The 143,878-nt window shown below is 42.0% G+C and overlaps 3 protein-coding genes across 6 annotated transcripts; 1 reads left to right on the forward strand and 2 right to left on the reverse strand.

Annotated features, from left to right (window-relative positions):
- Positions 1-1,468: 1,468 nt before the first annotated feature.
- Positions 1,469-27,213, forward strand: CRLS1 (cardiolipin synthase 1). 2 transcript variants are annotated; one of them, XM_019462568.2, is made up of 7 exons: positions 1,469-1,909; positions 5,156-5,293; positions 10,568-10,697; positions 20,781-20,866; positions 22,221-22,289; positions 24,052-24,143; positions 26,228-27,213. In XM_019462568.2, the coding sequence occupies exons 1-7, from the start codon at positions 1,604-1,606 to the stop codon at positions 26,313-26,315; spliced, it is 909 nt and encodes a 302-aa protein (XP_019318113.1). In that variant the 5' UTR covers positions 1,469-1,603; the 3' UTR covers positions 26,316-27,213. The 2 variants fall into 2 exon arrangements, with proteins under 2 accessions (XP_019318113.1, XP_019318114.1); XM_019462569.2 differs by lacking the exon at positions 1,469-1,909 and adding an exon at positions 2,761-2,784.
- Positions 27,214-29,108: 1,895 nt separating this feature from the next.
- LRRN4 (leucine rich repeat neuronal 4) lies at positions 29,109-41,532 on the reverse strand. The gene is made up of 5 exons (XM_019462557.2): positions 41,308-41,532; positions 39,422-40,064; positions 37,967-38,171; positions 33,853-33,990; positions 29,109-32,273 (listed from the first exon to the last, which is right to left on the reverse strand). The coding sequence occupies exons 1-5, from the start codon at positions 41,515-41,517 to the stop codon at positions 31,025-31,027; spliced, it is 2,445 nt and encodes an 814-aa protein (XP_019318102.2). The 5' UTR covers positions 41,518-41,532; the 3' UTR covers positions 29,109-31,024.
- Positions 41,533-57,235: 15,703 nt separating this feature from the next.
- On the reverse strand, positions 57,236-92,662 carry FERMT1 (FERM domain containing kindlin 1). 3 transcript variants are annotated; one of them, XM_019462558.2, is made up of 15 exons: positions 92,416-92,662; positions 88,515-88,683; positions 87,645-87,878; positions 83,752-83,898; positions 81,977-82,190; positions 80,131-80,233; positions 75,065-75,172; positions 74,511-74,642; positions 72,981-73,030; positions 65,626-65,750; positions 64,572-64,678; positions 63,161-63,382; positions 62,414-62,538; positions 61,181-61,322; positions 57,236-59,503 (listed from the first exon to the last, which is right to left on the reverse strand). In XM_019462558.2, exons 2-15 carry the CDS (start codon positions 88,663-88,665, stop codon positions 59,330-59,332), a joined length of 2,034 nt encoding a protein of 677 aa, XP_019318103.1. In that variant the 5' UTR covers positions 88,666-88,683; positions 92,416-92,662; the 3' UTR covers positions 57,236-59,329. The 3 variants fall into 3 exon arrangements, with proteins under 3 accessions (XP_019318103.1, XP_053746396.1, XP_019318105.1); XM_053890421.1 differs by lacking the exon at positions 92,416-92,662 and having other exon boundaries at positions 87,712-87,878; positions 88,532-88,636; XM_019462560.2 differs by lacking the exon at positions 92,416-92,662 and having other exon boundaries at positions 88,532-88,636.
- Positions 92,663-143,878: the final 51,216 nt, after the last annotated feature.

Below are 143,878 nucleotides of genomic sequence, written 5' to 3' on the forward strand. Positions count from 1 at the left end.
AAATGCCAGACACTTTACTGTACTACTTTGCGATAACTTAGCAGGGATATCAGTATTCCATAGTAAAGTTGGCTTTCTTAAAAAAAAAAAAGGAAAAAATATATTAGTTTACTATATTAAAATTTTTTCCAGCTTTATTGAGCTACAATTGACATATAACATTTCATACACTTAACATGATGATTTGAAACAGTATACATTGGGAAATAATTACCACAATAAGAAAAAAGCAAGGCATGCCCTTAGTGCCAACTATTACAGGCAGATGCGGCAGGAACACCGTGGAGGAGAGAGAAGAAAAATCCCAAGAAACAATGAGAAACTGTCTTAAAGTAGGAAGAAGTGGAAAGAGTGAATAAAGACAATTCAGTGGCTGGAAAGACAGGAGAGGCTGAAATACCGCCCACTCCTGCTGGACAGGATTACCCAATGTCTATGAATGAGAACTGTAGGTATATGATTCCAATAGGATTATTTTTTTTAGAAAATTATTTTTACATTGCTAGTACAGTTTAATTTTTCTCTCAACATACATATTTAAACATGTGCATAAGTAATTAAGGATTTCTTTTGATAAATACTCAGATCTACAATGAGTTTCAAATTCAGCTGGTCTTTTCCTTTCCTAGCTGTCTGAAGTAAGAGTTTAAGAACAACTTTAACGTGGGTCTGTCATCACAGACAAGATGGGGGGCGGGGGGAGAGATGGTGACAAGGCGGCAGGAACCATTCAAATCCAATCTGACACAGAACTCAATAAGAAAATAGTTCTGCGACAATGCAATATTAAAAATTAATGTAGAATACTAATCAGTTAACAATGAACAGATTCTTAATTATTTTGGGATATTCCTCTAATAAGCAAGTTTCTTAACTTCTCTAAGCTTAAATTTCCTTATCTGTAAACGTAAAGGTAATGATGAAACCTATTCTGGAGTTGCTGGGAGGGTTAAACGGGAGAATGCACCAGAGCCTAGCTGTAGTAAACACTTTCCTGGTAAACAATTAGTAATTGCCACTATTGGCATTTTCTAATACCCATATTTTTGGCTTATGAGACGCTCAGATAAAGGAAGAGAGCGGGAAACTTGTTTTAATGACTTCTGCACCAGACGCTTCACTGATCTTTAAACCTCCCACGGGGGCCCCCGGAGCGCCGCACACACCTCGGAAGGGCCCTCAAGCCCGGGCGCGCGATGGCTCCGGTGCTCTCGGGCCACATCGGCCGCGCCTTCACCCCGCCCAGCTCGTTCCTGTACTCCCCACCCCACGGCCCTCAGCTCCCGACCTCCGGCGGAGAGACGCCAGCACCGCCCACCGGCCGCTACCTGAAAGCCCACGCTGCCTAACCGCTCTCGCCTCCCGCTGCCGCCGGGGGCGCTGGGAAGCCCAGCGGCGACGGTGTCGCAAAAGCGTCGCGAAGGCGTCCGTCCTTGGCGGCTCCTGGCCACCTGTATAAGCGGAGCGTGCTGGGTTTTGAAAACTGCTATGGAGGCTGCTGAGCTTCTCCGACGTTGCGGGGACTCCATGGAGAGGCGGCTTGCCAGTGCCCCAGGCTGTTGAGCTCTCGCCGCCTGTGTCCCCACGGCGCGGCCGCAGGGTCATGCTGGCTTCTCGCGTGGCTCGCGGCTCATGGGGGGCCCTTCGCAGCGCCGCATGGGCGCCGGGGGCGCGGCCGGGCAAGGGGCGCGCCCGTGGGTCCCTGCTACGCTCCGTGCCCGGCTGCCTAGGCTGCCTGGTGGAGCGTTGGTGGCTGCGCCCGGCCGCGCTCGGTCTGAGGTTGCCTGGGACCGGCCCGCGAGGCCACTGCTCGGGCGCAGGGAAGGCGGCCCCCGGGCCCGCGGCTGGAGGGGGTGCTGCCGCCGAGGCCCGGGCCGGCCGCTGGGGCCCGGCGAGCGCCGCCAGCCTGGTACGTATCGAGGAGGAGGCGGAGGGCGGCAGCACTGGGTCGTCGTCGCCGGCCCTCTCGGGGCTCGGACCTGGACGCGAATAACGTGCCCTGGCCGGCCCAAGTCGGACATTTCCGATCCAGAACCTGGGAACCGTTTCCCGAAGAGAAGTTATGGGCAGGTCATTATTCGGTTGGGAGGAATTTCAGGGGTGCCAGACGAGTCCACCGTCGGTCTCGGCGGTCAAGTTAGAATCCCTCCTTCCCTACTTGCCTTTCTGTCCGCACCTTTAGCGGGACCGGCCTCTGGATATTGCATTGGTAAAAATAGCCTTCACTTGTCTCATTAAGTCTATTTTTAATTCTCCGAAGCCATTCCCTAATGTTTAGGGCAAGTCAGTAGAAATCTTTAGAAAAGTATGTCAGCCTGTTTTGCTTGTGCAGGTTTGGTTCACTATCATTTGACCTTTGGTAACCTTAAGTATTGTAAGATGAAGGATAATTAAGTTGTAATTAAAAGACCCTTTAATTTCTAATTATAGAAAAAGATTAAAATCTCTTCTTGAGGTAACGGAACGAAATATCGTTCCACTTACCTGTTGAAATAATTGCCCAAGCAGAAGACACCAGATCATGAATGTGGGAGAGCTTTTGATGTCATGTTAGCAAGACTCATGCAATTATTACATCTTCAATTGTTATGTCTTCAGTGGGCCCTTGTACTGCTTTTGTCAGTTGTGCAGCATGGGTTGAGGTGGCCACATCCTGGCAGGGGTCTCAACTCCACTAATAGCTAAAGCATGTCGGAGTTTGAATGCTGGATGCTTTGAGGTTGCCGCCGTATCGTGGCTGAAGTCCTTCCCAAGAACGGCAGTAGTTGGTCGAGTATGCCACAGGTTATCTGGTTGGGTAATCTGAGATTAGCTCTCTTAATTCAATTTATAAAGTTTTACAAATGTAATGATTAGAAATTAATGAGGTACTTTAAAATATTTTATGTGGAGCTAAAAAGAACTATTCACTGTTCCAACAACATTACAGTTCTGTTGATTAATTCTCCAAATTAAATAATGTGGCTATTGCAGCTTCGTTTTTAATTTTGCCCTATGGATATTTTTGGTCATTTATTCTGACATTATGGATATTTGCCTTATGTATATTTGGGGCTCTATTCTGACCTTTTGCCTCGTGATTCCTTTTTTTCAGTCATGAACTATGTTTTTTTTTTTTTTTTTTTCTGAGTTGCTGTAACATTGGATCAGTATTTGACTTATTCTGTACCACATTATGGTGAACAGGCTTATCTTTTGTTCTCTGGACTCTGAAACACTCTGGCCTTTGAACTTGAATTTGGAATATGTTCCAAGAATGTTCCCATTTCATTACATAATATGGCCCACCTTCAGTAAAAGGTCCTTGAGTAGTGGAGGTTTATACTGCTTCTTGGTTGGCAATTGTTTCTTAGAGAATTTGACGTTTTTCTGTAGTTTTCAATGGCAGTATTCTGCCATCTGACCCCAAAACAACCCCACTGTCTCTTCAAACTAAGGTGAACCTGTGTTGCCAGTTTCTGTTTATAAACACAAATTTAGTATCTTTAGAAAACTGCCTTTTCTTACAGGACCGTTCCTGGAATCTTAAAAGATTTCTTTAGAAATGGAAACTGTAGGGGCGCCTGCGCGGCTCAGTCGGTTGAGCGTCCAACTTCAGCTCAGGTCATGATCTCGCAGTTTGTGACTTAGAGCCCCATGTCTGGCTTTGTGTTGACAGCTCAGAGCCTGGAGCCTGCTTCGGATTCTGTCTCCCTCTCTGCCCCTCTCCGGCTCATGCTTTCTGTCTCCCTCTCAAATAAACATTTAAAAAGTTAAAAAAAAGAAAGAAATGGAAACTATCACTTTTTAAAAAAATCGAAATTAAGGTTCAGGTTATTTGGTTACTGATTAAGAGTAGGGTTAGTCTTGTTAGGAGACAGTCCCATGGGGTAGAATTGGCAGCCTTCACCGGTGGGGAAAAAAACCCCAGGCTTTAGGGAGACATTTTCCTGGTATTATTTCTGTATCCTGTTGGGCAGATTATCTTAGCTTCACTAGGCTGAGGCTTTTTAAAGTTGAAATATTCTCATGAAACGTTTTGTTTGGCAAGGAAGGAATGTTCTTCAGAGTAGCTGCCAAAGAGCCCTTTTGTTAGTGCCAACTGCAAACACCTTGCCTTTAAGTGAAGTTTCAAGGAATCATAAAACACTCAGATTCTAGGTGGGAATCTTAACATTTCATTTTCATGGCTATTTTGAACAGATTTGCAGATTTTTTCTGTATTTCCTAAGGATCTCAATTGCTATTCCTAGCTCCATTTTTTTCCAGCAGTTATCCATTTAGGGATGAGATTATGGAATTAAATTTTTTTCTTCTTCATTCATATGTCCATACACCATAGCAGTTAGCCTTCTTTTGATGGGTATTTGCAGAGGAGTGAGGGAGGTTATTTGCAATTAGTGTTTTAAACCAAAAAATGCCTGGGGTTGATCATTTGGTGCTTTTTTCCCCTAACACTCTATTTAGATTGTCTACTTGAAGTACAAGACCTTCTTGAAGTTACAATTTAAAAAAAAATTTTTTTTTAATGTTTATTTTTGAGAGAGAGAAACAGAATGTGAGAGGGGGAGGGTCAGAGAGAGGGAGACACAGAATCTGAAACAGGCTCCAGGCTCTGAGCTGTCAGCACAGAGTCCGACGAGGGGCTCGAACTCACGGACCATGAGATCATGACCTGAGCCGAAGTCGGCCGCTCAACCGACTGAGCCACCCAGGCGCCCCTGAAGTTACAATTTTAAAAGCAGAGTGTTGTAAGGTTTGACTTCAAATCATGAAGTCTTGACCTGTATGGTAGATGATATACGTTTGTTTTTTTTCTCTCTTTAGGTAGTGTGTGTGTGTATATATGTGTGTGTGTGTGTGTGTGTGTGTGTGTGTATACATACATATATACATATACATGTACATATATATATGTGTATATATATATATATGCTCTGTATAGCAGACACTTTAGTCTGTGGGTTACGTGATATATCTCCATCTTCTGTATTCCAGACAGTTTTAGAGCTATGGTCTGTAAATAATAGATTGGATTTTAAAGCTCAAAATACTAAATTTAAAGTTTATGTAGCTTCTAACTCCTAAGTTGGTGTATATATATTTTTCTAATATACTTAATTTAAAGTATGAGTTCATAGCATTTAATTTAAATTTTGTTGTCTTTACGTTTCAGTATGAAAACCCATGGACAATCCCAAATATGTTGTCAATGACGAGAATTGGCTTGGCCCCAGTTTTGGGCTATTTGATTATTGAAGAGGATTTTAATATTGCACTAGGAGTATTTGCTCTAGCTGGGCTAACTGATTTGGTAAGTTGTAAATGCACTTTTTCTGTTTTGCTTCCCTTTCAAGTATCAGGGTCTCTGCTACACTGAAATATCACAGCCTTAAGTCTGCTTCTCCCTGGAAGGAAATCCTCAAGATGAATTTGACCTAGTACTTGGTATAAGGACTTGGCTTTAGCATTTGTGTGGGACTCTTATTTTTTAAATGATCTAAGGAAGGAAGTGAAAGTTGTTGGGAGGTGTAGGAGGGGGTGCTTTTTGTTCTTGGTTTTTCACTTCTTTGGAAAAGAAAAACCCTTAGAAATTCCCAAGGAGCCAAGTATTTGCTTTAGGGATAGAAATAAAGGAAAGAAGTTGTGAGACTATTTTTCTATTTATTGTGATACCTGATCTGCAACAATAGTTGGTTTTACTGGTGGAGAGACCGTGGGTCAGTTGTTGTGGCCAGGACACTTGTAGAGGTCAGAGCTCTAGTCAGGTTTATGCTGGGAGCAAGCCATAGGCACCCACACACATTTGGTTTCTGTTCCCTGTTCCCTGCTCTGCACCCCTCTGACCACCCAGCAGAAGATCCTGCCTTGATCCAGGCATTAGGCATCCTTCCTTCTTCCACTCCCCTAGTAGACAAGTGAGAAAAGAGCTACTTGACACACTGTTTCAGCTTTGGGAGAGGGAAGCATTTTTTCAGGTTATTTCAAATTAGAACTTGGCAAACATTTTACAAGAGAGGGCAACATATGTACGAAATAGGCTTTTGTGGACTGACCAGCCAGCTGCATGTATGACATTACTTGTATTTATCACCCACCTTGTTGCATAATGGATTTGAAATGGCTTTTAAAACTATGTCCTACAAAAACCTAGTGGAGGGAAGTGGTGAAAAGATGGAGGGAAAATTTAAAATCAGAGCAAAGTTAGCCTGTAGAAATAGATACAGTATATTCTTGTACAAGGCTGATCTGAGATCCATGTGAGCACCTAGACAGTCAATAATGACTTGGTGCCTCTTGAAACGGATTTATGTTTGAAAAGCATTCCTTGATACTTACTTAGTGAGAATGAAGAGAAACTAATTTCCTATAAATAACAGTTATATAGTGTCTGTAGTGTCAACTATTCCCTTTGAGGTTCACAGAAACAAAATTCCACCTGCCCGTTGGCATTGGTGAGCAACACAGAAGAATTAAGATAGAAGATTTTACAGGGTAAACAAAGGAGAACATTTGCATTGTTATATAGCATTTCCAAATATGCATCAAAAATTCTCTCAAAATGGTTCCTATTTCTTTTTTTCCAGAGTTTACCTCCTGTTTGTCACTATTTCTCCCCATTCTCACAATCTTTTTTTTTTTTTTTTTTTGGATCCCTGCTTTTGCCTCTGAAGTCTGAAGGCCTTTACTCAGACACACTCCAAGTCTGTCAAAGGCCATTATATTGGTAATGGGGTTGTATTTTCTTTTTTTTAAAATGTAACAGATGAGATCTTTTTTAGTTACTCAATTTGCTCTTCTTTAACTTGTACCTTTAAAAAAAAATTTTTTTTTTAATGTTTATAATTAATGTTTATTTATTTTTGGGAGAGAGAGACAGGCAGTGCAAGCCGGGGAGAGGCAGAGAGAGAAACTGAATCCAGAGCAAGTTCCAGGCTCTGAGCTGTCAGCACAGAGCCCGATGTGGGGCTCAAACTCAAGAACCATGAGATCATGACCTGAGCGGAAGTCAGAAGCTTAACTGACTGAGCCATCCAAGCACCCCTCCTTGTACCTTTTTTTTTAGCTGCCACATGTGATTGCAATATTCACTGAACTCAGGCCTCATTTGCCATATTTCTAAATATATATGAGAGTGTATGTGAAAACCTGAGTTATCTGTCACCATATTTCACATTTACTCTGTGGAGGTTTTGATATCTAGGTTGGCCACTGGGCAGATGGCTGGAGCCATGCAGGGTTTAAATGGGGATGGCAAAGCCTGATTGATATTGTATATGGGAAATAGGTTGTAAGAAGGCGAGAGTGGAAGCAAGAGAGGCTGGTTAGGAGACTTACAGTTACCTGGGGGAGTGGCAGTGGCTTGGCCTGGGGTGGGAGTTTGGAGAGAAGTCATTGGGTTTGGGACATGTTTTGAAGATAGAGTTGATGTCGATGGATTGCATATGTGCAGTGAGAAATATGTGTGATAGGCTGTTACTTTTTTGTTTTGTTTTCTTTTCAACAACTGAGGCATGAAGGTAATAATTTTTGTGGTGGGAAGCACTCAGGGTAGGACAGGGTAGAAAAATACCAAGAATGTCTGTTGAATATCTATGCTTGTTGACATAGAGGTATCAATTGGGTAGTTGAATATAGTAGTTTGGAGTTGGAAGAAGTCATGGTTGGAGGTAAATTTGAGAGTTGTCAGCATATGGATGATCAAGTCTGGGTGAAATTAAATGACTGGGTTAAAGAAGAGATAGGATCAGAGAAATGAGCAGTGAGTAGAGTAATAAAAAAGGAGCCAGGAAAGGACACTGAGAAAGAACAGCTGGTGAGCAAGGAAGAAAATTAGGCCATCAGATGTCCCAGAAGTTAAGTGAAGAAAGTACTTCAATTGAGTTGAGGTCAAGTACGCTAAAAATGTAGAATACGTTGGTGACCTTTCTGACCACCATCTCTAAAGGAATGGGGACTGAGTGGGTTGGCAACACATGTGAGGTGTAATGACAGAGACCTTGCTTTGACGAAGTTTTGCTTTGAACGGGTACCGGGAAGTGTAGGGTCAAGGGAAGGTAGTTTTTAAAGCTATATATACTGGGGAAATTTTTGTGGTTAATTAACTGGTTAATTAAATGACCAGGTAAAAAGGAGATTGATGATGCAGGAGAGATGGAGGAGAAGAAAGGCAAATCACAGAAGGGGAGAGGGCCTAGGATCAGGAATCAGGGAAGGCAGAGAGAATGTGAATGGATGCAGGTAAGTGGTGGATTTGCAGGTGGGAATATAAGGGAGTGTTAACAACCTGTTTCTATTTTTCAAGGAAAGTATAGATAAGAACATGAGTTGGAGTGAAGGAAGACTAGGCTTGAGGTGAGAACAACAGTATGAAAAGAGAAGGTAAACACAGGCAGGTATGGGATTGCCAGGCAGTACTGCATGCCCATGGGAGATTTGTGGTCCTGAATTTGAAGTGAGACCAGTTAGCCCATTTATGTATTCTTGAGCAATGGTCAGCTGCTTAGGTGCAGGCCTGGAGTAAATGGATAGTTGTGTGTAAGCAGGGTGAAGAGTGAAGTAAGGGAGTTAACAGATGTTTGCAAAGGAGTGGTGATGTTGATGACCTTGGAATCTAATGTGGGTGGAGGAACGGGGAGGACCAGATGGAATGGTGGTGGAAAAGTGGGAGATTAAGTTCCTCAAGATCAGAAACTGAACTGAAACCTGAATCTTCCAAGGCCCCAGTACCCAGTTCTAGGTACTTTCTGTTAGACATTGTTACCTGTAGTATACTTAAGAAAAAAAAATATGTTATTTTGGTTAGTGTAGTAATAGCTAGTAACTGCTTTTTTTGACGATTTGCCAAGTACTAAACAAGTATTAATCCCCGTTATGTGCTGAAGACCATCAACCCTTTGAGGTAGGTTTTGCAGATAAGGAAGGGGAAACTTATGCCAAATAACTTCCCCAAGGTCACATAGGTAATAAATGGCTGAACCAGGACTTGAACCAGTTATGTTCTGCCACAGAGCAAGTTCTTAACCATTGTCCTGTACTTCTGTCTCGAACTCACTGGAATACTTGAGATTTACAGAACTTATTTATCCTTTAAAATGTACCATGTTAAATTATGTCTAAGTTAATTTGATCTTTTTCCTTGGAAATAGGACTAGAAAATCCAAACATTTGTTGAAGCTTGAAGTTAAATGAGTGAAAGCCAAGTAGGGACTTGGAAAGCCAGAAAATAGCCTCCCTTACTTAATGGGAATAGATGATAGATATTTGGTTTCGATTCATATTGTGACCCCAGGGTGATGAGATCTTCCCATTTGTCAAGTGAAACTTGAGATCTGGATTTTTGTGGTTAATTTTTGAATATTTAAATGTTGGCAACTAATTTACATTTTTTTTTAAATTTTTTTTTCAACTTTTTTTTTTTTTTTTTTAAATTTTTTTTTTTTTCAATGTTTTTTACTTATTTTTTGGGACAGAGAGAGACAGAGCATGAACGGGGGAGGGGCAGAGAGAGAGGGAGACACAGAATCGGAAACAGGCTCCAGGCCCCGAGCCATCAGCCCAGAGCCTGACTCGGGGCTCGAACTCACGGACCGCGAGATCGTGACCTGGCTGAAGTCGGACGCTTAACCGACTGCGCCACCCAGGCGCCCCTCAACGTTTTTTATTTATTTTTGGGACAGAGGGAGACAGAGCATGAACGGGGGAGGGGCAGAGAGAGAGGGAGACACAGAATCGGAAACAGGCTCCAGGCTCCGAGCCATCAGCCCAGAGCCTGACGCGGGGCTTGAACTCACAGACCGCGAGATCGTGACCTGGCTGAAGTCGGACGCTTAACCGACTGCGCCACCCAGGCGCCCCTAATTTACATTTTTAAAAGTGCTGGGCAGGTTCAACAAAAGTCCTCCCAGGCCCGATTTGGCCCATTGATAACCATGTACACCCTCTGCTTTAAAATGCAATTTGCCTTCAAGAATAGTTAATAAGTAATTTGCGTGTCAAAATTTTTATGTAGGCCAGGTACAGAGGATTGAGTTTTTTATTCACATACAGTCAGACCTGGAACTAACAGTTGCACGAAACAATAAAAAAAAAAAAATGATAACAGTGAAAACTTAAGAGTGTTGGATCATATCATAGAAAAGTAGGTAGGAGTGAGAGTCACAAGTCTGGCCTTGCAAGCAAAAGCAGCTATTTTGGCTGTAGTGAAATAGCCCAAGGCTTTCAAAGGGGAGGGGCTCCTAGTCCTTGTTCTGTCAGCCATGCTTTCTGTGAGTTTTATTTGGGTTCTTTACATCTTTAAATTTGCGTCTGAGTTCAATCCGCAAAAGGGCCTTATGAAAATATAAGAAATACCTGAAGGCCTTGAGAAAGAAAAGTACTGTAGAAAAGTGAAGTTATTTTCAGACCAGTTGGTAATTTGGAAGCTGAATATATACTAGTGAAAGAATGAGAAGGTTTGGGGGTAAGAAACAGAAGAGGTTTTATTAACTTTTTATGAAAATACAGTTGTTTTCTGGTATCTATTAACTTTCAAGGTATCTGCTCTGTACGGATCCTGACATTTATTAAAAAAAACTTCTATTTTCAGTTGGATGGATTTATTGCTCGAAACTGGGCCAATCAAAAATCAGCTTTGGGAAGTGCTCTTGATCCACTTGCTGATAAAATACTTATCAGTATCTTATATGTTAGCTTGACCTATGCAGATCTTATTCCAGGTAAGAACGCCATCATGAGTACTTTTAAATAGCATAGGGAAGATTGACATTAGTCAGTTTAGGATTTCTCTTGATTGAGAGATAATTTTTGTTCCAAAAGTATATTTTTCAACTTTAAACTATTTCCCTAATTTTAAATTATTGAATTGCTTTGCTTGTCAGGCTGTTATTTTACTTTAGAATTTATGTCCTCGTTATATTAGTAGAATCTGTTGTTTTCTTAGATTGTTGAAAGTTAAATTTAAGCAAATATTATTTCACAGTGCCAATTCCTATCAGTCTAGAATTTTTTGAAATAATATTTTATACCCTTATTGCGTAGTTTTTTGAAAGCAATTTAAAGTTTTCAGAAGTCTATTATATATTAAGTGTAATTTGATCATAAAAAACGAGCGCTTTGAAATCCTGAGGATGTCTATAAAACTTCACATTAGTATTACTTAGACACTGTTAGGGAGTTTCAAATCATACATAGTTTGTTCATATCTGAATACTCTTTCTAACAGAATTGTATAATCTTTTGCTTTGTATTTTGCATGTGCTTTTCTGGTTGTTCATTTTCTACTTAAGCTATTATTTCTTAGTTTTTCTCCCTTGGGTCAGATGAAACTGTTAATTTCCAAGTGTTAGAAATAGAATCTGAGAATAAAGAAAGCGCTGCCACATGGTCCTTCAATAAATAGCATGTTATTGACATTTGATAGGAAGAAGTGTAATGGTGTTTCAGTCTAGTATAGTTTCCTCAATATAGAGGCTTTTACTTTTAGGCTTTTAAATTCCCATACCAAATTAAAAATAAATCAGATTAATGTTTGTATTTATGTGTTTCTTTGAAAGTCAGATTTTTGGTATACATATGGTTGGGGGGTGTTGAAGGGGTAGGGGTACTCTCATTCTAATACAGTATGGGGGGAGGAAAGGAACCTAAGGAGCATTCTGTTGACACTGTTTAAAATCCAAATGATCTTGTGTGTGCATGTGTGCATGTGTGTGCATACTTTCATGACTCCGATTTTTTAGAGTTATTTTGTATTTTGTTGTATTATTTTATGGAGGTTGACCAGATATTTCACTTTTGAACATAGAATTTGTATCCAGGTTTTAGTAATTATAGATAATGTTGCTGTGACCTTTACCTAAATAATTGGTGTAGGTTGCTTTGCAAGCTGAGACTTCTCTTCTATTATTCTGGGAATTTCTGTTGTCCCTCTTCTGTGTGGGTCTGTTTTTCCAAGCTCCTATGGCTTCCTTGTTGAGATCTTCCTTTGGGTGGAGTGCAGCCTCTAGTTATTTCTTGTGCAAGGATGCAGTGTGGCAGCCAGCATTTTAGAGGTTCACAGTGTCTTTATTATACAGATTTCTAAGATAACCTTTATTCTGCCCTCCATGCTTGATTGAGATTTGAATTGAGCATAATTTTCAATTGCAGATTATTTTCACTCAATTTTGAAGAATCCTGTTCTGTGGATTTCCAAATTCCATCATGCTATTGAGATATCTCATGCCATTCTGATACCTTTTTCTTGATATGTGATTATGTTTTGTACTGGAAAGTTTTTAGGAATTTTTTTTTATTCACATTTTTTCTAGTTGATGTTTTAGAAAAAAATTCTCTCCTAAAAATTAATTTTCTAGCTATTTCTGTGATTACCCAATTATCCCAGCACTTTTTATTGAAAAGTCTACTTTCCAGACTCATCATACTGTCATATATACATGGGTCCATTTCTGGGTTGTCTGGTTATTCCCCACTCATTTGTCTATTTTTGCACCAGTACATTCTTAATTATTATTGCTTTACTAAATAATAGAGCAAGTCCTTCCACCTTTGATATTCTTAACCCCTTTCCATTTTGTGTGTAATTTTTATTTTTTTAATATTCTTATTTTTTAATTTGTTTTTATGTTTATTTTTTTTATAATTTTTTTTTTAATGTTTATTCATTTCTTGAGAGACAGAGATAGAGCATGAGCAGGGGAGGGGCAGAGAGAGAGAGGGAGTCACAGAATCCGAAGCAGGCTCCAGCTCTGAGCTGTCAGCTCAGAGCCCGATGCAGGGCTTGAACTCACTAGCAGTGAGATCATGACCTGAGCTGAAGTTGGACGTTTAATGGACTGAGCCACCCAGGCGCCCCAATGTTTGTTTATTTTTGAGAGAGAGAGAAAGAGAGAGAGAGAGCGCAAGAGAGCAAGCAGGGGAGGGAGAGATAGAAAGGAAGATAAAGAATCTGCAGCAGGCTCCAGGCTCTAAGCTGTGAGCACAGAGCCTAATGCAGGCAGGGCTCGAACTCACAAACTGTGAGATCATGACCTGAGCTGAAGTCGATTAACCGACTGAGCCACCCAGGCGCCCCTAAATATATATTTTTAAAGTTAATTTATTTAAGCAATCTCTAAACCCAACATGGGGCTTGAACTTATGACCCTGAGATCAACAGCCTGATGCTCCACCAACTGAGCCAGCCTGGTGTTCCTCATGTGTAAATTTTAGAATCGGCTTTTCCAACTCCCAAGAAAAACCTGTTGGAATTTTAATTGGGATTTCATTGAGTTTCTAGATCTATTTGAAAGAATTGATATCTTTACAATAATGATCTTCCAGTTCACAAGCATGATATATCTGCTCTACTTAGGTCTTTTTATAATGTCAGTATGTTAGTTTTCTTCAGAGAGGTAATAAACAATTTTTTATTAAATTTATTCCAAGTTGCTGGGTAATTTTGATGTTTTCTAAATGGTAGCTTTTACTATTTCATTTTCTCTCTTTTTTTTTAATTTTTATTTTTAAGAGAGAGAGTGAGTGGAGGAGGGGTAGAAAGAGAGGGAGACACAGAATCCGAAGTAGGCTCCAGGTTCTGAGCTCTCAGCACAGAGCCTGGTGTGGGGCTTGAACCCACAAAATGTGAGATCATGACGTGAGCCGGAGTCTGACGCTCAACCTACTGAGCCACCCAGGCACTCCTCAACATTTTGTTATTAAATAAGATACTTCCTGTAGGGTTATGTAGATAGATCTCCTTTTTTCAGGTTATGGAAGTTCACTTCTCTTAGGAGTTTGCTGAGAGTTTTTATTACAGTTGGGTTTTGAATTTTATAAAATTATTTTTCTTCATGTATTATGAGACTTGTGTTTATTTTCCTTTTAAGCTGTTAATATGTGATGAATTATATTTTTGATTTCTAATGTCAAACCACCCTGAAATTCCTGCTATACATCTAACACGGTCATGATATATTATGAAAATATTGCTAAATTTGGTTTCTAATATTTTGTTGAGGATTTCATATCCATGCTCATGAAGTTGACTTGCAATTTTTTTCTCTGAATATCCTTGTTAGGTTTTAGTATCAAATTTATGTTAGTCTCATAATAAGAGTTAGGAAGTCTACTTTTTTTCCCCATCTTGGGAGATGTTTGTGTGAGTTTGCAACATTCCCTCTTAAAATGTTTGGTAGAACTTATTGAATTGAGGACTGGAGTTTTCTTTAGGAAAGAGTTTTCAAATAGGTGATTCATTTTTTTTTGTTATAGGATGATTCAGATTTTCTGGTTCATCTTTTGTCTATTTGGTAAGTTATGGTGTTTTTCTAAGAACTTGTCCATTACAGCTCTATTTATAAAGATTTACCATTAACTATTCAGTATCCACATTAACTTTGATGTCTGTAGGGTATGTAGTGATGCCCCCCTTTTCATTCTGATTATTAGTTCTTTGTCTCTTCTTTTTTCCCTTGAATCGTCTTAACAGAGGTGTGTCAGTTTTATGAATCTTTTTGAAGAACCAATTACAGGTTTTGTCTGATAGGCTTACTCCATTAAATCTTGCTTTTTAAAAAACATTTATTTATTTTGAGAGAGAGAGAGCACAAGTGAGAGAGGGGCAGAGGGAGAGGGAGAGAGAGAATCCCAAGCAGACTCTGTGCTGTCAGCGCAGAGCCCAACATGGGGCTTGATCCCACGAAATGTGAACTCATGACCTGAGTTGAAATCAAGGGTTGGTCACTTAATTGACTGAGCCACTCAGACACCCCTAAATCTTGCTCTTTCATTTATTTCTCCAGGTTTCCTTTGCTGTTCTTTCTCTAAATTCTTTAGATCAGTTCTGTTTAGTAGAAGTATAATGGGAGCCATATATGAAATTTAAAACTTTCTAGTAACTATATTAAAAATAAAAGGGAATAAGTGAAAATAATTTTAATAATGTTTAACCTACTAGATGAAAAATATTGTCATTTCAATGTGTAATCAGTGAGTTTTTTTCATACTATGCTCTTAAAAGCCAGCATGTAGTTTTCATTTATAGCACCTCTCATTCAGACTGGCCACATTTCAGGTGCTTGTGGCTATTGTATTGAATAGCACAGCTGTAAATGAATATTTAACTCATTGCTTTTTAGCTTTTCTAAAGTTCACATTTAGGGCGGGCTATACATTTTGTCTTAAGTATCACTTTCACTGCATTGCATCTGTTGATATGAGTATTTTTGCCATTATTGAGTTCAAAATAATCTATTTTCATTTTAATTTTTTTCTTTGGCTTATAGGGCTATTAGAAATGTATTTCATAATTTGTGGGGTTTTCTAGGTATCTTTTTATTATTAATTTCAAGCATAATTACCTTGTATCCAGAGAACATGCTCGGATTTTAGTAGTGCTTTAGCCCAGTATTCAAATTTTATAAAAATTTTATGTGTGCTTCAAATGAATGTGTATTCTGGGGCACCTGGGTGCCTCAGCTGGTTAAGCATCTGACTCTCGATTTCAGCTTGGGTCATGATCTCTCGCTTTCTGAGATCCAGCCCCATGTCAGGCTCTGTGCTGATGGTGCAGAGCCTGCTTGGGATTCTCCCCCCTCCCCCTCCCCCTCCCCCCTCCCCCCCTCCCCCTCCCCCCCTCCCCCTCCCCCCTCCCCCTCCCCCCTCCCTCTCCCCCTCCCTCTCCCCCTCCCCCTCCCCCTCCCTCTCCCTCTCCCTCTCCCCCTCCCTCTCCCCCTCCCCCTCCCCCTCTCAAAACGAATAAACATTTAAAAAACAAACAAAAACAAACGAATGTGTATTCTGTAGTTAGTTGGTGATGTTCTGTGATGTTATATATAAATCCAGTTGGTCAGATTTTAAATCCTGATGTTTAAATCTTTACTGACTTCTTTTTTTCTGTTTGATCTGCTTGTTTCTCAGTTACTGAGAGAGTAGGTTAGTTTTTCTACTTTATGTCAAGTTTTCCATGATTTTTCTTTGTAGTTCCGATTTTTGCTTTGTGCCTTTTGAAGTCCTGTTAAGTGTATGTGAATTAGATTTTTATGTCTTCTTGGTAAATTGAATGTTTTATTATGAAGTGACCCTCCATATCTTCAATAATGATTATTGCCTTAAAGTGTGTTTTGTTGAATATTATACCTCCACTAGCTTACTTTTGGTCAGTGTTTGCCTGATAGATAAATCTTTCACTTTCAACTTCTCCATATCTTTATATTTTAGGTATTTCTTATAAATAGCATATAGATAGATGGGTTTTCTCTATTTTATCCAGTCTAACACTATTTTGTGTTTCAACTGGAACATTTAATCCATTAACATTTATTGTGATTACTAATATTTGTGTAGCAGTCTTTAGTTTATGTGTTCTATTTGGCTCATATGTGCTTTTCTATATTCGTATATATCTTTTACATTATACTTGTTTTCCCTGTGTGCCAGTTTGGAAGTGTTACACTCTGTTTCCATTGAGTTATTCTCAAAATTATATTATTCATCCTTATCAAAGTTCAGTGTTAACAAATATGCACTCTGGGCACTGGCAGGGCTTGAGAATGCTTTACCTCCATTTATTCCTTTTTCAACTTAGATTATTGTTGCCATACTTTGATTTTATATACTTCTTAAACCCACATGATATTGTTTATACAGTATTCATTTAGATGTATCTTCATATTTACTTTTTCCTGGCTTATATTTTTGGTGTATGTCACACCTTCCATCTGGGATCATTTTCCTTTTGTCTAAAGTATATCTTTGGAAATTCTTTTTTTTATTATTATTTTTTTATTAAAAAAATTTTTTTTTTAATGTTTATTTATTTTTGGGACAGAGAGAGACAGAGCATGAACTGGGGAGGGGCAGAGAGAGAGGGAGACACAGAATCGGAAGCAGGCTCCAGGCCCTGAGCCATCAGCCCAGAGCCTGACGCGGGGCTCGAACTCACGGACCGCGAGATCGTGACCTGAGCTGAAGTCGGACACTTAACCGACTGAGCCACCCAGGCGCCCCTCTTTGGAAATTCTTTTAATACAACTCAACTGGTGGTACATTCTTGTCTTTAGTTTCTCTGAAAATATTTTTATTTTGCCTTTATTCTTTTGTATGTATAAGAACATTTAAGTTCTACTCGCCTGGCAGATTTCAGTTAATACAATACTAATACAGTGTAATCAACTCTAGTTACCATATTCTACATCATATCCCTAGACCATATTTATCTTAAAACTGGAAGTTTGCAGCCTTTTATCAGTTTCTTCCTATTTCTCTCCCATCCTCCAGCCTCTGGCAACTACTTTTTTACTTGCTATTCCTAGGAGTTTTATTTTATTTCATTTTTTTAGATTCCACATATAAGTGATACTGGGCAGTGTTTGTCTTTCTCTGATTTTGCCTTTGTTCTTGAAGGATATTTTTATTGAGTATAGAAGTCTAGGTTGGTAGTCATTTCATCGTATTTAACATATTGTTCAGTTATCTTTTCATTTCCATTATTGGTATATAAGAAATCAACTGCTAATCCATTTATTTTTTGAAGTTAACTTTTTTACTCTGGCTGTTTTTAAGATTTTCTCTTTGCCTTTGGGGTTTTCCACAGTAATATATCTGGTTATGGGTGTCTTTTTTATTTATCTTGCTTGGGATTTGTTGGGCTTTTTATGATGTCCTTAATCACTTGGAATTAAAGTAGTTCTTACTAACAAACAGAATGGGGAAATTTGTTTCCTCTTCCCATTCTCTTTGTGACTTTATGTCTTTTCATTCCTTCACTGTCATTTTAGAAGGGTTTTAGGGGGAGAAATGTATATATGTTGTCTTAGCATTTTGTTATTTTTATACTGCCTGCATCTTTGTAAAAGTTCCATCCACCTTGGTTTGAATAGCTTTGTTTTGCCGAGAGTAAAAAATGTGCTTCCTTCCTCAGCTAGGGTAATTCCACTTTTCTTGCTCTTTCTATGGGAGGGGAGATAAGGATGAAAAAAAAAACTTACCTGATTTATTACATTTATAACAGTCTGGGATGTGAGTCTAAGTTAATTTCTACTGTGTATGTATTCTGCCACATTTATTCAATAGTGATTTCCATTCCTTTTCATTATATTATTACTGGTTTACTGTATAGCAAATTGTTATTGCTGGTTTAAGTCCCTTTCTGGAATAATTATTCTGCTAAATTAAATTTTATTGTTTTCAATGCAGTATATGATATTGATAGTACCACTTGTAATATGTAAAAGTGACTTTGTTTTATTAATTTCCCTTGAATGCTAATAAAACTTGCCAATGATGTACCTCTTTGTTGCAGACATTGACCTGTGTTTCAGACAGGGTTAGCAAGTAAGGAGGAAACCTTGGAACAATACCTGACACATTTTTACACATTTCTACCCCCACTAACACACTATCATACTCTGAAGGCAAAGTGGAAGCTGCTTTAGCCCTGGAATAAGAGGGAAGGGAAGGCTGGAGAGAAAAGAGGAGCAGTTAGAAGATGCAAAAGCCAGGGACCTGGATAGAATTGCCCAACGAACCAAAGTAAGAGCTTGTATATATGCTGTCAGTGTATAAGAGGCCTTAGAGATCACCCGGTGCTGCGGTAGGGTTCCAGCCTGGCCATACGTGAAAATCCCCCAGGGAGCTTTCATCTGTGCTTTTATGAAACCTGTAGGTTCCGTTCCTGACTGTACTACTTACTAACTGGTGACCTTGGCCAGATTATATAATCTGCCTGAGGCTTGTTTTCCTTCTTGGTAAAAAGGGGACAATGATGGTCCCTATTTTGTGGAGTTGATATGTAGATTAGATGACAATATGTATGAAATGCTTCAAACAGTGCCAGATGCTCAATAAATGGTAGTTTTGGTGGTTAATAGAACAAGAACGCACGTCTTTGCAATATATTAAATTGCCTCATCTTTTTTTGTAGAAGCTTCTTATTTAGGATTGATAATATTCCTTTTTCCTCTATGATGACACAGTAACAGGTGTTTACTCTCTTCTAAAGTTGTGTTTAGGACGTTTACTATATGTAATTTGCATGAGCTTGTTGCATCTTAAAATCTGATGGGTTCTGTCAGCTAGTGACTGCTGTTGAAAAGTTTGTTTTACAAACACGAAAATTCTCCTAAAATCGTGACTGGCTTCTTCTGTTATTTGACTCCTACAGCTGTGTCTTCTGTGTGCTCCAAGTACCATGAGCATTTTTTCTTTGAAATAGTCTTGTCATCAAGGACTAGGCCAAGGATCTACCCATACATCATAACTATAACCAACAGAGATTTAAATGTTAAATCTGTAGTTAGATTTTGTTCAAGTTGCAAAACCAATAGAATGGCAGAACTGGAGAGGACCATAAATAAACACGATCTCAAAAGTAATTCGTAGAAAAACTGTTTGAAAGTATTATGGAAGGGATATTCGTGACCCTGTTATTTTAGTTTGAAACAATTTAACTGAGTGTCAGGATTTTTTTCTCTTCTTAAAACAATTTTATTTATTTATTTTTAGAGTGAGAGTGCTTGCATGTATATGCATGTGCAAGCAGGGCAGGGACAGAGGGCGAGGGAGAGAGAATCTCCAGCAGGCTCCACACCCAGTGTAGAGCCTGACGCAGGGCTCCATTTCAGGACTGTGAGATCATGACCTGAGCCAAAATCAAGAGTTTAAGGCTTAACCATCTGAGCTACCCAGGCGCCACTTTTCTCTCTCTCTTTTTTTTTTTTTTTATCGTTTTTTTAATAAAGTTTATTTATATTGAGCGACAGTGTGCTTAGGAGGGGTGGAGAGAGAAAGAGAGAGAGAGAGAGAGAGAGAGAAAGAAAGAAAGAAAGAAAGAAAGAAAGAAAGAAAAAGAAAAGAAAGAAAAAAAAGAAAATATCCCAAGGAGGCTCCCAACTGTCAGCACTGAATCTGATGCGGGGCTTGAACTCACAATTCATGAGATCATGACCTGAGCCTGAACTGACTGAGACACCCAGGTGCCCTGCCCCTTTTCTCTTAAAAAAAAATTTTTTTTTTCTAATAAAAGCAGTATATGTTCTTGGCTAAGACTTCCTGCAGCACAGAGGATGTGAAGTGAAATAGGACCTCTGCCCTCCCATTATTCAGCAAGAGAGTTCTTTGGGTATCAGTCTAAAATATTTTGCTGGCTCTTGCTCTGGGGCCATGCTATTGAACCTTAGGAATAATGAGAATACTATTAACAGGTTAAATAAGAATTTATTGAATGAATGGGCAGGAGAAAAAAATAGCAGTTGCAGGGGTAGGAACTGGCCAGACACGAATTAAAATATTTGGCTTCTCCATAAGTGGTACATATAGCAAATTTTACTGCTTATAAAATAGTCCAGAATGCAGAAGCCATCAGAGCATCTGAGTCACCATAATAAAGTCTTCCAGTAACCTTTCCAGTCTTCACCGTCCCATTCGTTCCACGTAAGTATAGCGATCATGGTGATCATTTTTCCAAATTCACAAAGCTGAGAAGTAACAAAGGAGATTGTGGGGACTGAGTAGAGCTGACACTTAATAGCTACAGCTTAAAAACATATGCAAGAAGGAAAAGAGGCAAGAGGATCAACATTCTGAAAAGCAGACTTAGACTTTAAAAGCCATAGTCTGTTCTTCACTTGGCTTGAGATAGGTTAAAGAAGAACGTAAAAATTACTGGTTCACTACAAGGTCCCTAAACCATCAATAAGTATTATAACATTTTTATGTATGTGAAACACCAGTTTATGTTAAGGTTGAATGAGGTTTTAGAGTAAGTGTAATATCAGTAATTTTCAAAATCCCAATCAGAATTATTTTTTGTACTTCATTTTCAGTTCCACTTACTTATATGATAATTTCAAGAGATGTAATGTTGATTGCTGCTGTTTTTTATGTCAGATATCGAACTCTTCCAACACCGGTGAGTTTGTTTAAAAAAAAATTCTTTTACTATTACTTATAACTTAAGGCAAAAAAAAAAAAAAAAGAAAAGAAAAAACCCCACTATATTGAATCCAGAGTTTCATTTTATTGGAGTAATTTATGGCCATTAGTTTTTGATCCATTTACCAAGAATATTTTAAAAACACACACAACTGTTATCTTGCTATTTGAATCACCTACTATGGTAGTTGTTCAGTGAACATGTGAATGACCAATTTTAAAAGTGCATGTTTCATAACCAAATTATGGAAAGAGCCCAAATGTTCATCGACTGATGAATGGATAAAAATGTGGTATATATATACAATGGAATATTACTCGCTAACCAAAAAGAATGAAATCTTGCTGTTTGAGACAATGTGGATGGAACTAGAGTGTATTATGCCAAGCAAAATAAGTCAGAGAAAGACAAATATATTATTTCACTCATATGTGGGATTTAAGAAACAAATGAACATAGGGGAAGGAAAGAAAAAATAAAAACAGGGAGGCAAACCATAAGAGACTCTTAAATACAGAGAACAAGCTGAGGGTTGCTGGAGGGGTGATGGGTGGGGGGATGGGCTAAATGGGTGATGGGCATTAAGGAGGGCACTTGTTGGGATGGGCATTTGGTGTTATATGTAAGTGATGAATCACTAAATTCTACTACTATACTGAAACCAGTACTGCACTATATGTTAACTGTCTTGGATTTAAAGTTATAAGTTTATAAGTCAAAACGTTTTTAGTTGATAGCACATAAAACCCAGACCAGCTAGCCCTGTCCCTAGCAGCAAACTGTTAGGAGTTTTTGTATAACCAAGCCCCTTTTGCTGTCTGATTTAGCCTCTACTATGGATTGTCTAGATCTAGTTTTTAAAATCACAGTGCAATGGTTTGTTTGCATATTCATTGATCTACGATGTTTGAGCACGTAGGGATTGCATAATAACCTCATCTTTTGATTCTCAGTGCAGTGAAAATGGCAGTATTTTATTAATTTTATTTTTTAGTCTATGAGAGAAAATACCATAAGGGAGATTTATTGAGTTTATGTAGAAAAAAGATGTAGTCAAGTAGACTTTATGATAGGTACTATGTTAGAGTTTTATAGGGATTGAGTAATCTATAAATTTAAAAAAATCTGTTTTCAGCAACCTGTGTATGACTTAAAAGGAATATAGACACTGCTCATTTAGGGTAATAAAAGAAGATGCAGATAAAGGGCTTGCCTAGCATAGAACCAGGCATGTGGTAAATACTCAGTAACTGTTACCTACATATAATACCAAAATGTTTTAAACTTGAATGATAAATTAAATAAACTTTATCTTTTTGTCCTCTGCCAGCGAACACTTTCTAAGTATTTCAATCCTTGCTATGCCACTGCTAGGTTAAAACCAACTTTCATCAGCAAGGTAAGAGATATACATGTCCTTTTAAGTGACTCCCCTGTGAATGGTTATTAAAATGAGTGTAAACCTCAGTCTGGAGCAGCTGACAATGAGACAAATTTAAACGCCCTGACTGCATGGGATAGAGAGTGGGGTCATTAACCCAGTTCTTTTTTTCTTTCTAGCTTTTTGGGTCTTTAGTATATGCGTTGTATTTTCTATTGGTGGTCTGAGCATCTAAGTTTCTGAATGAGGTATTAGGGCCACCGTTTAGGGAAGGTGGAGGAGGTGGAAATGTAATCACAGCTTGATTGAGATACAAAAATATAATGGAGGTTCCTTTCTGGTTTCATTACCCACCTTTCTGTGGTGGAAACACCGTAAAATTGGGCCCTTCATTTTCAAGATTGATTATTCCATGGAAAAGATAGGAACAAGTTTTCAGTACTGATAAACCACTGCTCCTCTTAAGTTGTCCATCTGTTTTTCCTGAGCCCTTCTTAGGACAGTAACTGTGCCAATCTTTGCATACAGAGAGCGCACTATTAATGCCTCTCACGGCATGTTTGTTTTTCTAGTAGCCTTGATAACTTTATTCTTTTGCCTTGTCCCTAGGTTAGGCACACAGATCATCTTTGGGACAGAAGGGTTAAATACTTTTATACCTAAAACTCCCTGGGGTTGACTTTTATCTACACTGATGGTGTGGGGTTTTTTTGTTTTTTGTTTTTGGATTTAAATGACTTATATTTGTATTAAGTACAGCAGTTTGAGTGTAACACTGTTTAGAGAGTGACTTAAAGAGGTGCAAGAAGTTCTCCAGACAATTTTATTATTTATTTTTATTTTTTTTTTAATGTTTATTTTTGAGAGAGCGAGAGAGAGAGGGAGAGAAAGCATGTGCACATGAGCATGGGAGGGACAGAGGGAGAGGGAGACAGGATCCGAAGCGGTCTCCTCGCTGATGCAGAGCGCCCAGTGTGGGGCTCCAGTTCATGAACTGTGAGATCATGACTTGAGCCAAGTTTGGAAGCTTACCCAGGCTCCCCTCACTATTTATTTTTTAAGATGAAGTGGAGTCCTTGTCTTTTGGTTGCAGATTGTACTCTAGAACAGAGATGCTTCTGTGCTTGTTTCCCAGTGCTTCATACTTGACACACTTCCCAGCATGCTTCTCAGGATGAGGAGGCAGTCTCCAGTGCATTTTTGGTTCTGTTTTCTTCCTTATCTCTTCCCTGCTGTCTTGTAATGTAGGGAAACCTACTCATTTCTTCCAGGGCCTCTCTTATGGAGATGAGTGCATTTCAGTTTTCTGACCTCATAGGGTTTGCTGTCTGGGCAAGTGAAGGAGCACCAAATGAAGTGCTGGGGAATCTGGGTTCTAGGTTTGTTCTGTAACCTGCCGTGACTGCAGGCTAGTCACTCAGCTCATTACATTTTCTGTGAAGAGGTAGCTTTATTCTTTCCACATTCACAGGGCTATTTTAACAGACAACTGAAAAAGGCAAAAAACTTTGCAACATTATTGAATTGCCATGGAAATTCAAGGTAGTAGTATTTTCTGACAGATGCCCTTATCCTCACTGTCAAGGGCAGCTGTTCAGACAGAGGAGCTGGTTAGTGAAGTTCACCCTTTTGTATGCATGCCAGCTTCTTTGGCAAGGATATTACAACATCAAGCATGCTGAGGGTATGTCATGTTACAGCGTGATGGGCTGTGCCTTTGTCTTTTGAGCTTGAAACAGGATCTGGTTGGCATTGTTCATTTATGACTCCTTTTTTTTAGGTAAACACAGCAGTCCAGTTAATCTTGGTGGCAGCTTCTTTGGCAGCTCCAGTTTTCAATTACGCTGACAGCATTTATCTTCAGATACTGTGGTAAGCTAAATTTAGAATTACTGTCTTCGAATGTCAGCAAATTGGCTTATTATGGTGGTCTTAGAATTACTCGGTTCTTATTGTGTTTATTGAGCACCAGCTGGGTGAAGCTGTGGGCGGTATTTTATTGTATAATTGATACTGTTCTTAAATTTACTATCAAGCATGGGATGTAGAAATTACAGTTTTCATGAAAGTTAAAAGGATTGAGATGTATAGATAAAGTAAGTATTGGGATTTTGGAGGAGGGAAAGATACTTGGTTCCAGGTAGGGAGAAGAGGGAAAGCTTCAGGGAGGAAGTGGCGTTTGAGCAAGAGGTCTAGTGGGTTTATACAGGGAGAGACGGGCGTGGGTGGGGTGGGGGGTAGGCCATTGAGGTGAAGGACTGACCTGAGCAGAGTCAGGAGTAGGAGAGCAGGTAGGGGAAAGTGCATCCAGCCTAGTGGCATAGGGACGTAGTGGGAGGGAAACTTGGAGAAGGGAGTTTGATTTTTATTTTATTGTCCTTACTTAGAGCCTTAACGTATCACCTTGAAAATATGTCAAATTCAAATGTTGAGTCCAGATGTGCCACGATGATACTGAAGCACTGTATTTTAGTACACTTTAAAACCTTTCCTGATGCAGTCTGAGCCAGAGAATGGTTAACCAGTCAGTTAAGCTAAAGAAGCATAAAAATGATACATATGCTAAACATTTTATTTTCTAAAATATAAGTGTACATTTATTCTGATTCATCCTACATCTTCTGATATAGGACCAATGCCTTTTCTTTGAGTATTGTTTCATCTGTGGGAGTTTTCCTCTGTGAATAAACTACATTCCTAATATAACCTGATTTTTACTTGCTGCTTCTTTGAACTTTTTTTTTTTTTTTTTAGTTTATTTATTTTGAGAGAGGGAGAGAGCACACATGAGTCGGGGAGGAGCAGAGAGAGAGAATCCCAAGCAGGCTCTGTGCTGCTTCCTAAGACTTTTACAAAGCAGTCTAAGTACAGAAACTTTCTAGATTTTTACCATTTTTTCTGACCTTTCAACAATCACATTGCCTCCTTTGACAGTAGTTTTTAGCAACTCACTTTGTTATAAAGTGTTTCCAAGGCATCCAACTTAGTTCTCAGAAATAGCACCTCTTCTTACATGTATGTTTCATTGGTTAGGTGTGAATTTAGATTACCAAGCTAGCACAGACAGCTTTGGGATGAAACAAAAATAGAGTCTCAGTGATCTCGCTCTTGGCTACTGGAAGCAGACATGCACAGGTGCACCCGTTAGGGCATAAGCACTCAGCAAGCCATGAGCATCACTCAGTAACTTCAAAGAGAATCTGGTTAATTTGGCTGTTCACTTAAGGAAAAATTGTTTAAAAAAAAAAAAAAAGCTGGATTTTATTTAAAATGACCCAGATACTAGAATTCTGCAGGAAGGAGCTCCTGGGTGGTGTAGTAGGTTGAGTGTCCGACTCTTAATTTCAACTTAGATCATGATCTCACATCATGATCTCACACAGAGTTCATGGGTTTGAGACCCACATTCATGCTGTCAGCAGAGCCTGCTTGGGATTCTCTCTCCCTCTGTCTGCTGAGATCTCCCCCACTCACACTCTCTCTCTCAAAATAAATAAATAAACATTAAAAGAAAAAAGAATTCTGCAGGGGATAAAAGCCTAATATCCTAAGCAAGCATGAAGCAGTGGACAGAGCACATGGGCTCTAGAGATAAAGCCATGCCAGGCTCCCACAGTGTTCTGTGGCCCTGAGCAAAGTTCTCTGGCACTCCATTTGCTCCTCTGTAAGATAAGGTTGTGAAAATAAAACTATAGCATAAGACAGCTAGAGTAACGGCTGGGTAAAAGTGACAGTTGCTAGTATTATTTCTTTTCAGGCTCATTAACTGTATTAACTCTGTTTGACATTACTAGTTCAAATGAAATCTTGTAAGCAGTAGCTTTAGATTGTTGTAGCTAAAAGAATTCCACCTATAACCCGTTTGCTTTTTAAAGAACTATTAAATGTATTCTCTGTGATTCTCATGGTTACTGTTGTTTAGACTTGACAATTAAACTTTCTTTCTTCCATAAAAGGTGTTTTACAGCATTCACCACAGCTGCATCCGCTTACAGTTACTATCATTATGGTCGAAAAACTGTTCAGGTGATAAAGGGCAGATGAAAGTCATCCAGCATCATTAGCAAGGAAGCAATATGCGTCATTGGTGGCAGAGCCGGTGGAGACCCACAGGACTTTCCATATTTGGGTGTTCAGCTTGAAAAAGGACTTGTCAGAACAAACCATGTCGTCAGAATTTAAGTAATGTGCATTGAAAATCAGCTTGATCATGGGCATATGCAGAATTTCCAATGTATTTTTAAATACAAATAAAACTATAATTTAGAATTTTTTATCTTAGGTTTCTTGATTAATTTATAAGGTACCAATTATTCCAATTATTGTCAGTCACTTTTTAATACATTTTTTTAAAACATAGTCCAGAGCATGGAAACTGAAGAGTTGCCACTTCTGTTTAACAGAATTTAGATTGCTTACAAAGCACTAGGGAATTTCCTGGATTTACGTATCTATCCTACACAACTTGGCTACACAGTTTTATGTTTGATTTTTAGAGCTGTGTATACATTAATAGTTCACGTGGTTAATATTTGATTATTTAGGATAATGACAATAAAGGTAGCTTAGTTATGGATGAAGTAAACTTGTAAAGAGACTTAAAATGCAGTAAGTTTTGAAAATTATAGGATCAAAATAGAAGGTATTGAAGTTCATGTTCAGTAGTCTTCCAGCCTCTCAGGTGCCTAATAGTTTATGTATCAGGATAACAAGTGACAGAGGTGGTTGAAATATGAAAGCATGTCCATTAGCCTGCACCATCCAGGAGGCAGTGAGTTACATCATGCCTTCCACTGTTTCTAACATAGCAATGTTTGTATGTTACTGGAACCTGTACCCACGTTATGTAAATAATATGAAACTGTATATTTTTCAAAAGTTTTTTTAAATTTTGGGGAATCTTTTGTTAAGATGTTAAAGGAATAAAAGAGCTGGAAAAGTCCCTTCGGTGGTGGTGGTCTGTATAACATGCTATGAGCCTTGCTCTTGTGTAAGTTTTCTGATTTGTAAAATCCATTCAGATATATCACTCGCACCGTCATTGTAAAAATAACTTTTTGGGGACCATCTGACTTACAAGTCCTTACTCTGGCTACACCATCATGTTTGGAAGAGTGGGAGATGCAGGGAGAGAGGGGAGGAAGACCATGGCTGTTGCTGGTTTCTTCCTCTTAACAGTGGGAGGCCTGTTGCTGCCCCCTGTCCCAAGTGAAATATGGAAGTGTGCAGTGAGATTATCCAAACACAGCTTGTTGAGCTGTGTTAAATTAAGATGCGAAGTTATAAGCAAAATTCACGCGTCTTGGTGCTGGCATCCTTGGATCAGTGTGTCCCTCAGTCACATTCAGTCCTGGCTTCCTTGTTTCCAGACTAGCAGCTGAGTTGCCCGTGGCCTGAAGTATACTGAAGCCTGCAGCCAGGGACACGGTCACTGAATCAGATGGACGGTGGTGTGAGGAAGAGAAGGATGGCCTGTGGCTGGCCATTTTCTCCTTCTGGAACCTCCTGTGTATAGTCTCATAGCTTGGGAGGTGGTGAAGCTGGAGGTGGAATCCACACCCAGGAGCACGTTGAACACGCCGTGGCACTAGCAAAGTGCAAGCACACAAACGTTTTAAAATGGGATAACTTGAGATAAAGTATTTGTGGGAAAAATTACAATTTTGTACTTCATTGTGTTTATCTTATGGTTTAGTGTTGATGCTATTTGGAGCTACTTACGGGTTGGGCCCATAGTCCCTTTTGTATGAAGGTCTTAATCTGGCTCTGGTTAGTACACCTCAACCGTTAGAAACATGGTACATGTTTCTTCAGGGTTTTGGATATTGAGCTGTAACAAAATGTAAATTCTGCTAGTTGACAAAACACTAGAATTGTATCAGACGTGTTAGAGTGTATACTCATGCGTACAGAGTTAGTCATGATACTCATTTTGGTGCCTCCACATAATGGATTCAATCCTGATAGGAACTAAAAAAGGCATTGAGATTATTACATGTCTGAAGACTATGCTAGTCACATTTTTGGCTTTTGCTTTCCAATTTTTCAATCAGGAGCTGGTAGCTACCTTAAAAGATTGCTTCGTCCGATTCTGTTGGTTACATATGTGATGAAACTCAGGCTCCACCTTAGAATTTTGGGAAGCCTTTTCAAAACTTCAAACACCTATTCAGGTCGAACTTGAACTTGGATACATGGAGTTGCAGCAGCATGGTTTTTGTGCTGCAGCACATTTTGGAAACAAGACACATGGAAATCAAACTTTTTTTTTTTTTTTAATAGTAGAAATAAATGCTGTTTTGGGTTGAATTGTGTCTCCTCTAAAGATATGTTCAAGAACCCCTGGTATCTGTGTGTATGATCTTAATTTAGAAATGGGGTCTTTGTAGCTGTAATCGTGTTAGGGTAAAGTCATACTGGATTTGGGTGGGCCTTAATCCAATGCCTAGTGTCCTTGTAAGAAGAAGGAAATTTGACTTCTGGGTATATATCCAAAGGAAATGATATCCTCTTGAAGAGCTCTGCACCCCTATGTTCACTGCAGCATTATTTACCATAGGACATAGGACATGGGGGTGCCTGGGTGCCTCAGTCAGTTGAGCATCCAACTCTTGATTTTGGCTCAGGTCATGATCCCAGGGTTGTGGGATTGAGCCCTGCGTTGGGCTCTGGGCAGACAGCATGGGGCCTTCTTGGGACTCTCCGTCTCTCTCTCCCCCTCTTCCTACCCTCCTTTGCCTATTACCCCCTGCTCAGTCTCTCTCAAACTATATTCAAGTGTCAATGGATGAGTGGATAAAATGCATGTGTATATATGTATATATATACAAACACACAGACACAGGAAAATTATTCAACCATAAACATGGAAATCCGCCATTTGCACCAACACGGATGGAACTTGAAGGCATTATACCAAGTGAAATAAGGCAGAGACGGACAAATTCTGTATGATTTCACTTAAATGAAAATCTAAAAAAAACACAAAAAAACAACTCCTAGAAACAGCAGTATACTGGTGCTTCATAGGGGTGGGGGACAATGGGTGAATGTGGTCAAAGGGTACACACTTCAGTTGTAAGATGAGGAAATTCTGGAGATCTAATGATCCCCAGAAGGCAGCATGATGATTATAGTTAATGTATACTTGAAATTGCTTAGAAAGGAGGTCTTACCACACACAGAGGTAACCGTGTGAGGTAAAGGATGTGTTCACTAACCTTTTTGTAGTCATTTCCCAATATATATGTGTATCATTTCACCTTGTACACTGTAAACTTACACACAGTTATATGTCAATTATATCCCCATAAAGATGGGAGAAATTTTTATTTAAGGTGGGAAATTTGGACACAGAGAATGCCATGAGACAATGGAGGCGCAGACTGGATTTATCTGCAAGCCAAGGATCACCAAGGATTGCCAGTAACCAGGAGGGGCATGGGGTAATTCTCAGAGCCTCCAGAAGAAACCAATCCTGCTGACAGCTTGGTTATGGTTTTCTGGCCTGAACTGTTAAGAATAGATTTCTGTTGTTTTAAAGCCATCCAGTTTGTGGTAATTGTTGCAGTCATCACAGAAAAGTAAAAATAAATTCTAATGCAGAAAATTAATATCTAGAAATATGACCCACACTATAATTTTGTAAAATCACTTTTTACCAAGTTTGTATACCAGTGAAAAGGGGTATAGTGAGATACTGCATGCACACTCAGATACAAATCATAAAGGCAATGTTTGATGCAACTGAGAGCAAAATGCTTTAGCTTCCAGTTGGAGCCTTGAGGTTTCTCTCTCTTTTTCATTTATTTATTTTGAGAGAGCACGAGTCAGGTAGGGGCAGAGGGAGAGGGAGAGAGAATTCCAAGCAGGCTGTCTGCACAGAGCCCCCCCCCCCCCAAACTAGAACTCACCACTTGGGAGATCATGACCTGAGCCGAGATCAAGAGTCGGACCTTTAACCCACTGAGCCACCTAGGCCTCCAGAGTTTCTCTCCTAAGCTCATTTCTTCTCTCTTAAAAAACAAAATCCTGAAAGTGACCTTATTATGCTTTCTTAAGGAGTCCGTAGTTCCTCTGACTACTTAGTCTCAGGTGAAATGCAGTAAACAATGAGTAAAAAGCACAGATTCTCCTCGTGTCTCACAAGTGTTCCCAGCAGACTGCAGTTCTAACGACAAAGCCAAAAGCACATTTTGTGCCATATCCTGAGACACAACTAATAAACCCAGGAGGCCTCGGGGAAACATAACCAGTAGTTCTCCCTTATCCCCAGTTCTCAGATGAAGACTCCACTGGAGTTGATTCCTTGAATGACACCTGCCTTAGCCAGAGCTTGACCATGAAGGGAACTTCCTTTCCTGAAAGGACTTGAGGATGTCACTTCCAATATGGCAAAAGAGCCTGAATCGTGTGAACTAGTTTTTATCTCCATCTACTTCCATACGCAATCTATTCGACTGGACACAAGCGGCATCAACTGCTGAAAGACCCAAGTAACGCACAAGGATGCCCGGTGGCAACGGGCATCGGGAGTGGACTGGTGTGCACGTTTCTGGGCACAGAGGGGAGGAGGAGGAAGGAAGGCGGTGGTTCCTTGGACTGAGAAACAGCGGGGCAAGCTCCCTGTGTGCCCGAGGAGCGCTGGCTTCACAGGAAGGAGCGGCTTTCGGAGCTGAAGGGGTGCCATCTTTGACCCTCTGTATCTTCTGCACCCAGGGGGCCTGAGTTCCACCGGAGGAGGGGGCGCTGGGCTAACTGACGGTCTGGAGCTTCAGCCTGTGCTCAAAGGCTGGGTTTTTGTAGGCCACCAGGTGCGTGTCGTAGCGCCGCGGGTGTGGCGTCCGGGCCCGCCGGCACAGACAGGCGGAGAGCAGCAGGGTGGCGACGAGCAGCAGGGCGCAGGCGGCGCACAGCCCCGCGAAGATGAGCACGAAGCTGGGCTTGGTGGTGAAGGCGGCGCACGCCCGCGTCCAGCCCGAGGCCCGCGCCCGGCTCAGGCCCGCCCGGTTGGCCGCCAGGACGCACACGCGGTACGTGGTGCCCGGCGAGAGTCCGTACAGGGGGTGCTGCCGGGCGGTGGCATAGATGTCCGCCACCACCGACGCCGACTGGTTGTCCGGCCGGCCCTCGGGAGAGTAGCGGATCTGGTACCCGCGCACCACCGAGTTGGGGGCGCACCAGCGCACGAGCGCCGACGTGTCCGTGGTCTCGGTCACCGCCTGCAGCGTGGGGGGGTCCGGGACGGTGTCTTCCCCGCTGAGCCCGGGGCACCGGCACCGCGAGAGCCTCTGCAGCTCGGCGCACGGGGTCTGGAGGTGCTTGCAGGGCTGGTAATCACAGGGGACGTCCTGGGGAGGCGCTCCCACCTCCTCCTTCTTCCCCGCCCCTTCCTCCTCCTCCTCCTCACTGGAGTCGTCCAACAGCAAGATTGGAATCGTGTCCTCGGAAGGACTCGGGTGGGGCACCTGCGGGGTGGCCTGTGGCCTGTGGTCGGGCTGGGGCATCCTCACCGGGTTCCAGGAGGTGGGGAAGAGCCCAAGGTGTTTGCTGGTGGATGGGGTGGCGGCAGCTGGGATGCCAGACTCATGGGCAAGCCTGGCGGCGTGCTCTTGGTGCTCTGTCTCGGCTGTGCTTGCAGCCCTGCGCAGGGCACTAGAGTTGCTGGCATCTGCTGGGGAGATGGCAGCGGAGGGGGTGGTCCCCGTCCTGATGCCGCTGCGCGACCATGCAGTCCTTGTGGAGGAATCCGCAGGGAAGGAGGGGGTCTTGGTGACACTCTGTCTGACTTCCAAAGGCGGAGTAAAGGGGGCTGTGCTCTGTGGGGTGGCAGGACTCTGTGTAGATAGTGCGTGGGTGACGGGAACAGAGTAGGTGGAGTTGGAATCCAGGAGGGTAGTGCTTTGGTCCAAATGGCACATACTGGGCAGATAGGACAGCGAAAGAGGGGCTGAGAAGGTGTCTTGGGATCCTGCAGCTGGTGTGCACACAGTGTCTGCTGCCCTAGAGGGGAGGCCAACCAGTTAGAGGGTATTCGGCATCAGGGCCGCTTGTGTGCTGGGCTTTGAGTCCTCGGTGCAGACAGTTGCTTCCCTCAAACTGTCTCAACATGCTACACACTCTACCGGCTTCACTCACTGACCCTCAGGGCAACCTGTGGAGGAGACACTCCCATTGGGCAGAGAAAGAAACCCAAGCTCAGCAAGAGGAACTAACTGCCCAAGACAGCAAGTGGCAGAACCAAAACCCAGGGCCAGCACTGTGAATGGTGGTCCAGATTCTCCCAGTGTGGTCTGCCATCTTGTTCCCACCTATCTGCTTCCTGGCTGAGTACCAGTAACAATACTCACACTGGCCAACGTTTTCTGAGTGCTTGCCATGTGCTAGTGACTACTGTCAGCACTTAACTGTATCAACTAATTTAAGCTGTATAACCTTAGGAGGTAGGTTATTATCCCCATTTTACAGATGAAGAAATAGAGGCACAGAGAGGTTAAAGCCATGCAGCCAAAATCAATAGTAGTAAGTGCTGTGAAGAGGCTGCACTCTCAACCTCTTTTTTTTTTTCCTTCTTTCTTTCTCAGTCTTCATTTTTTTCAACCTCCTTATTAATACTGTAGTGAGACCCTTCACTGCAAAGGGCCTAGCTACTTATCTTTGGAGGTAACACGAAGGGGATGGGGGTAGACCGAGCCCTGTTTCACGGCTGGGTTTGGGTGGGACGTGAGAAAAAAGACACACAGGATGGGGGGGGGGGTGTCTCCTAAAGTGAGCTGCAAGGAGGAGAGTTTAGCTAGTGGAGCTGGTTTGAGAGTATTCAGGATCAGAAGTGTCCCCTGCCAGCCCTGCCCACGCCCCCCACCCCCCACCCCGCTCCGTTCTCTCCAGGTGGCCAGCCTGGGCATGGCTCCCCACTGTAAAAACAGCTCTTGTAGCCAACAGCCAATGGGAAGTCTGAAGGACTTCTTTTTTTCCCCTGTCCCATAAGAGCCCATTGGTCTTGGACTGAACGATGCAGGAGACCAGGCTACATACTGGGGACTCAGTAGAGGGGCCCGGTGGTTAAGAGCACAGTTTTCAAGGAAGACAGATCCTGCCTCCTCTGCCCAGAAGCTGCATGAACCTAAGTGAACACTTCTTCTCTTTGGGCCCCAACCCACTCATCTGTAAAATGGGGCAATGATAAGACTGCCTTGGCAGAGACAAGCTAGCTGTTCACTTAGCCCATTCTTTTTTTTTTTTTTTCTTTTTCCCCTACTGGGCATACAACTAGACTACATTTCCTAGCCTCCCTTGTGACAGGTGTGGCCTCTGACTGACATCTGGCCACTGAGATGTGAGTGGAAGTGATGAGTGCCCCCCTCCTCCTGGCTTGGCCCATTAAAACCACCATGTCTGTTCCTCCATGCTCTCTGCTACTCTGGCTGGCTGCAATAAAAGGCCGTTCTCCTTGGGGGCCCTGCGTGTGACTTTCTGGGGGTGGCCACCCTGCCCAACACTGCTATACTGCCCAACGTGAGCAAGGCAAATGCTGTGAGAACTTCAGCTCACCCCTCAGTCATCTGCTTTGTAAATGTATTACCTGCTTAGGACAGTCCTCTTTGCATCCTTCAGGAGCCAGGACAATTCACAGCTGCAAATGAGGGGGTTGCCAAAGAGGTTAATGGTTAGGACCTGGGAGGAATGCAGACTCCAAGGAGGGAAGGAACTCAAGTTGCAGCTGAAATACACAGAAAATCCATTAAGTCAGGCTTTATTTTATTTTATTTTAAATTTATTTATTTTTGAGAGAGAGAGAGAGAGAAAGCGCAAGTAGGTGAGGGGCAGAGAGAGAGATTGGGAGACAGAAAATTCCATGTTATCAGCACAGCCCCCCTAACGTGGGGCTCAAACTCATGAACCGTGAGATCATGATCTGAGCCGAAACCAAGAGTCGGACGCTCAACCTAAAGAGGCACCCCAAGTCAGGCTTTAAAAATCAAGTCAAGACTATCCCCAGAGAGCCATGGAGGTGTCATGGCAAAACCATCCTGTTAGGGCTTAGGTGATACTACTTTGGATAAAACTCTTAATGACCTTAGACTTCATTTTTTGTCATCTGTAAAGTGGAGATACCAACCCAATTCAGTCACTGTCACCCCTCATATCAAATGAAGACAATACTCTCTTGCCCACTGTTGTATCAAAAAAGAGTCTGGGATAACGAAAACGTTTGTAAGTGTAAATCTCCACACAAAAGTAAGGTATTGTTATTCCAGACCCAGTCACAAGAAGTGACAGAAACTGTTTATTAATGAGAACACTCTTGAATATATACTCTTGCAGTTGAACTGTAGCTGATGACACTCAACACCAGTCCTTTGGAACACGCCTCACTGAAGTGTATCAGTGAAGCTCTTGTGAGTAGAGAATTTCCCCAAAACTTAGTAGCTTAAAACAACAAATATTTATTCTTATGCTTCTGTGGTTCTTGTGGTCTGGGCAAGTTCAGCTAGGGCTGGAAGATCTAAGATGGCCTCACATACATGGAGCCTCCACTAGGCTGGGGCCCCTCTTCATGTGCCCTTCATCATTCAGGAGGCTAGCCCCAGGCTAGTGCATATGGTGGTGGAGGGGTCCCCACCATCGAAGAGGGGAGAGCTCCAATCTTCCTCAACTGCTTTTAAGTCTCACCTCACATCACTTTTGCTAATGCCACACTTGCCTAAGCCGGTCACATGGCCAAGCCAAGCTTCTAGAGGTGGAGAATAGACTCCACTTCTTGACAGGGGGAGCTGCAAAGTCACATTGAGAAGGGGTGTGTCTACAAGGATGGGAGGACTTATTGGGGCCGTTTTGCAAAGGGTTTAGAACACCCAGCAATGGCAGGGCCCCTCCCAACACTCAGTTCTTTCTTCCCTAGGGTCTTACAGAGCGTTTGGCCTCAATGTTTTCAACTCCCCAAGCCCCCTTGCCTCCTTTACATATACTCAGTCACAATTTATCTAGAGCGACAGGAGCTGCACTTTCCCTTCAGGTTTCTTCTGACCAAAGGCAGGCTTTCCTCCATCTGCCTGGGAACCATGTGCCTTCCCCAACTGCTCTGAGGGGGCTACTCATGTACTAGAGGAGGAAGGACCACTCCTCAGATCTGCTCTAACACTCCGGGGTGGTGGGGACCTGGCAGCTGTTCCCGTGGGACACCAGACATATGTGTGTGCTATTTATATTGAAATTCAACGCACACATATGGGCATATACATATATATGCACACATGTGAGCATATACATATATGTGCTTGTTTTAGGAGATCTCACAGAGCTAGAGTAGAAATCTAGCTCTCATAGTAGAATGAGAGTTTACTTAGCACTTCAGCACACGAAGGAAATATTGCTCTTTTTGCCTGAAGGGAGAGATGAAAGGATTATCGTATTTTTTTTTTTTTTTTTTTTTTTTTTTGGGACAGAGAGAGAGACAGAGCATGAACGGGGGAGGGGCAGAGAGAGAGGGAGACACAGAATCGGAAACAGGCTCCAGGCTCCGAGCCATCAGCCCAGAGCCTGACGTGGGGCTCGAACTCACGGACCGCGAGATCGTGACCTGGCTGAAGTCGGACGCTTAACCGACTGCGCCACCCAGGCGCCCCAGGATTATCGTATTTTTGAGCAGGTAACATTGCCCAGTGCTCTACATCCATTATCTCATGTTGACATCATTAGGACAGTTCAGCGAGGTAATAATATTTTGCTCATTTTACAGATAAGGAAAATGTGTCCTTTCCTTCTCTGGTGGTCATATCTGCCACCAATGCGACTTGCACTTGATAAAATCAAGTTGAATTACCACCCACATGCTGAGGGATGGCTCACACCCTGGTGCATTGCCTGTATGTCTCTGCATCTGAACTGACAGAGCCCTAGTGTGAAAGAAGTTTCCATTTGCTCTCTCTTCTCACTTCTTTGCTGAAATACCGCCCCTCCCTCCTGCATGTCAGAAGGGACTGTGGAGGGCTTTGGGCATGCTGGGTTGGCAGAGCAGCCAGGAAGGTGCCCATCCCCTCTCTAGTGGGTGCTCCCTATGTCAGGGCAGCCAAACATCACTCAGGATTTATCACAGCCTCCTGGGGGAGGTTGTGGGTGAGCTAAGGAGAGCCAAGAGCAGGCCAGGCTGAAAAGGGGGAGAGAGGGTCCAGTAGGTCAGATAGCATTTAATGAGCTTCTGAAGCTTGAGAGCACCCAGAAAGCAAGTGGCTTCTCCCCACCCCCAGTTGGAGCACAGGTGGTGCAGTGGGGGGCCTAGGATGAGCCAGAAGGAATTAAATCCTGTCCTTCATAAAGCACTGCAGTGTTTTCATTTGGTAGGAGACTCCATCAGATTATGATTTAGATAGATCCCTTGGCTTCTTCAGCCAAGAAGAATCTCTTGGCTGAACTGCCAGTGTTCTTAACTGGGGGTAGGAAGAGACAGGGTATGTGAAAGTGGATGGAGTCAGGATTTGAGCCGGGGCAGTTTGGCTCCACATCTGATACCTTAGACACAAGTCTGAAGCTCAGAAGAGGAGTCTGAGCCAGAGAGGACATTACACTCACCACCATCACCACCACCATCATCATCACGATTACCATCCACTATCACCGATCCACGATCATTATCCACATCATCACCATCACCACCATCACTGTTACTGCCATCCTTCCCATCACCTTCTTCACAGCCACCATCATCTTCACGAATGTTACAGCATGGGCCATGTGCCAGGCGCTGAGCTAAGAGCTCTGTGTGCCTGTTCTATTTGTTTTGCTGTCATGACAAGCCCCAGAGTGAATAGTCCAGCTGTGGCTGGGGCTAGCAGAGAAAGGAGAGATATGGCTACATTGAAAGTGATGATAGGGCAAAGGTGCCAGCTTCCCAGGGTCCAGATGTGGGCCCTCAGGAAAGCAGGCAGCCTGGGGTCATCTTCAAAGTGATACTGCCCTTCCTGTTGAAGTCACCTTCCTGTTGAGAAGGAGGGTGAATGTAGTGATACTTCAGATAAATAGGCCTGAAAGCACTGACCTGGGGTCCCAACTGCAAGAAGGACCCTTCTAGCCTTTCACCTTTCGTCCTTGGCCCGTTCAAACCGTGGAAGGCTGAATTGCATAAACACCTGGGGAAGCAGGTGGATCCAGAGATAGAGAAGAACCTGATGCCTCATCCCCTGTTTCCGCTGCAAGTTTCTCAGCCTGGGCTTAAAGGGAAGTTTACATACATGAGACTTTGGAGTTTTAATGTTACTCTGGAGAAGACCGAGTTCCATGGTTATTAGGCCGATGCACTATCTTGTACCTGACCACGATATCACCCAAAGGATGAGGAAGAACAGAAGCCCCGAGAGGATGGGAAGGAGCAGAGGGAGAAGAATCAAGGTCTGGTTAGTTCTATAAAATGGTTACATGTGTTCAACTTAGCGCAGTGGCAGAAATCAGTTATGTGATTCAGATGGGTCTTAGGAACGCTTACTTTGGGGGTGCCTGGGTGGCTCAGTTCATTAAGCGTCCGACTTCGGCTCCAGGCATGATCTCATGGTTTGCAAGTTCAAGCCCCGCATCAGGCCCTCTGCCGTCAGCACAGAGCCTGCTTTGGATCTTCTGTCCCCCCCTCCCTCCCTTGCTTGCTCTCTGTCTGTCTCTCTCTCTCAAAAATAAACATTAAAAAAAAGAAAGAAAGAAACACTTACTTCTGGAATAGAAGGACCTGTAGGCGAGGAGTGTCTTCGAAGATGTGTGTGTGGACAAAGGTAAGTGCTGAAGAGTCTTGACAATCCAGCTGCTGCAAGTCAGGGGTCATCTTGAAAATGTCCCCCTCCAGGGTTCTCAGCCTGGGCATCTTCCTCAGGTGGAGAGACCTGAGCTTTCTCAGGTCTCTGATCCACCCGGACTGAACTGAAACACAGAGAGGGAACTGCCCACTACCCAGGAAGACATCAAGAGGCTAGCCCAGCATCAAGGAAACAAAGAGGGACAAAGTGAGTCATGAAGGTCATTGCTGAGCATGGGGACAGTTAGCAGCTTTGGGAATCTAGAAGCATAGCCATTTCAGCTGGAAGAGCCCTTAGAGACTGCCAGTCCGTCCTTCCTGCCTGCCTGCCTGTCCTGGGGCAGCCAAGGTCAGAGAGGAGAATGACAGGCCCAGGGCCACACAGCTGGGTGGGAGCAGAACCAGGACTTGAACCCAGGACACTGTCTCCAAGGTCTCTGCTGCCCCACCCTCTTGTTAAACTCCAGACAGAAATACCCCAGACTTCACTCTGATGGCTACAAGGAATGGAGACATTTTTGAGAGAGGTGAGGAAGTAGGAGAGGAGGAGCAAGGCTGGATGAGGGCCCAGAACCTAGCTTCGTGGCTCTTTTAACAAATGGAGACCATACCACTTCCCCTGTTTCCCATTCTCGCTCTTTCTTCTGTCTGTGGTGGAACAGGTGATTACAGACACATGAAGTGTTTTTTTTTTAAAAATAAAACCAACCTTGTGAATTAGAGTCAGAACACGGCCAAGTACAGGGGAGCTGGTATTCTCACCTCCCTCCTGTGTCTTGTTTGAAAGACCCAACGTTCACAGAAACAATTCGAGCCAACCAAGTAGAAAGATCAATGAATTCACCCTCAGGACATCTGTTGCTTCGGGTTAGCATGTTTGGTGTTAAGTACATTCATTAATCAGCCCCAAGATGCCTCCAACTTCCCCATTCTACAAGCATTTTTCAGCTCTGCTGGGTAGCAGAACAGAGTGGCTAAGATTGGGCCCTGCATCGAGAATGCCTGGGTTCAGATTTGGACGTACCACTCAACGAGCTGTGAGACCACAGGCCAGTTGTCGCCTTCCCGTCCATGCCCTTCCCTCCTTTGTGAAGCAGATAGACAATAACAGTCCCCACCTCTTGGGCTTCCAGGAGTTAACTCCCTATGTTAGATAATAATAATTCCCACCTCCTGGGCCTCCGGAAGTTGACCCCACTGTGGCCCTTCGAACAGGGCCCGCTGGGCTCTGGAAGTCGAGGTGGGGTTAGTTTCCAGCCGCCCTGGCCCACCCCGGCACAGGGCGCCCGGTAGCCACCCCTAGAGGAAGTTCACGGCCTTGCCCCGGAGCGCATGCCCAGCCCGGCTCCCAACTCCCGGCGCGGCCCGGACTCACCCTGCTCCAGGGACGTGCCGCTGAGGTCCAGGACCTCTAGCGCGCCGCCCACCCCCGCGAAGGCCGCGTCGGCGATGCCCGCCCCGGGGTCACGGCCGAGCTCGGTGCAGGAGAGGTTGAGGAGGCGCAGCGCGGGGAGGCAGGCGAAGGCCCCGGGCTGCAGCTCCCGCAGCGGGTTCCCGGCGAGCGCCAGCGAGCGGAGGCCGGGCAGCGCGGGCCCGGCGCAGGGCGGCAGCGCGGCCAGCCGGTTGTAGCTGAGGTCCAGCGTGTGCAGCCCCGCCGGCCCCCCGGGGCCCCAGCGCAGCGCCGCCATGCGGTTGTGGCGCAGCGTCAGCACCTGCAGCTGCGGCAGGTGGCCGAGCTCGGCCGCGCTCAGGGAGCGCAGCAGGTTGTGGCTGCCGTCGAGGCTGCGCAGCGTGGGCGGCAGACAGTCGGGCAGGCGCTCCAGGCTGCTGTTGGCGAGGGTCAAGGTCGTGGCTCCCGCGACGGGCAGCCCCTCGCAGGGGGAGACCGTGGCGTTGCTGGCCCCGCTCTCCCAGGGGCCCTGCTGAGTCAGCCGGAAAAGAGGGGCCCTCTCCTGGGGAGGTCCTGCCCAGCTGGGGCGCAGCAGCAGCGGCATCAGGAACCACCACATGGTGCGTGGCTGGGGAGAGAAGAGCGGGACAGCCCCTTAAAGCCAGCAAATGTCCCCCGCTACGCTCGGTCTCTGAGGAGAAGCACAGGCCCTGGATGTACCCCGAAGGGTGGGGGACGCTCCTGTGACACCTGACCTTCCTGCTCCCAGCGATGCCTTTCCCCCTAATTCCAGTGTGGCTCAGCATCCACAGGTGACCGCTTGCAGAAGGCCTCCTTCATCTGTCCCCTCTGGCCTTGAACTTTCAAGTAACCTCCTTCCTTGTCCCCATTGCATGAGCTTCTGGAGGGAAGAGACTGTGCTCTTTATTACTGTAAACTTTCCCCAGGTCCACAGATGCTGCTCCAGAAACATCTATTAATAATGAGCCTTCCCCGTCAAGAGAAGCCCTATTGGAATAGAAACATGGAGCTTCTGGAAGATTTTATCAATTCCAGGGAAACTCAGTTGCCTCAATTTTCCCCCTGAGAACTGCCCAGCCACAGGTGAGTCTGTTTTGCATGTGATCTGGTTTGCAGGTCATGTTTTATTGTAAATTTTTTAATGTTTATTTATTTTTGAGAGAGAGGGAGAGACAGAGCATGAACAGGGGAGGAGCAGAGAGACATGGAGACAGAATCCGAAGTAGGCTCTGGGCTCTGAGCTGTCAGCACAGAGCCCAACTCGGGGCTCAGACTCACAGGCCACAAGATCATGACCTGAGCCAAAGTTGGATGCCTAACCGACTGAGCCACCCAGGCACCCCTTATTTTAAAATAAGTTCTGAAGGCAGAACTTTCTCTTGACAGGGCTCTTTCCTGAGAGGTTGGCTTTGGAAAAAAAAGAGCCCCCAGAAAGCTGTGAGGGTTAAGAACATGGAGTCAACATTTCCCGGTCTCATGCTGGTCCCAGAGAAAGCTAGGGCCCCTGAGGTCAGCCTTGCTCTGGAGGGATGGCTGAAGGCTCCTAGGTGTGGAGTTTCTAGAGTACCCAGAATTTCTCAGAGCAGCTGGGAGATCAGGTAGGGGTAGATCATGTGGCCGTGGGCTGGTTTGGGAGCGGCAAAGTTACTTCTAACCAGGGTTGGCCTTGAGGTCACTGCTTCATATAGCCTCACTTCCTCTACCCTGCTGTCTCTGCTGGCCACCAGGTTTCAGAGCAGTCAGGCTACAGGGGAAGGGCTTCCCTCCTGCTAGTTGGGGGTCAAGGCAATGAGAAGGATCCTGAAAACTGAGGCCAGGAGTCCACCCATCCAGCAGTGAGTCATACTCACCCTAAGCTGTCCTTTAGGAGTGTAGCACCCCCGATGCCCCTTTGCAGTCCTCTGTCTTGTCTTGCAGATTCCAGGGGTCAGTGACTTAGCCGCTAAACTGTGAATTCCAGAGGGAGGCCTGTTTCCCAGGTGCCCCTGCTCCTGGCCCCACCCACTACAAGGGCCTGAGATACTCCAGTCCCTGCAGCCCCTCCCTCCCCACCAAGACATTATGGTCCTTAGCCCATGCTTTCACTGCCTGTCTCCCTCCTCCCCCACTGGGCCTGAACCTGCTCTTTTTTAGGCCTGGCACCTCCTCCCTGCCCTCCCCCATCTTCACCTCTCCTGACACTGCCTTTTGGGGGCCTGACAAAGGGAGGGAGTCAGCTCTCCTTGGCTGAAGGGAGTGCTGAGGGCTCAAGGGTGCAGTGATGCAGAGGCAGCACAGTCACCTCCCAGGAATCTGATCCTCCTGCCAGGTAGTTCCCACTCCTGGGATGGTTGGAGGCTGAATGATCAGCTGGAATGAGGAGGAAGTCCTCTTCCCAAGGAGGAAGGCACCCCAGTCCGTAGGAAAGCTTGCAGAGCTTCAGAGGACAAAGTGGCAGGAGAAGAGGTCCTCAGAGGATCTTGGGGAGCAGGGGCAGGCTCGAGCCAGATCCAGGAGTCCCCAAGAATGCTGGGGTTGGTTTCTCTAGGACCCAGTTTGGTGACATCATGGATGTTTGTCTCTCCATCTTGTGAAGATAAATAAAGAGGGCAGAAATGCAGAAAGAACATTTCTGCCTTAGGACTGAAGTGGTTGATGCTGAACCTGTGACGATGCTAAAAATGCTTCGTTTAGAGCAGAGCCTTTCTTCCCCAGAGTTCCAAGACTGGCCATTTTATCTGAGAGCCTTTGATCTTCACCCCCCCACCCTCATCCCCTTCCTGCCACCGCTCCCAGGCCCGGGGTTAATCATCCCCAGCATTGTGCACACAGACAAGGACCAGAACTTCATGGATCTGTCCCCCTGTCAGTCCTTATCTGAGTAGCCCTGAGGAACTCCAGGACACCTCGAGACTGGCATGTTGTGTTAATTGGATAATTGCAAGTCCCCTGGGATCTCCTTTGAGGCCTTCTCTACCCACAGCCTCAAAATATCAGCTGAAGTGCCAGTCTGGGGCTTGCTGCTCGGAAGCATTCTTTCGTCTGGTCCAGGTGGGGGGCAGGGAGAGGCCTGTTCTGTACAATCCTGTCTGGGGCAGTGCAGTCACTGTCCAGGGAGCCAGAGACTAGGCTCCAGTGCCCCTCCCTTCCAACCTTCTCTCAGAGTTAAACCAGCCAGGTCTACACTACAGGCTGGCAGGGGTTTAGGGAGTGCAGGCAGGACTCCCCAGATGTGAGGGGCCAAATCTATTGAAACAGGGACCCTGATGAGGAAAGCAGTGGTTCCCCCCCCCCCCCCCCATGCCATGGACGCCTATAAAAGAAGATCCCAGTGACCAATGTTGGGTGCTCCTCTGTACTCCAGTGGGGTAAGGGGTCTGGAGAGACCAGGGCTGAGCAAGCCCACTGAGGCATTGCCCTGCACTTGCCCAGAGCCCCAGGCCTTCTGAGCCAACTTCTTGTCCCTGCTGCTTGCTGGCTACCTCATCCATGGTGGCAAAGTCCCGGCCTGGACAGGCTGCCCCAGTGTCTGAGCTTGGCCATCTGGTTTGCTCTGGCCCACGCCCTTGGTGGGCTGCCCAGTTGGGCTTTGAGCTGGAGAGTCTGGTGGCAGACGCTTCATGGCAGAGCTTGCTTCCTGGTGGCTGGTTGGCCTTGCCCCAGTGGGTGCACTCTGCTTGTCACCACACCATCTTTTAAAAATTGAGCATCTGTTATAGTCAGAGCCTAATGCCATATGCATGATCTCATTGAATCCTCGCCAGGTACTATTATTCCCATGGTACAGATAAGGAAACAGGTTCACAGGGGCTGCCTAGACTAGCTAGTCTCTCTGGCTTAACCACTCCTTCATACTGCCTTCCATAGGCCTCAACATTTGACACTGTAATACTCCCTATAAGCACAAGAGAACCTTTTCCAAATATTTAGATAGACCAAAATTATGCAAGCAGCCAGGACAGTTGGGAAATTCCTTTTCCTAGTTGAGCAGCTCATTTTCAGAAGAAACCTCTTGTACCCCTGAGGGCGCAGGACTGAGGCAGATACCTGGGCAGGGCCACTGGGCACCTCTCAGGAAGGCCCTGGCCATCTTTTTCAGCCCCTTCTCTTCCAGCCCCTTTGGAGGTCAGGAAAAGATGACTGAAGTGTTTGTCCCATCTGGACAAGGATGCTATAAGGTCCCACAACAGAGTCCTGGAAACAATAAGTTTGTGTCCTCCAAATCCCATGCCACATCCTGACCTCTATCACTTTACCCAAGTGGCTCCCTCTGCCTAGGTGCTCTCCCCCTTGACCACCTGGCTTTCCATTTAAGCTTACTCTTCCATATCTACTCTGGGGTCTCTCAAGAGCTGACCTTGAGATAAGGACTTCAGAGCTGGTAGTTTATTGGGGGTGGTGGCCCCAAGGAGCATGGATAGGGAATAGGAAATGAGTTAGGGAAGGGAAGCCACTACAGGTGCCTTAATGAGCTGATCACTCAATCCCATTGGGCTTGAGCATACTTGATCAGGATCAAGTGGGAGAGGAATTGGGGCATTTACCTGCCAGCTTCTGTTTCTTGTTGGCTTGAGGGTTCTTCTTGGGGCTTCAACTCCCTGACATGCCTGGCTTGTCCTGAGCATGGATTGAGTGGGCTAGGAGTGGGCACCAAAAGCCTCAGCTATAGCATCCTTCAAGATTTTGCCCAGGCAGGCCCTTCTTGGTGTTCTCTCTGACCTAGGCCAACTGCCATCAGGTAGATTGACATGGCATCGTTCTAAAATATTTTATTTATTTTGAGAGAGAGAGTGTGCAAGCAGGGGAGGGGCAGAGAGAGGGAGAGAGAGAGAATCCCAAGCAGTCTCCGTGCTGTCAGCGCAGAGCCCAACATGGGACTCGAACTCACAAACCATGAGATCGTGACCCGAGCTGAAATCAAGAATCAGACACTAAACCGACTGAGCCATCTAAGCGCCCTGACATGGCATCTCTCTAATATATGGATTAAAACTTCCTGAGAACTGCACCACGTTGTTGTTCTCAGTAGTCCTGGTACCCGGCGTGGAACCTGGCACTCCGGAGAAATGTTCACTAAATGAATGGGAAGAGTATGTGGCGAGTCACGGTGTCCTCCACAGTGCCAGGAGTGGATGGGGCAGGACTCAAAACAGTAAACATAGAATTCCCAGGTCCGCCAGCATCCCAGCATTGAAAGAGCTCAGGTGAGGGTTGACAAGGGGTAGGTGGGTGGGGTGGAAGTGGGAGGAGAGAATTGGGTCACAAAGAAATTTCCAACTCAGACTCCCGACAGTCTCGTGGATTTTTTGGGGAAAGATCACATGGAAGAAGATTGCAAGGTCAGAGTGTTAATAAAACCAAAGCCTGCAGAAGAAAAAAAATGAGCCAGCAATTAATTATACATTTGGTCACACTCCTTTTCTGGATTTAGATCAAAATCAGACTTGTGGATTCTTGGCCTTAAGAGTGACATTACGTGTCTGGTTCTACCCTCCCCTGTCCACTTTAGAGGGAGAAAATGGCCCTAGAGAGGGAAATTGGCTTATCTGAGGTCACAGAGGTGAATCCTAGCAATCTAGTGAGAAGGAAGGGTGACCTCATTCTCCCTATTCTATTCTGGGCTCATCTGCATGGCCATCTGCATAGTTGATAGGGTTTCACCTGTCCTGGCATTAGCAGGGTCTTTCCCCATTGGTCTGACCAATTGAACACATCTGATGAGCATCAGGTCGCTGGGCAGAATTTCTGGGGGTTCTTACCCCTGTTCTCCCCAACCTATCCCCAGAACTCCAGAAATGAATACCCCTAATATAGGTTGCCCCAGAGATCCAGAACTGGTGCTTCCCCAGGAGTCCTGTCCAGCTCTGTTCACAGCTGTAGCAGCCCGGGATGCCGGCCTAGGTGGCAGGTGACTGTTCAGCCAGCTGCCTCTGCCCTGCTTTCCAGATGCCAGACAGTTCTGCTGAGGGTTCTTCCTGTAAGCGCTGGAGCCGGAATGTACTAGCTTGAAGGCTGCATTCTTCTCTGATAGAGATAAGCTGGAGGAATGGGGGAGTGTCTGAGAGAGGAGATGGTACCAGGTTGTCAGGTCTCCAGCAGCCAGCTCTCACGGAATGGAATGCAGGAAAGGGGCCTTCAGGTGGTGGGGACCAAGATGCCTGAGTGGGCTCCACTGACGTGGCTGACCTGCCTGTGAGGAAATGATCTTCAGGGAATAAAATAGTCATGGGTTGAGAGTCCTGTTTATTTTTCTGTTGAGGCGTCCCTCAATAGCAGTAAGTTTGCAGCATAAGGATTTGTAGAATGCTTAGAGTTTTAAAAAAAAATGCCATTTGAGATTCTGTTAAAATTGTAGTGGGAAGGATTCAAACTGAAATGAGAGGTCAGACTTTAATCTGCCCCTTTATTTTGCACGTAGGGAGTGGGATAAGACAGTACATGGGCTGTTTTTATAAAGCACATTCTGGAATTCATTACAGCCCGAGACAGCACATGAGTGGAAAGGTCCTAAAACTGGGGCAAGATATTGGGTTTGCATTTAAAAAAAATGTTTTTTTTTTAGTTTTTTTGCTTTTGAGAGAGAGAGAGAGAGAGAGAGAGAGAGAGAGAGAGAGTGTGTGTGTGTGTGTGTGTGTGTGTGTGAGCAGGGGAGGGACAGAGAGAGAGGGACACACAGAATCCCCAGCAGGCTCCAGGCTCTGAGCTGTCAGCACAGAGCCCGACCCAGGGCTCGAACTCACGAATCGCGAGATCATGACCTGAACCAAAGTTGGATGCTTAAAAGACTGAGCCATCCAGGTGCCCCACTGGGTTTGCATTTTAATGCTGCTCCTTTTGGGGCGCCTGGGTGGCTCAGTCGGTTAAGCGTCCGACTTCAGCTCAGGTCACGATCTTGCAGTCCGCGAGTTCGAGCCCCGCGTTGGGCTCTGGGCTGATGGCTCAGAGCCTGGAGCTTGCTTCCGATTCTGTGTCTCCCTCTCTCTCTGCCCTTTCCCCGTTCATGCTGTGTCTCTCTCTGTCTCAAAAATAAATAAAACGTTAAAAAAAAATTAAAAAAAATAATGCTGCTCCTTTTTTAATAAGAATTATTTATATTATTCTTTTATAAGAATTTATAAGAATTCTTTTATAAGAATTTTTATAAGAATTATTTATAAGAATACAGTATCTGTATTCTTGAGCTTCTGCTTCATATTTCTCATCTATAAGTAAATAAATCAGTCCAGGGTTAACAATTCAGCACACACATCCCTGAGAACATGCCAGTGCATGCCCTAGGTGCTCGGTATATAAAATGGGGACTCAGATGAATAAGACCTGAACCATGCCCTTCAAGCAGTTCCCAGTCTAGAAGGGGTGGAAGACAGAGAACAGTCACCATCAGTGTGAGTACACTATCTTCTTGTCACAGAAGGCTGAAATGCAAGCTCTGTTAGCCCAGGGAATGTGTGTCTAGCTTGTTCACTTCTGCATCCCAGCGTCTGGCAGTACCTGCATACAATGGGTATTTAAGAAACATTTGCTGAATGAGGGGCCCTCTGGGTGGCTCAGGCGGTTGAGCACCTGGCTTCAGCTCAGGTCATGATCTCACAGTCGGTGGGTTTGAGCCCCATGTCGGGCTCTGTGCTGACAGCTCAGAGCCTGGAGCCTGCTTCGGATTCTGTGTCTCCCTCTAACACTGCCCTTCCCCTGCTCACACTCTGTCTCTCAAAAATAAAGAAACGTTAAAAAAAAATTTAAAAAGAAACATTTGCTGAACAAATGAGCATTTAACTATGTCCTTCGCTTCTTTTGTTTCTGATCAGTTATATTTCCTTTCTTTGGGGTTTTCCACAGAACAGTGATGGTTTGCTTGTATAGACTCTTTAGTATGTTAAAGAAGATTCTTCCCGAAGCAAAAGTATTCAAGTTGCATACACAAGGTCATAATTTAGAATCTTACAGAGCTTGGATGTTGTTTATTCCCCATTGCTACGGCAACTTGCAGACACAATAACATTTTGTTGAAAGAAAAAACGCACGCTATCCATCAAGCATATGAGCATGTGCTTAATGTTATTACTTAACGTGGAAATGCAAATTCGAACCACAATGAGATACTACTGTGCACCCACTCAAAATTAAAGGGACTGAGAGTACCAAGTTTGTGAAAGGGTGTGGAGTAAGTAGAATTATTAGACACTGCTGGTGCGAATGTCAGACGGTGCAGCTACTTTGGAAAATTGGCAGTTTTTAAATTAATTAATTCTTTTAAATTTATTGTTTAATTTACATCTAAGTTAGCATATGGTGCAACAATGATTTCAGTAGATTCCTTAATGCCCCTTACCCATGTAGCCCATCCCTCCTCCCACAACCCCTCCAGCAGCCCTCTGTTTGTTCTCTATATTTAAGAGTCTCTTATGTTTTGTCCCCCTTTCTGTTTGTATATTATTTTTGCTTCCCTTCCCTTATGTTCATCTGTTTTGTATCTTAAAGTCCTCATATGAGTGAAGTCATATGATATTTGTCTTCTATGACTGACTAATTTCACTTAGCATAATACTCTCCAGTCCATCCATGTAGTTGCAAATGACAAGATTTCATTCTTTTTGATTGCCAAGTAATACTTCATTGTATATATATACCACGTCTTCTTTATCCATTCATCCATCGATGGACATTTGGGCTCTTTCCATACTTTGGCTATTGTCGATAGTGCTGCTATAAACATGGGGGTGCATGTGTCCCTTTGAAACAGCACACCTGTATCCCTTGGATAAATGCCTAGCAGTGCAATTGCTGGGTCGTAGGGTAGTTCTATTTTTAGTTTTTTGAGGAGCCTCCATACTGTTTTCCAGAGCGGCTGCATCAGCTTGCATTCCCCAAAACTGGCAGTTTTGATGAATGACAAGCATATATCTACATAATGACTCAGCAGGTGCACTCTTGATACTCAAGAGAAATGAGCATATATATCCACCAAAAGAATGTTTATAACAACTTTATTCATGAAGGCCCCAAACTGAACACAACCCAAAGGGCTATAAGTAGGAAAATGAATACATAAATTATGGCATAGTCATACGACCGCACAGTCGCAGCGAACAATGAACTCAACAACAGAGATGATTCTCACAGACACTTTGTTGAACAGCAGAAGCCAGGCACAAGAGTATGTACTATATGGTTCCATTTATGTGAAGTTCAAGAAGAGGCAAAACTCATCAATCTTCAGAATAGTGGTTATTTTTGAAGAGCATCTGAGGTGCATGGCTCAGTATGTGTTAAGGAATTGGAGGTATGACAAGACCTGGTGTGTTGAGGGAATGGACAGTTCAATATGGTAGGAGACTAGCAGGAGCCATGGTGGAGGAATGTAGGGAGAAGACATCGGAAACATTATTTGGGGGTCATTTTGTAAAAGGCTTTGTTGTGATCATTAGCGCTATTTGCCACGTATTTCAGCTTTTCTCCCTTCTGGTCACTCAGTAAGATTATACTTCCTGGCCCCCTGTGGTTGAATGTTTCCATACTTTGTTCTGGCCAGTGAGTATCACTTCCAGACAATGCATTTAGCTGCTGGTGTGAGACCCTCCAGGGCTCTCTCTTCCCCTCTGAAAATTGGCAGTATTTGGGAAGGTGGCTGTTGTGTCAGCCTGGGTCCTTAGGAAGACCAGAGTTCCCCTGAGGCTGCTGTGCCTATATTGGGAAATAGTAAGTGAATATGATAATTACAGATTACAGTAAGAATTATAAAGGATATAAACAGACTGATGTGATGTAAAGGAATTGGGGAGGAGAGTGGAGGTGGTCATCGGAAGGCTTGCTTCATTTGCACTGAGGCCTGGGGTGGGATGGAGCTGTCAAGCAAAGGGCCATGGGGAATAATATTCCAGAGCAAATGAGCAAAGATTTGGAAGCAGGAAAGAGCCTGCTGTGTGTGAGTCACAGAAAGCAGATCTTTGTGGCTAGAGGATGGTGGGAGAGGGGACAGGTGGGAAGGGATGTGATTAAGGGGGTTGTGTTAAAGGTCACTCTAGTTGCTGTATCTATTGTAGGCAAGAGGGCTACATTAAGGGGGTGTTGAAAGTGTCCAAGGGGGAGAAGATGATGCTAGTTTGACAGTGAGGATAGTGAACGTGGAGAAGAGTGTTCACATTTGAAATATGTTGTGAAATATGTTGTGGGATCCACAAGACTTGTAAGTGGGTTGGAAGTGAGGTGTGGTAGGCTGGATAATGGCCCCAAAGACACACACATTTTAATTGCTGGAACCTGTAGATGTCACTTAAATGGCAACAGGAGTTTGCATATGAGATTAAGGTAAGAGTCTTGAGATGGAGAGATTATCCTGGATCATCTGGATGGGCTCCTGATGGAAGCACAGGTGTCTTTATAAGATAGAGGCAGAGGGAGAGTTTACTACAGAGAAGAGGAAGGCCATGTGGAGACTGAAGGAATACGCTATGCTATGGGCTTTGAAGATAGAGGAAGATAGAGCCACCTGGGTGGCTCATCAGTTAAGCATCTGGCTCTTGATTGCAGCTCAGGTCATGATCTCACAGTTCATGAGATTGAACCCTGTGTCGGGCTCTGTGCTGACAGCAGGAAGCCTGCTTGGGAGTCTGTCTCTCTCCTCTCTCTCTCTTTCTCTTTCTATCTCTCTTTCTCTCTCAGTTTCTCTCTCTCCCCCTCTCCCTCTTTCTCCCTCTGTCTCCACCCCTCCCCTGCTCACGCTCTCTCTCCCCCTTCCTCAAAACAAATAAATATACTTAAATAATGAAGATAGGAGGAGGGTCTAGGAATGCAGAAGCTAGAAAGGCAAGGACGTGGATTGTCCCCAATCCCTCCTGAGGGAGTATGGCTCTGCTGGCACTTTGATTTGGGCTCAGGGAAACTGATTTCAGAATGCTCATTTCTAGAACTCTGAGAGAATAAATGCATACGTCATTGTTTTTATTGTGGTAAAATATATAGAACAATATGTATCATTTTAACCACTCCTTAGGTATACAATTCAGTGGCATTAAATACATTCATAATGTTGCGTAACTGTTATCTATGCCTGAAACATTGCTGTCATCACAACAAAAACTTTACTCATTAAATGACAACTCTCCTTTCTCTGCCTCCCCAACTGCTGGTAACCTCTGTTCTACTCTCTGTCTCTATATCGGTCTATTCTAGATACCTCCTCTCAGTGGAATTGTACAATATTTGTCCTTTGTCTGGCTTATGTCACCAGGCATAATGTTTAATGTTTGTTTGTTTGTTTGTTTATTTATTTATTTGAGAGAGAGAGAGAGAGAGAGAGCGCGCGCGCGCACAAGCAGGGGAGAGGCAGAGAGAGAGGGAGATACAGAATATGAAGTAGGCTCCAGGCTCTGAGGTATCAGCACACAACGCGGGGCTCAAACTCACAAACCATGAGATCATGACCTGAGCCAAAGTTGGACGTTTCACCAACTGAGCCACTCAGGTACCCTTCACATAATGTTTAATGCTAAGGTCAATCATGTTGTAGCATATATCAAAATTTCGTTCCTTTTTGTGGCTGAATGGGATATTGTATATTGTTTTAATTGTGGTGATTTGTTATAGCAGCTAGGGAAAACTAATACATGAGGGATGAGAGAAAAAGTATCAAGCATGATCCCTAAGCCGCTTGGGTGGCTCAGTTGGGTAAGTGTCTGACTCTTGATTTAGGCTCAGGGCATGATCTCCCGGGTTGTGAGATCAAGCCCTGCGTTGGGCTCTGTGCTGACAGCACAGAGTCTGCCTGGGATTCTCTCCCCCAACTCTCTGCCCCACCCCTGCTGGTGCGCTCGCTCGCTCTCACTCTCACTCTGTCACTCTCACTCTCTCTCTCTCAAAATAAATAAATAAACATTAAAAAAAAATGATGATCCCTAAGTTCTTGGACCTGAGGACATTGAAAGGATTGATGGACTGAGAGGCCATTTACTGGGAAAGAGAAGTCTAAGACAGCAACAGATTTGGGGGAGGAAAATCATAGGCTCTGTTTTGACCATATTAAGTTTGAGATGTCTGTTAGACCTACAAGGAGATACTGAGGGAGATAACTGGACATCCAACTGGAATTCTGGGGAGAGGTCAGAGCTGGAAAGTTACATTTGGGAGGCATCACCATATAGATGGTGCTTGAAGCCAGTAGACTGGTTGAGGCCACCTAGGGCAAGTGTGTAGAAAGAGAAGAGAAGAGGAACAAGCCAACATTTGCTAGTGGAACAGAGGAAGAGAAATCAGCCTAGCAGGCTGAGAGAAAGCCAGGGAGGTAGGAGAAAAATCAGGAAAATTTGGAATCATGAAAGTTAAGAGAGAACAATATTTCATTAAGAGGGGCACAGCCAGCCAGGTTTTGACAGACTAAATAATGGAGTACTTTTATGAGCTGGACAAGAGAAGGGTTGATTGGGGGTGGGGGGTAGGGACAGAAGCCAGAGAGGAGTGAGTTAAGGGCATGAGAAAATATGTGTTAGCTTTCCTACGTATTCGGAGAACTTTTGCTGTGAGCAGGAGCAGAAAAATGGGGCAGAGTTCAAACCTTTTATAAGGTGGGGAATATCGTTGTAGTTATCTATGGCTGCCCAGTAAGTACCCCCAAAACTTAGTGGCTTAAAGCAACATTTATTATATTCTATTACATGATTTTTGAGGGTCAGGAATTTGGTCGGAGTTTGGCTAGATGATTCTTTTGTTCCATTTAGCATTGATTAGTCATTGGTAGTATTCAGCTGTTCAGTGGACTGGTTTTGAGGCTTCAAGATGGATTTACTCATGGGTCTGGCACCTTGGTAGGGATGACCTGAGGGCCAGGCTCTGCTGAGATTGTCAGTTGGAGTGCCTACTTGTGGCTTCCCTAGCATGGTGGCCTCAGGGCTCGAAGAGGGAGTATCCTGTGGACAAAACAGAAGCTACATGGCCTTTTATGACTTACAGTTAGAAGTCACATAGCATTACTTTTGCTGTAGTCTATTGGTCAATCCAGCCACAAGCCAACTCAGATTTAAGGTGAGGGGACTTAGATCCCATCTCTTGATGGGAGGACACTGAGAGAGTTTGTAGCTGTATTTTAAAACCCCAAAGAGAGAGAACATGTTTGCAGTCTGATGGGAATGTGTCAAGAGATGGGGAGAAGAGAATGATGCAAGAGAGAGAGGAGGAAACTGCAGGAATTGAGTGCTTTGGAGGTCATGAGGGGACAGTACTCAGAAGGCTGTGGATTAGGCACTTTTCCAACTGAGGCAAGAGGGAAGAAAGACATTGTGAGGACAGATGAAGAGTGAAGAGGTGAGGCTCTTCCCATCTGATGACATCACTGTGCTCAGTAACATGCAGGTCATCCTGTTACAGATCATCAGCTGAGGGTAGGTGTTGAGGCAGGTTGAAAAGAAAAGAAGGTATGAAATAGTAGTATCAGAGAGTTGGAATGTTAAGTATTTTTTTGAAAAGATTTTAACAGTGATGGCTTTTTGTCATTACTGAAAATAGTATAGATTGTAAGTACATGATGATGAATCCTTAATAATATATTGAGAAAATTACTTTTTTAGTGATTATTAATTACACCAACTGTTTATGGAACCTATCTGAGATACTCTAAATTCTAGGAAATTGCTGACCAATCCTTTTAGATGGGATCACATGATATTATATTTCCATTTTGTTGCTGGAGGAACTAGCATTAGTTTCATGAAGTAAGCCTGAGAAAGAACCCAAGATTAGAACTCTGAGATCATTTTCTTAGGAGAATTGAGAACATGTTTATTTTACTTGAAGAGGATGTTTGGATCATCACCTCCTGAGAGTGATTTAAAAAAATTATCTGGCAAGGGTTGGTCTTGAGCAGAGGTACTTGGTAGATGATGTTGTTTTACAGATGATGCTTTCAAGTGTTGAAAACATGTTTGTAATTCTTGTTCTGGAATTGCTTTCAGAACGAGTTTCACACACACACACACACACACACACACACACACACACACACCAATCACTAATGGCCCCTCTTCCAAGCTTGACCTTATTTCTGTCCTTCTCCCACTTGGAAAACTCTTATTCATCCTTTAAGACCCAGTCTAAATTCTGGGACTTAGATCCTTCCTCCTTTGCTCTTGACTCTAACAAAACTACTCCCTCTCTATTGTGCTCATATGTCTTTAATGTATCAAGAATAATGCCTGTTATACAACATTACAGAGTTATTTACTCAGCTGCCTGTCTCTTGCTAGATTGTATTATCCTTGGCAGCTAGTGTAGTGCCTAGCACATAGTAGGTGCTTATGGCAGATGGAGCTACTTGTTTCCTGATATCTACTCTCACCCTGTTTATCAGTAAAGGAACTCTGATTTGTAGTTGAGGCCATGGCTACTTTGAACAAAGACCAAATATTTCAACCTCCCTTATAGTTAATTGAAGCCATATGGCATAATGCCTGGAACCAGAGCAGCCATGTTGGATCATGAGAGGACTTTGTGAATAGAAGCTATACATAGTGGATGGAAAAGATGCAATGACATGGGTCCTTGACATGGTATATATGCTTTATTGGCCCAGACTTGCCTTAGGAGTATCAGGTGGAAGAGAGAAAAACATCTCTTGTTTGAGCCACTATTATTTTATATATATTACATATATATATATACACACATATATATATATTTATATACACACACACATATATGTGTGTGTATATAAATATATATATATCTGTATATGTACTTGTAGCTAAGCAATTTTAACTGATAGAAATATATACGTATATATAATTTATATTATATATAAATATACAAACACACAATAAATATAGTAAGTTATATCAACTGTATATTTATATGTTATATAGCTTATATGAAACATATAGATTATATACATGTGTGTGTTTGTGTGTATGTGTTTGTTTAACTGAACTGGCTGAAATACAGTTGGCTGAACCCTAGCATGGATTGACAACTGTAGGCCCATAGGCTACATTAGGTTCTCGGATATATTAGAGATTATTCACATATTTTAAGATCTGTGACTACTAGTCAGGGCATGCTTCACAAATCCCTGTGTCTCATATCTGACTGTGTCTGTGTACATCACCTCCCCCCAAACACAGTAGCATTTGCAGCCCCTTGTCCTAGAATGAACTTTGCTTGGGTTATAAGGAGTGGATTATTCAACAGCTTCTTGCCAAGTGTTTGGCTGCCCATTTGCTCTTCTGATGTCTACCTGATTCAAAGAACCATTTGTAAAGGGAGGAAAAGGTCAGAGTAACAACATTTCACTCAGCCTCTAAAAACAGAGCTCAGACCCTGAGGGAAAGTTGCCTCTCTGTGGTGGAATTGGCATTAATCACTTATATGCAATGGCAGGATCAGGGCCAACCATTTGTGGGGATGGGGGTGGATGGTGTTTTCTCTGGTCATGGGTTGGTGTTTTCTTTGCTGGGAAGAAGGCAGACCTCTTTCCCACCCTCCTGAATTCCACCTCTGACCCAAATTTGCAATCAGATATCATATTGGACAAGTGGGCCAGCCGTTGGGGTCTGAAAAATTTTTTTAGTAGAAAATTTCACTCTTTTGACATTTGAAATCTGGTATAATGTAATTGAAGGAAAAAAAATGTCTATGGAGTTTTGTAGGCCTTACTGACGTATGTTGGGGTGGGATGGGGACAAATCACCTTAAGAGGGATTATCGCAAATAAAGACAATCTAGGGCTCTTGACTCAAGAGGCCTTGCCATTCACACAGGATTATCAAGAGTGGTGCTAGAGAATACCACTCAAGTCAGGAGGTCTAGGTTCAAATCCTTGCTTTCAACACTCCAGTTGGGTGACCTTGACAAGTTGCTTATTAAAATACAAGTTGCTTGACTCTGTACACAGTAGTTCCGGTGTATGCTAGAGCTGGCTTGTCCCTGTCAGAGAGCTGGGTATCTTCCCAATTGTTTTCACAGATGCCATGCTGTCTACGGTGGGAGTCTTTACACCAAGGAAATGGGTGAATCAGGTCTCCCCCTGTATTTACCAGCAACCACTGCATGTTTCCTAATCTGTACAATGAGGTTGACAATACTTACCTTACGCAGAGGCTGAATTGAGAGGACTCATGGGAAGCACAAGTGATACCCCTTAATACATGTTAGCATTCTAATTCTTTTAGCCATGTAATAACAACTCTATTGTTGAGGATATTATCTGGGGAGGCAGACACAAGATCTCACTTGCTCTAACATTGGTTGGCACAACCATTTAACCTCTTGGTATCTGTTTTGCCCCTGTGGTTTGACTGTCAGGGCCGCCTGTCAACCTGCCCTGAAATTCGAGTTATAGAACTACGTGGTTTGACTTGAATAATGGGCCCGTGTTGGCAGAGTGATGCTAGAGTTTCAGAAGGAAGTGTGTGCGTGGTGCATAGGAGTGGAGGATGTACCCCAACTGGATTGTGGGGAAAATGAACCACAACCAAGGAATGCTGGAGACGAAGGGCTGTAAGAAACCGCACAATCCAAACCCTTGTTTTACAGATGAGGAGACATATGCTCTCAGGTGGGGGCTTGGATTTTCTATTTTTGTTGTTTCAGTTTCCTTTTTGATCAGGCTAATACAATAACTGTCTTGAAGAGATATCTGTATTCCCATGTTTATTGCAGCATTATTCACAATAGCCAAGATATAGAAACAGCCTAAGTGTCTATTGCTGGGTAAATGGATGTAGATAAAATGTGTGTGTGTGTGTGTGTGTGTGTGTATGTGAGGTGTATATATACATATATATACATGTATATATACACGATGGAATATTATTCAGCCACTAAGAAGAGGGAAATTCTGCCATTTGCAACAGCATGGATGGACCTTGAGGGCATCATACTAGGTGAAATGAGTCAGGCAGAAAAAGACAAATACTGTATAATCTTACTTATATGTGGAATCTAAAAGAAACAAACTCATAGAATAGATTGATGGTTGTCAGATGTGGGGGATGGAAGGTGGAGGAAATGTGTGAAGGTGGGGACGTTTTAAGCTGGTTTCAGGCAGGATCATAGCCCCTTACTTTGCATTCAGCCAGCAGTTAAATAGCTACTCTTCTTTTTTCCTCAGTGAATATCTCATGACTTATTCAATTTCCATGAATGTGTAATGACTTAATAGATATAATATTAAAATACAAAACCAGAAACCAGTATACAAGTTGGTATAAAGGCTGAAAAGACAGAACCCAAAATGCCAACAGTGTAGGTCTTTGGACAGTGTTAGTAAGACACACCTGGCTTTGAATTCTGGTTTTGCTTACTGGTGGTGTGGCTTTGGGCAAGTTATTTCACCTTCTGAACCTGTTTCCTCCTTTGTGAAATGAGAAGGCAAGCCATTCCTGCCCCACAATGGGTTGACATGAGAACTGTATGAAGGGACATCTATAAGCTGCACATTACTACCTGTTATGGACCATCTACAGCTAAATCAAATCCAAATGTTTTGGACATTCATCCATTAAGTCAGAGGCCCTCTGATGCTCCTTCACCTTTGGGTTTTTCTTTTCTCTCTCATGCTTTTTCTAAAATGTAGATGTGGAAAAAAGAGCTTATGATGTCAGGAAATCTAGGGACCTTCAATGGGAAAGGAGTTAAAGCCAACAGGTAAGTGAGGTTTCTAAGTCAATCTCACGGGGAGGAATGAGCTCAAATCTTGGAACCGTGTGGAAAAGTACGCATTAAACTTGAAAGTTGCATTCCTTTCTCAGGGGGTAGAAAATATTCACCTGTTTAGAGACAGCAGACTGGAGAGGACACAACTAGACGATACTCAAATCCAGATAAAGCTTTTAATTAAAAAAATTCATAAAAAATAGTAAAAAATGCAGATTTCCCCATCTAGTGTAGATAAGAAAGCGAAGGAGGCTGAAAGACACATTAATTTAAAATTTCATCATAGGAAGTCAGATGACCTTTTGCACCCAGTGTAAAAAGAGTCCTTACATTGCTCCTGGGAATAGCAGCATTTAGGCTTTGGTGGTCACACTTGGGATGTGGTCGTATAGTCATAGAAGAAGTGTTCCCTGGAAAGTTTGGTGAAGACCAGTCACCTTCTTTGAGTATTTTCATAGAAATGTCAGGCAACCATGGAAAGCCAAGGAAGAGAGTTATACTGAAGATCCAGCTCTGATTAAGTTATGTAGAGCTGTGCTTCGCAGCAGACAGGTGACATGTGGCCTCAAGCAGCATTATTTTAACCTAGGGCCTGACATAATATTAAAGACCTGACTTAGGTTCTAAAATAATAGAGCCTAAGACTATATAGAAATGACCAACACCAAGTAAAACAGTATGCTCAGCACTAGTTTCTATAGAAGACATTTCAAGCAAAGTTCTTTATGATGTGGACCAGACTTTCCAAGTTCCTAAGCCACTTCCTAGATTTAAGCTGGGCCTTGGAAGTTCAGCTGGTGCCTGGGGAGTTTTCATGAACATTGACCTCTAAAGGAGGGGCTGAAAGAGGACTTTCAAGCAACAGCTTCCAGCTCAGGGCCTGGGGTTCCCTAGACAGGGCTGTCTTAATGTGGTTCCTGGAGCAGTGGAGATCTCTCTTCTCAAATGTCTTAGTTGGAAAATAAAGCACAGTGGATCTTAAAAGAATTTCAAAATGGAAATGGACCCTCTGCTTTACCCTGGCAACCCAAGTCCTTTCTGTGACAGGAGAACATTTATAAAAACATAATTAAATGCTATCTGATATTACCCACTACCCCTGATACTGCTTCTTTCCTTCTCAAAACCCATTCCTCCCAAAGCTGACAAACCAAAACAGAAAATGACAATTGAGGGCAGTTATTAATTGGCTCACGCTCATGTCTTGAGGTAGAGATGACAAGAGCAAAAAGAAAAAAAAAAGGTCTATTATCAGCTCCTAATTTACAAAATGTAGATGGAAGCCAGTGAGGAAGCCATCAACCCCTGAACTTGGTGGTCTTGGAGAAGAGGTTTGTCCTTCTCTCCATGACCAGCTGGGATGGAGACCCCATTGTAAGCCTGGATGCAGGGAAGTGGTTTTTATGAACAGAGAGAACTAGACCCATCTTCCTGAGCCCCAGCTCAGAGTAGAAGCAGTTGAGACATGCAGCTGGGTTGAGGAATGGATTTCCCTGTTCCTCTATGTCACCCGTGTCATCAGGAAGGACTTAAAGGTGGCCGAGGAATGGAAAAGGAGCTGCAGGTGGCAGCAGTAACCTGAGGAGACCGATGTCCAAGACCAGATGGGTCAGCAGTCACCTCTGCAGAAGTCACTGTGAACTGATGACACTGCAGGCCACTGCTCTGACCCCCTGTCACCAACTAGTACCAGGTACCCCCACCTCTCCCCTCTCCTCCCCCAGACCTTGACCTATAAGGGAAAAAGTGTGAGTGTAGACTCCCTCTGCCATTTTCACAATATGGGAACTAAAAGCAGTTCTGTTAAGGAAAGACAGATTTCTTTTTGTACCTGAGTTAGTGAATAAGGTAGATCCTTGGCTACATGTGCTTTTAACCTTTCTGTCTTTCCACTGACTTAGCAACGGAGCAGAAAGGCACACTGGTGACTTCTAGCCATACACTTGCAGGTTCTGGAAGTCACAGAACTGTAGCTACATACTGGGATATAGTAGTATTAGCCTGTCTTCTACCTACCCATTTTACAGAAAAGGCAACTGAGGCCTCCTCTGTTACTGGTAGGACAGGGCAAAGAAAGGAAAGGGATATGCTAGGCAGTGTGTTTGAAATGAGGCAAGGATCCTCATCTGAGTGACCAGCGGTAAGTATATGGTTGTCTGTCAGTCTGGACTCTACACATTGGGTGAGCCAAGGATCCCATCTGTCCAGGGAGGACCATCCTTGGCTCACTGTCTGTGTAGGCAGATCTGTTTTGGTTCAGTCCTGACCACCAGTCAACTTGTGGAACAGGTCCTCGTCAAGTGTCTCATTCTGGTCCTTGGACCGGGTGGACAGGAAAATGTAGCCACCGATGTATTCATGCACAATCTTGCAATCCGCACTCAGGCAGGTGAACGCAATGGAGACATTCTGGTCAAATTCGATTGCCACCTGGAAGAGGAAGGCACAGGTAAGCTTAAACTCTGACAAGGAAAATGAAGAAAAAAACGCCTTGTGATGGCGTCAGAGCTGAGGACTGCCTAGGTGGCTTACAGATAACTCCCCCTGCTTGGGATTTCTCTCCCTCTCTCTCCCCAGAACCCCACAGACAAAAAGCAAAACAAAACCCCTCAAAACAACTCCAAAAACAATCACCACTTCCATTAGACGCTTACAGCAAACTTGTCTTTGCTCTCTTTGCGCCCTCTTGTGGTGTCAACTTTGCTACACACTTGGCAAAACATTCTAACTCCCAACACACATAGATACTTTCTGTCACTCTTGTTTAGATGTTAAGAAGTTCCTAAGCACTCCATCTGTCCAGGAGCAGGGTACTTTGCAGACTTTTTGATAGAGAATAAAAGGCTTCCCTGAATTTTCCTGCACCCAACAGCCCTGCACCCCTTCCCAGCTGAAAGTCACAAACTCTAAATCAGAAGAAACATTCTTCACTGGTTCTCAAACCTTGGTTGCCCAAGTGGACTTTTGAAAATTACTGATGCCAAGCTCCCACTCCCAGAGACTGGGATTTGATTGGTCTAGGATGTGGCCCGGGCAGTGGTGTTTTCAAGTTCCCCAGGTGATCCTAATACTCAACAAGGATTTAGAGCCACTGTCTTAGAGGCCACCTAATCTCAGACTTTTATTCTACAAATGAGTGGCTCCACTGAAAGGAATCCATGGTTCTTTAAAAAAAAGTGTGAGTTTGGGGTGCTTGGGTGGCTCAGTTGGTTGAGCATCTAATTTCAAATTTCAGCTCAGGTCATGATCTCACGGCACTGGGCTCTGTGCTGGCAGCTCAGAGCCTGGAGCCTGCCTCTGATTCTGTGTCTCCCTCTCTCTCTGTCCCTCCTCTGCTTGTGCTCTGTCTCCCAAAAATAAACATTAAAAAAATTTAAAATACAGTGTATGTCTCTTATCATCCCTCTAGGTAGATGGCTTTCTACTGGAAAAATGAGAAAACAAAGGAGAAAAGATTCTTTATCAATATCAGAATATGTTAAATCATCTGGATGCTAAGGTGCCTCTGACTTGATCTACAATTTCCCAGCTTATAGCTTTGGCTTGAACTTAGCTCCTGGGGTGCCATTAATGGGAGGCAGACGGTTTGGGGTCCCCTTAACTCAAGAGGCAAAGCTTTTCTCAGTCATCCCTGCTCACATCACTTGCTTCTCTAGTAGTTTTTACTTTTTGGGACTGGAATGCTCTCCAGGTGGGCAGTTGAGCCTCTGAGTCCTCAACTAGTTGGGCTTCTTGGCAGCCCATTAGATGAGGCCTTTTTGGATTCATTTTGGGTGACAGTTCTCAGGTAGTTTCCACTAAATAATTCAGTCTAAGTCTTACATAATCCTATGCTGAGTTGAAGGAAACTAATCAAATTGCTCAGCAATTTTAGAGTCTGTATGGCAAGTCCATATGGAGACTAAGCCAACCCATGGTGTTAATTCAAAACCATTCGGCCTGTACTTGTTAGGAAACTGCCCAGAATTGCATGTGATTATTTTAGCAGACAATGACCATATGCCTGTGGTTTCTGAGTTCTAAATGTATGAACAGAGTAATGTACAATTCTGATGGAACACACATATATAGGCTCAACGCTGAATGTACCAAAAACTTTCACTGTACCTGCCGGATTTCCCAGTTTACATTCCACTGCTTCATATTTGTGAATCTCCATGTTGTAATTGGAATCCCAGTGGTTGCATCGATTCTAATCAACCTATTATAGGAAACTCCCAGAATATCATCTTTCTTGCTTCCTTTAAATCTAAAAACAATTAATATGAATTAAAAGAAGGAACTGCTTCCTGTAATATGATATTCATATACAACTTCTTAAAGATAATATGAACATTTCTAAATGGCATCCAAAGAATGGACAGTGAAGGATTAGCTTTCTACAGAAGAAGGGTGTTTTTATTGTGATATGAAGAACATATGAAGAATGGAGAGAATTAACAAGGCTGCCCTGTACACATCATTTACATAAAACTGACATCATTGGAAAGCAAAGTAAGAAAGGGTCAAGTCAATTAATTGAAAATTGCCAACTGTGTATGCCAGGCACCGTTCTAGGCACAAGGAATATAGTAGTGATCTCAGTATGAAAATGTCTATCTTCATGGAGCTTGTATTCTAGTGGGGGGACAGGGTCATGAGTAAGTTAAATATATATGGCAGATAAGATCATAAAGGAAAATAAAACACAGAAGGGGGACGGGGAATACTGGCAAATGGGGTGGTTACAGTTTTACAACTGTAGGCTGTAGTGAGAGAGGCCACTTGATTAAAGATGCTGGTGAGGGACTGTGCTATGTGGGTATCTGGGGAAAGAGTATTGTAGGCAGAGGGCATAGCCAGTGCAAGGCTGCAGCATTTTATGTATGTATGTATGTGTGTGTGTGTGTGTGTGTGTGTGCGCGCGCGTGCACTCAAAGACCTGTCACAGGAGGCCGGTGTGGCTGGGCACAGTGAAGGAGGAGCAGAGGTGTGAAATTCTGGAGCTAAGGTCTTGTAGGACCATTGTAAGGATTTGGCTTATACACTGAGTGAGCCAGAAGGCCTTCAGATGGTTCTGGGCAGAGGCTGCCATGGTTTGACTCAGATCTTAAACAGATCACTCAGGCTGCCAACTTGAAAACTTAGGGAACAAGGGGAGAAGCAGGGAGCCCAGGTAGGTCTGTGAAGAGAAGGTATAGAAGATTGTTATGGGCAGCCAGTGTGTTTGGGCCATTTGTGAAAGGACAATATTCTAAAATAAAAAGAGTTCTATGTTCTAGACTGAGAAGAAACTGGGATCCAAGAAAGGCACTTAGAAACACATAGAGAGCAAGAGAGGCAAGTGAACATTGTAATCACCTGACAAGGTAGTAGGTGAGGCCAAATTCAGGTAGAGATTGCCATGCCTGGATGAACCGCAGCTTGGCTTCGACCAGGGGCATCTGAGCCACATTCTGGTGGGCTTCTAGAATCCGGGCTGCCAGCTAAGCAGAAGTGGTAGACATCAAACTGTCCTTAGCATACAGTGACTATTCTATAATCGTCCCTTTAGCTCAGATCCCCAGTGAGAAAAATAAATGCAAGGCCCAACTGTAGCTCTACAAAGAGAATTCATTTATTCATTCATTCACCCATTCATTCATTCTTGCTTCCTCTCTCTCCTTCTGAAACAAAACACGTAAATCACCGGGGAGAAGAAGGAACAAGATCAACCAACACATAAACTTGTAAGGTTCATGGAGATGGAGAGTTCTGGGTCCCTCTTTCTAGGGTCTATATAGTGTCCATGGACAATGGTTCCACTTACATCAGTCTATTTGCGTAACTTTTTAACCCCCTCTGATGGGAGCACAATGTAAAGTTTTAATTTGTGGGGACTAAATAATTTTAATTAAATCTGGGAATATTACCATGTTTAGGTAGCAGAAGTCAGTGCTAACAAAATGAACAATAATCTCTTAACATGGTCTAATACGGAGTCCAAAGTCAAATATCCCCATGAGCTGATTTTTTTATGATGATGGCCTCAATCATTTTAATTCCTCATTTTACTTCAGAAAATAGAGAATTTACTGCAAACAATCACTCAAACAAGATTAGCAGTACCTGCTTAGACTTGTGTTTTTTCGCACACCGGGGCGACACAAAACATTCCGGGTTTATGTCCATGGTTTCGATATTGGAAGCCACCTGAGATGCTGAGTTCCGATTTTTCATCCTCAAAAATGAAAGGATGTTGAGAACCTCTGGCTGGTAGGAACTGTCTGCCATGGTTTTGCCCTTTGATGCCAAGATGCAGGCAGCCATCCATTGGGCATACTGATTCTCCTGCAGCAAACATCAGAGGGCTGAGACACAAATTCAAGTACAGAGCCACCCTGCTGGGAACAGAGCAGGAGGTGGGCTCTTATCTCGACAATATACAAAACTGTCACCTACCAAGCAAGGAAAGATGTGAAGTGGCACATGTTCTGCGTGGCTGTCAATCACCTAATTTAACACCCAACAAAAGCTTTTGAGTCCCATGTTGAGTTTCTCTATGCTAAAGGGCTAGAGAATAGGAATGTCAGCTGTGATAAATTCCATGCAGGGAACTTTGCATTTAAAGATAAACCAAGGACACAGGAGCTCCATGGAGCACAGACAGATGAAAACCCAAGCTACCCGACAGACTTCCTTGATGTATATTTCCATTTTCATATCATGTCTGATCTCTATGACAGAAGGACATGAGGAAAAAAATCATTAACTGATTTCCCATATAATGTCTACCCTGGCCTATGCTTAGTAAATACTTGAATCCCATAGTAGGAATCAGGTCCACTGATGGGCTCTGAACCAGTCAGTGGCGGCCTCTATTGTTCTTTAATGTGTGTGCTCATTTTTCACCTCAGGGAACCAAGTGGAGTGGTCTCAGAAGCTGAGGGGATGCAGATGAACGGTAGAATTCTACAGAGCAACAGTGAGTATGGTATGCTGAATTACTGACCTCAGTCTTCATCCTCCTGGTATCCACACCTTTTGCCATGTAATTTTACGATCTGTCTCATTGGAGCCAGGGTGTAATTTCCCACCTCTTGACTTTGAGCCTCACCATGGATTTACTTTAGCTGATGGAACGTAGGTGGAAATAACAGTGTACTCACTCAAAGCTCAAGTTTTAGGAGGTCTGCCACGTTTGTAGTTCCTCTCTTGCACTTCCGCCATCCCTATGAGCAGAGCCTCCCCAGGCAGCTGGGTACCCAGAATACAGTGCGCTTACCTCCAGTAAGGAGCCAAGCCTAGCCAGACCTGTGGCTGGAAGCAGATCTGTTCAGCTGACACAAGGCTGGATCATCCAAGCCCATAGATGTTTCAGAGACCAAGGTTTACTGGTATGTGTCATTTGATTTTGTGGTTGTTTGTTACAAAGTAATAGCTGACTGATGAGTGTTCTGATTTGAAAAAGCATCTGAGCTGGTTTGTCCTTAGGTTTAATACAGGTGAAGGGAGTTAGCATTTTTGTGGTTTTACTCACATGATCACATCTGAGATACACTTCATTCATACCATCAGCAACAGGGATTAGTAACTTGATTCCAAATTTTCTCCCTGCTACATTTACATCTGGCACAACTTCACAGCCTGAATGATAAAAGGAAGGGACAAAACTGAGTTCTGAGAAATCTGTTATATCAATATCAGATGTGCATCTAAAAGAAACACTTTGAACGTAAGCCCTTCAGATTTGGTTCTCTTTTGAAAAACTGAGGAGCAAGCAGACAACATTAATTAAAGGATAACTAAGTAAGACTCATGAATAACTAACATGGATAACAAAAACTATTTTCTCTTATCATTTTAAATTTTTTTTAACGTTTATTTATTTTTGAGACAGAGAGAGACAAAGCATGAACGGGGGAGGGTCAGAGAAAGAGGGAGACACAGAATCTGAAACAGGCTCCAGGCTCTGTCAGCACAGAGCCCGACGCGGGGCTCGAACTCACGGACTGCGAGATCATGACCTGGGCCGAAGTTGGCCGCTTAACCGACTGAGCCACCCAGGCGCCCCTCTTATCATTTTAAACATGTCATCAACTGAATTCATTTTCCAGGTTGATTTGGCTATTCTGCCTCATAGTAGCACTGAGTTATGAATATAAACTTTTAAAATAAATCAGGGCAGAGGGAGTTTTCTCACTGTCACCATATGATAAGGAAATTGAGTGCAATGGTTAAGTATTTTCAGTTAATGGAGTTACCAGTACACTCACAGCCACTTTCAGAAATTGGTACAGAAACTGAAGCGACACTAAATTAAACAGAACCATCCTGGAATTTAGAAAGTTTTCGGGATCCTACAAGGCCTCATGTACTACACTGATGACAGCAATTACCACCACTTCATAGGCTTGGCCACACTGGGGAAGAAAGGACAGCAGAATGCTGCAGACAGGCTGCTGTGTGGAAACCAGTGAGATAGAGCGGTTCCTCTGGAAGTCAACCCTGCTTCACTGGGTAGGAATCTTGGCTTTCATATGCATGCTAGCTGGGTCATGACAAGCCCATACCCTCATGTAGGACTCTCTTACCTCTCAGATTTAGTTTTTCTACTGGTTCTCCTTGTTCAAGCTCCTTATTTTTAAAGTAGGCTATAGATGTGTCTTTAAAGATGAACCAATATTGTTTGAAAGCTTTCAGTATTAGCTTCTTGGGCCTGCAAATTAAAGTACAATTAGCCTTTTAACAACCACCTAGAAACACAGGGACACGTTGCAAATTTTAAGTGGATCAAGATGCTCTAGAAACCCATTCATATGACATACTCTTTATTTCTGAAAGTACTTTTCAAATTGCTAACTCATTTCTAAAAAGTAAAAATGGGGTTTTTAATATGATATGTAGAAAATGCAGAATCTCAGGAGTTAGACCATTCTGGCTCTGCTGATGCCTAATGTGTGACCCTGGGAAAGACACTTCATCTGCCTGGGCCACGTGCACTGCCTCTGTGTGACTGCCCTATGAGCCTCCAACTCACAGGGCTTCTGTGAGGATAGAAAGAGGTAATCTCTGAAAGTGCTTATCACAGGACCTGGCATGACTGAAGTGCTCAATAAACTATTACTGTTATTTGAGAAACATCCATGAATCTGGGGACACCTGTAATTTCAGTATACTTCTTGTATCTGAAAAAGCTGTCCATATGGACAACACAGTTTTCAAGTTACAGGACTAAAAATCAGATCTAAAAGTAAGCAACATTTTCCGTGGTTTCCTCTTGATCCTTAAGAGAAACCCCCCAGAGAATTTCCACCGAGTCATGGAAATCACAAAAACCCTACAGCTAATCTGTATAGATTCTGCTGTTATTAAAAAATGTTTTGGGGGAAGATCTCCAAAAGTGATATCTGTGGGGGCCGGAACATTTTGTACTCTGGGCTGGACAAGGTTGGTGGTGCCAATAGCAGGTCTCAATTGGGTCACTGAAAATAGAAAACATGAGAGAGAGCTGGGAAGTGGGAAAGGGGGTATAGCTAGTCAAAGAAAAGATAACATGGGCTGTCCATGGTTCTGTGGAGCAGTCCCGGCTGTGGGGGTGAATCTCATGCTAGAGCAGTGGATTTCTGCATTCAAGAATGAGAGGAAGAGAGGAAGCCTTGTGTTAACCCTACTCATACATCATTTGGGGCAAGACTTTTAACATGTCAACCATCGTCTTTCCTTAGCTAAAAATGTGTTACACTTCACACAAAGATAAGAGAGAAAATGTTCATTAAAAAGCCAGTGTATAACACAGAAAGTATAAAATAAAATGGAAAAACATTATATGCAGGTAACATTTCCAAGATTTAGAAAGCCATTGCATCAAAATAATATTATGTTGAAAGCTGTAGTTACGATAATTCTAAGGAACACATTTGAAGGTTATTTGTCTAAGAATCAGAATCTCCAAAATTAATAGTATTTTCAAAATAGAATCAGAAGACAAGCCTTTACACAAAAGATAGTAAGGTCTCAGTTACGTCCTAGGCATTTAAATATTTCTATTCATAATTAAGAATGAAACTCTGCTGCTCCATTTTAACTGGACTTTAAGAGTATCAAAAGATTCCCACTGCTATCGTCTTCCAGGTTGGTTCATCTTCCAGGGCACTTCCATTAATTCCCAAAGCTAATGATTATTGCTCCTATTCCATGTTCCAGAGGCTGGAGCAGGACAGTGTAGGGGAAGAAGTGGAGAAGGTGGCTGCATGGGGCATGATAAACACAAGAATTGAGGCAGTCTTCTGAATCTTCATGGAGCCCATAGGGTCAAGAGGGAAATGCACATATCAATGAATAAAATATGCTACGTCGTGGAACAAGGATGTGCAGCGTGGTGAGTTACAGAGGACACAGTGTTTAAATATAGAATAAAGGATGGGTAAGAATTTGATTGGAGAAAAGGGAAGAGAAATTTCAGAAGGTAGGAACAGCACATGCAAAGTGTAGAGGTGAGTCAGAGCTGGGCACCTTGTAAGCAAGAGCTGGGTCAATATTACCCATATATATTATGTAAATATAATACCCTTCGCTTAACATATTTACAATTGTTAATTTGTAGTATTTGTAACATACGTTATAAAACCTATACAAATATATTAATTAAAAATGAATATGAAGAACTCTGTTTTTTTTAAAAAGGGAGGTTGTTACTCACTTACATAAATCCCAGTTGAGGAATTACATTATTGGCCATGCTTACTCTAAATCACAATGTTCATTGTATAGTGCCATCTACCTAGTTTTGAAGGTTTTTGTTGAAACAAAGCTACGGAGTTCCATATTCCCTCATGTCAATCACTCACTTATGCAGATTAATCAGAATACGTTGCATTTTTATATTTTTAATAAGTGGGTTTAAAACACACTATAACTTCGGTCCACCTCAGTGGCTCAGTTGGTTGAGCATCCGACTCTTGATTTCGGCTTAGGTCATGGTCTCACAGTTTGTGGGATGGAGCCCTGCATTGGGCTCTGTACTGACAGTGTGGAGCCAGCTTGGGACTCTCTCTCTCTCTCTCAATCTCTGTCCCTACCCTGCTTGTGTGTGCTCTCTTTCTTAAACTTAAAAAAAAAAATACTGTAACTTCATTTGGATGGTGTTTAATGCAGACAAATTCTGTTTCTAAGTTTTAAAGGTGTGCAGATAATATTATTTTTTAAACTTGGAAAGTCTAATTGGCTTTATTAAGTGATTCATAAATTGGGCATCATCCCATCTAGCAAGTAGAGGAGAGCTCTAAGGTATGGTACAAAATGGAGGATTGTTATAGGAAGAAGTTGGGGTAAGAAAGTTATTAGCAAAAGAAAGGGCTGTTCTAGGCAAGGTCACCTTCCTGGTGCGGAAGGGCAGGAGGTCTTGTTAGGTGAATTAACCTCATCTTTTGGGAGATGGAAGGCCCATGTGACAGATGACTTCAGCGGTGCTGATTGGAAAATTTTCTACTGACCAGTTAAGACTAATTTCTGGGGAAGGTTGAAACTGCAATTAGGTATAAAGCCCCAGTTGGTGAGGTGGTCTAAGCGATGCCATTTTGGGCCTGTGGTTTTCTTTTTAACAATTCCCCCCTTTTGATCAGACTGTCAGCTTAACTGAGAGATGTGATCAAAATTTAAGGCAAGATAATACTGTTTTAATAGGCAGTATCATTACTGGCAACACTATGACCATGGAAATATTTGCAAATAATGCTCTCTTTATAGCACTAATCTCTTTCAAATACTGATTACGTTCTTATTTCACAATCACCTTTTCCTTAAAGGAGAGGTTTCTTATTTTGGAAGCATCTGGAGGCTTATTAATGATGGCCAGTTGTCATCACAGGTCATAAATTTGGAACACTAGCTTTTAAAAAAACAAGAGTGTATCAGGGCACCTGGGTGGCTAAGTTGCTTAAGCATCCAACTTCAGCTCAGGTCATGATCTCGCGGTTCATAAGTTTGAGCCCCGTGTATGGCTCTGTGCTAATAGCTTGGAGCCTGGAGCCTGCTTTGGATTCTGTGTCTCCCTCTCTCTCTGCCCCTCCCCTGCTAGCACTCTCTTTCTCTCAAAAAATAAATTAAAAAAAAAAAAAAAAGAGTGCATAATTCCACTTAGAGATATTTTTCTATGTGATAACCAGTGTTTCTTCATGGCACCAAAGGTTTCATAGTCACTCTCTCTTTATGAAGTATTATAAAGATTCCTCTGTGTTTTTGGGGTCTTGTATTCCTCTCACTGATAATCTCCGATAGCACATTGTGCAAATCTGCCTGGGATGTTCTTTGCTATAGTAACTTGCCTACTTCCCTACAGTAACTTGTCTGTGAATGATGTAATGAATGAATTTTATGTGTGGCTTCTGTCTCTGTATCCTCTAGTGGAGCCATTTAATTGTTTCCAAAGTAGTCTCTCCAACACTGGTCACACCTTACAGTCTGGACATGAATCATTGTTTTTTATTAAATATGTAACTTACTAATAGAATTGTATCTTGTCTGGTTTATATTTAGGGGTTTGCATAAGGTAGAATCTTGAAAGGCTGGTTGGGCATAAAGTTCTAGACTGATTGCTACTTTCTCTTAGCACTTTCAAGATATTTCCCAGCCAACGAAGAGTCTGCTACACACTCCGCTGTTTTTCTTGCTAGGAAATCTGTTTTTTTCTCTCTGATTTAAAGACTTTCCCTTATCAATGGCTGGCCTTATTAAGATGTGCATCTATAGTGATTTATTTTGCTTGGGATTTACCATTCCTGAATTTAGGTATTTTTGTCTTTAACAATTCTGGAAAATTCTCAAGCATTCTTTTTTGAATACTTGCTTCTCTCCCATATTTTCTTATAGAACTCCTAGTATATAATGAAACTTCTCATTCTACTGATAACATATTTCCCATTTCTACCTTTCTGTTTTCTCTCTTCAACTGTGTTTTTAAACTTGACATTCAATGCACCTATTCTGTTTTAAATTTCGATGACTAAATTTTTTGTTTCCAGATTTTCTATTTGGTTCCTTTTCAATATCGCCTCTTCTCTTTCATGGTGATTGTTACCTTTTAATTTCCTTAAGGATTCTAAACATACTCATTTTATGTTTTTTTCAGATTGTTCTCTTACCTAAAATTATTGAAACTGCTAATCTTCTTGCTTGTTGGGTCTGTTGTCTTTCCTTTATGGTAGTTCATGAACTTACATGGTTAGTTTTTATTGGGGGCTCATTTTTTAGAGGGTTATTATTTTCTCTATAAGGCCCATGCATGCTAGATTGTGGATATTTCCCTCCAGGTAGCAATTACATTTGCTAGGGCTTCACAGGTTTTGTGTCATGGGCTGGTTTCTGTTTTTTTTTTTTTTTTTCCCCAGAATTCTCCTATCATGTAAGACACTTAAATTTAAATCTACATCCTTGGGTGACACAGGATTTGGCTCCATTTTCTCCGGAGAGACTTTTCATTTCCCCACACGGAACCCCATGCAAGGATGAACTTACTGCTTCCTGGCTGGTGGACAGTCTCTCCCTGTTAAACACAGAAGGCTGCCCTTGTGAGTTTTTGTTTTTAGGCACGGGCTTTAGTCTTGTGCTTTAGGCCTTACAATAGGCCTAAAACTTCATCTCCTATCTGTGCCCAGGGACTAAAATCCCAGCCCTAGGCCATGATAATCTGTGCATCCGAGGCTTCATTTGTAGAATTAGGTTTCCTCTGCATTTCCTGCAAACTGGACTTTCCCAGTCTCACCTCAACTCTGTATTTACAATTCTTTTATTTTTCCTTTATCTAGCACTCTTAGGTATTTATGGCAAGACCGAGGTTTGCATTAGATTGGGTGCATTTAAATCAGTTGCTGGAAACTGAAATCTAGTGTTTATATAGTGGGTTCAACTGATTTTGTTTAGGGAAAAAAAAAGAGCTTCACTGTTAAAGAAAAAGAAACATTAAAAATCAAAGGACTAGCTCCGTGCTTTTCTACTGATAAAGAAAGGAAGGCCAAGGAAACGAAGGGCCTTTATGGGTCACACACCCACCAGGAATAGAGCTCCATTCCCCTCTTCCTGTCTCTTTTTTTCTTTGCTTCCTTCTTCCTTATCTTCTTTCTTTCTCTCTCTCTCTCTCTCTCTCTCTCTCTCTCTCTCTCTCTCTTTCTTTCTTCCATGAACTATATTGTCTATTAAATTCAACACCTTTAGACCTTTGGTAGATATAGTGACCACCGTGAAACATGAAGACAATTTTGTGAGCCTGAGCAAAGCAATCACATTAAAGTGAAGTGGATATAGGGCTTAACTCTGGGATATCATCTCCTTCACTAAAAACATCTATAGGAAGGGAACTGTGGTTATTTGGTTTGTCAAGAGCCGGATTTGCTCTATGCAGAGAACATGGCAACCTACTGTCTCCATAGAATGATTGTTTAAAAATTATAAAGATGTATTTGTGGATTCAAGTGATTACTTTTTTTTATGTAGCTCTGGCTATAACAATATGTGTGGTTGCAACCATTTATGCCACAAAAGTTAAATTAATGATCCTACTGTTTGAGACCACATCCCATGAACACATTAAAAAAAAAAAAAAGCAACCTGTAGAAACCCAGTGACAAATATGGGTACCTTTGGATGCTTGTTTCTCATTTATACCTGATTCACTGTTCACTTTTCCAAGTCTTTTTGTGCATCATGTATTACCAAAAGCAACTTGTGTTTCTTTTCAGGCCAACTGACCCAGTGAGGTGCCGGCTTGTTAAGAAAAGTCAACAAACCATAAAGTGACATGAATAACTGATAGAACTTCAAAGGGGTCTTATTCTTTTCATCTTAACACACTTCTGGCACTGTCACAAATGTAGCAGTCCTTTCTTTCCACAAAATAAAAAAAATTCTCTGCCTTTTTAACAGTTTCAGATTGATCCGAGGTCACTGGGGAGTTTTTCAGAAACACCTTAACAGGCAGAGGTAGATAAACCTGGGAGATCACTGTGTGCAAGTCCAGCACCAACATTCTAGAGACAATTGATTTTTAAACCATGAAAGAACCTTCAAATGATGTCAAGTCCTGAGCCTCACAGATGACCATGACAGAAACTCCAGTCTAGTATATATGTTCACTAATTGCCAACACTGGCCATGTTTACACCACCATTTATTGAACATTTAAAATTTTTTTAATGTTTATTTTTGAGAGAGAGAGAGAGGAAGACTGCAAGTGGGGGGTGGGGTGAGCAGAGAGAGAGGCAGAGACAGAATCTGAAGCAGGCTCCAGGCTCTGAGCTGTCAGCACAGAGCCTGATGGGCTGGAACTCACAAACCATGGGATCATGACCTGAGCCAAAGTTGGGACACTTAACCGACTGAGCCACCCAGGCGCCCTCATTTACTGAACATTTAATGTGATCCAGGCACCATGCTCAATGCTTCATATATATTATTACATTTAATTCCCCCCAATAAATCCAAGAGGAGGTATATCCGTATTTTATAGATTAGGAAACCGAGGCTCCAATACATGACAATGCCCTAGGTAACTCAGCTGGTGTGTGTTGTTGAGCTAGGATTCAGGCCATTGTCTATCTGATACCAAAGCCCATGCTCTTACCTTTGAACCATGAACCTGACTAATGAGGTTCAATTTAACATTAAAAAAAAATAAATAAAATAAATAAAGGGGCACCTGGGTGGCTCAGTCGGTTAGGCAGCCGACGTCAGCTCAGGTCATGATCTCATGGTTCATGGGTTTGAGCCCCGTGTCGGGCTCTGTGCTGACAGCTCAGAGCCTGGAGCCTGCTTCGGAATCTGTGACTCCCCCTCTCTCATACTCTGTCTCTGTCTCTCAAAAAATAAATAAACATTAAAAAAAATGTAAATTCCTGGACTCTTTACCTGCAAGGCTTTGTTATGAGCAATCTCTTTCTCCTTCAAGGTGACTTACCTAAATAATTTGAGGTTATCTGCAAGTTGAGGGATATCAGTAATGTCCTCCTAAGGAAAAAGATAATATTTCATAAGCAGTAATTAGGTGGTGTTGATACTCTCTACCTGCACTGTCGAGTACTATAGCCACTCATCACATGGAGTTATTAAAATCTGAATTAATTAAAATTAAATAAAATGAGAAACTCAGTTCCTCAATCATACTAGCCACATTTCTAGCAGTTACCTCAGCGGCTGGGGAGTGGAGGAGGGCAGACAGTAGGATGGGGCATGTGCAGGGGCTTCTGGGTGGCTGGCAAAGTTCTAGTTCTTAATTTGGGTGGTGATGTGGGTGATAATTTAATACAAATTTGTTAAGCTACAGGTTGCTTTTTGTTTTTTCACTTTTATGTCACATGTCATGCAAATGAAAAAAGGGGTTAAAAAAACTGACCAAACACTACCTTTCAAGTTAAAAATCTGAGTTAGAAACTGCTACTTTTATGTACAAATAAAATATTGTACAAATTCTACCTCAGAGCGAGTAGCTCTCCTTACGTTTAGTTCACTGATTAACTTCTCAAAAGGAACCTGGTTCAAAGTTCATTCTGCAGTGTCTGTTGGTGCCTGCCTCCTAAGTGAAAAGCCTACTGTTTAGCATCGCATGAAAATATCGAGGGAAGGAGGAGGGAATTTTTCATTTATTCTGAGAATGGTCATTGTGTATCTAGTTAGTGGAGGAAGTAGACAAAAGAGAGCTCCAATTTCATGGGCCTGTGTTTCCCATGAATGTGAGACAGGGCTCTGAATCTCTACAGAATCTTGGCATTTAGTTTGTACAGAATATTTGCATTTGCGTGATACCAATTTCCCATTTGAAGGAAATTAATCATAAGGAAACATGAACCAAATAGCTAAGAACATATGACTCATTTTTATGTTACTATTTATATTCAGTTACAATGGATCCACTGTCTAATTCAATGTGAATTAAACTAATATTTACTCCTACCGTTTGAAGAAGTTAAAGGAAGGGCGGCATTCAACGAATGAATCAGATAGGAGAGGCATTCTGATTATAAAGCTGCTGTTTGGCCACATTTCATGGATAAGGATATGATAAAATAGTTGTACTACTTTATGTTTCACCGGAAGGTTTTGTTTATTTACTGAAGTCAGTAGGTGTCACAAACTTTTTACAGTGTCCCAGAATAAAGGCCCTCACTGTGTCCACCTTGCCCAGGTGCAACGCATGATGACTAGGTAGATCATAGGCTTTGTATCTGTAAAGCATCTTCTTCATTCTCACAGCTAGCCATGCCATGGACTGGGCAGTTCTCTCTAGACCTGAGTGAAGGGACCGCTTTCATATTCTCGGCATGGAGCCTGCTTAAGATTCTCTTTCTCTCTCTCCCTCTGCCCTTCTCCCTTGCTCGCCATTTTTCTCTTAGTTCAAATTAAAAACAAAAAAACAAAAAAACAACTCATTTAACGTTTGTCAATCCATGAGAACACAGCCACAGTTCTGAGTTACCAGAAAAGTTCATACCAAGGTATTGTCCATTTTTCCACCTTCTAGGGTCACTTCCAAATTAGAAAGTGCTGCTTCTACTTCGTCGACCTCGGACTCATGTGTAAAGTCCTGTGTTTCAGCTGACAATGACAGTTTGCTAATGTGATACTACAATGCAAACAGAGGTTTTAGAAATGTTATAAACTCAAATAAATCCATTAGCCATTTCTTCTTTTTGAAGGCAATCCCCCCCACTCCCTCATAGTAACAAACATCTCCTGGAAGGAGATCTCTCTCCTATGAAGGGAAGATGACATTTTAATCTGCATTATTTTGAGATTTATATTTAGTTGTGTTCAAACTCAATTCTTCCCCACCACTGGTTGAACTTGTAGTGAGGATAAGAATTGCAAGACTAACACCTTATATAAGATGGGCATGTGTGTGGGTTATGAGGCGTATTTTAAATTTAAATAGACTCCCCTCATTTTCAATTCTTTCTTCAAAGAAAAAAACAGTATGAAGAAAACGAAACTTTAAGAAAACAAGTTCATTTTCTTCCAGAAAAAAACGTATTGAAGTTCTCATACCTGTAATGCTGCAAAGATCATCATTTCTTCTTCCGTGCAGTCAATTTCTTCTAAGAGAATGGCCCACCTGGCTTGTTCATAGAGTTGGTTTATTCGGACAGCATCATACTAAAGAAAGAAACAGGTAGGTGTGTGTGTTGGTGGAGGGCACGTATTTATATTCCTCAGTACAAAAATTCTGGAATAACTGAGGCCATTCCTTGTTAATCAGAAACAATAAACTTGCATTCAGATAAGTGAAGGAAATACCTCTCTCTTTCTTTCCACCACCCCAGTTCATTTTACTTCCGAACTTAGCACTTTCTCAAAATATTTTCCAGAGCATCTTCAAGGGGCCACATAGACCCATCTCGATTCCGTTATTTCCCCCTCTCTTTCATCACCACTTCCACTGGAGGGAAAACCCATCACCACCATCCATCTACAGGACTCTCTTCATCTTGCAAAACTGCAGCTCTGTATCCATTGTACTCCCCACAGGGAGTATACAATTTACTATATCCTCTAAACAAAAGTTGAAGAAAGTATGGAGGAGGAACAGAAAGATAGAGCACCTAAACAGATTTATCAAAGGTTGATTATCATTAGCCTATTTTTCCTTTTGCATTACTCTTATACACACTAGAAGAAAGGTGACAGGGGAGGTAAAAACCCATAGCAAGCCCAAACCAGCAACAGCATTGCTGTTGGTCCAGCAGGAAACGGGACCTGTCCACAGGCACGCTCCTCCTCAACAGTGCTAACGCTGCTGGCCAGGCAAGACAAGTGAAAACCCAAAAGTGTGGTATTCCGGAAGCTGGAACACTAAGAACTTTAAGAAAGTCTGTCTTTGCTTCCTGAACTTTGCCAGGTGTCATGGTACACCTCAGGAGCTAGCCCCAGTCTCCTCCCCCAACGAGCCCAAACAGAACACATGTGAGAATGTTCACAACAGTGTTATTCATGGCAACCCTGAGCTGGGAACGCTCCAGTGTCCCTCAGCTGGTGAACTGGTGAATGTCCCTCAACAAAATGTGGGTCACATGCATGACGGGAGGCCACTGAGCAGTAAGAGGGAGCACACTACTGATATGTAGTGGGGACCTCAGAAACATGGTGAGTCAAACAGTTCAGATGCACAAGATTATATTCTGGAGGCTTCCATCTATGTGAAGCTTCCAGAAAAGGCAAACCTTGAGAGGGAAAGCAGACCAGTGGTGGGCTGGGAGCAGGGAATGACCAGAAATGGGGTATAAGGAAACTTTTTTGGGTGATGCAAAACTTTTTTGGATTGTGGTGATGGTTGCACAACCACGTGAATGTACTAACAATCATTATATTAGAATTTTACGGCACTATACTGCAGTCAAGACACAACAACTAAAAAACACACACACACAACGCACACCAAAAACTAAACAATCTCTGCCCCTCCCCCCCCAAAGACCCCTGCTTAATTAACAGTCTAAAGACAAAAATCTAAAGACTATGTGCAGCCACTAAAATTTGAATTGGATTGTCATATCATATCTGTCTGTCTGCCACTCACTCACAGTGTCTACAATCCTAATGCTGTAGGACTTTTAGTGAGACTAAGTCAGATCACCTGATAAGGCTTTTCTCTCCAATGCAGTCAGTAAAGATTTCAAAAAATTAAAGCTTCCACACTTGAACAAACCTAATTTCCCCACCACTCCCTTGAAGCCAAGTAAAACAATTCCTTGAAAGAAAAAGTCACCTACATTTACAAATTGACATCAGGAGAACAGGATCTAGTAGAAGATGTTAGAAAGGACAGGCTAAGCCTGGCTCCCACTGAGGAATACTGGATTTCTCTGTGGAGCCAGCAGAGCTCTGGATTTTCTTCTTTGGAGGCTTGTTCACGTTCCCCCCTGAGGCTCTGGAACATCACAAGGTCCCAGGTTTTATGGGTCACTTATTTATTTTTAATGTTTACTCTTGAGAGAGAGAGAGAGAGAGAGAGAGAGAATGAATGAATGAGGGAGGGAGGGAGGCGCAGACCAAGAGAGGGACACAGAATCCGAAGCAGGCTCCAGGCTCTAAGCTGTGAGCACAGAGCCCGATTAGGGGCACGAACCCACTAGTTGTGAGATCATGACTTGAGCCGAAGTCGGACACTTAACTGACTGAGCCACCCACGCGCCCCTGCAGGTCACTTATTAACAGGCACCCTGACAGGTCTTTTTCTCTTTGAGAACTCAGTCCCTGGTTTTCCTAACTTAGAAACAAATGTTTCCCTTGATGGGGATTGCAAATGTTTCCCTTGGTGGGGATTGGCTACTCTTGCCTTCTCCTTGGCCCTAGATTTCCTTTGTCTTCTGGTTTACTGAAAATAGAAACCCCAGACTGGAAGCTGTGGTTTCTACCACCTCCATTGCCTGAATCCCTGTTTCTCCCCCTCCAGTCAATTCAGTGAACCCCTCTCTCTTTCCACCCAAAACCAATACAAACAAATAACAAAACGTGCCTCCCACAGTTTCACTCTCTCAGGAAAGGTTTACTATTTAGATCTAATCACTCAGGATTCCCTATTAGCTGTGAGGCGACTTTCAGTGTCCTCTAGGATTCTCATTGAAACTGAAGTGCCTTTTCTCTACTGAACCTTTAAAAAAAAATACTGTGAATTATTGGAATTATAAAAGTTTTTTTAATCCACACATTTAAATGGGGGAAAAGTAATACACAATGAAGAAATTCATTTTGAATGAATCCTAAAGGGACAAAATAATGTACAATAAAAAGTTAAGTCTCCTTCCCTTCCTTTCCCCCCACAAATGGTAGTTTCTCTATAGACTGTTTTGTTCCTTGTTGTTTTTTTTTTTTTTTTTCACTCGATAATATACCTTGAATATGTTCTACATCAAAAGAAACCTGATTCATTCTTCTTAGCTACAACACTGTATGGATGTATCATAAGGTCCTTAACCACTTCCCTGCTGATGGATGTTTAGGTAGTTTCCCATTTTCTTCCTCAAATTATGTAGCAAAGGCTGTTCTTGTGCAGACATGTTAATTCACATATTTGAGTATAACTGTGTATAAATACCAAGGAGTGGATTTGCCTGGTCAGAGCTATGTAGAATTGTAATTCTGATACATATTGTCAAACTGCCCTCCATAGGGATCAGATTAATTTGTACTTTGACCTACAAGCAGTGTACGAAGAGCCATTTTCCCAACACTCTTGCAAAGATAGTGCATGAAACTTTTTGATCTTTGTCAGTACAAGGCTAAAAGCCATTGTAGTTCCTTTTCTATGAACTGTGTGTTCCCATCCTTTGATCATTAGTCTACTGGGTTGTTGGTCTTTTTATTACTGATTTCTGGGGGCTCTCTATTAGGGGAATTAACCTTTTATCTGTATGTGTTGCCAAGACTTTTAAACTTTGTATATAGTTTCTTGGCACGCATAAAACTTTCATTTTTTACGAATGTACCAATGTTTTCTTTTATGGATGCTGGGTTTTGTATTTTTAAAGTATATTATTTTTGAAATTTTGTATATTCTAGTATTTTTGTATATCTGAGATTTCAATCAGTACCTGCTACCCCAGTGCTACAGCCTGCCTGCATCTCTCTTCTGAAAGCTGGAGAAGAGAAGCTCCCTGACCCTACTGCACAGTTTGGTTCCCATTTGTAGGGTGCCTTGTCAGCTTTACAATGGTTTTCTGGGTGATGTCTTTGTTCTTCTAGAGTTGATTGTAGGTTTTATGAAAACATGAACCACATCTTAAATTTCTGTACCCCTCTATCTACTCAACACATAGTAAGAACCTTCAATTAGGTTATATTTATAGCATTCCCTACTTTAGAAAGGGGGAGAAGGGAACGCTAAAGTGGTTGGGGATCACTGTTCTTATGCCCCAAAGCTGTATCCCCAAAGCCTGAGTCTTCCTGTCACCTTTGGGTGGACAGCTTCTATTTGGCTGTTTGATTCGAATCAGTTTTGTTCATGAGCCATACAGAGAGAACTGCTTACCAGTTAAGCAAACATGACATTCACAGTACCTTGAAAAAAAATCAAAACAAAAAAATCCCTTCCCTTTTAGGAAAAGCCGTAGGGTAGTTTCTCCTGAAAGTTTGGTTTTTTCAAAGAGCCAGAACTCGCTCTTTTGCCATGACTCAGTGGAAGTTATGCACTCTAGACACAAGCTAGGGCCATGGGCATTAAGTTGGATCTAAACCAAAGACTGAGCAGGAGCTCCACAGAAATGACAAGGAATAGGGCTTATTTTGAAGAAGATGCCAGTTAAGGAAGAAGTGGGAGCAGAGATGTGCCTTTGAAGACCAGACTTCAAATCAGGATCAAGGAGAAGACAGTGCCACGAGAAGCAGAATCACCACCATGCATGAGAAAAGGGTCTACACAGAAGAGGTGGCCTGAGGCATCCTCCTCAAACAAGTGCCTGGCAATGAACGGGAAAGAGCAATAAGCATGAAACTAGGATAAAACCATCCTGTGCGTGTGGAGGCTGGTGACTCAGTTTACATTTTCTACATTTGGCCAGTTAAGTGCTGACTTACAGCTCCACAGGCCACGCAGGGGTGAGGAAGGGGCAGAAATTCAGAGGATTTATTTCACCGCTCAGTTGGCCTAGTAAACTTCAGGCGGCAGGTGTGCACGTAATGGGAGTTGGTAGCCAGCTGGGGTACAGATGGTCCCTCTTCCCTGCAGTGGGGAGTGTAGTGTGCACCATCATGGGGCTTGTTCATGAGAACCTGCTCTTAACCTTGGCTTCCTTCCTAAGCATTAAGGATTCCGGCTCTGTGAGCCACTCTCCTCTTGTTCCTTTGTTTATGTAGATGGAAAGGGGCAGAGCACACTGTGCTGGGCAGGAAGACCCCCACAAACTCCTGCCAACTCAGGGGCAGCTGACCATACCTGCCAGAAAGTAAAAGACGAAAATCCAAAGACAGTATATATACATTGATCATTCTAACCCTACATAGCGAAACAGAAGATTATACACACGAACCCTACTTCTGATAACTAAATGACGCAATTTTACACTTCCATGCATTCACATTAAAGCAAAAGGAGAGACAGAAGAGAAAAAGTATCTTACTTTGGGATTCAAGTCAAAAAAAGTGTAGTATTTAAATCGTAACAGCAGCTGTTCATCCTCCTGGATGCCTTGTTCCATAAGGGAACGGGAGGAGTCCAGCCAACTAGAAAACAATAGGATGGGTTTTAAAAGTCAATCCATTTTACACACATATATTACAATATTACATAACATGTTTGTATACATACTTAAATTTATATACATGCATTTACATTTACATATACACGTATATATAAATGTACACGTGTGTGTGTGTGTGTGTGTGTGTGTGTGTGTGTGTGTGTGTATTTCCTTGAACAAAGTCCGAGTAATATAACCAAAAACCTGTAAGGGAGAGGACTTGATAATAACTTGTATCTGCATTTCATTTTATAGCTTTTACAACTTTCTAAGTGCTTTCTGTATATATATTTTGTTTACACAGATACTTTAAAGTAACCCAGTGAAGGAGCCAAGGCAGTTCTTATTTTCTCAGTTTTATACGTGAGAAAATGGAGTCTTAGTGACATTAAGTGATATGTTCAAGGTCATGTGCCTTGTTGTGGAGCCAGAATGAAAATCTGTACCTGCTGACTTCCCACACAGCCTCTCCTCTACACCAGCTGGTCCGACTCAATGCTGGGTCTATGTTATTGTCCAGAACTTTCTGTAACAATGGAACTATTCTATATTGCTCTGTCCAATAGAGTATCCACTAGTCACATGTGGCTACTGAAGATTTAAATGTGGCTCGTGCCACGCTTTAATTTTAATTAAATTCAAATTTAAATGTAAATATCCACATGTGGCTAGTAACCCCTATACTGGGTGGTACAGTTCTAGAGTTGAAAAATAAGTACTGGGCAATGGTGAGGGGTGGAGAGGTGGAGATGAAAAGTTAATAGCAGAACGAGGCAGGGATGAGTGATCCAGTACCACAGAATGAAGATGGCTTGAAAGTCTATTATAACAGGCTTTCGGCTGGGGGGGTGGGGAGGGGAACATAAGGATGACTGATGCAACCTCTGTCCTAAAGGAAGTGACAGTCCAGTGGGGGAGTGAGCATCGTAAGGTAGGAAATGGTGGCACGGGAGCGAGTAAGTGTCAGAACAGGAGTGCAAGGAGGTGAACCCATCCAGAATGGAGTTTCTGAGTAGGAGACAGTATGTAGCTGGGTCTTACAGGACAAGCAGGGGCTGGGTCGAGCAGGAAGAAGGAAAAGAATCTTGCAGCAGAGCAAAGGTAGTGATAGAAAGTGTGTGTGTGCACCGTAGGGGGAATGGGGTATGTGAGTGCACGGGATGGAGACATCTGCTGGGCCAGCTCTCATTGGGAGTAGAAGGCTGTGAACAAACTTGACTTTATGTGGTGAACAGTGGGGAGTGAAAGAAATGGTGGTTTGAGAAGTAGTCTGAGTGTATGTTCTGAGATGACTTCAAAGCTGAAGGACTCACTCATTCAAACACCTAACCGAAGATGTGGTGTTCCACAAAAGGCGATGAGGGCCAGGTGGGCCACCTTGGATCTCCCCACTGGCCCATGGGACCAACCCACTTATACACTGCTCTACATCCCTTCAAAAACACTTTGCACATCCACAGGGATGGAGAAGTAGTATTCACATAGGGCAATCCATTGAGTTACCAGAACACATAAATGTTGCCATACTTCAAATGTTCTTGCAGTGACCAAAGGTGGCATTTCTCCCTTCTGTAGCCAAAATCAGCACTGATTTTTGCTAATAGTGTACAATCCCCAGGCATGCTAACTTAAAAATTAAACAATCCCCTCTCCCCCACCTCTGTGGCATCTCTCTTACTGTATCAACACCAGTTAACAGAGAAGGAAAACGGAGCCATGTCCTTACCCTGCGTTAAGCTTCGTTTTGTCAACCAGAGACCGAGGCTGGTACATATCAGCCAATGCTTCTGGTGATTGGGGGGGCTGGCTGAATGCGAGGATGCTGCAGTTTTGTTCAGTCAAAGGGCTGTCACTGAACCATGTCATGGTGGATGACGCCGGCGTTCCATTGATGGGATCATATGTGGGAGTCATGGTTCTACTATATAATCCAGGACTTACTGCAAGGCAGAGGCAAGCTTGTACTATGACATGAGATTCAGAGGGAGGAATCTTTGGGAAAATAAATACTAACACTGCTTATGCTAAAATGGATTTTGAATTTAATTGTTTGCACTATTTAAAGTAAGGAGATGAGTCATGACAGGGGAGACGTTTTTTACCTCCTGGGAAGACTGAGAACTCACAGGCCGCAAAAGCTTCCAAAACCAACCCAGACAAAGGCTTGGGACTATCTCCTTCTCAATAAGTCAGAATTCTATTTGGGGCACCTGAGTGGCTCAGTCAGTTAAGTGTCCAACTCTTGGTTTTGGCTCAAGTCAGAATCTCATGGTTTGTGAGTTCAAATCCCACATCAGGCTCTCTGCTGGCAGTGCAGAGCCTGCTTGGGATTCTCTCTCTCTCTCCCTGTCTCTCTGCTCCTCCCATTTGTGTGTGCTCTCTTTCAAAATAAATAAATAAACTTAAAAAAAAAACCCAAAATTCTATTTCAGCAGTAAGTTTTGGCACCATTAGAGAACAGAAGATCTCACAGAATGCATGTACAGACTATAGTTTTGGGCAAATCCTTTAAACAAATAATAGTACTTGCCAGTTTTAAGAACATAGCTAGTTGATGGCTTATAAATCACATGGTTTGTGTAAGGAAAATGCAAATAATCCCTTTTACTCTTTGCATTGGGATATACTCTGTATGAAAACCTTTGATATTCTAAGCAGTTTGTTTTTATATAAAAAGACAAGGATATTGTCTTTCCAGAATTTTTACCTGCCCTCCTGTTACATGCCCAATGCAAAATTTATTTATTTAAAAAAAATTTTTATGTTTTATTTATTTTTGAGAGAGAGAGAGAGAGAGAGAGACAGACAACGTGAGCAGGGGAGGGACAGAGAGAGAGGAAGACACAGAATCTGAAGCAGGCTCCAGGCTCTGAGCTGTCAGCAGGGAGCCTGACGCGGGGCTCAAGCTCACAAACCGCGAAATCATGACCTGAGCCGAAGTCGGATGCTTATCCGACTGAGCCACTCAGGTACCCCATCCATATGCCCAATGCAAAATTTAAACTGCATTCAGAAAAGAATCACATGAAGATAGGATCAGGAAAAGTATATTTGAGTGATCCAACGAATCTCTTTTCTCCCCAAATTCACAGCCAATTCTCCTAAAGTTTTGCTTTCATCAGTAACATTATTTAACACAGTTAAAATAATGAGCTATACAGCAGGTAGAGCACACGACTCCTGATCTCAGGGTCATGAGTTCAAGCCCCACGTCGAGCGTGGAGCCTACTTAAAAAAATAATGAAATATAAAAAAAACCTTGTTAAAAAAATTCTGTGAGTTCTAAAATTAATTGCATATCCTTTCCTCATCACAGGAATCCTGCAATTTTAGTCCTTCTTTGGGGGGGGGGAGGGGAGGGGAGGAGAAGGGAGGGGAGGGTAGGAGAGGGGAGGGGAGGGAAGAAGAGGAGGGAGGAGCCGAGGAGTGAGATTTCTAGGGATTTAAGAAATCCTTGGATTCAAGCATGGAATAAAACAAAACACCTGTCATGAATCATACCTGGTGGACCTGAAGTCGTTGGAGACCCCTCCAGATTTAAAATATCTTCAATTATGGGCTCCTTGTTAGTTTTGTCTTTCTTTTTCTTCTTTTTAAAATAGTCACCAGAAGGCTTTAACAAGGAGAGTTCTTCTGATCTTCTAATGTCTAACAGACAAATGAATAAATATAAAGAAGGAAGAAAAACTATCAAAGAGTAAAAAGAAAATACCTTCTAAGACTCAGAGTCATGCTAGGCATCTGAAATAATTTCTCAGGAAATTCCTGAGAAGTAAATGGAACTAAATTGCATCCCTTTGGAAGAAATAGATGGGTGGGTGTGTGTGTGTGTGGGGGGGGGGGGGGTCAAAGATCAGAAGATTTAATCTAATAAAATTTCTAGTTGTTTTTTAACTTATTATGAAAATATTTCAGACATACACAAAGCAAAAGGAATAGTATAATGGCCTCCTCATGCTTTCATCACCCAGGTTCAACCACTATAAGCATTTGGCTATAATTTCCCCTCCCTCTCTTTTTTCTTTCTTCAGTTTTTTTTAAAATAACAACCAAGAACCCCACCATTTTCTTTCTTGAACATAGATCCCGAGAACCTTTCCCTTTCACTGTGCACAATCGCTAATTTCATCCCTGTGGCAGACAGTATTGGTGTCCTGCCCATCTCTTCTGGGCCCTCACCATTTCAGTGCACTCTGACCCGACTTCCAGTGGCAGCAAGGACAAGAGTCTTTCTGCCTGAGGGCTTGCTCTGGATGCCAGAGTGTGCACTGCCCGAATACTGATGCAACAGGCCACACAAGTTCAGAGAATTAACACTTCCAAAAACAGCCCTCAGTGACTAACATGAGCGGTATATTAATACCCCCAGTCCCTGACCCATTGGGTGGGATAGCTCTGAGGCATGTTTACATTGTCTCCCAGAAGCCCCCCAATTGCCCCCGAGTGTGATTTGATTGGTGATGCTCTCTTACTGAAGAGCTTCTCTTTCCAGTCTTACCTCCTCACCCCCAACCAGTGTTTTCTGGAATCTCCTCCCCCCAAAATAAATGTTTGTACTTGAATTCTTATCTCAGGGTCTGCTTCTGGAGAACTCAAACCAAGATGATTCCCATTTTTTCCCATTAGTCCAATATATTTATAACTGCCATTGCCAATCAGAGCTCCTGATAACCATGAACCACCATGAGCTTCTATATGATTCCAAGTGAAAGCCGAGGAATATGGACGTTAGAGTCTGTGAGCAGCTTTCTGGGAGGCAAATGCACTGATTCCATAGGTCCTGCCAGTTTTCAAACATTGCTTAGTGCTGAGGCTAGCAGTTCAGCTCCATCCTTTTCCTCTATAACTAACGATGCTTGATTGTCAGGTTGCAACACACACCTGTGCCCATTCCAAATGCATAATTTATATATGAGACCTGGAGATGAATCAGAATTTCCAGTAGAAGCATTAGAAACAAAACAAAACAAAACCTACATCTCCAAGCCCAAGATTTGTGTCTTGTCCTATCTGTGGGAAAACTCATCATATTACTAAATTTGATTTAGCTTCAATTGAACAGATATAAAAAAGGTGACTAAAAATGGCACATTGAGCCCTTTATGACTACTATGAAGACGTAATCTGGAAAAGGGAAGAACATCTGACTGCTTCTGTATATTTTGGAACCTCAAATTTTCAGTCCCAGCCATGATGTGTGTTTCCAGTCTACTATGGACTGGGTTTTATTTGATCATTTACTTTGTTTTCCAATCCTCATTGGAATATTACTGAAAACAAGGTGCCCTGGTGCTTGCCATTTGCCCACCATGTACCAGGGCACTGCTGAGGAGTTCTGTACTAGAAGGTTCCATTCATTTTTTCACTTAACGGTTAATGAGTAGCTAATGTGTGCCAGGCATTGTGCTAGGTGTTAGAACACAGGTAATGTGTAATGGCTTCTGTCTTCACCCTATTTAATACCACACCAGCCCCTACTGCCCACTGGAACTCCTAGTCCTGCACATACTGTCACAGCTTTTCTTTTTTTCTCTACCAAATATCTCCTTTTAACATCTTATTTTTTAAAATTTTTTATTAAAAATTAAAAAAAATTTTTTTTTAATGTTTATTTAGTTTTGAGAGAGAGGGAGCACAAGCAGGGGAGGAGCAGAGAGAAAGGGAGACACAGAATCCAAAGCAGGTTCCAGGCTCTGAGCTGTCAGCACAGAGTGGGATGCAGGGCTCGAACTCACGAACAGTGAGATCATGACCTGAGCCGAATGAAGTTGGATGCTCAACCGACTGGGCCACCCAGGCGCCCCCCGACCCCAAAATTTTTTTAATATTTATTTATTTTTGGGATACAGAATACAAGCAGGGGAGGGGCAGAGAGAGAGAGGGAGACACAGAATCTGAAGCAGGCTCTACGCTCCGAGCTGTCAGCACGGAGCCCGACACAGGGCAAGAACCCACGGAGCGCGGGATCATGACCTGGGCCGAAGTTAGATGCCCAACCAACTGAGCCACCTAGGTGCCCCAAACATCTTATTTTTAAATTAATGTTTACATTTATTATTTATTTTCTGCCTCTGTATCCTAGAATGTAAGCTCAGGCAGGGAAGGGATTTAGGCCTATTTTTATTGTTAAGCAATCTCTAGCACTCAACACAATGCCTGCCTAATCAATATATATTTGTTGAAGGAATGAATGAATAGTTTAATGGGAAAGATAGGTCACTCACTCATATATTGTATATACTATATTCAAATGCTGAATCTCAGCCTTGGAACCATAGAATGTACCTACACGCTTTCAAAAAATATGGAATAAGAACCATGATGCAGGGTTTACTTCCATTATAGAGGTTCCACAAATAAATGGTTTGGGTAGTGTTGTCCCTAATGACTGTTAAAGCCATAAGAATTAGTTTTCAGGGGCGCCTGGGTGGCTCAGTCGGTTGAGCGTCCGACTTCAGCTCAGGTCACGATCTCACGGTCAGTGAGTTCGAGCCCCGCGTCAGGCTCTGGGCTGATGGCTCAGAGCCTGGAGCCTGCTTCCGATTCTGTGTCTCCCTCTCTCTCTGCCCCTCCCCCGTTCATGCTCTGTCTCTCTCTGTCTCAAAAATAAATAAACGTTAAAAAAAATTAAAAAAAAAATAAATTCAGAATTAGTTTTCAATCCATAATTAAGTGTACTTTTCTCCTTAAACTCCACGAATAATTTTTGTGGATAGAATATTTACTAGAGCCAAGCGTTAGGAAAGCAGTTAAGACATTGCAACACTATTATCTCAAAATCAGTAAACATATATCAACTCTATGGTGGTAATGATTTTTTTTTTTTAACGTTTATTTATTTTGGAGACAGAGACAGAGCATGAACGGGGGAGGGTCAGAGAGAGAGGGAGACACAGAATCCGAAACAGGCTCCAGGCTCTGAGCTGTCAGCACAGAGCCCGACGCGGGGCTCAAACTCACGGACCGCGAGATCATGACCTGAGCCGAAGTCAGCCGCTTAACCGACTGAGCCACCCAGGCACCCCTGGTGGTAATGATTTAATGGAACTCTTGCTTGTTTGTCTTAAATATAATGATGATATTACTATGGCTTAGAGGAATGAATTTGTTTTGGGGGGGCGGGGATCTTAATGGGTCTGTTTCTTCTGTTTAAAGACTTCTTTGGAAATAGCTTTAAGCTTTGTGGAAGTGAATCTGATTTCCTCCAATAATGTTCCATTTGGTTTGACTCTACTTACATGGCTAAAGTCCCCAGAACCAGGCTTGAAAAGTATGCTTCCTAGTAAGGGAAATGTTCTGTAAAGCCAAATGCTTGCAGGCAGAAAGCACACATAATTTTCCTGCCCTCCTTTGCTAACAGTCCAAAGGGCACAGGGCCCCTCTGGGGTACTCACTCAGGATTTTGCAGATATCACTGACAGCTTTAAAAACCACAGCCGAGAAGCTGACACGCAATCTCACTGTCTTCACATTTGGCAGGCGGAGGCGGAGCATTTTATGCTGAGGGGTGAAGAGAAGCTTTGCATCTGCCTGGACTCCATATTTGTCCAGGGTCCAGTGCGTTTTCAGAAGCCAGCAATGCTTTTGTTCCCACCAAAGGGCAAAGTCTGACCAGTCTTGGGATACGTCTGCAAACATGAAAAATACGATGAAGTAGAATAAGAACGAACTTTAAGAGTCCATCCATTGTGTGCAAGAACTTCAACAAATGGGTCTTCAGCTCCCCATTCCCTTTTACCACCTAAGGCTTAACAAGCCTCAGCACCTCTTCAAAGTCTCTAAAGTGGGGTGGGTAGAAAACAGAGCCTGAACCTCATCACAGTGATATTTAAAAATTTTTTTAACGTTTTTTATTTATTTTTGAGACAGAGAGAGACAGAGCATGAATGGGGGAAGGGCAGAGAGAGAGGGAGACAGAATCGGAAGCAGGCTCCAGGCTCTGAGCCATCAGCCCAGAGCCCAACGCGGGGTTCGAACTCACGGACCGCGAGATCGTGACCTGAGCTGAAGTCGGAAGCTTAACTGACTGAGCCACCCAGGCACCCCCACAGTGATATTTAGATACAGTGAAAGAAACAGACACATCCTTTTGCAGGATCGTCTATTTCTCTTCCTCCTGTGGGGAGGGGGCTTGCTCTCTGAGCCATCGTAAGAAAAATAAACAGAAAAACTTAGATGATCAGACAGCCTAGATTAGCCATTTACTGTTAGTACAACAGAGAGGGTTTCAAAGGTAGGGAAACCATCAAGAAACGGGAACTTACTGATCTGTTCTACTAACTTGAGCATCAGCCCCCCAACATGCAGGTCTCCGGCCACTCTCAATGTGACATCTTTCTGCTCCTCCTCATTTGGATGGTCAACTCTGACGACGAGCTCCCAAGAAGCAGATGCAAAGTCCGTGGATGAGAGCATCGTGGCAAAAGCAGGTGTCTGCTGACAAAAAGTGAGACATGGATCAGAAAGTGAGAAGGAAACAGGAGCTTGCCAGTACATCCTGCAGGGCAAAACTTTTTTCCATTTTAGCCTCTTCTTCAGGAACTCTGCAGGGTTCCCCGTGCTCAATATTAAATTTAACATCTGCACCTTGAAGACAAAAAGTCTTATAAGGTCTCAAGCTTTCCAGATTTGTGTAACTTTATCTTTCTATTCCCCCAGGACCTATTTTTTTTTCTGTGCCTGCCCAATGCGTCAATCTTCATTTTCTGTCTCTATGGACTTTTCTTGACTTTCTCTGAACTACTGTGGCAATAGGCAACAAATCATGGCAATCCTTGATATCTTTTTAAACAATCACTTTCATGGAAGTATAATTTGCATGCAATAAAAATGCACTGATTCTTTTTTGAGTATAGTTGACAATGTTACATTAGTTTCAGGTATACAATATAAAGATTCAACAACTCTATGTTATGCTGTGCTCACCACAGAAATGCAGATTTTAAACATACAGTTTGATGCCTTTGTTATATACAAATGATGCCTCGATAAAGTTTATTTTAGAAAAGGATGCCATGAAAATCTTTATCTATCTATGTATATTATTACATTCCTCCTACAAATATTGATGACATCCTCTGGTATTAAAATTAAAAAAACAAAAGTATAGCAAAATAGTTTCTATTTCAGTCATATAATATGTAGTTTTACCTTAAATGCATATAAAGATATAGGTCATTAACAATTATTGCCAGGTATTTGATTTACTTGAGTTACCATTTTATATTATATAAGAGTTGGTAAATTCAGTGCATCAATTAAGTTTTTGGACAAAACTCTGGTAAAAGATTGAAAACAGGAATGACAGACACACAAAGCCCACTCTTCAAAACACAGATGGGGTGAGAACTTCAGACTCAAGAGTTTTCCTTTCGAGGAACAAGAATAAAAATGAGCTAAGCAGTATCACAACTGACATGTTTCAGGGGGAAATAGGAACACTGGGATCCAAAATTGGCTGAACTTAAAATGACAGCTCTGTCTTACTTTTTTTTTTTTTTTTAAACAGGGGACTCTGCCTTGGTGGTTTTTTTTTTTAATGTTTATTTATTTCTGAGACAGGGAGACAGAGCATGAGTGGGGGAGGGGCAGAGAGAGAGGGAGACACAGAATCTGAAGCAGGCTCCAGGCTCTGAGCTGTCAGCACACAGCCCGACACGGGGCTCGAACCCACTAGCTGTGAGATCATGACCCGAGCGGAAGTCGGTTTCTCAACCCACTGAACCCCCCAGGCAGCCCAGCTCTGTCTTACTTTTAAAACAGAAAGCACATTCTGCCCCTTCCCCGCTCATGCCCTGTCTCTTTCTGTTTCTCAAGAATGAATAAACATTAAAAAAATTTTTTTATAACAGAAAGCTCATGATACTACCTCTCCGGGCTATTTAAAGATTTAAAATAGGGCGCCTGGGTGGCTCAGTTGGCAAGTGTCAGCTCAGGTCATGATCTCATGGATCGTGAGTTTAAGCCTTGCATCGGGCTTTGTGCTGTCAGTTCAGAGCCTGGAGCCTGCTTCAGATTTTGTGTCTCCCTCTCTCTCTGCTCCTCCCCCACTGACACTCTGTCTCTCTCCAAAAATAAATAAACATTAAAAAAATTTTTTTTTAAAGATTTAAAATAAAATTATCAGGCATTTAAATGATAACACATCTTTTTCATTTTACTACATAGAGACGGCTTATAAGAGATGCATGTTTTCTTTAAGGCCTATTTTTTTTTTTTAACATGAAATTTATTGTCAAATTGGTTTCCATACAACACCCAGTGCTCATCCCAACAGGTGCCCTCCTCAATGCCCATCACCCACTTTCCCCTCCCTCCCGCCCCCCCTCAACCCTCGGTTTATTCTCAGTTTTTAACTTAAGGCCTATTTTTGAGAAACATCAGTGCACTCGAACTCCTAAGAAGGAGCTTCTCCGATGGAAAGTGCACAAGTCCGCTGGGCATCTATTAACCTGCAGATTCTGTTCAGCAGGTCTGGGGTAGAGGTGGAGACCCCGCATTTATAACAAGCTCCAGGTGACACTGGTCTGGGGCTCACACTTTTGAGTCCAGGCAGCCACGTGAACAATCAGCTCCAGGACTCAGTCCCCCCCGTCAATCTACCCCAAATCGATATTAAGCCAGGCACCATGGTGATACCTGAGAAACATTACTTTTAATAATAAGTAATAATGATACCACCAGTGTTATACCAGTTGCGTGTGCATTTGAAACTGTTCACGCTTGAAAGCATCAGAGAATCTCAAAATACACAAAAATGATACACTGCAAATCTGAACAGGCTTAGGACAGATTTCATTTGTTCAAATCAAGTTCAAGAGTTCAGAAGCAGCGCCTTGTGTTTTTATGACCAGAAGGAGCCCAGCGATGTAACGCTTGTACCTCTGCGTGCACAGAGGCACCTGCGGACACCTCTTGCGTGGACAGTGAATGCTATGCAATTGGGCCTAAACTCTCACTTCACTGTCATTATCAGGTTCAAGTATCATTTATTCTGTACTTACCCGGTGAAGTATTCTGTGTGAACCACGGAGTACGTGTTATCTTCTTTACCTGCTCAGCAATCCCATTTAGAAATGAGGAAACTCGGGCTCTGAGAGGTAAGGCAACTTGTTGGAAGTCACACAGCAAGTTAGATGGTGGAGCCCAGACAGAAATCCAGGTGTTTCTAGCTCCAAACTTTCAACCACTACACTGGAACACGTCCTTGACAAAGTTGCAACACCAATATGAAATAAAACTCTTACAACCACATGAGCTAAACTCTCAGGAGCCTTCACTAAGTGTTTCTACTAACATCTTTCCCAGTGAGGAGGCAATAAAGATAACTCCATAACTTGGCATTGAACTATTTGACTTCAAGACCCTCACAATTTCTAAAACGCTATGGTTTGAGGTTTAGGTATTTTGAAAAATTTGTACTTTTAAGCGACTCCTTACTGCTTGTTTCATGAGTATCAGTCATAGGTCTTTTCCTAACCTGGGCAGTCAAAACACTTCTCACCTAGGCAATACATGGTGATTCCCTTACAGCGAAATTCAGGCTAAAATTAGACAATCTGGTTTCCCCACATTCCTCTCCTATCTTTCTGCACCTTCATTTTTGAGAGAACTTCTCATCTGCAGCAAGCTGTTACTTGTTGAGGAGAGCAGCAAACTCCAACGGGGAAAGTACATCCAAGGAGACCAGAACGGGAAGCAAAGTGCACCAGCAGACCTGCCTTCCCTGGGTGAAGCCCAGCTGTCCACCTTGCAAACAGAAAATGCAAGAAAGAAGGACAGACATAGAGGCAGACAGGCGGCCAGACAGAAAAACGAGGGAAATAGCCCCTGATGCTTCCCCTAGAAGATCAGAGTGCCTGTCCAAAGGCCCCTGGGCCTGTCGGTTTGCAGCCCTGCAGGGTCCTGGGGCCAGGAGGTGTGTGGTGTGTGGCTAGAAACCTGCTCCTCGACCCATTGAGCGCAGCCCCTGCGGCTAGACGGAGAGTTTATTTTGCGAGACCAGATACGCAAGCCTGGGGAAAGTGGTCCCAAGCAGGGACATTACTTTTAATTCAGCACCTATTTACGTGAAAGGGGCTGCTGAAAAGAAGAGGTAGGGGTTTCGGGCATCGGTGGTGCCCGTTTCGGTCCCCCTCTCCGCCCCCGCCAGCCCTCGGCACCCACCTGCTTTCCGGCCGAGGGTGGCGTGCAGCCTCGCAGACGCGCACGTGGACGCCTGCGCCCCCAGAGCCGGAGCGGAGGCGCCCCCTGCCCCGCCGGCGCGCGAAGGTGGCGAAACTGGCGAAGCGGGGCGCCGGGGCCCGCGCTCGCGGAGGCGGCGGCTCCGCTGGTCTGGGCCGGCCGTGCTGCGCGCGGCCGCTGCGGGGAAGCTGCCCGTGACCTCCTGCCGAAGCTCGGCGCCCGCCTCCAGCGGGGCGCCGGGTGCGCGGTCTCCGCCCTGCGCGGCCCCCGGAGGCCGGGCCGAGGCAGGTGAGGGCACGCCCAGCCCCGGGCCTGCTGGGTCTCGCTCCCGGAGCGGAGAAGCGCTCCGCAGAGTTGTGAGGGCCGAGGGTGGCCGAAGGGCTGCGGCGGGATGGCGGGGAGAACCGGGGCGGACGCTCACCCTCTGCGCCCCTCTAGCGACCTTTCAGCTGACCCTCGCAGGCCGCCTCCAGTTTTCCCGGTTCCCCGAGGCCCCGCTGGGGCTAGCAGCCCGGGTGGTTAGACTGGCTACGTCCCCTGCCCTCCAGGTATACCTGTCACTCACACCCCGGGGGTACGTCCAGGCCCGGAGAGTCCCATGTCTCCTTTAAAGAGCCTGGGGACCTGAGATCACAACAAGAGCGGCTTATCTCTGAGTAAGAGGATGATGTAGACCCCGGAGAAGGGCGAGGCGCCGCAAATATGCACAATGGGAGACCCGGGGCTACCCAAGGCCATGCCCCAGGCCGGAATCCGGTGGCTCACCTCAGATTCACCACCTGGTGCAGCCCGTCGCCTCCGGTCGGATTTACTCCCGAAGAAGGCTGGGCCACCCTGAAGGGTGGGTGACTGGGCAGTTTACACAACCTGTCCAAGCCTCCTTGGTTCATATTACGCACATCCGTTGAGTGTTTACTACGTGCTAGGCCTGGGGCTGAGCTCTAAGGATGCAGTGGTTTTATAAAAAGTCAAGGCAATGATAGTTTCCTCATCTGTGAAATGGGTAGAGAGATGGAAAGTCCACAGCCACTGCAGGGTGGGATTTCATTCAGCTCATGGCAGAATTTCATGCAGTATAATATAGGCTTTAAGCGATTTACACCAAGTACATAACGCTTGTAAGAACATTTAAAATGCTATAAAATTTAGAAGTGGAATCTTTGCTTTTGCTTGAACATTACCATATTCAGCCGTTGTAATGGGTTTTGAAAGTATTTTACATTTAATTTTAAAAGGCCAGTTGAATAATTGTTAGCAAATGTGGGTTTTTATAATTAAAACAAAGTAATTAAAACTTGAAACCGAATTTCCTAATATGGTAAAGTTTGTCAACTATGGGAATGATGTCAGCTGTCATCTGGTCTCACTTCCCTGTGTGCCCAACACCAACTGAGCAGATATGTTGTCTGGGGCAGAAAATGTTTAAAGGTTTGCTTTGTGGAGACTGCGCATGGCTGCTTGGGACATAGACATTCTTTACGATTTCCTGTGTGACCTTGAAGTAGTAATGGTTTCATTTATACCAAATGGGGGTCTCATTTTAGTTGAAAATATCTGGGTTTTGCTGAAGAATTTAGTTGGCTTTAAGCTTTCTGTTTGGTCTGTTATTCTTTAAGCTTTTTTAAAAAAATGTTTACTTATTTGTTTTGAGAGCGAGCACATGAGAGTGGGGGGGGGGTGGGCAGAGAGAGAGGGAGAGAGAATCCCAAGTGGGGCTCAATCTCAGGAACCATGAGATCATGACCTGAGCTGAAATCAAGAGTCAGATGTTTAGCCGAATGAGCCACGCTGGCACCTCTGTCTTTTAAGCTTTTAATTGAAATATATTTTATATTTCTATGCAAGAACACAAATCATGAATATATAGCTGATGAATTTTCACATATGGAAGACACCTGTATAATGAGCATCAAGATTAAGAAATAGAACATTACCAGTCCCCCAAAGTTCCTTAGTCCCCCCTTTTAGTTGCAGCTACCCACCCCAACTCCCCCCTGCCCCGGTCCCCCCAGCAGGAACCCCTATCCTGACTTTTAACTACTTACATGGGTTTTGCTGATCTTTGTATTGTACATAAATGGTACAGGATGTATGTGCTATTTAATGTCTGGTTTCCTTTGTTTAACATTATGTTTTTGAGTTTGAGTTTCATCCATATTTTGTGTCCTTGACTTTTTTTTTTTTTTTTTTTTTTTTTTACTTACTACCTGGTTATTATCATTCTTATGACACAGGTCTGACACATCCCTTAAGGTCCTGGGTTAGAAATGAATTAAAAGGTGTATTCTGGCTTTAAAATTTCATATATATATATATATATATATATATATATATATATATTTATATATATATATACACACAACAATCACCCTTTCTTAAAAAACACACAGAATCAGTTATTTAATCTACAGATACTAATCAAGCAATGAATTAGTTTATTTAATTCATTCAGCCATTGTATTACCATGGGCCAGACACTGTGATATGTGCTGAAAGTACTCAGATTATCTAGGCACAGACTTTATCTTCAGATCTATTTATGATGCTGGAGAATACAGAAGTGGGGTATCTACTTCAAATTTGCAGAGTTGGGGGGAGTATGAGAAAAGATTTTGGAAAGGAGATGATTTTTGAGATGCACTTTATTTTTTTTATTAAAAAAAATTTTTTTTAACGTTTATTTTGAGACAGAGAGAGACAGAGCATGAACGGGGGAGGGTCAGAGAGAGAGAGGGAGACACAGAATCTGAAACAGGCTCCAGGTTCTGAGCTGTCAGCACAGAGCCCGACGCGTGGCTTGAACTCACGTGGCTTGAACTCACGAACCATGAGATCATGACCTGAGCCGAAGTCGGACGCTTCACCGACTGAGCCACCCAGGCACCCCTTTGAGATGCACTTTGAAGCATTGGATAAGAGCTTGATAGTTACCTATAATAACCTGTAGTGTCTAGAAACCTGTTTTCAGATTTTTTTAAGTTAGCAGATAGTTGTGGTTGGCTTCTGTTGGCAGAAGGTGGAGGATAAAGAGGAGCTCTATCTCCTGATCTCAAAACTTTGTGTCCACTGTGCAAGCAAATATTAAAACAATAACTGTTATCAGACACTGAGATACTGAAAAACTGATGTGACAATTAGTGTTCTCCAAAGGTATGTTAGTCATGTCTGCATTATCATATAGGATATGAGTGGATTGGACTGGATAAGAAATGTGACCACATTCTTATTCACTGAACAGGAAAAGGAAATAAGTGCTCAGAGGACCTTTGAAGGTCCTGCTTGTCTTGTAGACACAAACAACTTTCTTCCTCCAGCATCTTTGCACTCCCACTGTAGGAGCCCTCAGTCCTCCATATAAATTAACTGAGAGAGAATGAGAAAAAGCTGCTGGGAGGAGAAAGGGGTGGAGTTTGTTGTTGGTTTTTTTTTTTTTTTTTTTCCTTTATCTATGGTTTTATTTGACCAGACAGGGTGTTATCCAATGTAAACTTCTTTGTTAAGTATTAGGAACATGCTAAATGTCTAGCAACTAAGAAATGGCAACTGGTTCCTGAAATGTATTTTTATTTTCACTCAGTCCTCAGGACTCAGGAGCTGTGTTCGTGTTTGTGGAGAACATGTTGTGTTCGGTGCGAAGAAGCCGAATATGCCTATTAAAGCTACACCCTCCTTTCCAGCTGGATGGGTAACGAGCACTTTCTATGCCCAGGCAAGTTCTATAATTTTCTCCTTGTGAGGGTGGAAAGGGTGTGTCCTGGTGTACCTACAGGCACTAGATGGAGAAAGAAAAGTTAAGAAGGGCTTGCTGGAGGCCACACTAGAGCCCACCATTGAGGATGACAGGAGCAAGAAAGATGGTCATTCCCTCCCTCCTTCTTTCCCTTCCTCCCTCCCTTCTTTCTTTCTCCTTACCTCCTTTACATCCATCTCAATCAAAGGGTACAAAAGAGTATACACTGGTAATCAAGTCTTCCCCCTCTTTGATAATAAACTTCCCTTCCTCAGAAAAAAGTTACCTATTTCTTCTAGAACCTTCTAGAGATAGTCTATGCATGTAGACTATTTTTGCTCTTTGTACAAGTGATAATATTGTATAAGTAGTGTTCTGTGTTTTTGCTTTTTTGATTTTAAAATAACTTGGTGATTACAGTGGATATCAGTCATATTCATGACTGCCTATCATCCTTGGAAAGTCCTCTTTATGTTTGTAGAAATCCTTATGTTAGTATCCCAGTCTGGAAATCAGGACTCAAATTCCTGACCTCCCCTGCAGCTGGGGCACAGGCCTACAAAGTGGACTCTGTCCCTCAGGTATACTCAGATGTGACTTTAATTTGGAAGTGAATGAGATCTGGAGACAGGATGTGCTTGGGGGAATCATCGTAGCCAAGAATCATTGATAGATTTAAAAATTAGTGAGTGAAAATATGACGAGAAACAGGATATTTGCAGTTTCAAGGTAACTTCTTGCAAAGTATTTGTCAATTACCTAGAGAAAGATAGTAACAGTGGAAAAAAGTGGTGATCAAGATGAACATCATTGGTAGTAATGCACATTGACCTCACACACCTCCTGAGAAGGGCAGAGCATCCCTTCTGTGGCATTCTTGCCCAAATGTGTAACTTCAATTTAATCACAAGAAAACACCACGGTCATAGGAGGCAGAAAAACTGAGGAACTGTCTCAGATAAGAGGAAACTGAGGAGACATGGCAACTAAATGCCATCTGAGATCCTGTACTGAATTCTGGAGCAGTGAGAGGACATCAGAAGGAAAGCTTTTGAAGTTTGAATAGGGCAGTAGATTAGTTAATAGCATTATTTCAATACTAATTTCTTGGTTTCTGTAATTGTACTGTGGTTTTGTATGATGTTAACAAGAGGAAGCTGGGTGAAAGGTATAAGGTTCTCTGTGTACTATTTTTGTGACATTTTATGTAAGTCTAAAATTATTTAAAACCAGGAGGAGGAAGAGGAGAAAAGGGAGGAGGGGGAGGATAGGAGCATGCCCTGACTCTGAAGCAACTTGCTAAGAGGGTAAGGAGGCTTGGGGTACTGGAGCCAGCCATGACCTTCTGGTGAGCAGGGGGAGGGAAGACTATTACAGATGATGACTCTTGTAACCCAGAGTTTTCAAACTTAATAGTGGTTTGGGGACCATGTTTGGTATTCTCACCTCGGGCAGTGACTTTACAACATGGTGGTTTAAAGGTTTTGGAAAATGACAAATCTGGGTTTATCTGCTTGCATTGCTGACGCTAAATAGATCAGAGGGCTTGGGCATGTTTTAGTTTGGTCTCTGAGCCTTAGTTTCTGCTTCTGTAAAATGGGAGCAGTAGTACCCACTTCATAAGGTACTATGAAATGAGAGAATGTTTGTAAAGCACTTGAGCACAGAGCCTGAAAGATGGTAAATGTTCAGTAAGTTTATTTAGAATAGTAAATAAGAAAAGAGTGAGGGTTGGGGACACCTCGGTGGCTTGGTCAGTTGCATCTGATTTTGGCTCAGGTCATGATCTCACGGTTCGTGAATTCGAGCCCCATATCAGGCTCTCTGCTATCAGCACAGAGCCCGCTTCAGATCCTCTGTCCCCCTCTTTCTCTGCCTCTCTCCCACTCATGTTTTCTCTCTCAAAAATAAATAAGCATTAAAAAAAAAAAAGAAAAAGAGTGCAGGTTGTCTTGGGGAGAAAGGAGGAACTGGAGACTCCTCGAATGTTGCATCTCATCTCAGGGAGGTAGGACTGTATTCCCTCTCCTCTTTTCTTGCTCTCAGGTAGGGGATCAAACAAGGGGAGAAATGGTCATATAGGTGAACCTGTGTGGCTTTATTAACTTTCTTAGATGGCACCACAGGAAAAATGTGATCGTTTCCTCCTAGGTTAGTAGGAAAAGCACCACGGTGAACTCTTTCCAAATCCCAGTGTGGTTGTAGGGTACTCTGGAAATACAGGAATGACTTCTGGTAATGGATGCTCAATAAACACTGGTTGTTATTATAGTTTCAGCTATGATTTTGAAAAATCTAGAATGCTGAGTGTGAGAACAGTCATGTTTCTTTATTTTTCGAAATCTCACTTAACTTGGCTACTCCTGTTTATCATTTCTCCCTATGGAATTCCCTGCTAAAATAATAGTATAGGAATAAAAAGCTATAAGCCTACAATGACAAAGGTTAACAGGAGAAAGGTCATCAGGCAATGAGAGATTTCAAGGATTTTCTATAGGATGGAACATTGAAGAAGAGTGGTTGGTAATGATGAAGGGCAGTGAAATCCATAGTCTAGGAGTATGTGAAAAGGAGGTATAACTGAGGCTTTCCAGAATGTTTTCAGAGAAACTCATGACTCGGAAATGCCAGGTATGACAGTGGTAGTGAGATGTGTTGCCAAAAATAAGGGAATGAATAGAACGCCTCCATACAGAACAGTCAGTCCCCCACTATCACCTGTAGGCTAAGTTGTGAATGCCAGATCTCCACCCTGCTAGCCCAAATACAGAGCGCTCACTCTGTAGAAGTTAAACGTCTCCTTTGAAAGTTTACTTGGCTTAAAGGCCAACTCTCCACTCACCCTTAGCAAACCTTATCAGTTGAACCTTGGACACTGAGCTCCCAGATTTAAAAAAAAAAAAAAATCTCCCTATTCTCAAATATTTTTTTTTTTCAGGAAAATCCTCCAATATGCAAGGCAGATAAAAAAAATGTTTTTTGAATCTTTATTTTACTTTTTCTGGTTTTATTGACCTATAATTGACATGACAATATTTAACAGAAATGAATGAGTACAAAGATAAGAAACCTGGAAGATTAATACAAGAGAAGACCAAAAGTGGAGTGGAACAAATTGTCACAGAAATAATATGAGAAACTGCCCAGAAATAAGGAACCTGAGCCTCCAGTTTAAAGCGTCTACTGGATACCCAACAAATGAAAAAGAAGTAGCTAAACCGAAGAACAGCCTTGTGAAATGTAAGATCACTATGGAAGAAAAAAACCCAAAAAACCCCAAAAGCTTTCAGTAAGAAAAACCAGGTAACCTACAAAGGGACCCAAATCAACATCCTATACCCAGACAGATTATCAGTCAAGATATTTGGAAGGACTCAAACTTTAATTCTCACATAACCTGCCTTAGAAATGTTCTCGAAGATGAGCCCTAGAAAACGATCAAATGAATCCAGAAAGGGGAAGACCCAGGATGCAGAAAACAGTAAATCCAATCCAAAAAGAGTAAGAAGGAGAATTGAGGTTCCTGGGAAGAGGTCTCTGAGGCAAATGAAGACCTCATAGAATATCTGGTATTATAAGAAGTTTGGGAAAAAAAACCTGGGGTATGGTAAAAACAAAATAGTGCAAAAAGTAAAAATAAAGTCAGAAAATTCAGGAAAGCAAGTGGCTGTAGAAAATAAAATAAAATTATAACTCTTTCAATTTTAAAAATTCGTCTACAAACAAAGCAACTATGAATTATAGTTATGAAATAATGTAAACATTGTTATTATGGTACAATAAGGAAGATATTTGGTCTTTGGTTGGTTCCTGACACAGAGCTCCTAAAACCCTCAAATTTCCCATATGATAAAAATGACAGGAATGTTCTCTTGGTCTAAGGTGGTGACTCTTGGTGAGGCTCTAGATAGCTTCAGGATGGGGGCTGGTGCCTGGAAAGATCAGACCTTGATTAAAATCGTGGAACTTTTAGCAACACCCTCTGATCATCAGGGAGGTGGGCTGGACATTGGGTTAATCACTAACTGCTACAATCATGCCTACGTTTAGAAACCTCCATAAAAACCCTTAAACTCTGGGTTTTGGAGAGCTTCTGAATTGGTGAACACATCCACATGCCAGAAGGGGGGTGCACCCCAAACCCAAGGGGACAAAGACCACTGCCTTTGGGACCCTTCTGGACCTCACTCTAACTACCTCCTTCATTTGTCCATTTGTATTCTTTATAATTAACTGACAGAGTAAATGCAGCATTTTTCTGAGTTCTGTGAGTTCTAGCAAATTATCAAGCCTTGAGGGAAGGAGGTTGTGGGAACCCCTGATTTTGTATCCAAGTCAGACAGAGTATAGGTAACATGGGGACACAATTCTTGCATATGGCATCTGAATAAATACCCCTCCTCCTGTGTCAATAGGCAGACTGGGAAACAAATAGAGTAATTAAAAAAATTTTTTTAATGTGTATTTATTTTTGAGAGAGACAGAGCTTGAGTGGGGGAGGAGCAGAGAGAGAGAGGTAGACACAGAATCTGAAACAAGCTCCAGGCTCTAAGCTGTCAGCACAGAGCCATATGTGGGGCTTGAACTTGGGACTGGTGAGATCATGACCTAGGCCGAAGTTGGATGCCTAACCGAGTAAACCACCCAAGCACCCCAATAGAATGATTTTAAAAAATTAGACTGCATAAATCTTGCTTAGTCAATGTAGTGGGGATACAGTATTTCCATAATCATGTGATTGCGAGCTTTCTGTTGTTTGTGTATACAGAATTTATTTTAACCCATCAAATATATTGTCTTGAGTTGTCTCTCTTTTTTCCCAACTGAAGGTTGTCCTAGACATCTTGGTAAATTGTGTGCATGTGCACAAAAGTTTAAAGAGTATTTTCCCAGAAAGATTTTACATGTTAATATACTCTCCAGCAGTATATCAGAGCTCTAAGATTATTATTTATTGTTATCAGGCACTGTCTTAAGTATTTATTTTAAATTAAAAACAATTTTTAATGTTTATTTTTGAGGGGGGAGGAGAGAAAGCAGGGGAGGGGCAGAGAGAGAGGGAGATACATAATCCAAAGCAGGCTCCAGGCTCTGAGCTGTCAGCACAGAGCCCAATGTGGGACTTGACCTCATGAGCTGTGAGATCATGACCTGAGCCAAAGTTAGACACTTAGCTGACTGAGCCACGAAGGTGCTCCTTGCATTAAGTATTTAAACTGTGGTAAGTGCTCTACCAGGCTCTTGGGACATGTGCCTGTGACATATAAGTGAAATAGGGTACTTAATGGCAAACAACTGAAAATACGGTAGTGATTATGTATGTGTTTATTGCTTTATTGTTTATAAAACATTTTCATATACCTCTGTTCAAAGCTTCTCAGACTATAATGTGCATATGTGTCATTTGCATTTCTTGTTAAAAGGCAGATTCCGGTTCAGTGGGCCTGGGTTGGAGCCTGAGAATCTGCATTCTAGCAAGCTCCCAGGTGGTGCTGATGCTGTTGTGTCTAGATGACACTATGAATAGGCAGCCTTACTACTTCCTCTTAATTCCTGAAATTACCTAGCAAAGTAGGTTTTACCATCCCCATTTTAGTGATGGGGAAATTCAAACTCAGGTTAAGTAATTTGTCTACAGTGCTAACATTCAAGCTGGTTTGGAGCTTGTTGCTTTCATTCCCTCATTTATTCCTTCCGGCACTGTGAGTTCAGCAGTGAGTGAAACCAAGCCCCTACCTTTGTGGAGCTTGTATTCTAGTGGAGAAAGAACAATAGTGGATAAGCAAATTAATACAAATAAACATAATTTCAGATCATAAAAGTGTTTATAGAGGGAAATAAAGTAGGATAAGGCATTGTTTTTTAACTGAAGGGGTCTTTGAATCTAAAGTTACTGCTTAATCCTCCTCATTTGAAGATATGGGCCTTCATTATTGTGTAGTACTTTGTAGCTCATGTTTTTCTTTCAAATTGGTTTCCCCTATTTAATTGTCATGATAGCCCTGTGACAAGTTTAGGCAAGAATTCAACACAATCCAGCTGGTGAACCATCTGAGCTTCCTGAACTAAAATACAGAGGCAAAGAGGTGCCCTTGTTGAATAAAGGGGAACTGGGAAAGTCCTTTTGTTTTCATTTAAGTTAATAAAGGGACCCCTTGGCCTCTTCTTGCCAAACTCATTTTTCAAGGTCTAAGGGGGAGATGGGAGAGATGACTCTGTGTGTGTGTGTGTGTGTGTGTGTGTGTGTGTGTGTGTGTGTGTATTCCACACTCAGCCCCTTTGTCTTGGAGGACTGGGTTTAGATGTTAGGATATTTCAGTAGCAGGCAGCATGAACCAATTCTGTCTCAAAGGGTAAAAAGACAAAATTAAAAGGAGTTTATGGTAAGGATATGAAGGTATAGTTCATGGGATCAAGGAAAATCTCCCCATTAGACTTTGGAAAACCAGGGTCCAAGGCACATTAAGGATCCAAGGAGTCTCTTCAGGCTCCTCTCTTCAGATGAATAAGTTCCATATCCTCTCAGGCTTCGTGTCACTATGAGTTAGATTGTGTCCCTCCAAAATATATGTTGAAGTTTTAGCTCTCCATGCCTATGAATGGGATCTTTATTGGGAGGTAGGGTTTTGGTAGATGTACTCAAGTTAAGATGAAGTCCTGCCAGAGTAGGGTGGCTGATCCAGACTGGTGTCCATATAGGAGGAGAGACAGAGACATGTAGGGGGAAGACGATGTGATGGTGGGAGCAGAGACTGGGTTGATGCATCCAAGGAATGCCGAGGATTGCCAGCAAACACCAGAAGATAGAAGAGGCAAGGAAGGATTCTCCCCAATAGATTTCAGAGGGAACATGTTGGCCCTGCCAACTACTTGATTTTGGAATTGTGGCCTTCAGAGTTGTAAGACAAAAAGTTTCTGTTGTTTTAAGCCACCCTGTTTGTAGTACTTTGTTATGGCAGCTCTAGGGCATGATTAGTGTTCTTCTGCTCCAGGTTCAAATTCCAAGGGGCAAGCATCTGAGTAGCCCAGCTTATGTCACATGCCCACCCATGAGATCATATTTGGAGGAGTAAGTAGTTCTTCAAAGGGGAGAGGAGATGCTGTTGTTAGGAGCAGGGAAAATGATGAGAATAGCAAAAACAGGAGATGCTCCCAGCACCAACCACATATGCTGCTGGAGCCTCATGACCTGGCATGACGATTCAGCAATGTACAGGCCACTTCCTGGCCATGCGCTGCTCCAAATCCTGGTGGTGTTCTGTGAGATCTTCCTGACTAGAAAAAATTCAAGCCTCTACAAACTGAACATTATCATAAGTATCCTGGTCACTGTACTGAAACTTGCCATTTTAAAAGTCACTCACCCACATAAGCACTAACCCAAACCATCCATCTATTCACTCACTCATTCATTTCCCATTAACCTACCCAACCTTCTATCTGCCCATCCACCATTAACTCGTCAATACACTTACCCATTCATCTGCTCCACCACCTGTTCATCCACCGAACAATTCACAAATGAGCACCTACCATCTGCCACGCAGTATTTCTAGGTTCATTCAATAAATTAATATTTGTTGAGTGCCTCCTAAGTGACAGACACTGTTCTAGGTGCTGGAGATAAAGCAGTGAATAAAAAGATAGGGTTTCTGTTCTCATGGAGTTTGAAATACAGTTGCAAAGGCAGAGTTTAGTTCTAGGAAGTTAAACTATGAAGCAACTTCTTTTCTCTTAATGGCTTTACCCCTGATACCTCTTTCTTCAGGGTACATGGGAATCTTTGATTGTCGAAAATTTGCAGAGTATTTAACATAGAAAGATGACAAAAGCAATCACTTCTAGAGATGAGTGGGGTTTAAGTCCACTAGATTCTAAGCTCCTGTAGGGCAGGAAGAGTGTATGTTTTAATTCATCACTTTACCCCCAGGGCCTGTCACATAGAAGGCACTAAACAAATATTTGCTAAATGATAAAGAGGGGTCAGACTTACTCTGTAGTTTCTTGAGTTTTTGCGTATTGAAATAAAGACAATTTTTTTTTAGAAATTAGGGAAAACCTACCTTAAGTATTATTTTTATAGATTTCACAACTGTTCTGTGAAAGTAGGATATCAGCCAGGCAACTGAGAGGATGTGTAGACTAAAGAATCCAGACTAGATGATTCAAAGTTGGTTGAATTTTAAGGGCTCCCAAAGAGGAAAAAAAAAAAAAATGCTAGGGAAAAATTATTCTCAGCACTGTGATGCTTGGCAGGATGCTAGTTAGCAACTGCTTCCAGTATATCTTCAACATATATTTTAATGCTTTTATGGAACAAATATTTTCTTTTAAAAATGCATTTTTTCTCTATTAAAAGATGCACATTGGTTGTAGAAGATGTAAAAAAGAGACCCCCCTGCATGGAACCTCACACTCTTCTCTTCAAAGGACCACATGAGTTCTTCCACATGGGAGAGCTCCCAAGTGAGTGCCAAGCTGTTTCTTTGCCCCTTGGATAGTCCTTTACTGAGAAGACACCAAACAGAAATAAGAGGGAATTTTATGGCAGCCCTGGAAGATGGTACCTTCAGTCCAACACTGGGAGACACTGGGATGGGTGGCCATACCAAGGGGTATTAGCAAATGTAGATTCTAGATTCAAGAAAATTTCCTCAGCCCATTTCCAGTTGAGGTGATTGATGGGACCCTGACAGCTCTCAGGTAGCAGTGGGGAGGGTGGCAGTGAGAGGACCCCAGCACCCCACATCTGCTAACAACTGAGTCTTTGAAAGTCTCTTAATTAAAATCCTAGGCACATGCACACACACACACATACACACACACACACACACACACACACACACACACACACACACACACACACACAGGTTATCCATAGCCTTCTATTCAGAAATGATAGCCTTGTTAATATTTGTATATAAATTCATTCAGTCTTTTGTTTTCTGTCTACATGTAGAAAATTGTATACAGAAAAGTATTTTTTCCTATAATTTATTTTTTATAATTTACATCCAAGCTGGCACATGATACAACAATGATTTCAAGAGTAGATTCCTTAAGCCCCTTACCCATTTAGCCCATCTCCCCTCCCACAACCCCTCCAGCAACCCTCTGTTTGTTCTCTATATTTAAGAGTCTCTTATGTTTTGTCCCCCTGTCTGTTTTTATATTATTTTTGCTTCCCTTCCCTTATGTTCATCTGTTTTGTGTCTTAAAGTCCTCATATGAGTGAAGTCATATGATATTTGTCTTTCCCTGACTAATTTCGCTTAGCATAATACCCTCTAGTTCCATCCACATAGTTGCAAATGGCAAGATTTCATTCTTTTTAATTGCCAAGTAATAACCCAGTGTGTGTGTGTGTGTGTGTGTGTGTGTGTGTGTGTACCACATCTTCTTTATCCATTCATCCATCACTGGACATTTGGGGTCTTTCCATACTTTGGCTATTGTTGATAGTGCTGCTATAAACATTGGGGTGCATGTACCCCTTCGAAACAGCATACATGTATCACTTAGATAAATACCTAGTGGTGCAATTGCTGGGTCATAGGGTAGTTCTATTTTTAATTTTTTGAGGAACTTCTATACTGTTTTCCAGAGTGGCTGCACCAGTTTGCATTTCCACCAACAGTGCAAAAGAGATCCTCTTTCTCCGCATCCTTGCCAACATCTGTTGTTGCCTGAGTTGTTAATGTTAACCATTCTGACAGGTGTGAGGTGGTATCTCAGTGTGGTTTTGATTTGTATTTCCCTGATGATGGGTGATGTTGAGCATTTTTTCATGTGTCTGTTGGTCATCTGGATGTCTTCTTTGGAGAAGTGTATATTCATGTCTTTTGCCCATTTCTTCACTGGATTGATTATTTGGTTTTTAGGTGTTGAGTTTGATAAGTTCTTTATAGATTTTGGATACTAACCCTTACCTGATATGTCATTTGGAAATATCTTCTCCCATTCTGTCAGTTGCTTTTTAGTTTTGCTGATTGTTTCCTTCACTGTGCAGAAGCTTTTTATTTTGATGAGATCCCAATAGTTCATTTTTGCTTTTGTTTCTCTTGCCTCTGGAGATGTGTTGAGTAAGAAGTTGCTGTGGTCAAGGTCAAAGAGGTTTTTGCCTGCTTTCTCCTCTAGGATTTTGATGGCTTCTTGTCTTATGTTTAGGTCTTTCATCCATTTTGAGTTTTTGTGTATGGTGTAAGAAGGTGGTCCAGGTTCATTTTTCTGCATGTCGCTGTCCAGTTTTCCCAGCACCACTTGCTGAAGAGACTGTCTTTATTCCATTGGATATTCTTTCCTACTTTGTCAAAGATTAGTTGGCCATATGTTTGTGGGTCCATTTCTGGGTTCTCTATTTTGTTCCATTGATCTGAGTGTCCGTTTTTGTGCCAGTACCATATTGTCTTGATGATTACAGCTTTTTAGTACATCTTGAAGTCTGGGATTGTGATGCCTCCTGCTTTGGTTTTCTTTTTCACGATTTCTGTGGCTCTTCAGGGTCTTTTCTGGTTCTATACAAATTTTAGGATTGTTTGTTCTAGCTCTGTGAAGAATGCTGTGATGAATAACAAAAGAATGTTATTTTGATAGGTATTGCATTGAAATTCAATTTTAACAATATTTGTTCTTCCTGTCCAGGAGTATGGAATATTTTTCCATTTTTTTGTTTCTTTTTCAATTTCTTTCATAAGCTTTCTATAGTTTTCAGTGTATAGATTATTCACCACTTTGGTTAGATTTATTCCTAGATATTTTATGGTTTTTGGTGCAATTGTAAATGGGATCGATTACTTGATTTCCTTTCTGTTGCTTCATTATTGGTGTATAGGAATGCAACTGATTTCTGTGCATTGATTTTATATTCTGCAACTTTGCTGAATTCATAGATCAGTTCTAGAAATTTTTTGGTGGAATCTTTTGGGTTTTCTATATAGAGTATTTTGTCATCCATGAAGAGTGAAAGCTTGACCTTCTCTTGGCTGATATGGATGCCTTTTATGTCATTGTGTTGTCTGATTGCTGAGGCTAAGACTTCCAATACTGTGTTGAGTGACTGGTGAGAGTGGGCATCCCTGTCATGTTCCTGACCTTAGGGGGAAAGCTCTCAGTTTTTCCCCATTGAGGATGATATTAGCGGTGGGTCTTACATATATGGCTTTTATGATCTTGAGGTATGATCCTTCTATCCCTACTTTCTTGAGGTTTTTTTTTTTTTTTTATCAAGAAAGGACTCTGTATTTTGCCAAATGCTTTCTCTGCATCTATTGAGAGGATCATGTGGTTCTTGTATTTTCTTTTATTGATGTGATGTATCACATTGATTGTTTTGCAGATTTTGAACCAGCCCTGCATCCCAGATATAAATCCCACTTGGTTGTGATGAATAATTTTTTAATGTATTGTTGGATCTGGTTGGCTAGTATCTTGTTGAGGATTTTTGCATCCATGTTCATCAGGGAAATTGGTTTGTAGTTCTCCTTTTTAATGGGGTCTTTGTCTGGTTTTGGAATCAAGGTAGTACTGGGTTCATAGAAAGAGTTCAGAAATTTTCCTTCCATTTCTGTTTTTTGGAACAGCTTAAAGAGAATAAGTGTTAACTCTTCTTTATGTATTCAAATGTCTAGTAGAATTCCCTGGAAAGCCATCTGGCCCTGGACTCTTGTTTTTTGGGAAATTTTTGATTACTAATTCGATTTCTTTACTGGTTATGGGTCCGTTAAAATTTTCTATTTCTTCCTCTTTCAGTTTTGGTAGTTTATATGTTTCTAGGAATTTGTCCATTTCTTCCAGATTGCCCATTTTATTGGTGTATATAATTGCTCGTAATAGTCTCTTATTATTGTTTGTATTTCTGCTGTGTTGGTTGTGATCTCTCCTCTTTCATTCTTGATTTTATTTACTTGGGTACTTTACTTTTTCTTTTTGATCAAACTGGCTAGGGGTTTATCAATTTTGTTAATTCTTTCAAAGAACCGGCCTCTGGTTTCATTGATCTGTTCTGTGTTTTTGGTTTCGATAGCTTTGATTTCTGCTCTAATCTTTATTATTTCCTTTCTTCTCCTGGTTTTGGGCTTTATTTGCTGTTCTTTTTCCCACTCTTTAAGGTGTTCTGTTAGGTTGTGTATCTGTGATCTTTCTCCCTTCTTTAGGAAGGCCTGGATTGCTATATACTTCTCTCTTATGACCACCTTTGCTTCATCCCAGAGGTTTTGGGCTGTGGTGTTATCATTTTCATTGGGTTTCATGTACTTTTTAATTTCTTCTTTAACTTCTTGCTTAGCCCACTCATTCTTTAGTAGGATGGTCTTTAGTCTCCAAGTATTTGTTATCTTTCCACATTTTTTCTTGTGGTTGATTTTGAGTTTCATAACGTTGTGGTCTGAAAATACGCACAGTATGATCTCTATCTTTTTGTATTTGTTGAGGGCTGATTCGTGTCCCAGTATGTGATCCATTCTGGAGAACGTTCCATGTGCACTGGAGAAGAATGTGTATTCCGCTGCTTTAGGATGAAATGTTCTGAATAAATCTGTTAAGTCCATCTGGTCCAGTGTGTCTTTCAAAACCATTGTTTCCTTGTTGATTTTCTGTTTAGATGATCTGTCCATTGTTGTAAGTGGGGTGTTGAAGTCCCCTACTATTATGGTATTATTAACAATGAGTTTCTTTATATTTGTGATTAATTTATTTATATACTTGGGTTCTTCTACATTTGGAGCATAAATGTTTACAATTGTTAGATCTTGTTGGATAGACCCCTTAATTATGATATAATGCCCTTTTCCATCTCTTGTTACAGTCTTTATTTTAGAATCCAGATTGTCTGATATAAGTATGGCTACTGCACCTTTCTTTTGGTGACCATTAGCTTGAAAGATTGTTCTCCATCCCCTTACTTTCAATCTGAAGCTGTCTTTAGGTCTAAAGTGGGTCTCTTGTAAACAGCATATAGATGGATCTTGTTTTCTGTTAAAAAAAATTTTTTTTTACATTTTTAAATTTATTTTTGAGAGACAGAGAGAGACAGAGTGCAAGTGGGGGAGGGACAGAGAGAGAAGGAGACACAGAATCCGAAGCAGGCTCCAGGCTCTGAACTGTCAGCACAGAGCCCGAAGCGGGGCTTGAACCCATGAGCTGTGAGATCATGACCTGAGCTGAAGTTGGACAGGTGCCTCAGTGGATCTTGTTTTCTTATCCATTCTGTTACCCTCTGTCTTTTGATTGGAGCATTTAATCCATTGACATTTAGAGTGAGTACTGAAAGATATGAATTTATTGCCATTATGTTACCTGTGGAGTTGGAGATTCTGGTGGTGTTCTCTGGTCCTTTCTAGTCTTTGTTGCTTTTGATCTTTTTTTTTTTCTCCCATTTTTACTCCTCTCAGAGAGACCCCCTTAAAATTTGTTGGGCTGGTTTAGTGGTCACGAACTCCTTTAATTTTTGTTTGGGAAACTTCTTATCTCTTTTTCTATTTTGAAATTTTTTTAACATTTATGCATTTTTGAGAGACAGACATAGACAGAGCATGAGTGGGGGAGGGACAAAGAGAGAAGGAAATGCAGAATCTGAAGCAGGCTCCAGGCTCTGAGCTGATAGCACAGAGCCCGACATGGGGCTTGAACTTACGGACTGCGAAATCATGACCTGAGCTAGTCAGATGCTTAATCGACTGAGCCACCCAGGCACCCCTATCTCCTTCTATTTTGAATGACAGCCTTGCTGGGTAAAGAATTCTTGGCTACTTATTTTTCTGATTCAGCACATTGAATATATCCTACCACTCCTTTCTGGCCTGCCAAGTGGCCTGCCAAGTTTCTGTGGATAGGTCTGCTGCAAACCTGATCTGTCTTCCCTTGTAGGTTAGGGACTTTTTTCCCTTGCTGCTTTCCTGATTCTTTCCTTGCCTGAGCATTTTGTGAATTTGACTACAATATTCCTTCTTGACAGTCGGTTTTTGTTGAATCTAATGGGAATCCTCTGTGCTTCCTGGATTTTGACGTCTGTGCCTTTCCCCAGGTTGAGAAAGTTTTCTGCTATGATTTGCTCATGTAACCCTTCTACCCCTTTTGAGAGAGAGAGAGAGAGAGAGAGAGAGACCGAGAGTGAGTGGGGGAGGGGCAGAGAGAGAGAGAGAGAGAGAGAGAGACAGAATCTGAAGCAGGCTCCAAGCTCTGAGCTGTCAGCACAGAGCCCGATGTGGGGCTCAAACCCACAAATTGTGAGATCATGACCCAAGCTGAAGTAGGATGCTCAACCAACTGAACCACCCAGGTGCCCCATCTCTAATTCATAAATTGTGCTCTTTTGCCTTAGTCTCCCTCTTTTTTTCTGCTTCATTATTCTATGTAAGTTTGTCCTCTATATCACTGATTTGTTGCTCTGCCTTATCCATTCTTGCTGCCATGGCATCCATTTGAGATTGCAGCTCAGTTATAGCATTTTTAAATGTCATCCTGACTAGCTTTTACTTCTTTTATCTCCACAGAAAGGGATTCTAATCTATTTTCAAACCCAGCTAGTATTCTTATTATTGTGATTCTAAATTCTGGTTCAGACATCTTGCTTGTATCTCTGTTGATTAAATCCTGGCTGAGATTTCTTTCTGTTCTTTCTTTTGGGGGTGAATTCCTTCATTTCATCATTTTGAAGGAATAAAAGGAATTAATAAGGTAAAAAAATTAAATTAAAAAACTAAAAATAACACACACAAAAAAATCAAATAAATGATGTTAGATCTTAGGTGTGTATTGGTCTGGTTGTCTGGTTGTGTGTATTGGTCTGGTTGTTGGATCCTAGGTGTGTATTGGTCAAGGTGAGCTTGATAGATTAGAGAAAAAAGGGAAAGATAAGAAAAGAAAAAAAAGAAAGGAAAACGTTTGAAAATTTGAAAAAATGAATACAATGAAATAGAATAAAATGAAATGATAGAAGTAAAATAGCACTTGAAAAATTTACAAAAAAGTAAAAAATATAGTAGAAAAAAATTAAAGAAAAATATTTTTAATAAATTGAAAATAAAAATAAATTTTTTCCCTTCCTGTATTCAAGAATAAGAAACGAAAAGAAAAAGAAAAAAAAATTGAATAGATGGACCAGTGAACAGACTGAACCATGATTGAAATTACATTGTTGTCCCCTAGAAGTCAAACTATGAAGCATGTTATAGTCTGTAAACTAAGCAAGTGGAGAGACTTGTGGTGTTCTTGAAGAGCGATGTTGGCCCAGTTGGGTGGGGCTTAGTGTAACGGCTCCATTATCCACTAGATGGCACTGCTTAGCTTATTGGGGTGGATTGTTGTGGCACCTGTAGGTGTGTATGCACATGTGTGGGAGGAGTAAAAATGGCATCACCCAGCTATCCAGTCTCTAGTATCAGAACTCTGTGCTCTTCCCCAACTGGGAATCACGCACCCCTCCTTTGTCTCTGGCTTCCATCCACTCCCCGCTTTTACACTGTCTGTGACTAAGCTGTCAGGTTGCCAGGCGGCACCTCCCTCCTGAGTTTTATCTCAGATACGGCTATGTTTCCCAACCCCTCACTTCTGAGGGACTGAGGCTTTGACCCGCTCAGACCTTCAGGGGGTGGGTCTCACTGAGTAATGGCTGAGTGCTGACCCACCCCCAGGAACATTTGGGAGACTGGTGCTGCCAATGCCCAGAGCCTGAGGTTGGTTGCCAGCTGACCCCAGAAAAAGTTCACACAATAGTATAGCAGCAGCGTTTCAGGGTTTATGGAAAATCACAACACACACCAGGCACCAGGCTTCCCCCTTAATGTCTTTGTTCCAACCAGCAAATGTGGTTGTTCTTCCTGGTCTTCTGGGACCTTTTGCCGGTGGGGGGGGGGGGGGGCGCACAGCCTCTACCAATGTCCTCCCAGCAGGGGAACTGCCTCTCCCCATGTGGCCTGAGGACCCCTGGGAGCTCGCTGTCTTCTCCTGAGGATTCGCCCTTCCCACAAGAGCACTGCCAGGTATCGAGCTGTGGAGTTTCAGACTCTGCACTCCCCCTGTTTATAGAGTCTTGATGGAATCCAAACCCTCTCCTTTCTCCCTTTTTTGTTCAGTCCCTTCCATACTCTTTCTTTTCTCTGCAGCTGCTTTTGGGCAGGGAGGATGCTTTCCATACTCCCCCCACCCTGCCCCTGTCTCTGTCCTCTCTCCACAAGTAAAAGCAGCTCCCTGCCCCCCGCCCCTTCTCTCTCCCCCAGTTCACCTCTCCATACTGCATACCTGCTGAGTTCTCTAGTTAGGTTGTGCAGATTGTTGTGTTAATCCTCAAATCAGTTTTCTAGGTGTGCAGGATGGTTTAGTGTTGATCTGGCTGCATTTTAGGGACGGGAGATGCAAAAAAACTTCCATGCTCTTCCACCATCTTGGACCCTCCTCTGTGTATGTGTCAGAAAAGTATTTTTTGATAATAATAGGGTTTCATGTATATACTGTTTTGCATCAGTATAGCAAGAAAATAGCTAAATAACAGAAGGTAGCATTAGAAGAGTCCACATTGCAGTTTGAGGAAGGGTGTTGATGGGGATATAGAAGCAGCAGATTTGGCATTATCTCAGCAGTAATGTTCGTTAAATGATTTTGTCTCACAATAATTTTCTGTCTCCTCATCTACAAAATGGAAATGAAGGTAAAAATAATAATATGTCTCCTGAGAGGTTGTTTTGGGGATAAAATAATAATAAAAATAATAATAGTAATGGTAATAGTAGGCATTTATATCCTACCATGTACTGGGCACTGTTGTAAGAATTTAACATATATTAAGCAACTAAACATCATGGCACCCTGTAAGTAAGGAACTGTAATTATCCTCATTTTACAGTTAAGGAAATGGAAGCACAGGGAAGCTAAGTAACTGGCCAAACATCATACAGCTAGGAAGTGGCAAAGGTGGGATTTGCACCTAGGCAATTTAGCTCTTGTCTTGACTACATATCTGAAGGAGGCTTTGAAACTGAGAAATCTAGAGGTGGGGATAGATGCAGGATTTCACTAGAGCCCTGCCTCTTTCTCATCATGTCTTGGCTATGTCTTCTGTGATGGTGTCATTTTCAAGCTGACTCAACATGGTAAAAGAATGACCTTCAACATGTTCATTATGAACACACAGTTGGCAATGCTGAATAATTCTGACAATGTCCTGGGAAGGCTGCCCGCTAGCCTGGTTTGGGGCATGTCCCTGCTTTGGGAAGGTAGACCTAGCCTCAGGTGAGTCACCTGGAATGAGAAGATTCCTATGGAATGAGGGTGGGATGGGCTCTCTGAGAAAATGGAGTGCTAGGCAGGCAAAAATTATGTCTGCTACAGCCTTGCTACTCAAAGTGTGGCCCACAGATCAGCAGCAGCAGCAGCACCTGGGAGTTGTGAGAAATGCAGGTTCTTGCTCCTCGTCCAGAGCCACGGAATCAGAATCTGCCTTCTGCAAGATACTAGGTGATTCCTGTGCATGGTGAAGTATGGGAAGTGCTGCACTCCAGAGGGCTTTTGGCAAGAGAGGTGTGATTGATCACTCCCCATTTCTCTTCCACATTGACTGTATGAATACTTAAATAGTCGCTGCAGTCATGATAATGGTCCCAGTTGGGAAATGTGGGGGAAGGAAGGATAGGTAAGAGCAGTAGTATCCTTAACTCTTGGCAAGAGCTCCTTTCCCTCCCCCATGGCTCTCCTTTGGCCTCTCACTGGCTAAGGAGTCCATGGGGGCTAAGACGAGTGTCCACTCTGGGGTACCTGGGTAGCTCAGTTAGTTAAGTGCCCGACTCTTGATCTCAGGTCAAGTCTTGATTTCAAGGTTATGAATTCAAGCCCACATTGGGCTCCATGCTAGGGGTGGGGCCTACTAAAAAAAAAGAAGAGTGTTCACTTAGGGGTCCACCTTTGCCCTTGTAGACTTTGTTTTGGGTACCTGAGACTCAGGAATTCCTTGCACAAATAGCCCCAAGCATGTTTCTGCATGGGCCTCTCCTCCACCCATTGGACTCTGAACACCCAAGTTCCAGTAGATCTCCAGCTTGCCCTGAGGGGTAGGTCCGCAGCACAGAGAAGAATGGTCTGCTTTGGTCTGCTCTTCCTCAGCAGAATGGATCTACCTCAAGTGTGTGCACCTTTAGGTCCCAGGGCCAAAGGACCTCACTTCCCTCCAAACACTGTCCCCCTATACTTCTTCCCCTTTCTTTCTTCTCAGCCCTTGCATTATTTCTAAGGCACCTTGGGTTTGTTGAAAGAAAGAAAAAGTAATGATAATAGAGGACAGAACATGGAAATAGTTTGTGGAGTATTGAATGACCCCACACCTAGGGTCAGTATCATAACCTACCTCAGTGCACATATTTTTCTTTGTCCCCAAGGATAAATATCCCTTGCCTAGATTTGGTAATACCATACCTGCATGAGTTTTTACTTCAGCCTTGAATCTCCAGTCAGTTTGTTTTAGAAGGTTAAGAGTAGCCAGAATCATTTTCTTTACCTACCCTGTATCTGGAACTTGGCTGAGAGGTGTGTACACATGAGGCCATTATCGTGACAATATAGCCAGGGGTGAGAAAAGAACATGAGTGGGCTGCTGGCCTGGGCATAATGAGATATTCATCTATAATAGGTGCTCAATAAATGTTTAATGAGTGTGGCTCTTTGCTTGCATTTCTAGTGGCAGCATTTCTTGGAAGGTACTTGAGGTGCTTTAGTACACAGTGGCCACTAGATGTCACTGTTGTCATGTTTGCAAATCCTATATTCCTCGTTTCCTCCCCCCCCAAACCCCGTTTGATTTCTTTAGATTGAGAACACAAGTATGCCCATTTTTAAGTTAGAAGGCACATTTTCCTCTATAAATTATTGGAATCCTTGCTTTACCTGCATCTTGTCACTTTTCATTACGTTTGTTGGTTTCCTTGCTTATATTGGGTATATAAAGGTCTTTGTACACATTTTAATAAAATTCAAATTGAACTTGGGGTGCCTGGGTGGTTCAGTCGGTTGAGTGCCTGACTTCAGCTCAGGTCACGATCTCACAGTCTGTGGGTTCGTGCCCTGTGTCAGGCTCTGTGCTGACAGCTCAGAGCCTGGAGCCTCCTTCGGATTCTGTGTCTCCGTCTCTCTCTCTGTCCCTCCCCCACTCATTGTCTGTCACTCTTTTTCTATCAAAAATAAATAAATGTTAAAAAAAAAATTAAAAAAAATTCGAATTGAGTTGAAAGGGAGAGTTTCTAGAAATTTGAGGAGATATGTCCTTTTGCTTTAACTTACTGAAGGGCTATTTTTTCTTAATTAAATAAATTCCTTGATCCTAGCAGGGTTCTTAATCAGATCTTTAGGCAAATTTGGTGTGAATTTGAGTAGGGAAAAAAATTCATGAACTCTAACATAAAAGCAGTCTTTCCTTTGATTATAAATGTAGGTAACAAGCCACAGTAGTTGTACTACTTGGGACTCTGCCACCAATGGAAATCACAATTTTTTTAAATAATATATGATTACAGATGATTTTGAAATAGCATAGGGGCGCCTGCGTGGCTCAGTTGATTAAGCGTATGACTTCAGCTCGGGTCATGATCTCACGGTTTGTGGGTTCGAGCCCTGCGTCGGGCTCTGTGCTGACAGCTCAGAGCCTGGAGCCTGCTTCGGATTCTGTGTCTTCCTCTCTCTCTGACCCTCCCCGTTCATGCTCTGTCTCTCTCTGTCTCAAAAATAAATAAATGTAAAAAATAAAATAAAATAGCATATACTCTCACCTCCACTCTGAAATTAAGATAGTTACTGGATTCACTGTTAGATCTTATGTGTCAGAAGAGAAGCACGTATATTACTATATCACAAATGTGTGTTAAAAGTATTTTGATAATCGTATTTAGTACGGTTCGTTTCCTTTGTAGTCATATGCATGTTATTGAATGCCTCTAAAAGCATCATCCTGAGAGGGGCACCATAGGTTTCAGCAGACTGGCTAATGGTACACAGAATAATGACTCCCAAGATGTCCACAGCCTAATCTCTAGAACCTGTGAAATGTCATGATACATGGCAAAGAGGGAATTAAGGTTGCAGATAGAATTAATGCTAATCAGCTGGCCTTAAAATTGGGAGATTTATCCTAGAGTCCAGATGGACCCAATGTAATCACAAAGGTCTTTAAAAGTGAAAGAGGGGGGCAGAGAGCTGGAATCAGAGTCAGAGGGGGAATGATTTTATGATGATTGAGACAGAGTAAAGTGATTGCTCCTTTGTAGATGGAAGGGCCCCCAAGCTGAGGAATATTCCCAGTCTCTAGAAACTGGAAAAGCCAAAGAAACAGATTCTCCCCTGGAGCCTCTAGAAGGAAACAGCCCCACCAACACCTTGGTTTTAGCCTTGTGAGTTCATTATGAACTTCTGATTTCCAGAGCTGTAAGACAATAAGTTTGTGTTGTTTTAAGGATTAGGTTTGTGGTAATTTGTTACAGCAGCAATAGGAAGCTAATACACTGACAAAGAGATTTATAGCACAAAAAATTCTAGGAGACCCTGCGTCTAGACTAAGGATCAGTTAAGCATAGTTCTGTCTGAGGTGGAGGTAAGCTAAGGAGTTGTCTATTGCTGCATGATAAATTACCCAAACCATAGCAGGTTAAACAATAGACATTTATTATCTAACAGTTTCTGGGGGTCAGGAATTTGGGGGTGACTTACTTAGTGGTTCTGGCTCTGAGCCATTTATGAATCTGTGGTATGATGTTGATGGGGGTTGATGTTGATGCTGCAGTCAGCTGAAGGCTAAACTGAGAAATCTAAGATGGTATACTCACATTGCTGCATGGATTTGTTCATGGTGCCTCTTGAGTGTCCTCATAACATGGTGGCTGGCTTTCTTGAGCGTGGGTGATTTAAGAGAGAGAGAGAGGGAGAGAGAAAGGCAGAAGCCACATGCATTTTACAATCTGATCTCTGAGGTCACATCATCACATCTGTCACATATATTCCTTAGAAGGGAAGCAAGGAAGGCGCCTGGGTGGCTCAGTCAGTTAAGTGTCCACCTTCGATTCAGGTCATGATCTCACAGTTTGTGAGTTTGAGCCCCGCGTCAGGCTCTGTGCAGACAGCTCAGAGCCTGGAGCCTACTTCAGATTCTGTTCTCCCCCTCTCTCTACCCCTCCCCTGCTCATGCCCTGTGTCTCTCTGTCTCTCAGTAATAATAAATAAACGTTAAAAAATTTTAAAAAAATAAGCTATTTTATTGTTTTAAGTTTACTTATTTTGAGAGAGGGAGAGAGTGCACTCACCTGTTAGCAGGCTCAGGAGTGTGGGGTGCAAAAGAGAAAGAGAGAATCTCAAGCAGCCTCCGTGCTATCATGCTTAACTGAGACCTAAACTGAGTTTAGGTGCCCTTAAACTTCCAATTTTAGAATAGTTCTATGATTACAGAAAAGTTGCCAACCTAGCACAGAGAGATCTTGTATACCCTGTACTTGGTTTCCTTTATTGTTAATATCTTACATTATAGAAGTGCATTTGTCACAACTAATGCACAAATATTGATGTACTATTATTAGCTAAAACCTATAGTTTTTGTTTTTGATTTTGATTTCCTTAATTTTTACTTAATGCCTTTTTCTCTGGGCAGTACATTGTTGAGTAGGTTTCTTCCATGTGTCTCTGGTGTCTTACTGGTACCAGCCCTTTTGGAAATAGTAACAAAAACAAGTAGGTATGGTGGAGAGGACAAAAACTCTGGAGATGGATTTGGATTTGAATCTTACCTGTATTACTTACTAGCTGAGGTTCTCATCAAATTTTCCTTGATCACCTCAGTTTCCTCATCTGTAAAATGGGAATGATGGTCCATCATAGGAATGTTGAGGAGATTAAACAAATCCATTTGTGTAAAGCACTTTTGGCTAATTTGACACATTAGCCACTTGGGGGTAGCTATTTCTATTGTTACTATTATTACTGTTAACTCAGCATTTTGTGAGGGAATCTGACAAAGAAAAGGACATTTTCTATGCAACATGAAAAGTGCAGTGTCCCTGTTAGTGTTTGGGGATGATTATAAGGCCTCCTGCAGAAGTGACATGAAGTGAGTCTTGAAGAATGGAAGGGTGTTGGTGGAGGAAGGGCCCATGATATAGGAAGAAGGATTTTGAGGAAGATCCTCAGTGAGGTGGTGTGAATCATCTGGGGAGCTTTAGAGAAGGCAAGCAGCTCTGTGTGTGTGAGGTGTGAGTGGCCAGGAGCTGGGTCAGGGAGGCTCACGAGGAATGTGGACTTTTCTTTTTCCTGTGGGCAATAAGGAACAACTGGAGGGTTTTCAACAGGGGAGTCACTCAGTCAGATTAGGGTCTTAGAGAAATGGATTTGATGGGGAAGCACATCAGGCCGTCTAGTTTGGAGGCTTTTGGAATCTTGCAGGTGAAAGATGGTAAGGGCCTGGTCATTGGTAGTGAGAGGAGACACGTTAAAGACATTTAGTGGGTAAAATTAACCAGATCTGATGAATGCAGAAGGTGACAGAGAAGGCTGTGTTACTTTCTTAGGGCTGCCATGACAAATGACCTTAAACTTGGTGGTTTAAGGCAGAAAAATTTATTCTGTGTTCTGGAGACTAGAGGATTGAGATCAAGGTGTTAGCAGGACCACGTTTCCTCTAAAAGGCTCTAGGGAAGAATTCTTTCTTGGCTTTTCCAGCTTCAGGTACTTCTGGTGCTCCTTAGCTAGTGGCAGCATAACCCCAGTCTCTGCCTCATTTTCACATGGCCTTTTTCTCTGTATCTCTTGGTCCTTTCCTCTTCTTATAAAGATACCAGTCATTAGATTTAGGGCCCACCCAAATCCAGGATGATTTCATCTGAGATTCTTAACTAATTATATTTGCAGAGACCCTATTTCTAAATAAAGTCCTATTTAGTTGTGGTTCCAGGTGAACACAAATTCTATAACATTGTTCAACCCACTACAGAAGCATTTAGGAGGATGATTTACAAGAAGCTAAAAGCGAAGCTTATAACAGAATCATTTACAAAATCCAAGTGAAGAGTGAATGAAGTGGAGACAAAGGCTAGTGTGGCAGTAAGAGCAAAGTGGTTTCTGAACCTCTCCTCTCCAGGCACATGGCTCCACTACATTTCCCAGCCTCCCTTGCAGTTGGGTGTGGCCATGTGACTGATTTTTGGCCAAATGGTAGATAGATAGAAGTGATGTGTGCTACCCCAGGCATGTATCACCTTTCATGAATCACCATGTTTTTCCCTTCTAGAAGGTTGGCTGGAGTGGCAACCACCCCTAAATAACTTTTAAAGACTAGAGGCTAAATATGGCAGAGATGGAAGTGCCTGACCCTCATGTCTCCCCTGCAGGTGAATCATTGCTTGGAGTAGAGATGCTTGATGATAGGAAACACTTATTTTGGAGTTTACCTGAATGAGAGATAGTTTTATTATGTTCAGGCACTGATATTTAGGGTCATTTGTAATAGCCATTAGCCTACCCTTACAAATACAGACACTCTGCATTGATCATATGGCAGGGAAGAGTTTCAAACACCAATGGTTGTTGGGGTTTTAAACTTCTGACATAAATGTGTAAAACCCTGGGAGATAGCTTTGCGTGGCCTATTTTGAAGGTCTGTAAGCTCCAGTGGCTGCAGTGATCACAGCTGAGTAATTCTATAGCATTTTCAATGGTTTAGAGGTAGAGAGAAAAATGAAATGCAGAGGCTTTATGATCAAGCCTAATGTACTTCATAAAAAAAAAAAAAAGACGAGTCTTTAATTACATTAAATCTTCCTTGAAAATAAATTAAAATATAAAAAGAACCTACTTTCTCACAACAGCGTAATGAACTTAAAGACCACATTTGGAGACAGACAAAATATTTTTTATCAGACCAAAAGTCACACCCTAATGCTCAATTTTGCTTTACAAGTGGATGAGTATATATTGTTTTATCAAGCTTTCCCTGAGAAAGCTTTCAAGAAAGCTTACTTGATTACTTATTTTCAAGTCTAAAGTTTTTTAAGAGTAAAGAGACATTTTGTTTGTTTAGAAATGTATTAGCTTAACTTAATATTTGATGTCCTAATTTTAATCTCCCCTTCTTTTCATAAAGAAATGCTTTTTGGCCAGGACAAAGTATAGTAACGGTGTATAAATAGTGAACTATAACATTAGTTAAATTTTAAGTATAAAATATAAAAATAAAATATAAATAACATCAATATATAAACATCAAAATACCTTTTAAATTGAGATATAATAATATAATATAGTTTTTTCGGGTCATGAAGTTATTCCATCATCTGCTGAAGTAATAATTTAATAAATTCTTTCTAGGTGAACTGAGGGGGAAAAATCCTTTTTACCATTATGTTTTCCTAATCCTATGTCCTTTCTGATGGGAAAGTTCACTGAAATCTATTACTTCCTGTCTACTGACCTTTCAAACCAGGAAACAAACCTCCTGACAAAAACACATCCATTAAACCTACAAATAATATGTATTAACTTTTGAATATAATGGATCCTTTTTGAGATAACATACATAAAAATGAACGAACTGTGTGAAATTTGAAAAAAAAATTAAGGTAGCCGTTTAAAAGCTGTCTAAAATTTATGAAGCTCACAATTTTTCCTGTGCAATTCAGGAAAGTTTTAATTTCTGACCTTATTGTATATTTTTTATTTCCTTATTGGAAACTGATCTTGCTGAGAAGGTTTTAACTAAACCTTCCCTTGAAAAATACTTGAGCAAAATTTCCTTTTGAGTATTCTAAGTTGTAATAACAATAAAATAAAATAACTTGTAATAACAAAATAATATGGTGTAGGAAAAACCTGGAAAACTAATAAAAAGGTCCTTCCAGCCTTTATTGGCTGCATACACCCCCATCACCTTTCTGAACTCTCCCACCACCCTCCCTTGCGTTCTCTCCAATCTAGCCAATCCTAGCTTCCTTGTTTTTCTCTGAGTATACCAGCCCATGCTCGACTCTGGGCCTTGCCTCGGCCTGGAAATCTCTTCCCCTAGTCTCCATTTGACTGCTTCTATGAGCTTTTTTGTCTTCGTCTGTAAAAGACCTGACAGATCTCTAAAGGCGTGTCCAATTCCAAAGTCCTAGGATTTTGTGACTTCTCTAGCTGGACATGTAACTTCTAGGGCATAAGTGATAAGAGTGGGGTCTTGTGATTGTATTTCACAAATTTCATTACTAAGAATTCATTGGCAAGTACCTTTTTATGTACTTTTTCAGCTCTTGAGTATTATAGTCAGTGTTGTTTGGTTAAATGGTTTCCTTTACCATTTTGTTGGGGAATGCTGGTGTGGTTTAATCCTTGGAACGTTATTGAACATGCTCTTCTCAGTTCTGCCAATTATATACTGTGTGGCCTTGGAAAAATCTATCTAACTTCTCTTCTGAACAATGAAAGGGTTATTTGGAGCTTTTCTTTTTTTAACTTAGACCCTAATGGAGTTCTAAGGGTATTCAGGGGTGAACACCATAACAGCTAAAATTGTAAATTGTATGTTCTGCTCACTGTGCCCACAGTGGGAGCTGTTTTCAAGGGCACAGTCTTGAGAGAGCAATGTGTTGGTAGTCAGCAACTAATAAGTCAGTAAGGTAGTGAACTAATACTGGGAACTAATACTTGGGATACCGTATCTGGGACACCAGATCTTGTCTGCGGTAGTCTTAAGATTATATTCACAATCATTAAAGGCAGATTATGACACATTTAAATAGTATGGCTAAGACTATAATGCTAGAGACATCTAATTTGTTCTCTGAAAACTTGTAAGTATGTTGTGTTTATGTTTCCCAACATCCCATTTCTTTATCTTAGAAGGCAACAGCTTGTTTATCATATAGTAGCACTTAGCTTAACCCAGATAATTTAGACACAGCTATGACATTATAATTTTATTTTGGCCACTGAGTTTGGGGGAAAAAGTAATCCAAAGATTAAAGTAGTCACTGATGGCTTCAAAGTGTTTTAACCTCTCTCTCTTTCCCAGTCTGTAGGGGTTATATGACTTTAATGAAAGGTAAGGCTGCCTTCCAGCTTTTGTGTCTGTCAGGCATTGTTGGTGAGATTCTAAAAAGCCAAAAAGATGGCCAAGAAAAGCAAAAGAAAAAACCCTGAAAGACATGACCCTGAATATGCAATAAATTAAAAAATCTCCTTAACACCTGGAAGTTCACAGTATTCACTTTTGCACTCTGAAATGAAGCAATACATTCTCTTCTGTCTTCTAAATCCCTGCTGTTCAAAGGGCGATTCCAGGATTCGTATTATCAGCGTCACCTGAGAATGCATTAGAAATGCAGAATTTAAGACATCATCCTAGAATTCCTAGATCCTAATTTTTTTTTTTTTTGAGAGAGAGAGAAAGAGAGAGCACGTGTGCATGCATGAGCAAGCAGGGGAGGGGAAGGGGCCGAGGGAAAGGGAGTTGGAGAGAGAGAATCTTAAGCAAGCTCCACGTTCAGTATAAAGCCTGACTAGGGACTGGATCCCAAGACTGTGAGATCATGACTTGAGCCAAAGTCAAGAGTAGGACGCTCAATGGACTGAGCCACTCAGGTGCCCCTGAATCCCAATTTTTATTTAAACAAGATCCATAGAGGTCTTGTGGGCTCATTAAGTTTTCAAGGAATCAATTAATTTTAATTAATCTAAGTTATCAAATTTGTGAGCATGGAGTTGTTTGCAGTATTCCTTATTATCCTTTCAAGGTCCATGAGATCTATAAATTTTAATATCTGATATTGGTAATCAGCATTTGGTTTTGTTGATTTTCTTTTTTGTTTTCTTGTTTTCAATTTTGTTAATTTTTACTTCAATTTTACAATTATTTCCTTATTTTTATTTGCCTTAGTTTTAATTTGCTCTTCTTTTCTAGTTTCCTAAGGTAGAAGCTTAAGTTATTCATATTAGAATGTTTGGCTTTTCTACTATGTACATTTAATGCTTTAAATTTCCTTCTAAGCCCTACTTTAGCTGCATCTGACACATTTGATAAATTGCAGTTTAATTTTAGTTTAGTTAATAATATTTGAAAAATTTCTTTTGAGATGACTGTTTTGACTCATGAGTTATTTGGAAGTATGTTAATGTTCAAATACTTAGGGATTTTCTGGCTATCTTTCTGTAATTAATTTCTAACATTTTGTATGACTTTTGTTTTTTTGAATTTGTTAAGGTATATTTTATGACCCAGAATGTTCATGTGAGCTTGACAAAAATGTGTATTTTGCTGTTGTTGGATAGAATATTCTACAGATGTCAATTAGTCCAAGTTGTTTGATAGTGCTATTTACGTCATCTATAGTCTCACTGATTTTCCACATGTTTGATAAATCAATTGTTAACAGAGATGTGTTAAAGTCTCTGATTATAACTTTGGATTTATCTCTTTCTCTTTCCAGTTCTATCAGTTTTTGCCTTGTGTATTTTAATGCTCTATTGGTAGGTGCATACACATTCAGAATTGTTATGTCTTCTTGGAGAATTGATTCCTTTATCATTGTGTAATACCCCTTCATCTTTGATGATCTTCCTTGTTTCAAATCCTGCATTGTTTGAAATTAATAAAGTGACTCCAGCTTTCTTTTGTTAGTGGTAGTATGGTAGTTCTTAATCTAAGAACTTAAATCTTTACTATTTATATACTAACTTTGTATGTTTTTTTAAATTTATTTTTTAAATTTACATCCAAGTTAGCTAGCATATAATGAAACAGTGATTTCAGGAGTAGATTCCTTAATACTCCTTACCCATTTAGCCCATCCCCCCCTCCCACAACCACTCCAGCAACCCTCCCTCTGTTCTCCATGTTTAAGAGTATCTTATGTTTTGTCCCTCTCCCTGTTTTTATATAATTTTTGCTTCCCTTCCCTTATGTTCATCTGTTTTGTATCTTAAAGTCCTCATATGATTGAAGTCATATGATATTTGTCTGTCTCTGACTAATTTCGCTTAGCATAATACCCTCTAGTTCCATCCACGTAGTTGCAAATGGCAAGATTTCATTCTTTTTGATGACGAGTAATACTCCATTGTGTGTGTGTGTGTGTGTGTGTGTGTGTGTGTGTATATATATATATACACACACACACACACACCACATCTTCTTTATCTATTCATCCATCGATGGACATTTGGGCTCTTTTGATACTTTGGCTATTGTTGATAGTGCTGCCATAAACATGGGGGTGCATGTGCCCCTTCGAAACAGCATACCTGTATCCCTTGGATAAATACCTAGTAGTGCAATTGCTGGGTCATAGGATAGTTCTATTTTAGTTTTTTGAGGAACATCTATAATGTTTTCCAGAATGGCTGCACCAGTTTGCATTCCCACCAACAGTGCAAAAGAGATCCTCTTTCTCCGCATCCTCGCCAACATCTGTTGTTGCCTGAGTTGTTAATGTTAGCCATTCTGACAGGTGTGAGGTGGTATCTCAGTGTGGTTTTGATTTATATTTCCCTGATGATGGGTGATGTTGAGCATTTTTTCATGTGTCGGTTGGTCATCTGGATGTCTTCTTTGGAGAAGTGTGTATTCATGTCTTTTGCCCATTTCTTCACTGGATTGATTATTTGGTTTTTGGGTGTTGAGTTTGATAAGTTCTTTATAGATTTTGGATACTAACCCTTTATCTGATATGTCATTTGGAAATATCTTCTCCCATTCTGTCGGTTGCCTTTTAGTTTTGCTGATTGTTTCCTTCGCTGTGCAGAAGCTTTTGTTTTGATGAGATCCCAAAAGTTCATTTTTGCTTTTGTTTCCCTTGCCTCTGGAGACGTTTGAGTAAGAGGTTGCTTGTGGCCAATATAAAAGAGGTTTTTGCCTGCTTTGTCCTTGAGGATTTTGATGGCTTCCTGTCTTACATTTAGGTCTTTCATGCATTTTGAGTTTATTTTCATGTATGGTGTAAGAAGGTGGTCCAGGTTCTTTTTCTGCATGTCGCTGTCCAGTTTTCCCAGCACCACTTGCTGAAGAGACTGTCTTTATTCCATTGGATATTCTTTCCTACTTTGTCAAAGATTAGTTGGCCATACGTTTGTGGGTCCATTTCTGGGTTCTCTATTTTGTTCCATTGATCTGAGTGTCCTTTTTTGTGCCAGTACCATATTGTCTTGATGATTACAGCTTTGTAGTACATCTTGAAGTCCGGGATTGTGATGCCTTCAGTTTTGGTTTTCTTTTTCAAGATTTCTTTGGCTCTTCAGGGTCTTTTCTGGTTCCATACAAATTTTAGGATTGTTTGTTCTAGCTCTGTGAAGAATGCTGGTGTTATTTTGATAGGTATTGCATTGAATATGTAGATTGCTTTGGGTAGTATTGACATTTTAACAATATTTGTTCTTCCTGTCCAAGAGTATGGAATATTTTTCCGTTATTTTGTGTCTTCTTCAATTTCTTTCATACGCTTTCTATAGTTTTCAGTGTATAGATTTTTCACGTCTTTGGTTAGATTTATTCCTAGGTATTTTATTGCTTTTGGTCTAACTTTGTGTTTAAAGTGGGTTTCTTGAAAAAACATACAATTGGGTTGTGTTTTTGTATCTGTTGTGGCAATCTGTCTTTTAATAGATGTGTTTAAACCATTTGCAATAAAGTAATTATTTACATAGTATGATTAATATCTATAATCTTTGTAATGTTTTCTATCAATTACAACTGTTTTTTATTTCTTCCCCCTCCTCTTTTTCTGCCTTCTCTGGTTTTAGCCGGGCATTTTGTACAATTCCATTTTTCTTTTATACTTCTTTAAAAACATTTTTAGTAGTTGTCCTAGAATTTCCAATATACAGTTTTAAATAATTTAAGTACATTTTCAAATAACACTATATTGCTTCATATGTGTTGCAGGTGCCTTATAACAGAGTATCCCAATTCCATTTTCTATCCATTGTGACATTGCTGTCATTCATTTCTTTTATCTAAATGCTATAATTATCGGGGCGCCTGGGTGGCGCAGTCGGTTAAGCGTCCGACTTCAGCCAGGTCACGATCTCACGATCTCGCGGTCTGTGAGTTCGAGCCCTGCGTCAGGCTCTGGGCTGATGGCTCGGAGCCTGGAGCCTGTTTCCGATTCTGTGTCTCCCTCTCTCTCTGCCCCTCCCCCGTTCATACTCTGTCTCTCTCTGTCCCAAAAATAAATAAAAAACGTTGGAAAAAAAAATAAATGCTATAATTATCAAATATGTTATTGTTATTGCTTTAAACAAACAGCTACATTTTAGATGAGAATGAAAAATAATATTTTACTTTATTTATTCCTTCTCTAATACTCTTTCTTTTTGCAGGTTCTGACTGACATAATTTTTCCTTTGCCTGAAGAATTCTTTTGTTAACCTTTCTTGCAAGGAAGGTCTGTTGACAATAATAAATTTTCTCAGTTTTCTGTTCTCTTTTTGTCTGCAAAAGTCTCCATTTCTCCTTGCTTTGGAAGGATAATTTTACTGGATATAGAATTTTAGATTGGTATTTCTTTTCCCCAGATTTAAAGATTTCACTCTTTTCTTGATTGTATGATTTCTGATTAGAAGTCCATATTAATTATTATCTGTATTCCTTTACAGGTTAGGTTTTGTGGGGTCTTTTTCCTCTTCTATTTTCCTTCAAGATTTTTCTTTTTGTATATTTCTGTAGTTTGAAGATAATATAGTATAATATATAATTTTTATTTTATATTTGTCTTATGTGGTAGTCTCTGAGCTTCCTTAGAGCTGTGGTTTGGTGTCTATCATTGATTTGGATAGTTTTTGGCCATTAGAACTTCAAACATGTCTTCTACTCCATTCTCTTTTTCTTCTCCTTCTGGTTTTCCAATTATGTACATGTTATACCTGTTGAAATTGTCCCATAGTTCTTGGATGTTTTGTCCCTTTTTCCCAAATTTTTTCTCTTTGTATTTCAGTTTGAGAAATTTCTATTCACCTATGTTCAAGTTCACTGCTTCTTGTCCTGGTTGATGATATTATACTGTTAGAGACATTCTTCATTTCTGTAATTGTGTTTTTGATTTTTAGCATTTTCTGTTGACTCTGTCTTAAGAGTTTTCCTTTCTCTGCTTACATGATCCATCTTGCATGTTGTCCTCCTTTTTTATTAAAAAGTTTCTTAAAAATATTTTATTTTTGAGAGAGAGAGACACACACACAGAGTGTGGGCAGAGGAGGGGCAGAGAGGGAGACACAAAATCTGAATCAGGCTCCAGTCTCTGAGCTGTTAGAATAGAGCCCAATGTGGGGCTTGAACTCACGAACTACGAGATCACGACCTGAGCCAAAGTCAGACACAAAACTGACTGAGCCACCTAGGTGCCCCTATTCCTTTTTAAAATTAAAGCTCTTAATGTATTAATCATAGTTATTTAAAATTCCCTGTCTGATAATTCCAACATTTGTGTTTTATCTAGTCTGGTTCTCATGATAACTTTATCTCTTTGGACTGTGTTTTTTCTTGTCTTTTGAATGCATTGTAATTTCTATTGAAAGCTGGACATGTTGTGTTAGGGAACAGGAACTGAAATAAATAGGCCTTTAGCATGAGGTTTTATGTTAATTGGGCTAGGATTTGGACTGTGTTTAATATTTATTGTAGTAGAGGCTTCTCATTCTTCTAGTGTCTTTGTTTTGTCTTTTTTCTTGGCTTTGGAGCATCTCTGTGTTCGTTCAGAAGGAGTCTATGCCTTATGATTCTTTCAGCCTTAACCCACTGTTTTTATCCCAGAGCCTTTTGGTAACAGGTTGTAGTGAAGGGAATTTTCTATAATCTGGTGTGAAGTCTCTCATATTTAGTGGGCTTGTGGCTTGTGGTTGTGACCTCCAGAAGTGTTTCTATTTCCTCCTCCAGTGGCGTACCTCCTGCACCTACAACATCTCCTACACCCTTCCAGGGCTGCAGCACTCCCGATCTATTTCCTTAAAACCCTATCCCCTGTTAACTATGTGTTTTCTCCCTTTAGATGATATAGGAGCAGGAGGGTCTGGAATAGGATGGAGAAATCTCTGAGTACGCTTACCTGTCATTACTCTTTCCCCTGCAGTAGCCACCAGGAGGTCCTGCCCAGATCCTCAGTCTGAGAACCTGGTGGGGTTCCTGGAGGGAAACCTCATGGCAGTGTGGGGGTCCCCCACAACTGCACCCTCGGTAGTTTCTTACTCTCATGCTGGTCCACACTCAGTCTCCAGGAATTCATCAAAACTGTCATTTAAATATACCTACTGGTTTCTGCCTCCAGTGGCTTCTGTTTCAGTTAAGCATCTCTCAGTTGCTCTATTTCTCTGGGTGTGTCAGTCTCTTCATTTTTTTTTTTTTTTTTTTAGATTTTAGTTTTTAAGTAATCTCTACACCCAGCATGGGTCTCGAACTTACAACCCCAAGATCAAGAGTTGCATGCTCTACTAACTGAGCCAGCCAGGCGCCCCATCTCTTCATATTTTGAGGTGGTGGTTTTCCCGTGACTTCAGTTTCCTGATGAGTGCAAGAAATGGGTTGATTTTCTGTTTGTCCAGCTTCATCTTGTAAGAATAGGAGTGATGTCTTCCAAGCTCTTTACATGTCAGGTCTGAAATCAGAGGTACATTAAGGTTTGAGTGGCGCAACAGGTTAGATGTTTAGGTCCAAGGAAGAGGGTGGTCTAATGCATACGCTGGCACCGTGTCCAAAGACTGGGGTATGGCTTGAGGGAGCTCTTGCTGCTTCAGGGGACACAATCTCCTTATTTGTTAAATGGGAGCAATTTCACCTGCCCCAGAGTGCTGCGAGAGGACAAATGTGACAGCTGAAAAGTGTTACAAGGTCTTTCCGTCAGTGTTAAGACAGTCACACTCCACTTTCCTGGAACCTGTGGCTTTACCATGGCAGAAAGGAGACTCAACTTTCTGGGGTGTTTGTTTTCTCTGACGTCTCTCCTGACTTGTCCCCCTTGTCATGTAATCAGCCCACATTCATAAAACATCAGTCTGGGATTTGGTTTCTCTGAGACTGTTTCTCTCTCTCTCTCATACACACACACACACACACACACGCTCACACACACACACACACACACACACACACACACACACACACCCCTGCTCCAGCACTGGCAGGCCTCCAGCCATCAGAAACATGCATCCTGTCAGTTTAAAGGGGAGTTGGCAGGAATCATTGGGAAAACACACTTGTTCTGGGATCTGGGCTCATTGGAATTTGCTCCTGCTGGACATTCCCTGGCCCCAGAGCAATGCCAACATAAGGCAATGCCACAAGCCTCCCCTCCTTGCCTGACCTTTCCTTGCTCCATGCCTATGGGCCTTGGAGAGCAGCTGCAGAAGACTGGTTGACCTCCAGAAGCAGCTCCTGTGAGCCAGCTGCCAGGGAATTCTCTCAAATGGGGCCTTCCAAGGGATGGACATGTTTCTTGGTCCTAAAGCAGAGAAATTAGAAACAGAAAGAGACATTGAAAGATATTCTGTTCAAAATAAGCCCCCTGTCTCCCCCGGCAGTTGAATAAAAGTTCTTTCATTTGGGTGTATTTTATTTTTAAAAGTTAAATTTAACAGTTTTTAAAAACAAAGTGGAATAGGTCAGAAATTTGGAGGAAAAAAACCACTGGAATTTTTTCTTTTTCTGTAAGTCCCTCCTGGTGAGGCTGCTCTTTGAAGAACTTACAAAGTTTCTTACAAATCTGCTTGGACCATCTTTCCAAAAGCAATAGCCCCCAGATGACCCAATCACTCCCATCTCTTTTTTCTGGATTTGTGTCATTTTCCCATGTAAGCCACCCTCAGGGCAGAATAAGGGCAAGGGGATGCCCTGACTGGTGCCATGTAGGTGAACAGCAGACTCCCTCAGGGTCCAGGTGAGAACATGAGATGGCCTCTTTGTGTACTTTGGGAATAGGTATGGCCTCTTCAAGATGTTCTACTTTTGGGGGGAGGCTCTTGACCAACTTCCTGGGAAGAGCTGGGATAAGAACTCTTATGTGAATGCTGATATGATCCATCCACAATGATAGGCCTCACCAGCTGACTGCTTCTGCCAGAGAAAGCATCGTGTGGAAGGAAATAATGGCTTTCTTGTTGCCTCTGCTGTGCATACATGTTCTGAAAATTCATACTAACATCTTTGTCCTTTTTACTCACATTGCCTTTCATGGAGATGAGTTGTCTTTATTCATTTCTTTATGTGATTATTGGTTTAGGGCTCATCTCTCTTGTTCTGGGCTCCAATGAGGTCACTTGCCAGTACGAATTCTTAGGGCCTACCACAGAGTAAACTTTCAAATACTTGGTGGCATTTTTTTTTTAATTTTTAAATTTATTTTTTATTTTTTAAAGTTTATTTATTTATTTTGAAAGAGAGGGAGAGACAGAGAATCCTAAGCAGTATCTGCACTGTCAGCATAGAGCCCCAAGCAGGGCTTGAACTCATGAACCATGAGATTGTGACCTGAGCCGAAACCAATTCGAATGTTTAAACGACGGAGCCATCCAGACAGCCCTAAATCTATTTTTAAATTCAAGTATAATTAACACACAATGTCAAATTAGTTTCAAGTATACAATATAATGATTGAACAATTCTGTACCTTAGTGCTCATAACAATAAGTGTACTCTTAATCTCCTTTGCCTATTTCATCCATCCCTCCACCAACCTTTCCTCTGGCAACCACCAGTTTGTTCTCTGTAGTTAAGAGAGTTTTTTTATTTGTCTCTTTTTTCCTTTGTTCGTTTGTTTTGTTTCTTAAATTCCACACATGAGTGAAATTGTATGGTATTTGTCTTTCTTTGATTTCACTTAGCATATACCCTGTAGGTCCATCCATGTTGCTGTAAATGGCATGATATCATCCTTTTTTATAGAAGAGTAATATTCCATCATATATATATATATATATATATATATATATATATATATATATTCTTTATTCATCTACCGATGGGGACTTGGGCTGCTTCCATAATTTAGGTATTGTAAATAATGCTGAAGTCAACATAGGGGTGCATATATCTTTTCGAATTTGTGTTTTCATATTCTTTGGGTAAATACCCAGTAGTAGAATTGCTGGGTTGTATGGAAATTCTATTTTTATTTTCTTGAGGAACCTCCATACTGTTTTCCAGAGTGGCTGCACCAAGTTGCATTCTCACAAACAGTGCACGAGAGATCCTTTTTCTCCACATCCTCACCAGCACTTGTTTGGTGACATTACTTTAACTTAAGTATCACCACTGCCCTATGGATAAGCTTTATTTTTATACCCATTTGACAGAGGAAGGAACTAAGACTTTACACAATTCCCTCAAGTCCCCTAACTGGAAATCCAGATCAGAAAGATTGATTCTTAAGCCCATGCTTTCAAATGACATACTAGAAATCCTCCTGCTAGATGAGGGAGTGAGAAGGAAAATGAACACACCATTCAATCTTATGAGAACTTAACAAGACGAAAAAGAGGAAACATGCTTGAGGGGCCTGTGAAAAGGAAGGTTTAAAAAACTGTTTCAGGCAAGAACTCTCTGGAAGGCAATTTTGAATGCCAGGCACTGGCTCTGGAACATGGTTGGTTGGACTGTCACATTAATGTTTGTTTTGGTGAATCAGAGTCAAAAACCTTCTCTTTTGCCAGGCATTGGAATTTGAAAAAAAATTTCTATAAATGGATCTAAAGTTTTGATAATTTATTTCAATTAAATGACTTTTTTTGGTTAAAAATGTGAGTGAACAACTGATTTCAAATTTATTTGGCATTGCAATTGTTAAAATGATAATTCACCAGCTAGAATTTAATATTTTACCTGGAAGAAGGGTGGACATGATCATTTTTTTGAGCATGCATTTTATGGTAGGTTCTTCACATTGAGTCATATCATAGCATCTTTGAAGGCAGATTGTATCTCTTCCCTTGCTTTACTGTCTCCTATAGTGGCCAATAAATGGTTGGGGTTGGGAGGTCTAGGGTCTGTTCTGGGTTCTGCATTTATGAATCTGGCAAATCTTATGATCTTCCTAGGACGCCATTTTGTCCTGACTTAAATGAAGGGGGATGAGTTAGATGGGTCATAAAGGATTTTTCTGGGTTAAAAGTTCAATGAGTCCATGACTCCAGATGGGTGTTCTGGTCCCTCTTTTATAGCCCTCTCTCTTTAGGAATAATGGAAGGGCCAGAGAGGTGAAGCCACTGTTCAGTCAACACCTGCACAGCCTGTCTGACAGGTGGGTCCTGAGAATAAGCAGTCTCTGTGTGGTGGCCAAGTGCTGAGCCTGCAGCCTGCAGCTGGCCTTCTTGGCTTCTGTCGACCCCTTGGCTGCTGCGTCAGTCTTTGGAATCTCCGAGTCTCCAGCAACTGTTCAATAGTTTGCTTTTTCTCCTCCTAAGAGACAGTCAAGGGCGTTAGGGGGCTTGTTACTTTGGGAAGTCTGCCACATTTACGAATGCCTTGTAACCCCTAATGAGTGACAGATTTATTTGACAATTTTTGATAAGTGGGTTGTTTGCGATTCACTGACGGAAGGAATTATTTGTAATTTTGACTTGAAAGGCTGACCATCAGAGCAATGACTAAGTGAGTGTGCGTATTAAAAGGTCATTCATCGTTGCTTAACATCCTGTCATATATCATCTTCTGATCTTTCTGTTTTTATTGTTTTGATCTAAAAAAAAATCTGTTTTAAATGTAAGAGCTGGAAATTGGGAAATGACAGAACTATTTATGGTCCCCGTGAGCAGCCGGCCCATTTCAGTGACAAACGTTGTAAACATGTTGTGTTAAAATCCCAGTCCTTTGCTCTTGATTTTAATTGCTTGGAATTCATTGAACTTGAGGCACCCTGGATTCTGTTTCCTGCTGAGATTTGGTAATGGTGACATTCTGACTTGGCAGAGTGAGCGTCGCTCTGCTGAGTCATGGTTCTCTTAACTCCGTCCAGGTCTCCAGGAACCTAAGAACTAGAATGTGGTCACTTTGCAGGTGTATGGAACTGTTCCCAGTGCCTATTGCCAAATAAAGAGAACGGCTATAAACTTTATGTTTTAAAGAAATGCAAAGCACTTTCTTCTTTCCCACCAGGGCCACACCTCTGATAACGTGGTTATTTAGTGTTCTGTGGCTAGTTGATCAGTTGGGCGATCAGTCAAGCTCTCAGAACTTTGTGTGAATTTTTCTCATTTGATCCTCACAATACCCCTTAGAGGTAATTGCTATGACTGTTCCTATTTTCAGGTGAGGTTAGCTAACTTGGCTGTAGTCATTCGGCTGGTAAGTGGCAGAGCCAAGATGTGAACCCAGGGAGGTCTGACGCCAGGGTCTATGCTGTTATTATCCATGATTCATTATAAGTAAATGACTCTAGTCCTTGGCCGCTTGTATCAGCAAGCCACCTGGGGGATGTGTAAAACTGGTCATGGTAAGAGGAGGGGGAAGGTGTGGCAGGGACCAATGAGATGGAAGAAGGAGTTTCCCAGAGCAAATTCTTTCAAGTTATAGAAGAAGAAACCAAGTGACCTAAAAAAACAAAAACAAAAACAAAAACAAAAAAACAAAAACAAAAAAACAAAAACAAACAAACAAACAAAACCAGGGAGGAAACCTCACTAGTACATAGCATAATTTTTGCAAACAAAACACAATACTTTTGTATGGGGTTCAAAGACCCCCAAATAATATGAACATCTTGTTCTTGGGAACAAGTGGACAAAGGAAAAGGATGAGATTTCAAAGGTGAAAAGCAGGGCATGGACAAGAGCAAAACTTTGAGAGACCACTCTGTGGCCAGTTCTCTTCTTGAAAGATATAAACTTCTATTGAAGTATATTTTCAAAGCCTAAGGCAAATAATGTCTGAGAAAGGAACAGTGGAAAGGTAACGATGAAAAATAGCATATCAATTCATGAGTTTACTGAGGGCAGCCAAAGGAGTAGTGTCTTGTGTGTAATTTGCTTAAAATGTGCACTATTTAAAAATTTTTTTTTTAATGTTTCTATTTTATTTTTGAGAGAGAGAGAGAGAGAGAGACAGAGTGCAAGTGGGAGAGGGGCGAGAGAGGGAGACACAGAACCTGAGGCAGGCTCCAGGCTCTAGGCTCTAGGCTCTGAGCTGTCAGCACAGAACCTGATGCGGGGCTCGAATTCACGGACCATGAAATCATGACCTGAGTTGAAGTCAGATGCTTAACTGACTGAGCCACCCAGCTGCCCCTAAAATGTGTACTATTTAAAAAGGAAGATAATGATAAAAAGTTTATCAGTATTCTTAGACATGCAGTCCCAAAGAGCAACCCTTTTCATAATTAAAAGCAGGGTCTTTTGTGGTCACTGAAGGAAAGAAATTATTGTTTTTTCACTCTGTGATGTGTCCTGAACATCTATTCATGTTAGTGCAAAAAAAAAAATTATCTGGTTCCTTTTACCTGCTGTGTGTATGATCTACAGTGTGGATATTTAGTTATCTTGTTCCCTCCTTAGCAACAGACCATTGAGGTTGTTTACATTGTTTACTGGTGCAAACAGTGCCTCGTAGAGCCTTCTTTGTGCATGCCTACTGTGGTGGCTATCACTCCTCAAGAGAGCCTGCTTCTGAGGGCATTGCTGGTTATCACTTCCAGTTTCCACACCTCTGCTTCCATCACAGCCAGACCGCACTGCCACCAGGCTTCTTCCAGCCAGTGACTGAATATGGCAGGGGCACTGTACCTGCATGATGTATGATTCCAGGGAAGCTTTGGCTTAACGTTTTCTCAGAATTTCATTGTGCTCCAAGGATCATCCTACCCAATCCTCCCTTCTGTTTCTCTTTTCATACATGTTAGAACTTCGTCATAGTCTGAAGTGTCTCCCTGCCTTCTGTCCCCTTCCTCTTTATTCTTTACAGGTAATTTCCCCCAGCAGATCTCTTATGTGTCCAAGCTTGTCTTGGCACCTGCTTCTCAGGGGACCCAAACTCACTACTCCTTGAACACATTGGTAAGCATTTCTCTAGGAAAACCTCAGAGAAATAAAATTTTGGTATATCTATCTATGTATTTACTTTTTATTGTTATAATATAACTAAGTAGCTCAAGAAATTTCACATAGTGAGCACACTTATGAAGCCAGCACCCATGTTAGAAATAGAACATCATTAGCCCCTCAGAAATCTCCTCACACCCCTTCCAGTCATTTCCTACCTCCTCAAGGCTAACTACTATCTGACTTCTGACACCATAGATTTGTTTCAACTTGTTGAGTTTTTTGTAAATGGAATGGTACAATATGTTCTTTAGTGGCTGGCTTCTTTCTCTTCCCATTCTATTTGTGAGATTAATCCATGTTCATTTATTATCACTGCTGTATACTATTCCATTTTATGACTAAGCCACAATTTATTCATCCGTTTCATTATTACCATAATTTTTAATTTTTGGCTACTAAAATCAGCACTGAACTGAGCAATCTTGTACAAGTCTCCTGGTGAATATATGTAGGCATTTCTGTTGAGTGAAATCCACAAGTGGGATTTCTGGAGCACAGGGTGGGCACAGGTACTACCAAGCAGTTTTCCAAAGTGGTTGTGCCAATTCATCCTTCTTCCAGCAATGTCTGTGGTCAGTACGTTTCTCCTCTTACTCTTTAACACTTCGTGTTCTGGGGCTTTTTTGTTTTAGCCATTCTAGTGGGTATGTTTTGGTATTGCATTATGGTTTCAGAATGCTTTGATCTGATGACTAATAAAGCTGAACACCTTTTAATATATTTATTGGCCATTTGAATACCCTTTTCTGTAAAGTGCTTATTCAAGTCTTTTCCCAATTTTCTCTTTTTTTTAATGTTTATTTACTTTTGAGAGAGAGAGAGAGAGAGAGAGGTGGAGTGTGAGTGGGGCAGGGGCAGAGAGAGAGGGACACACAGAATCTGAAGCAGGCTCCAGGCTCTGAGCTGTCAGCACAGAGCCCGACGCAGAGCTCGAACCCACAAACCATGAGATCATGACCTGAGCCAAAGTCGGACACTTAATTGACTGAGCCACCCAGGCACCCTATTTTTTTTTTTTATTGGAGTGCCTGCCTTTTTTTTGTATTCATTTCTAGGAGTTCTTTACATTTTCTAGAAACAAAGGCATGTATGTGTATTTTAATTTTAATTTTAATGTGACTAAAGTACATTTCAGCATGATTGAAGACATTTAAATGGCAAGAGAGGCACTTTTCATTGTACTGGAGGAAGGCCATGGACCAAGTTACATTAAATTAATGTAGGTTTTAAAGGAAATCCCTCACTTGCATGGTTAGCCCTACCACTATAGTTTCTTTCTTCCAGGGAAGCCAGTTCTTGTCCCCCTTCTTTTTGTGTTGTGAGCTAAAGATAAAAGGAATCTTTGCTAAATCTCTCTCTGAGAATTAGAAACCAAAATCCAAGCTGCTTACCCATACATCTGGAGATAGCCATCCCTTGTGACCTCTAAGTAGGGATATCCGGTTCTCAGCTGGCCCAGTGCCATGGTGATTTGTACTTCAGGTTATTTTACTCAGTGAGCTAACATCATAAACTTAGGAGCTTTCTTTTTTTTTTTTTTTTTAGTGCTTGCTCATTTATATTTCTTTTTAAAAAAATTTTTTTTATGTTTATTTACTTTTGAGAGAGAGAGAGAGAGAGAGAGAGAGAGAGAGAGAGACACGAGTGGGGGAGGGGCAGAGAGACAGCAAGACACAGAATCTGTAGCAGGCTTCAGGCTCTGAGCTGTCAGCACAGAGCTCCATGCGGGGCTTGAACTCATCAACCATGACATCATGACCTGAGCCGAAGTCACACACCCAACCGACTGAGCCACCCAGGCGCCCCTATATTTCAGTACTACTTTTAAGGCACCAAAACATGTGTCATTGATAATAATGAAGGAGGTGACTGGAGTGAAATGAATTGAGCTTACAGTTATGATGTTAGTGAGTCTATCTCTGGGACAGTGGTCCTCAATTTTAGTTACTGTTTAGAATCACCTGGGAAGCTTCTAGAAGTCCTAATGGCAGGCCACAAGCCAGACCAATTAAATTAGAATCTCTGATGGTATGACTCAGATGTCATAATTTTATAAGCTCCCCAAGTGATTCCCAGTTGGATTTATTCTCAATGTGCTGATGAAATCCAGTATTGAGCCTAAAGAGGCTCAGGGCCAGGCTTGGAGAGTCACAAAAACAGTGAATGTGTCCCCGTGAGAACTTTGGGTGGATATCCAGGCAACCTTTTCTGAAGATGGACAATACACTACCCAGACAATCCTACTGACCAGTCTCCAGAAAGGCTTTGCACAATATCATGTGACATTAACCCAAACTACCTTAGCTAAACCACAACACATCCTCTGTGAGATTTGCAAGCAACTCTTGGCTCCACATTCCCGAATAACTGAACTAAAGGGGTGGGAGGTGGGTAAGCTAGATTTAGAGCATGGGACAGGGACAGGAGATGGGAGAACTGGCGCATACTCTAGTATTTGCACATAGACCTTCTTTTTTCCCTAGAAGAAGGGTGCCCCTGAGGACTGGAAGGTTCCCATCCTGAGGACTGGCTGACTGTTCTTCAGTTATTTTCTCCAATCCAAACGGCAAAGGTGGATTTGAGTGTTTTGTTGAACTTCAGAACCTGTTTCTGAGTCAGAAATTATCCATTTGAGCTGCCTCTGACAACCAACTTGCATCCCACTCCGGCACTTGCTGTGGCCCCAGCCCCTCAGCATGAACTCTGCTGGTTGGTTGGTGCTAGGGCAACTGGGCTGCTGGTTTTAACCTTTCATATGCTGCTGGGCTCAAGTTTCAATAGGAGTAGAGAGTTTCTAGGCAGCCTTGTGGAGTAGAGGGAAATGTGAAAATCTTCACCAAAGGAGGCCTCCTAGGAACGTTCTTTTATGTGACACTAAAATATTCAAATAGAGTAAGGAGATATAGAAGGAGGGTGGGTGGAGAGGGGGAGCATCAAATAAAAGGCCATCAAGGCTTTAAAATCCAATGACTAGTCAGTTTCTAACAGCACTAAGATCAAATTAGGCCAGGAAGTGAGCAATCCTTGCAGTTGAAATGCAATGAAAAAAAAAATGTCAGAATACAATTTTTATAATATGGGATTCAACCAGAGGCTGGACTTACTGCTTCTAATACTAAACAAATCTGCCAAGATCAGGCAGTCTAAGAAGACTGCATTGAGGGGATTAAATTGGGCACATACAAAATGTTCACTGAGTTCTGGAACCTGAACACCCTTTTCTCTCCAAAGTTTATCTTCTAAGATTTCTTTACCCTCTGCTTTACAGGTGACCTCTAAACCAAATGGTTTTGAACTGCATGGGTCGCTTATATGTGGATTTTTTTTTTTCAATAAACATATTGGAAAACACTTTTTGAAGATTTGTGACAATTTGGGAAAACTTACAGAGGAACCCAATAGCCTAGAAATACTGAAAATTTTGAGAAAATTCAGATATTACTGTAAGAATAAATTATATAATACACACACAAAATATGTGTTAATTGACTCTTTATGTTATTGGCAAGGCTTCTGGTCAACATTAGGCTCTTAGTAGTTCAGTTTTTGGGTGGTTGAAAATTATATGCAGATTTTCAACTCTGCAGGGTTCCCACACCCTGGGGTTGGGGGGGAGGTGTAGTTGTTCAAGGGTCAGCTATAGTTTGAGATGATTCAATCTCAAGTGAGAATGATGGCATTTTAAAATTGCTTCCTAGTGTTTGAAGTCTCTTGACACTTTGGGGTTTCAGGCTTATACCCTGTGGCCTTTTTCTCCTTTGATGAGAAATGTGAATGGTAGGCAAGTCAATGAAGAAAGTTTATCCTTCGAGCTCAGTGGAAAGGAGTGTTTCCCAGTAGAGGGCATCCTTACGTAATGAATTTCTCTTTACCCTCAAAATTATTTGCAGATATTGATGTGCATTAGGGAACAGAGTTTTCTCCCAAGGCCTTTACAGTTTAGCTTGTTTTTGGCAAGTCATTTATACATAAGGTGTTAAAGTGTTAAGAAGATTTGTTCCAATATTTTTCTTAGTTGGGTAAGTGATAAGTTGTACTATTAATGATGGTGGTAACAGATCATAAAATGGTTTAAATTTCTGCTGACTTTATTTACTCATAAATTCAGCCAATATTGATTGAGTGTCTTCTGTGTGCAAGGCACAGGGGTGGGGGTAGGTCTACAAGAGTGAGCCTGAGTCAAGCCTTCCTGGAAGATAATTTATGAAATACAGAGAGAATAAGACATAAATGCAGGAAGTTAAAATATAAGACAACATATTTATTCTTGTTTCAAATAGTTGCTGATTTCTCTAATATTAATTATTGGTGGGCTTTAGAATTCTTTCCATTTCCTGTTGTAGATGGTGGCCAGAATATTCAAGTTGTTTCAAAATCTTTTAGCTTCTGCCAAAATTGATTTGTTTAAGCCTCTTTTCTTCCTACTTTTGAAATCCAGCTACATTTTAAGAGGAAATTAATCTGTACATTGCAATTCTACCCATGATTTTTTAAATAGGTTATTTGGAAAGACTTGTTCATTGTCTTGGTTTCGTCTAAAGTCTTTCCATTTCTAGTGAAAAAGGGGAATTGTTGTAACTCGGCTCTCCTTGATCCAGAGGAAATCTGAAGTGAAATTTGGAAGTGGAGAGTTGCTTAACCTTTTCCTATCAAAATGTTGGCAGTGGAAGGTTTGTTGAAAGTGTGTGGGTTGAACGATATGCTGTAGGCTTAAGACCAGGCCACAGGCTCCGGGTGATTCATTTGATCCCTGTAGGCTGATGTCACCAGATGAGAAACAAGCAACTCTCCAAGTTCAGATGCTTTCTCCATCTCAAGGATGGGACCACTCAACCTACAAAGAGAGCCAGAACCAGCAGTTTCTGAAGCTTGTTATCTTAATAAAGTGGCTTTGCAGCACCTTCCAGTGGTGGGCAGTGGGGTAAAATGGGACAGATTTGAATATGGAAATGCTTTTCATCTTGGGTTCCATGTTCTATAAAAGCTCTTGAAGCAGTACCTGAAACCCAGGCTGTAACACGGACAGCTAAGTGCTGGACCTTGGAACATACTAGTAGGTTTGGGTGCTTCCAGAGGAAACACAGGTGTTTGCTCAGTGGCCTGGACTGACCACACTTTCTATAATTATCCTGCTATGGGAGAAACCAGAATGGCCCAGTGTGCCAGGCATCTTGGAGAGAGTGCCATTTTGGAGGCCAGTTAAGTTTTCAGTCCTTGGGTCTATTTCCAGTGGCAGCTTCTATGGTGTGCATTGTTAGTGCTTCATTCAGATCTCTTTTACTAGACTGGCACACCCATCCGCAGATGCTGTGAGTGTTGGCTGCAAATGACTCAGAGCTGTGCCTTTCTCTAGAGAATTGTCCCTCATTGAAAGGAGTCACCTTGTCATGAAGTTTATGCCCCTTTCAGTAATTCACAAACAATGACTGACTGAAAATGAGGTACAAAAGGTCAGCCTCCTTTCCTCAAGGTAGGAACCAACTTTGTGGTGTGACTCAAGCTCCAGGTCTCCCCATGGAATCAGGCCAAAGGAAATGTCCAGCTGAGATCACCTCCTCCTTGCTTAGTAACTTTCCTTCCATCCTGCTCCCCTCACTCCCCTTTTCCCAAGAGCATTCCTGCAGGCTTTGCTTTTAGAAAATTTACCGGAGACAGCACCTCTTTTGACTTGGTAGGACAAATAGTCTTATTTGCTTTATATAATCTGTTGTCTATCAGCAGTCACCTCCTACCCCTTTTAAAAGAACACATTTTAGTCATAAATCAGTGGCTATGTGCTTCAGTCTGGTCCCAAGGGTGAATATTGTTAAATCCAAGCCAGTCATGATAGTTTCATTCTCCTTTCCAGTGAGTTAAAAATTGCATGTGACCATTATACAATACAGGAGGCAAGAATAAGCAATGGGGAAAAGACAGTTTCTTCAATAAATGGTGCTAAGAAACCTGGACAGCTACATGCAAAAAGAGTTTGAGGAGAGAATTAGGCAGTAACTTCTCTGACATTGACCATAGTGAAATTTTTCTAGATATATCTCCTAAGACAAGGGAAACAAAAGAAAAAATAAGTTATTGGGACCATATCAAAATAAAAAACCTTTGCACGGCAATGGAAACTATCAATAAGACAAAAAGGCAACCTACTGAATGGGAGAAGACGTTTGGAAATGATATATTTGATAAGGGCTTAATATCCAAAATATTTAAAGAACTTACACAACTCAACATCAAAAAACCCAAATGATCTGATTTAAAAATGGGCAGATGACCTGAATAGACATTTCTCCAAAGAAGACATACACATGGCCAACAGACATGTGAAAAGATGTTCAACATCTCCAATCATCGGGGAAATACCAGTTAAAACCACACTAAGATATCACCTTATACCTGTCAAAATGGCTAGAATCAAAAAGACAAGAAATAATAAGTGTTGGCGAGGATGTGGAGAAAAAGGAACCCTTGTACACTGTTGGTGGGAGTGTAAATTTGTACAAGTACAGTGGAAAACAGTATGGAAGTTCTGCAAAAAATTAAAAATAGAAATACCACAATATCTAATAATTCCACTACTGGGTATTTACCCAAAGAAAACAAAAACACTACTTTGAAGAGACTTATCCACCCCTGTGTTTATAGCAGCATTATTTACAATAGATATGGAAGCCAAAATATGGATGTAGCCCAAGTTTCTATCCATAGATGAATGCATAAAGATATAGTGCATATATAAAAAATAGAATATTACTCTGCCATGAGAAAGATCTTGCCATCTGCAACAACATGGATGTACCTAGAGGGTATAATGCTAAGTGAAATAAATCAGAGAAGGACAAATACCATATGATTTCACTTACATGTGGAATCTAAAAAACAAAACAAACAAATAAGCAAAAAGCAGAATCTGATCTATACAGAGAACAAGCTGATGGTTGCCAGAGGGGAGGGAGATGGGGGTCATGGGCAAAATGGGGGAAGATGAGTGGGAGATAGTCTTCCAGTTATGGAATGAATGTGTCACAGCATAGGGAATACAGTTAGTGGCATTGTGGTAGCATTGTATGGTGACAGATGGTTGCTACATTTGTGGTGAGCACAGCATAACATAGATGTTGAATCGTTATGCTGTACCCCTGAAACTCACGTAACATTGTGTGTCATCTCTGATCAAGAGAAAAAAAAGAATAGCTCATGACCTAATTCCAGCCAATGGCACCTAAGGGAAGACTGCTGAAGGGCATCTGAACATGTTTTCTTTGCTCTTAAAAGGAGAGCAAAGGAAAATGTACGCTTACATTTTTCTCTGGACATCGTCAAGTGAGAATGTGGCAGTGGAGCTTCAACAATCATTTTGTGATCATAAGGGGAGGCTACAATAATCTCAGGCTCTGAGATTCTGAAGTCATTGAGCCTTGAATGAACCAATCCTGGATCTGCCTCACTTTTAGTTATACAAAACAACAAAATTTCATATTTGTTTATATAATCTTTAGTTGAGTCTGCTGTTATTTGTAAACAAAAGCATACTAGATGTCTATACAGCTAGTCTTGAACAAAGTTACTCTCTAGTGGCCAAGTGATGGTGAGAACATAGAAACGATACTCTCCATTCTGTTTTTCTATCATAAGGAGAAAAATGGGTTGGTAATAATGTGTATAATTTGGCTTATATTGATGGATTATTGAATGGCTTAACTTAATAGAAGCAACAGGAAATGGGCTTTCCTTCCATGGCTGACTTCAAACATTCTCTGTTGTATTTCCTTCTCCTCTTCTCCCCCATGACAGTTTTTTGTTCACTTTCAGCTCTAATAACAGTCTCAATTTTGTGTTCTAAAATATAGTGCAAGTCAAGTGAATACTTTCAGTCATGCATTCAGTTAAAGATATGTTATTTTTCTACCGCTCAGGTCTGGAGATTCAAGTATAGGGTCTGGAAAAGGAGAAGGAGTGATGGTTCATTTTTTCGCCATCCCATGCTTGCATCCTATTTTCTAGGGACTTTTGTGTTTTTTTTTTTACTGAGCCGGTGCTCAGTGTGGTATCTGCTGGCCCCCATTTCCTCTGTAATGACTGGTGTTCAAAGGCTGGCTCTTCAGGGGGACACTTTTATGGTCTCCCTAGACACCTTCCCCTGAGAACTCTTATACTTTGTAGTCCTGGAGCTCCTGATTCACTTTTTGCCTGATGATCTGGCACCCCTCATCAGCTCCTACCCTCTCTCTTCTAGATATATACCCCATGCAGCCACTCCCTCTTATTGAGGTACCAGTAGATGCCTTGAGCTTGTCTTTCATGTTATCTCCTTGTCAATCTACTCATGGATCCTCCTCCACGAAAGAAGACCTGAAACTTGCCAGTGCTGACCTTGTACTCTTTGCCTCACTCATTGCAGACGGCTTCAGCCAGTCCCGTAACTGAGCATTTGGAATTCACTCAGCAGGAAGCAGACACCAGTCTTGTCTCTATTTGTGTGTACTCCGAAATCCTGGTGACACATACCAAGTTCTGCTAAGAATTCTTTGGCATGTTCTGCCCTAATGGCCACACCAAATGGGCCTTCTAGTTTTTGCTCTGCCAGGGAGTGAGAAACCAGTCTCCCTAATCTCTCTGACACTGCATTCTCTCTGGGGAGTTCTCTTGGGGGTTCTTTCTTCTTTACTTGGTCTGGGGCAGGATGGGGGAGGGAAAGCCAAAGCATTTTCTGTTCCCATTGAATTC

Source organism: Panthera pardus, unplaced genomic scaffold (assembly GCF_024362965.1).
Source record: "Panthera pardus isolate Hobbes unplaced genomic scaffold, ASM2436296v1 HiC_scaffold_25, whole genome shotgun sequence".
NCBI classification, from domain to species: Eukaryota; Metazoa; Chordata; class Mammalia; order Carnivora; family Felidae; genus Panthera; species Panthera pardus.

Bases quoted from the DNA above. Each gene is read 5' to 3' on its own strand.
- CRLS1 (XM_019462568.2), top strand. From the start codon at position 1,604: ATGCTGGCTTCTCGCGTGGCTCGCGGCTCATGGGGGGCCCTTCGCAGC. The intron at 5,294-10,567 runs GTAAGTTGTAAA...TTCTATTTTCAG, and splicing joins TAGCTGGGCTAACTGATTTG to TTGGATGGATTTATTGCTCG. The intron at 22,290-24,051 runs GTAAGAGATATA...CCTTTTTTTTAG, and splicing joins AACCAACTTTCATCAGCAAG to GTAAACACAGCAGTCCAGTT.
- LRRN4 (XM_019462557.2), bottom strand. From the start codon at position 41,517: ATGTCTTGGTGGGGAGGGAGGGGCTGCAGGGACTGGAGTATCTCAGGC. The intron at 38,172-39,421 runs GTGAGTCCGGGC...TCTGTGTTTCAG, and splicing joins CGGCACGTCCCTGGAGCAGG to TTCAGTCCGGGTGGATCAGA. The intron at 33,991-37,966 runs GTAAGTGTTTCT...TGTGTATTTCAG, and splicing joins CAGGTCCTTCTATTCCAGAA to CTGCAACTTGAGTTCCTTCC.
- FERMT1 (XM_019462558.2), bottom strand. From the start codon at position 88,665: ATGCTCTCATCCACGGACTTTGCATCTGCTTCTTGGGAGCTCGTCGTC. The intron at 87,879-88,514 runs GTAAGTTCCCGT...TCATGTTTGCAG, and splicing joins CAAGTTAGTAGAACAGATCA to ACGTATCCCAAGACTGGTCA. The intron at 75,173-80,130 runs GTAAGATACTTT...TTCTTTCTTTAG, and splicing joins TTTTTGACTTGAATCCCAAA to TATGATGCTGTCCGAATAAA.